We start from the raw sequence: 141,355 nt of genomic DNA, 5'->3' as shown, positions 1-141,355 counted from the left end.
AGGCTGTAGCCTGGACCTGGGCCCTGGGTGCTGAGCCCTGTGCTAAGAACTTGAACTTGTTTTCTCACTGGCACTGGCATGCTTCTCTTATGGATAAAGGAACTGAAGCTCAGCGAGGTGAAGTGACTTGCACAAGGGTACACAGGAAGTGGCAGTGCAGGACACGGGCCCCCAACAGACAGATTCACATGTGGTCTGAGGGCCCCAAATGTTTCTTTTTAAGAACAGATTTTTTTTTTTTTTTTTCGAGACAGCGTCTTGTTCTGTCACCCAGGCTGGAGTACAGTGGCATGATCTTGGCTCACCGCAACCTCTGCCTTCTGGTTTCAAGAGATTCTCCTGCCTCAGCCTCCCAAGTAGCTGGGATTACAGGCGTGTGCCACCACGCCTAGTTTTTGTATTTTTAGTAGAGATGAGGTTTCACCATGTTGGCCAGGCTGCTCTCAAACCCCTGACCTCATGATCTGCTCGACTCAGCCTCCCAAAGTGAGCCACCATGCCCAGCCAAGAACTGAATATTTTTTGACATAAAGAAAAGACATCAAGCCCAGGCGCAGTGGCTCACACCTGTAATCCCAGCACTTTGGGAGGCCGAGGCGGGCGGATCACTTGAGGTCAGGAGTTGGAGACCGGCCTGGCCAACATGGCAAAAACCCATCTCTATTAAAGGTACAAAACTTAGCCAGGCATGTTGATGCACATCTGTAATCCTAGCTACTCGGGAGGCTGAGGCACAAGAATCATTTGAACCCGGGAGGTGGAGGTTGGGAGCTGAGGTTGCGCCATTGCGCTCCAGCCTCGGCAACAGAGCAAGACTCTGTCTCAGAAAAAAAAAAAAAGACATCAAGGTTATCAAAATGGAAAAAAGCAAGACTTTGTTGGTGTTTTATAGTTTAATATTGTTTTCCCTTTGAAATACACTTGGGGGTCACTGTGACCTTTTTAGTGCTTAGAGCCTCTGGACTCTAGATCTGTGCTGTCCTGTCTAAGACAATAGCTACTAGCTTTGTGTGGCTATACACATTTAAATTAATTAAAATAAAAATAAGACGCCGGGCGCAGTGGCTCACGTCTGTAATCCTAGCACGCTGGGAGGCCAAGGTGGGTGGATTGCCTGAACCCAGGAGTTCAAGACCAGCCTGGGCAACAAAGTGAAACCCCGTCTCTACTAAAATACAAAAAATTAGCCAGGCGTGGTGGCGTGTGCCTGTAGTCCCAGCTACTCAGGAGGCTGAGGCAGGAGAATTGCTTGAATCCAGGAGGCAGAGGTTGCACTGAGCCGAGATCGTGCCACTGCACTCCAGCCTGGGTGACAGAGCAAGACTCTGTCTCAAAAACAACAATAATAATAAAAATAGAATAAAATAAAGATATAAACTTCAGTTCTTTAGTCACACTTGCCACATTTCAAGGGCTCAACAGTTCCACATGGCTGGTGGCTAGCATATTGGACACTGTCATTATGGCAGAAAGCCCAAATGGACAATGCTGCCAAACTTGACTCAACCCTGGCAGTAAACCAGCCTTGGAGGTGAGAGGGGCAGCAGGTGGGGACCCAGACACAGGGACAAGGAGGAATCTAAGGAGACAGAGCTGGGCCCAGGAGCCAGGAGAGCCCCTGAGAGTGGGAGGGAAAGCCAGTGCTGTGAGGTGGGGGCCCCAGGTACCTGTAGGTAAAGCGCAAAGGTGAGGCGCTCCAGGTGCTTGCAGTTGTCCTGCTGTAAGGAGTAGGCCCTTCGCAGGTTCTGGGCAGCCGAGGAGAAGTCACAGAGCTGGAGGTAGGCCTCGGCCCGCAAGGCGTAGAAGTCCACCTGAGGGTAAGGGGACCCAGGCTGCTGGATCCTCCCCACCATCTGCCCCTGGAGGGTAGGGGAAATCTCCACCCCCCTGAGAGTTGACATCCAATTCCCATCAGGAACTTGGTGGCCCTGAGAGGAGGGCTCTGGCAGGTGTGACAGGGAGGGAGGAAGCATGTTCCAGCAACTGCCTGTGCCCACCCAGGTCTCCCTCTCACCAGCTGTGGGTCCAGGTGGAGTGCGCGGGAGAAGAACAGCACAGCTGTCTCCCAGTCTGCCTGCTCCAAGCACTGCTGGCCTCTGGAGTAGCTGTGGGGAAAGTGAGGACAGGCAGAGGGGTGGCCCTGACTGTGGACCAGCCCAGGGCATAGGGCTGGGGTGGGGGTTGTGGGAGGCAAGGTTGCTGGGTGGAGAGGCAGGAGGAGTAGACAGAAGCCCAGGGAAGGCAGGCTGGTGTTCCTGGAGTCCAGCCAGGCCATCAGCCTCGTTTCCACTGAGGTGGAAGAGCCCCATTAGACAGTTGAGTTCACTGAGGCCCGAAGAGAGTAAGTGGCTCAAAGCTGCACAGTATGTGAATGGCTATGTCGGGCAGGAACCTGGGACCCCAAAGCAAGGTAGTCACTCACTACTCCCTGACTTTGAGGGGCACTGTTAACCCCGTGACCTTTGGTTTTACATCACAGATGCTTTGGAACACCTGGCTGGTCCCAAAGATGTGCTGCAGGATCCCTTTGGGGGCTGGAAACACCCACGGCTTTGGGATGTCCTGTGAGGGGCCCTGGTCAGCCTTCAGGGCATCCTAGAACCGAAGGACAGTAAGCTGGAGCAGGCCCCTGAGACAACCCCCACCCACTGACACACTCCCCAGCATTCTGCAGGGAGGGAGGAGAGGCGGAAATGAGGCCTGGAAGGAGGCACTCCCACTCAGGGGTCCGGTGGCGCTCCCAGCCCCATTCCCCTTAGGGACGCTCCAACCTGTCCCTCCTGCAGTCCTGCCCTTCTCCCTCTCCTGTGGTCAAGGTCAGGGATCAGGGTCCTCATGCTTACAACACCGTCTGTTCTCCCCCCTGGCCTTCCCAGCTCCCACTTCCGGCTACTGACACCCCAGGCTCTGATGTCTCCAGGTCAGGCCTGGTCCCAAGTCTCAGGCCTTGGGGGTCCTACAGCCCCTTGGGTAACCTTCAGGACCCTCACTCCAGCAGGCCACACTGAGCACCTCACCTGACTTCTGCCCCAGGTTCTCCCATTTTGGTGAGGTCACCTTCCCCACAAGCTACCCAAGCCAGAAACCTCTGTCCAAGCAGCCGCCGAGGCTTACAAGGATCTCTCACATGCCTGGTTCTTGGCATGGCGGCCAAGGCCTTCCCTGAGTCGGACTGCTGCCCCTGCCTCTCCCGGCCTTCACACTTTCCTGCGAACCCAGTCTCGGTCTCTCTGCCTGGCCCTCTGTCTTTGCGTTAGTCTTCTCCCCAGCCCGCACCTCGTCCGAATCTGTCATGAGGCCCCTTCCAGGAGGACCCCGAGGCCTCTGCCAACTACCTCGCGGCCCTGGCCCTGACGTTGCTAGGCACCATCACCAGGACGCCCACAGGCCCCACCCCTCTGGCCACGCCCCCGGGAACCAAGCTTTTTGAGCCAGAGGGAGGTAGAAAACTTTTATTAACTGGAGAGGTGGAGGCCTACGGCGGGGAAGGGACTTGCCAGATTTTCGCCGCAAGGCAGGGCCATAGCGGGGGGCATAACAAGGCCTCCCAACCGAAGGTCAAGCAAGAGCTCCGAGCGTCCCACACAAATCCCGCAGGGACACTGTGACGCCGCGCCACTGAACGCTCCTGGGCTCCCGGACTCGGCCACCGCCTCGCCGCTTCCGCCCCTCAGAAGCATGGCGGCCATGCAGCCCGGCCCGGATTGGACGTTGGCGGTCGACGCCAAACAAGTGGCAACGCGATTGGCTGTTGCGGGGTGATGACGTCAGGGGACGGTGTCCAGGCCGTGAATGGGGGCAGCATGAGGCCGCGCGGTTTTTTGGGCGCCGGACAGCGGCTGAGTAGAGCCATGAGCCGATGTGTTTTGGAGCCTCGGCCCCCGGGGAAGCGGTGGATGGTGAGTGGCGTGGGGCGGCGCCGTACGGGCTCCCCGTCCCTGGCTTCAGTTCGGCCATTATGTCCCGGGAGCCGAGTGCCCCCAAATTGCTGCTCTGTTTTCTTAACTGGTGAGTCCAGTGCTCGACGGGCTCCAAACTTCCAGAAGCTCCGTTCCTGCACTAGGGCGCCCTGCCTGCCCAGCCTTCTGGAGTTCTCAGGGGTCGGGTTTCTGGGACCCTTCTTCGCGCCCCTTCCCCACTGCAGCGTTGCTCTGCGTTTCCGCTCCTCTGCTTTCGGGCTCACGGGACGCTGTGAGATCGGGGGTGGCGAGAGTTGTTGGGCCTCAGTTTCCCTGGTGCCGCCTGCAGGTGGCTGGCCTGGGGAATCCCGGACTGCCCGGCACGCGACACAGCGTGGGCATGGCGGTGCTGGGGCAGCTGGCGCGGCGGCTGGGTGTGGCGGAGAGTTGGACGCGCGACCGGCACTGTGCCGCCGACCTCGCCCTGGCCCCGCTGGGGGATGCCCAACTGGTCCTGCTCCGGCCACGGCGGCTTATGAACGCCAACGGACGCAGTGTGGCCCGGGCTGGTGAGTTGAGAGCGCCATGGGTGGGCGGGCCATGGGGGTGGCGGTGGGGGCACAGGGGCCAGAGGGGGACTGGGCTGTGACAGATCCGCGCGTTCACCTCCCAGTACCTGTTGAGCTCCAGTTGCTGCATGGCCTTGGGTACTTGTGGGAGCCTCAGTTTCTTTATATGTGAAGTGGGATTAGTTGTGGCCCTTCATCATGGGAGTTGGGACAGTGCCCCTCTAGGCAGATGGGCAGTAACCAGGGCTGCCGTTTCCCTGTGCTAAGCGGAGCTGTTTGGGCTGACTGCCGAGGAAGTCTACCTGGTGCATGATGAGCTGGACAAGCCCTTGGGGAGACTGGCTCTGAAGCTGGGGGGCAGTGCCAGGTGAGGTCCTGAGATGGTCAGGGTTGGGATAGGGCTTCAGGCCTCCCAGTTGGGGTGGAGTAGGGCTGCTGACCCAGTCTCCACAGGAAATGGGCTGCTCTGACCCAGCCGGGGCAGGGAGGGGTGGAAGGACACTGCCCCAGGGAGGCACTAACTGCCCCTCCCATATCCCTTGAAGGGGCCACAATGGAGTCCGTTCCTGCATTAGCTGCCTCAACTCCAATGTGAGTCTACCCTTTTGTTGTGCAACTGGGTCGGGTGGGCCAGGGGTCCCCCAGCACCTCGCCAAAGCTTCCTGGGCCTCTCTGGCTCTCCCACAGGCAATGCCAAGGCTGCGGGTGGGCATCGGGCGCCCGACGCACCCTGAGGCAGTACAGGCCCATGTGCTGGGCTGCTTCTCCCCTGCGGAGCAGGAGCTGCTGCCTCTGTTGCTGGATCGAGCCACCGACCTGATCTTGGACCACATCCGTGAGCGAAGCCAGGGGCCCTCATTGGGGCCGTGACACCAGTGGCCATGGCTGCCCGCCTGACTGTAGTGCCCACCAACCCAGCCACGGCCACAGAGCTGCCACGCCAGCCTTGGTATCTACTTTTTATACAACTCTCCTCTAGACTGTTCCACGCTGCCTGCGGATTAAAGTGAGGGTGACTGTGACTGGACCAGTCCATTTCTGGAGTAGGTTCTTCTCTCTGTGTCCTACTTGGGACGTAGGGGAACTTCAGGAAGACTAAACTTTTCAAGCCTTTTTAGAGAACCAGGGGCACGCATCTGTAAGATAAAGATGCTGGCTTGGAGGCCGGGTGCAGTGGCTCACGCCTGTCATCCCAGCACTTTGGGAGGCCGAGGCTGGGGGATTGCTTGACGTCAGGAGTTCAACACCAGCCTGGCCAACATGGTGAAACCCTATCTCTACTAAAAATACAAAAATTAGCCGGGCATGGTGGTGCATGCCTGTAATCCCTGCTACTCGGGAGGCTGAGGCAGGAGAATCACTTGAACCTGGGAGGCGGAGGTTGCCGTGAGCTGAGATTGTGGCACTGCACTCCAGTCTGGGTGACAGAGTGAGACTCTGTCTCAAAAAAAAAAAAAGTATGCTGGCTTGGAAGTTGAGGCCTCTTCAGGGGGATCCCACTCTCCCTGCTGGTGGGGGAGGGAACAACAGGGTCCAGCCAACCCCCCCCCCACCCCAGGGCATGTGTGGGCATACTTTGCCCACTGAGGCTTGGCCACTCCTTTCTTCAGCCCATTTTACATATGGGAGGGCTCAGAGAGATCTGGTTACATCCCCTGGGCCTGTGGCCTGGCAGAGCCTCAGTTTGCACCCAGGACTGGCTGCCACCTTGCTTTCCCTGGGGCCGCTAGCACCCTTACCGCAGGGCTGCTGTGTGCCCAGAAGGTCCCCACACGGGTGATATATGACAGCAGCCTGAGGTCCTGGGGGTTGGGTGGGATGTGGGCCTGGCGAGGTATCAGGCCTAGATCCCCCGGCTGGTAGGGGGTGATGTCAGAGAGCTGCGGCAGCAGAGACCCAGTCCTGGGCAGCTGGATGCTGGGCCGGCTGTGGGGAGGGGGCCGAGGGTCACAGAGCCTTCAGCGAGCCAGGTTTCTGGCCCAGGGTGAGCCGAGCACTGTCCCCATGGCTGAATGCCTTTGCCCTGCTCTCTATGGCCACCTCTGAGGCCACACAGGGCCACTTGCTCACCTCTCCTTGGGTGGGCCATGGGACTGTGGCTCCTGGTGGGGACACACAGCCTTCTGAGGTCTCGGGACCACAGTGGAGCCGAGCATGACCAGCAGTTGCTGCAGTATCTCCTTTTGCCATGGCTGGAACGTCACGTCAAAGTCGCTTTCCTCTTCATCGGGGTGCATCTGTTGGTGAGGGTGGGGTGGCAGCAGGCCCACAGTGGCCCCAGTACCCACCCTCCTCCAGGAAATTCCAACCTCAGTGCCCATTTCCACAAAGTTTTCCCTGTCTGTGGTGGGATACCCATTCTTCAGTCGGGAAGACTGAGGCCCAAGACCCTTCAGAGCCTCAGAGAAGGAATCCAGCTCCTTTAAGACCTTGGAGGGATCTTTGAAGGCCAGAATCAGCGAAGGACAGACTTTCCAGGAGTCTCTCAGGTAAAAGAGGGGCCTCTGATCCTGAGGCAGCCCCTTCTCTGCAAGCAGCTTCCATCTTGGGCTCACTCCCCCTCCCCTTGCGCCCTCCCTCCCTCCCTTCTGCTCACCTGCAGAATGTCCTGTAGGAAGGAGGTGGCCTGGACCAGAGCCACCTCCAGGCTGGCCCGAACCTTCTGCTCATTAGCCAGTTCCTGCTGTAGCCGCTGCAAATCCACCTGCTGCTGCTCCAGCTGCAGGCTCAGCTGGTCTCTCTGGCTCCTAGACCCCAACTGGGATGAGTCAACAGCCTTCCCCCTTCCCCAGGACTGGGGCCAGGGGCCCTGCCATTTCTCTCTAAGCCCACAGGGGCCCCCATCCAAGCCTCAGCTTGTCTGGCAGGCTCCTCTAGAGAGGGGAAGTCACTGGCCTGGGTCGTGGGATCAGAAAGAGCTGGGCCAGAGCTTGGCCCCAGCCTGCACCCGCCGCCCGCCCCTCCGCGGGCCATACGCACTTCAGTGCCTGGTTGTCCACTTGCAGCTGCAGGGATCTCTGCTCCAGCTGGCTCAGCAGGAGGCGCAGCTCCTCGGCCTCCTTGGTGTCCTGCTGCTGCTCCTGGCACTTCTTGGTCAGCATGAGGATGATCTGTGGGTGCGGACAGGTGGCCATGCCCTCAACCTGCCCTGTCCCCCAGCTGCAGACACAGCCAGGCTTCCCGTGTTCCCCTATGCAGAGGGGCCAGTGAGCTTTCCCGGGCTGGGCTCTGCTTCCATAAGTTATGGGGGCTTTAAGTAAATACAACCCAGAGCTAGGCCCAGCGCCCTGCAGCCCCCACAGGAGGCCCAGTCCTCTCTCTGCTGCCTCCCTCCCTCCTGACTTGACTGCCCCTGACTCTGTCCCTGCAGGGCCCCCCCGGGGCGGCCTCCTGCCTTGCATGCCAAACGCCCTGTGCTGAGGCCTGCGGGCACACCTTCTCGTGGCCTCTTTTGTGCCTGGCCATGACCTTCTGGGTGTTCTCCAGCAGCTCCAGCTGTTTGCACAGATTGTCCTGGCTTCCCTTGAGCTGCTCATTCTCCCGCAGCAGCTTCATGCCTTGCTGGGAGACCCTGGCCATCTGCAGGGTAATGCCGTTGTTCTCTTTGATGGCCCGCTTGGTTGTCTCTGACATCCAGTTCGTGGCCATCTTGTGGAACTCGTTGGTCATGAGGTTTACGCGCTGGATGATCTCTTTCCTCAGTCTGGCAAGAAAGGTGGGAGGGGAAGGGGTCAGACAGAGCGGGCACAAGCCCTGGGCACACCCCTTTCCTTTGTGAGGTTCCCAGGGAACCTAGGGCTGTTAAACACCAGGATGCTCTCTCCCTGGGAGGGTTGGGGCTACGGGCGGGAGGCTTTCCCTGTAGATCCTCTGGACCTTTGTAATTGGTACCATTTCAATGTACTCTCACCTGTTAAGTAAACATGATTTAATCACAATAAGTGGCAAAAGGAAGCCTTGGGAGTCTCCAATGCCAGCGCAAGGACTGCAGCTGGGAGCTTATTCCTTTTCTCCCACCCTCCATAATCACCAGCTGGGATTCCAAGGAGTAGCAGGTTGTTGGGGCAGGGGTCAGTTACCCCATCTAACCCCCCAGTTAGAAGCTGAGGCCTGAAGACTAGGATGTTCGTAGCCCCAGGGATGAAGCCTCCAAAGGCCCCAAAGGGTGCCCTGCTTGCCCACCTGTCCTTGTCCAGCACCGACTTCTTCTCCAGGTTGTATGCATAGTCCCTGAACTCATTCTCCTGCTTCCGCGCCTGCTCCTCCAGCAACGTGAACTTGTCCGTGACCTCCTCTTTCTGCAGCCGGAACTCCTCCAGGGCTGCCAGCTTCCCCGCTGGCCGCCGCAGCACACAAGGCCCAAGGAGGGGCTGCCTCAGAGGACAGGGCCTGGCGAGGGCCTTAAAGATGCCCCTTAGGTCCCTGTCCCTTCTTGTGCGCCCTGTGTGGTCTCAGTGGGGCAGGTCTGCCATCCCCCACCTACCCTGCCTGGCCCTGTCACCTTTACTGCCTTCATCTAGGTTGCCCTCCCTCCACCCCTCCATGAATCTTATGAAGCTTTGTTCAGGTTCCACCTCCTTCAAGAAGACTTCCTTGATACTCTCATGAAAGTGACAGTGATAACAACTGTATTTTTTTTTTTTTTTTTTTGAGACAGGGTCTTGCTCTGTCACTCAGGCTGGAGTGCAGTGGCACAGTCACAGCTCACTGCAGTCTCAACCTCCCAGGCTCAAGAGATCCTCCCACCTCAGCTTCCCAAGTAGCTGGGACTACATACGTGCACCACCACACCTGGCTAATTTTTGTATTTTTTTGATAGAGATGGAGTGTCGCTATGTTGCCTAGGCTTGTCTCAAGCTCCTGGGCTCAAGCAATCCTCCCACCTTGGCCTCCTAAAGCACAGGGTTTACAGGCATGGGCCACCACGCCCAGCCAGCAGCTGGACTGTATGTATTCTCTGGGCTAGGTTCTAATGCCGTCTGACATTTGAGCCTCACAACCCTTGCCAACTGGGGGACCTTGGTCACAACACTTCACCTTTTGAGGTGCTTCCTTGTCTACAAACTGGTTGGGGGATGTTTCCAGCTTCGTAGGATTGCTGGGACAATTAAGGAAGACAGTGTGTGCCAAGCAGCATGTGGCTATTATCCCTGTTTCCCAGGTGAGAAACAGGGTCAGTGATAGAGCTGGGATGTGTGCCTGCAGGCTCACCAGCCAGTCCCCTCCTCACCAAGGATGATGTTCTCCGTGGTGAGCTGGTCCTTGGTCTCCTGGAACTCGTGGCGCACCCGGGCTAGCTGCACCTCGAAGGCGTCCTTCTCCATCTCTTTGGCTAGCTGTAAGTTCTGGAGCTGCTCGTTGAGGTCTGTGATCTCATCCACCTGCTGGTTGAGCGTGCGCTTGAGGAAGGCCACAATCTCCTTCTTGTTATTGGCCAGCTGCTCGAACTCCTGGCGGAACAGCTTCTCCTGCACAGCCAGCTCATCCCACTTCCGCTGGTACCTGGGACGGGCGGGGCCGTGGTCCAGGGGTCAGGCTGGGCAAGCCAGGCCTCCAGTGCAGCTGGGCCCACTCTCCTGGACTCCCTGGCCCGTAAAGGGGCATTTGAGATTCCTTGTGATCAGAATCCAGCCTCATCTCCCACTATGCCCCCTGATCCAGCAGTCATGACCGCAGCTAATGCCTGTGCTTAGCATGTTATTTTCATTACATCACTAGAATGTAAACTCCATGAGGGCAGAGCCTTGTTATGTTCACAAGTATGTCCCCAACACCTGTGCCTGGCAGATAGCAGGTGTGCAGTGTGTTTGTTAAATCATTACAACAACCTGTAAGAATGTAAGTACTATGATGATTTTATACGTATTTAACAGATGAGGAAACTGAGGCTCAGAAGGATAAAGGAACTCTGAGTTTGTAAGTGGCACAGCCAGGACTTGGACCTGAGTCAGTCTGACCCCCAGAATCAAGGCTCTTAGCCACAATGCCTGCTGCAGTCGGCCAGCTCTGCATCCCTCCACAACTCTTCCACACTTTCCAATCCCAAGTCTTTGTACCTGGCATCTCCCTTACCTTTTTCCATCCAGTAACCCTGGTGTTTTCTCCTCAGTGGACCCTTCTTGGCCCTGAGCCACATTTGTCGCCCTCTCTTTAGTGCTCTCCTGTAAGTTGGCCCTTGTCCCACTGGGTGGTCAAAACCTAGTAACATGTCCCTCTCCTCCACCTCTGTATTCTCAGGGCCTGGCAGACAGCTTGGCAAATTGTAAGCACCCAATAACTCTGTTAAATACATTTGCCTTGAATACATTCTACCTGAGGTCTCAGCTGAAGGGAAGTTTGTGAATTTCAAGGGAGGTGTGTTAATCAGTATCACATAACCAATTTAGTGGTTTTCAATGGAATAATTGAAGTTACTTGAAAAGTTTTTTTAAATTTAATTTTATTTATTTATTTTTGAAATGGAGTCTCGATCTGTCACCCAGGTTGGAGTGCAGTGGCGCAATCTCAGCTCACTGCAACCTCCGCCTCCTGGGTTCAAGTGATTCTCCTGCCTCAGCCTCCTGAGTAGCTGGGATTACAGGCACATGCCACCATGCCCAGCTAATTTTTGTATTTTTAGTAGAGACGGGGCTTCAACATGTTGGTCAGGCTGGTCTCCAACTCCTGACCTCGTGATCTGCCCACCTCAGCGTCCCAAAGTGCTGGGATTACAGTCGTGAGCCACCGTGCTTGGCCTGGAAAGTTGTTTTACATCATAATTTAGTTGACCAACATCTTTCAAATAGTGACTGCACACAGAGCATTTCAGGGGTGTGGGCTGAGGAAGCAGTCTTGCATAAGGGAGTCAGGAGGCCAGGGCTCCCATCCTGGTGCCTCCTCTTCCTGGGGGTGACTTTCCTTCTCTGAACCTCAGTCTTCCCCATCTGTGCAATGGGGATGACATCAGGACCTCTCTAGTAAGACTGCTGTGAGGACTCAGTGAGCACTAGCACGTGGCCTGCCTGGCACCACGAGGGACTCAGCATTAGCTGTGGTTACCCACAGCATCAGTCACCTGGGGAAGAGCTGCCGCCTGCTGGTTTGTCTTTTAAGGTCACCCTGAGACTGGGGCTGTTGCCTCACAACTGGGAGGAAACTGGTTGTAACAAGAAAATGATGGGCAGGTGAACATGGCTCTGAATGAAGAGTTAGAGGATCTCCCTCCACCACTATGTCACACACAAAACTGGCTCTAGAATAGAATGTCACAGCCATGGAGGGGGAATCAACCTTCCCCACTTACATTTGGGGAAACTGAGGCCCAGCATGGAGAAACAACTGGGCTCATGTGCTGGGTGAGTCAGTGGGGCACAGGTGCCACCGCCAGGAAGTGGAAGTGGGGCCGGGGGTCCACCTGCCTGCCAGAGGGCTGTTTCCACCCTTTCATAAAGCCTGTGATCCCACGGGGCAAGAGTGAGGCAGGCGGAAGTGGGGATTGCCTGGGGTGGGGCCACGAGTTAGCAGCGTGGGCCCAGGGTTCTAGGAGCTGGGAAGGTGGGGAAATCCATTTACCCTTAAAATCTTGAAACCTCCCAAAGGTACATATGAGGAAATGAGGCTGGGGTCGGGATGGGGTCTGGACATCCCAGGGGAGGTCAGAACACAGGTCTAGGGCCCCTTGGCCAAACCTGCATGGGGGCCACCTGGGCATGGGCTTCGGACCCGGGGCACCAGACTCCTGCCCGCCAGCCCACGCACCGGGCCAGCCGGTCCTCCAGGTCTCGGATCTGGATGTGGTAGAACTCCTTCGTCTCCTTGGCCAGAGGTGGCTCCACGGCCACCACGGGCTCCTTCTTGCCCCCTTTCTTCTTCTTGACTTCAAACTCCTTGCCTGCCTTGCTCACACTCTTTTTGGGAGCCATGGCTGATGGCAACCAGGGCTCCAGGCCCCAGGAAGAGGCCAGGTGGTTGCTAAGGAAGCTGGTCCCGTACATAGCAACAGGCCGAGGGAGTGAGGCTGGGCTTAAAGGGACTCTGCCCTCTTCTTGTTGGGTGCCAGTACCAGGTCCCACTCCAAGGCAGATGGTGTCAGTGAGGCCCCAGGCCCAGGAGTCCCAGGCCATGGCAGGCAGAATGCCTGGCTCCCAGGGCAACTTTTTGGGCTTCTGGGGACACCCCTCTTTCCCCCACGTGGAAATAAGCGCCATGGGGAATGTTCATGTGGGTCAGGGCCCTGGAAATCGCCATCCTCTCCTTTGTGCTGATCAGAAGATGGACGACACTAACCCCGGGCACACAAAGCCTGTTCTGCAGCCGTGGCCTGGGGTGACAGTGTCCTGGCGTGGGTGCAGTAGGGGGTCCAGCTGATGGGGTCCTGGCCAGCAGCTGGGTGCCTCTATGAGCTCCATCCCCAGCCCCGATCTCATCCAGCCATGCCTGTGTGCCTACCTGTGTTCCCCACCAGCCCAGGCACTCACTCCCTGGGTTGGTGGGCAGGTCCTTTCCATCCCTGTCGTCCCAGGGCTTGGCATTTAGCAAGAGATGGCTATAGCACCACCCTGAAAAACTCTGACAATAGCCAAGGGTAATGGCAGTGGTACTTCAGCAAATGTGTTTTTTTTTTTTTTTTTTTGAGACGAGTCTCGCTCTGTCGCCCAGGCCGAAGTGCAGTGGCACGATCTCAGCTCACTGCAAGCTCTGCCTCCTGGGTTTAGCCATTCTCCTGCTTCAGCCTCTCCGAGTAGCTGGGACTACAGGCGCCCGCCACCACGCCCAGCTAATTTTTTATATTTTTAGTAGAGACGGGGTTTCACCGTGGTCTCGATCTCCTGACCCCGTGATCCGCCCGCCTCGGCCTCCCAAAGTGCTGGGATTACAAGCGTGAGCCACCTCGCCCAGCCGCAAATGTGGTTTCTCGGAGCAACTAGATCTTGTGAGTTGTAGGACCCTTGGGGCGGGGGCAGGGGGATGAGGAGAACTTGGGGGCACAGTGAGGGGTCAGAAACACAGGGAGGTGGCGGTATTTTTACTGTTGGCGATGAGAAAGGTCAGAAAAATGATTGGTTGGTCAAAAGTGGGCTCACATTTGGGCTCTGTCTGACCTCCAGTGGGTCCTTGGGCCAATGGCCTGAAGCCTGCTCTTGAAAGGGTTCGCAAGACCGCATCTGTAAAGTTCCCTGTGCAGGGATACGGTCCAGGGATGCTGGGGGCACTTAGTGAGTGGTGGCCCATGAAGCTCCCGCCCACTTTGTGTGGTAGGCAGGCAGCTCCTGGAATTTCTGACACCCCTGGACCCCGCCTGTGGTGGTCTGCGCTTCCCAGGGTGCCTGTTCCCTGCAGGCAGGGCAGCCCTGGGAGGGCAGAAATGTGACTGGCAGAGGGAGGAGACCCCCCACGCTTCTGCACAGGCCTCAGCCTGAGTGCACTCACAAGTGAGGGAGCTCTGGCTGCCCAGGCCTTGTGGGGAGAGGGGGAGGCCTGGCCCAGTGCCCTTCCAGCTCAATGCGATGCCCCTGCTCCTGCCGGACACTGCCCCCTCCCCCACCTGAACAGCTGCTCCCACAGGAGCCTAGGCGGGCAAAAATTCCCACGGTGCTCCCAGCTGACCGGAGGCCTCCCCGTGCCTCCGCCATTTCTATTCTGTTTTCTCCAGGCCCATCGCAGGGGGTAGCTCTGAATTCCCAGCTTAATGGGGCCCACAGCCCCTCAGGCAGCCTGGAGCCCACAGAGGGTGTCATCTTGGAGACCTGCCCTCCTCGCCTTCATCAGCACCAGGATGGCTTTGTCAGTACCACGTGGCAAGAGGGACAAGGTGAACTTCTAGGCAGGGAGGGGACACTGCAGGGTGGAGGGAGAGCACTTTCTGGGGCTTGCTTGGAGACTCTCCCCAAAGCTCCCTACTTTGGACCATAGGTCGCTACTTGCCACAGGGGCACTGTCTCATTATCGCTTCTCCAGCGGCCTTCCATAGTCACTTGGGGACAGAGACTGATGGGCCCAGAGCTGCTTCAGCTGTGAGACACAAAGTCAGCAGCCCCGCAGGAGCTGGGTCTTCTGAGGGGAGTCAGGCAGTGCACAAAGCCATGCAGACTGCAGCACCGGCCAAAGACAGTGGACAGTGGCCTGGGGCACTGTCACCTCTGGGAGGCTTTGGAGGGAAGAAACCTAGGCCCTAGGGAGGCAGGGAGGCCAGGCATCATTAAACATGCCCTTGGCCAGGTGCACTGGTTCATGCCTATAATCCCAGCACTTTGAGAGGCCAAGGTGGGAGGATCACTTAAGGCCAGGAGTTAAAGACCAGCCTGGGCAATATAGCAAGACCCCCATCTCTAAAAAAAAAAAAAAAAATTAACCAGGCATGGCGGCATCCACCTGTAGTTCCAGCCACTCAGGAGGCTGAGGTGGGAGGATTGCTTGAGCCCAGGAATTCGAGGCTGCAGTGAGTTATGACCGTGCCACAGGGTCTCTGTTCACAACACCATCTGGTCTGAGTTAGGTACAGGCCAATAAAAGAGGCAGTTAATCTACAACAAGGTCAGTGATGGGGAGGGGAGTTCTGGTCTCTGGTCTTTCCTCATCATTTACAGAACGGGAACAATGGGGAAGAGGGTTAAACTCTGGTCTAAGAGGCAGATCTGCAGAACAGTCTCCATGACCCACATCACAGTCACATATCTCTCAAGGCTTAAAGTGGTTCTGGGGTTCCAACAGCTTTTACATTTTTTTTTTCTTTTTTTTTTTTGAGACAGAGTCTCGTTCTGTCACATAGGCTGGAGTGCAGTGGCACGATCTCGGCTCGCAACCTCTGCCTCCTGGGTTCAAGCGATTCTCCTGCCTCAGCCTCCCGAGTAGCTGGGGACTACACGCACGCACCACCACGCCTGGCTAATTTTTTAAATTTTTTTGGTGGAGAAGGAGTTTCATCATGTTGCCCGGGGTGGTCTCAAACTCCTGATCTCAAGTGATCCGCCCGCCTTGGCCTCCCAGAGTGCTGGGATTACAGGCACGATCCACTGCACCCAGTCAGCTTTTAAATTTTACGTACTCTCACATGCTGGATACCCAGCTGGTATCAGAGAATTGGTGTGAAAAGTAACAAATATTTGGTGTTAGAAAAACACCATTTCTCCCCCTAACCCCCCAGCTCTGTGTCGTGGAAGTTTTACCTGGGGTGTTATACTCCAGGCAGGTGTGGTCAAAAAGACAGGGGCTCTCCTCCCAGCTCCTAGTCTGGCTCTTCATTTCACCCTGGGAGGGCAAGGCTGCTGGCCTTTCTTTACACAGCACCCCACCGCTCCGTGCCCATCCCTGTGTTGCAGAATCTCTATTGCAAGCAGGTACAGCAGAGAGGACTTTCCCACAAGGCCCACCTGGAGCGTGGAAGCTCTTCTCCAGGTGCGGCAGGTTGAGAATGCTTGGGCCCTGCTGGCCCAACTCCAGCTAGCTCATAGGATGGAGGCTTTTTCACACCAGGCGGGCCGAGACCAGCTGAGAATACCAGTGGCTGCCACCCCCTGGTACCCACTTATAGAGCAGGGTGTGACTTAGGAAAAGTAGGTCCCTCCCCCAGTTTGGGTGCCGTGGCACATGGGTTTTTGCTCTGGGGAAAGAGGCAGGGGAAGAGAACAAAGAGCTGTGTCACTTGCCGAGGGGACTCACTTTACTTCTGTCACAGCTTCAAAAAATCCATGTTTAAAGGCTGTCAAAGACAAAATTACAACCGATCAGTTTAGATATCATAATTGACTCTTTCTCTTTCTCTTTCCCTTTCTCTCTCTTTCTCTTTCTTTCTCTTTCTCGCTCTTTCCCTTTCTCTCTCTCTTTCTCTCTTTCTTTCTCTTTCTCTCTTTCTTTCTTTCTCTTGCTCTGTCACCCAGGCTGGAGTGCAGTGGTATGATCTCAGCTCACTGCAACCTCCACCTCCTGGATTCAAGTGATTCTCCTGCCTCAGCCTCCCAGGTAGATGGGATTACAGGTGTGCACCACCATACCCAGCTAATTTTTGTATTTTTAGTAGAGATGGGGTTTCACCATGTTGGCCAGGCTGGTCTCGAACTCCTGACCTCAGGTGATCTGCCCGCCTCAGCCTCCCAGAGTGCTAGGATTACAGGCATGAGCCACAGCACCTAGCCTTAATTGGCTTTTGTTATTCTAGAATTGGGCAATAGAATGAATGTCCCGATTTGCTGAACAGGGGAGGCTGGTTTTACAGATAGAGAAGGCTGACAAAAGCAGAAACAACAAAAAGTGGATTGGTTGTTTCAAAGTGACTTCAGCTGTGTGCAGTGGCTCACGCCTGTAATCCCAGCACTTTGGGAGGCCGAGGCAGGTGGATCACCTGAGGTCAGGAATTCGAGACCAGCCTGGCCAACATGGCAAGACCCTGTCTCTGCTAAAAATACAAAAAAAAAAAAAATTAGCCAGGCCTGGTGGCACATGCCTATAGTCTCAGCTACTTGGGAGGCTGAGGTAGGAGAATCGTTTGAATGTAGGAGGCAAAGGTTGCAGTGAGCTGAGATCGTGCCATTGCCCTCCAGCCTGGGCGACAGAGCAAGACACTGTCTCAAGAAAAAAGAAAAAGAAAAAGAATGACAAATGTTGGCAAAGCATGTCATGATGTCACAGGCTCATGTCAAAAGCCCAGCACCTGGCACCTGATGAGTTCGCAACACGTGGTTGTGGTGATGATAATCACGATGATGATTTGTCAATTAAGATGACACAAACACGCCGGTTTTTATTTGTTTGTTTTTTGAGACAGGGTCTCATTCTGTCTCCCAGGCTGGAGTGCAGTGGCACAACCACAGTTCACTGCAGCCTTGATCTGCTGGGCTCAAGTGATTCCCCACTCCCACCTCCACCCAGTAGAAGGGACTGCAGGTGCGTGCACCACTTCCAGCTTTTTTTTTTTTTTTTGAGATGGAATCTCGCTCTGTCGCCCAGGCTGGAGTGCAGTGGTGCGATCTTGGCTCACTGCAAGCTCCACCTTCTGGGTTCACGCCATTCTCCTGCCTCAGCCTCCCGAGTAGCTGGGACTACAGGCGCCCACCACCACGCCCGGCTAATTTTTTGTATTTTTAGTAGAGACAGGGTTTCACCATGTTAGCCAGGAAGGTCTTGATCTCCTGACCTCGTGATCCACCCGCCTCGGCCTCCCAAAGTGCTGGGATTACAGGAATGAGCCACCACGCCCTGCCTACATCTGGCTAATTTTTAAACAATTTTTTTTTTTTTTTAGAGACGGGGGTCTCCCTGTTTTGCCCAGGCTTGTCTCGAACTCCTGGGCTCCAGTGATCCTCCTGCCTCAGCCTCTCAAGGTGTCGAGATTACAGGCACGAGTCACCGTGCCTAGCCAAACATGCCAATTTTTTTTTTTTTTGAGACGGAGTTTCACTCTTGTTGCCCAGGCTGGAGTGCAATGGTGCGATCTTGACTCACTGCAACCTCTGCCTACCAGGTTCAAGCAATTCTCCTGTCTCAGCCTCCCGAGTAGCTGGGATTATAGGCATGTGCCACCATGCCCGGCTAATTTTATATTTTTAGTGGAGACACCGGTATTTCTCCATGTTGGTCAGGCTGGTCTTGAACTCCTGACCTTAGGTGATCCACCCACCTTGGCCTCCCAAAGTGCTGGGATTACAGGCGTGAGCCACAGCGCCCAGCCCAAACATGCCAATTTTTAAAGATTTCAAGTAGATTGGGCACTTTACCAGGGAAATGACTGGAACGTTCAGGTTCATCAGCTCTGAGATGAAGAGCACTTTCTTTAGCAGGTCAGGTACTCCTGATCCTTGGGCTGGAGCCTGTCTGGCAAACAGCTGAGTCTTGATTAAGTGCCTTCACTCATTCATTCATTCATTCATTCATTCCTTTTGTTTATTCAACTAATAGATCCCTGCTTCTATGCCCTTATTAAAGTGAGTGGCCCCGTGTGTGTTGGGGAAGACGTCAATCAGATGTGAACACAAGTAGCAGAATTACCCCTGTGATCTGGTACTATGATACGTTAACTTGAAAAAAATCACATGATTTATAAATTTGGGAAAGGAGAGGAGGAGACTCCTTTAGAGGAGGTTACAGCCTGCAAGGTGGTCATCCCACAGGCTAGGAAGCGTGCCTCCAGCCAAGACCAGAGACAGGTAAGAGAAGGGGTTGGGGTAGGAGCTTTATGCTGAATGGGTTGGCTAAACATACATATTTAGCAGATTGTAGGAGGGGCTATGCATATTCATGAAGGTGGTTTGACACATGCATATTGAACAAACATGCATGTACCATTCGACCCATGTTTACTCTGGGGTGGAGACTTGGCATTTAAATATATTACAATTAGGCCCTATTCGTCGAAAGGGCTTTTCAGAAAATGAGGGCACGCGAGTGCTCTGTAAACTGGCCAGAGCCAGTCCATAGTCTTCTTATCTGGAGAAAGTTGCTGAAATCAGCCTCTTGTCCAGTGAAAGCTGTAGTTATGGCTGGTGGAACAGGTGGTCAGCCCCTCAGCCTCTGGGAGCTGGGTGAATTGAAATTGTTTTAATATTGCTTATCTCCAGGCCATCTAGAACTTGTTTAGCTGCTAGAGAAAAAGAAAAGCTTGTGGCAAGTGTGGAGTGTGTGACTTAATCCTCACCTGCCATGGCCCGAGGTCCTGTTTATAATTTGATACTGTATTGCCATAAAGAGTCTGTTCTGCCAGTCTTATGATCTCTATTTTAACATGAGTGCTGGTCGGTTGTTGTTTCTAAACTGTAAAACGGAGAGGCTTCATGAGGCGTGTCTGACCCCCCATCTCATGGCTGGGAACTGTTTTTGAGGTTTTTCTGGGGTTCCTTAGCCAAGGGGGACTCCATTAAGTCAGCGAAGGGCTGATTTCATTTTTTAGTTGACAGAGGAAAGGTACAGAGAGCTCCAAAAGCACAAGGAGGAGCCAGGAACAGCCCCCATCATGGAGGCGCTAGGCTTGGAGGAGAAGGAGATGCTGCCCATAAGGGGTGTGGGTGGGAGGTGGAAAGACAGCACAGGGCCTAAGGCAAGAAAAACAACTCAAATTTGATGAAGGCCAGAGAAGCTGCAGCTGAGAGGAGGGAGCAGGCAAGAGGGGGTCAGAGAGACAGCCTAACACATAAGCTTCCTAGACCAGAGAAGGAGCAGTGCAGTATTTGATCGCAGCAGAAGTGCAGGTTCCAAGTTACTTTATTTTTATTTGACTTTATTATTTTTTTGAGACCGTCTTGCTCTGCTTCCCAGGCTGGAGTGCACCACAACCAGCTAGTTTTTGTATTTTTAGTAGAGACGGGGTTTCACCCTGTTGGCCAGGCTGGTCTCAAACTCCTGGCCTCAAGTGATCCGCCCGCCTCAGTCTCGGGAGGCACTTATATTATTCGGGAAAATTGAGGTTAAGTAACTTCTCCAGGTCACACAGGGAAGTCAGGAGTCAAATCCCAGGCTCAACTCCATAGCCCATCTGGTAACTATTATGCAATAAACACTGAGAATTAAAAGTGCCTGTTGTCCTAGGAAGAGACTGTTCTGGTAACAGCTAACTCCCAGAACCAGTTTTTTTTTTTTTTTTTTTCCCCGATAGCCCATTTTATTTTGCTCAGCACAGTCTTTCATCCTACTTTAGGGTATCACATGGAAAAAATATGGAACGCTTCACCAATCTGCGTGTCATTGGTTCCAATTTTAGTATTCGTACTGCCTAATCCAGCACCCCGGATAGAATGACCAACACTTCACAACCCCGCCTCGGAAAGCCAGCCAATCAGCAACCGTCTTACTCCAAGAACCCCGCCTCCAGGGCCAGGGGCGACCAATCCCTAAACAGCCCGGCTAGCGGACGCTTACTAGCCCCGGAAGCCCGGCCTCCTCAATCCCTGTCCCGAGGCCGCGTCTGACCCGCCGCCGTGACCGGTGTTGGTTGTCGGCCTTTTCCTTGCTCACAGTGTTTCGGCCTAGAGTGTTGGTTCCGCGTTGGTTGAGGGGAGTGCGGGCGGCCGGGCAGAAGGCGCCCTGGCGGCAACTCCGGGTGGAGTCCCACTCTTGCCAGAGCGCCGGGGGTTCCTCGGGCATTTTGGCTTCTGTGAAACCCCAAGAAGTTGTCCTTGGCCGGGCGCGGTGGTTCACACCTATAATGCCAGCACTTTGGGAGGCCGAAGCTGGCGGATGACTTGAGGTCATGAGTTCGAGACCAGTCTAGCAAACATGGTGAAACCCCATCTCTACTAAAAATACAAAAATTAGCCTGTAGTCCCAACTAACCCGGAGGCTAAGGAGGGAGGATCACTTGAACCCGGGAGGGAGAGGTTGCAGTGAGCCGAGATCACAGACCACAAAAAGTTGGTCTCGTGGGAAGCCGCTGCTGGGACACGGACAGCTCCAGGGGCGGCTAATTCAGGACCTTTAACCCATCCCTTCTCTTTTTTGTTGTTTTTTCTTAGAAACAGACAAGGTGGTGGATTCCCCATACCATTACACCCTAGATCCAGGGATTCTATATCCACAGGGAGGGGCACACGTGCTTCAGAGAGAATGGGTAGGAATTTGCCCCACCCATTTTTATTTTTTGAGACAGGGTCTCACTCTGTTGCCCAGGCTGGAGTGCTGTGGTGCAATCATGGCTCACTGCAGCCTTGACCTCCTGGGCTCAAGCAAGCCTCCCAAGTAGTTGGGGTTACAGGCATGTGCCACCACGACTGGCTAATTTTTCTTTTTTCTTTTTTGTAGAGATGAGGTCTCACTGTGTTGCCCAGGCTGGCCATGAACTCCTGGGCTCAAGTGATCTGCTATCCTTGGCCTCTCAAAGTGTGGGATTACAGGCATGAGCCATTGTGCCCGGCCTGTTTTTTGTTTTCCTAGTAGCCATTCTAATAGGTATGAGGTAGTGGTTTTGACTTGCGTTTCCCTAATGACTAGTGAAGTTGAGCATCTTTTTGTGTGCTTATTTGCCATTTGTATAATTTATTTAGAGAAATGGCTATTCAAATCCTTTGCCCATTTTTTCTGGTTTTGATTTCATTTATTTTTGAATAGATTCGGGGTCTTGCTATGTTGCTTTGGCTGGTCTCAAACTCCTGGGCTCAAACCATCCTGCCACCTGAGCCTCCCAACTAGTTAGGATTACAGGCACATGCCACCAAACTTCTGCCCATTTTTAAGTCAGATTGTTTTTGTTGTTGAGTATAGGAGTTCTTGCATCTGGATATTAGCCCCTTATCAGATATGTGATTTGCAAACAGTTTTTTCCCACTCTGAGACTGCCTTTTTCACCCTGCAGATTGTGTCCTTTGATTGTAGCTTTAAATTTTGAAGTAGAACAATTTACCCATTTTTTCTTGTTTTGTCAGTGCTTTTGGTGTCATCTGAGCACACGATTTTAATGATAAACAGAGCAAGCACTATCTGAGCACTTCCCCTTCATAAAGAAGCAGCGCTCCCACCAGAAGGAGACTCAAATTCTGCTCAGCACCATTCAGCCCAGTTGTTAAGAGGGAGCACATGTGTTGACAGTGTCCTTCCACATAGTCTGCCACGGACACTTCCCACCAGCCAACAGTGTCATCTGCTCAAAGGATGCTGGAGGTCAACAGCAGCTGTTTGTTTTTGTTTGAGACAGAGTCTTGCTCTGTCAACCAGGCTGGAGTGCAGTGGTGTGATCTCAGCTTACCGCAACCTCTGCCTCCCAGGTTCAAGTGATTCTCCTGACTCAGCCTCCCGAGTAGCTGAGATTACAGGCACAAGCCACCATGTTCAGCTAATCTTTGTATTTTTTTGTAGAGACGGGGTTTCACCATGTTGGCCAGGCTGGTCTTGAACTCCTGACCTCAGGTGATCCGCCCACCTCGGCCTCCCAAAGTGCTGGGATTACAGGCGTGAGCCACTACGCCCGGCCAGCAGCAGCTGGTTTTACAAATTTGGCAACAGTCGGTGCCACTTTTTACTCCAAGGAGCGTAACTCAGATCACTGTCTCTGTAGTTTGGGTTTCTTCCCAACCTTTAGCAATGGAATTCATCAGTTTCATTCTAGACTGTATTCTTTAGTGCTTGGTCTGGAAAAATGGGCTTGGCTTATGGACTAGGTTACTGTGCTTCAGTTGAAATTGATTGAAATGTTTGATTGAAGTAACTGAAATAACTAAAATATTTCAGTGTGTTCATCTACTCTTTGACAATGTTCTTTTATAACAGATAATGCACAGGGGACCAGGCAGGTGTAACTCACTGGCCCAGGAAAATCCAATTTTTATTGTAGCACTTTATTTCCACTCTTTTTCTTCTTTTTTGTTGCTTGTGTAAAATCATCATCCTTGAAGAGTCATTTGTTCCAGCCTATACAGACTCACACTCTGTATTCACACTGGAATCCCACTGTCTGCTCCGAGAATGTTTTCTTTCTTTTTTGAGATGGAGTCTTGCTCTGTTCCCCAGGCTGGAGTGCAATGGCACAGTCTGGGTTCACTGCAACCTCTGCCTCCCAGGGTCAAGTGATTCTCCTGCCTCAGCCTCCCAAGTAGCTGGGATTACAGGTGTCCACCACAACGCCCAGCTAATTTTTTTGTATTTTTAGTACAGACAGGGTTTCACCATGTTGGCCAGGCTGGTTTTGAACTCCTGACCTCAAGTGATCCGCCCTCCTCGGCCTCCCAAAGTGCTGGGATTAACAGGTGTGAGCCACCGCACCCAGTTGATAATGTTTTTCTGATAGTGGAGGGCTCTGGAGTCAGACGGCTGTGTTTAAATCTAGTCTCTGCCATGTACTAACTGGAGGGCCCTAGCCAAGTTGCTTTGTCTCTATGTGGTTTTGCTTCCCCATATGTAAATAGGGCTAATAATGGCACCTAACTCCTAGAGTTGTTGAGAAGATTCAGCAAGTCACATACAAAGCACTCAGTGCCTGGCACATAATAAGTGCCAATATATTATTCATTTACAGACAGGGTCTTGCTCTTGTCCCAGCTAGTGTGCAGTGGCACAATCACAGCTCACTGCAGCCTCGAACTCCCAGGCTCAGGTGATCCTCCCACCTCAGCCTCCTGAGTAGCTGGGACTACAGGCACATGCCACCATGCCAGGGTAATTTTTAAATTTTTTGTAGAGACAGGGTTTCACCATGTTGTCCAAGCTGGTCTCAAACTCCTGGGCTCAAGTGATCCACCTTCCTCAGCCTCCCAAAGTGTTGGGATTACAGGCATGAGCCACTGTGCCTGGCCTTAATATATAACCACAATCAGAATGATTGTATTAATACGTTTTTTTTTTTTTTAAATTCAATGAAGCACTTTTAAGCCCGTGGCTCATTTGGAATTGAAGAGATAAGACAACAATAATAACCATCCTTTCCCCGTGGCCAGTCACTATCCTGACTTCGGTATTTGTCATTCCCACGCATGTTTTCACACATTTACAACATATGTATCCATAAGCAATATATGGTGCTTTTTATGAGGTTTGAAGTGCCGCGGTTTGCCACAGTTACTACGGGACTGAATGAAGGAGGACGAATGCAGAAATGAAAACTTAAAAGAAACTGTTTTAAAAGAAGGGGTCGGGGGAAGAAGAAATGGGCTCCCTGCTTCTAGGGAGCAAGAGCAGCAGCTCTGAGCTTCTACAGCCCTTTGTATTTACGGGGTAGAAAGAGCAGGGAAGAGGAAGTAATGATTGGTCAGCTGCTTAATTGATCACAGGTTCACATTATTGCTAACAGGCTTCAGATGTACCTAATCACAAGAAAACTGGGCTTAGGGAGTGACTGCCCTCTGCATTCCTTCTGGGCAGCAGATGCAGTTTGTCAGTTTGCCAACACTCTGCATTTATGAGAACAGTTTGCTGTTTACTCATATAGCCTCCAGGATACTAAGTTGATCACGACCCTCACTCTTTCAGCCTGCAACATTGAAGCTTTATGTAAATGCACTATCCTGTCTATATCCTCCCATACTGTGCTCTTTTCACTCATCGTTAAGTGTCTGAGATCTATTCATGTTGATATATGCAACTGTGTGTCATGCATTTTTAACTGCTTTAAACTCACCATTGGGTGAATATACAGTTAATCTGTTCTCTTGTTGATGAGCATTGGGCTTTTTTAAATTTATGAGACTATTTATTCTTTTCTCCCCAGGCTTGGCTTGGACTCATCGTCAACAGCAGCAGCAGCAGCAGCAGCAGCATCACCATCATCATCATCATCATCATCATCATCAATGGCTGAGCCCTCACTGTGCTTCCTGGTAGCCCGGCTCAGCTTCCTGCCTCCACAGGCACTACAGGAGGGAACAAAGTCACCTGTCAGGATCATGTGGAAAGAGACCAAGGGTAGATTTAACCCCAGGTGTGCTGATGCTGAAGTCTGTGCTCCTAACCACTCTGGCCTTCTGCTTCCTCAGGAACAAATGCTTGGTGTCATTCCGAGGTGGGTGCACAGGCCCCCAGCAGTCTCTGCTGAGTCCCACAGCCTGGACCAGGGCCTCCGGAAAGGCACAGTGCCTGGCTGCAACTCACAGACCTGGCTTTAGAATGGCTCAGTTGGTGTTGCATGCTTTGGGTTGTTTTGGAACTCCCTGCTCCTCCAAGGATATTTAACACCGTTGAAGACTTTTTAGTGTGGCCTGTGGGTTCCATCTCTGCTGGGTAACACAGGAGGACAAGGGCTTTGGCCAAGAACCTAAAGGGCCACACTCATTTGCTCTTGGGTGGTAGTGAAGGGGTAGAATGGAGACAGGTGACAGGAAGCTGGGACAGAAGACTTCAGAAACAACCAGGGAGATACTAGAAAGCCACTCCCAGGAGCGTGGAGGGACAGATGATCCCGGGAAGCAGCAAACAGTGCTGCTTTTGCTTTAATGTAAATTCGGCTTAGAACAATTTAGAATTTTAAAAATTCCAATCTTGGATCTCGTTCCAAAGCCTTCTGTTTGCTGGTGAACTAATGATAAAGATAATGGGGGCCAGACACGGTGGCTCACGCCTGTAATCCCAACAGTTTGGGAGGCTGAGGCAGGCCAATCGCTTGAGCCTAGGAGCTCAAGACCAGCCTGGACAACACGGTAAGACTCTATCTCTCCAGAAAAATGCAAAAATTAGCTGGGCATGGTGGCACGTGCCTGTGGTTCTGTGGTTCCAGTTACTCGGGAGGCTGAGGTGGGAGGATCACTTGAGCTCAGGAGGTCAAGGCTGCAGTGAGCCGTGATTGGGCCACTGCACTCCAGCCTGGGCAAGGGAGTGAGACCCAGTCTCAAAACAACAACAACAACAACAACAACAAAACAACAACAACAACAAGACAAGACAAGACAATGGGTGTCAGGGGAGTGAGCTTTCTGAGTTTCTGCATCTCTCTGAGCCTCAGCTTCCTCATCTGTAGAATGGGAGAGGATCTGCCTAACAGACAAGTATGTGAGGGGCCTGGCATGGTCAATCAATGGTTGTTACCTCCTTATGAGGCATGTCTCACCAGACTATAGCAGGCTGTGGTGGTACAAATTCCACCAACTGCCCTTGAGTTGGTAGCTTTCTCAGTGCTATAAAGGAGATCAGGATCAGAATGAGAATGATGGGGGAAAAAGAAGTAGAGACAGAAGTCCCTACAAAGGGTCTCACTCCCCTGGGCCCAGCTTTCTAGCAAGTTTCCTGTGTGGCCTCGACCCTCACTTACGGGTCCACTCTGAGAGCTGAGCCCACCTCATTGCAGTCTTCTCAGGTCATGAGCAGGTTCCAAGACAAGCAGGACACGCACCAGCTTCCATCCTGGAGAGAAGTTCATTATACACATAGGGTGGATGGTGCGGCAGCAGGAGCAGAGGAGGAGAGGAGTAACGCTGGTGAAGTGACCTCACTGCATGCCCTAAATACACAGGCACCACATGATTGGAGAGGGAACATCTGCAAAGATGGAGCCCTGCAGTGTCTGCGTTAGAAAAGCTTTCTAAGGCTGAGGTGGGCGGATCACCTGAGGTCAGGAGTTCAAGACCAGCCTGACCAACATGGCAAAATCCTGTCTCTACTAAAAATACAAAAATTAGCTGGACATGGTGGTGGGTGCCTGCAATCCCAACTACTTGGGAGGCTGAGGCAGGAGAATCGCTTGAACCCAGGACACAGAGGTTGCAGTGAGCTGAGACTCGCCACTGCACTCCAGCCTGGGTGACAGAGTGAGACTCCATCTCAAAAAAAAAATAAATAAATAAATAAAAAGGGAAGAAAGTAAAGCATTCTAGATAAGGAGAAACACGGTGGAAGAATGGCCTCATCTCTAGGCAGTGCGCTGTTGCTGCTAGGGGCCCAAGACAAACTCCATGGCTAGTCCCCAATATGAGGTGGCTACAGATCTAACGCAAGCAACGGGGACCTGGGTCCAGAAGACTCCATGCCACAGCCGGGGGTGGCCACCTCCTCTGCGATGAACCACTGCAAAAGCTTTCTCCTTCTGTTGCCCAAAGGAAAGCCAGACTGGAGCCCCCTGGACACCAGGAAAGGGTGCTGATTTCTTTATTTATTAGACTCAAGTGCTTTAGTACAGAATGGTACAGAGATGATATATGTTTGTGCTTCAATACTTTCAAACGCTGAGATTCTGATAATTTTAAGGTAAACAAGTTTCAAGACAGACTACTTTTTTAAAATATCCTTTTGATAAATTATTTTTATATAAATAACAGAGAAAGGGAACCAACATCTTCGACAAACAAGATCCTGAAGCATGAGCACTGTTTGGTCCAAGGGAGGGGACAGAACAAGCAGCGGGAGTAAGACGCCTGGTGCAGGTGCCTGTGGTTCTGTCTAAGGAAATCAGGTCGTATAAGTTGGGAGGGAGACGGGAAGAGATCTGACGACTAATCTCAGTGCAAGGGGAGATTTCAAAGCCTTGAGAAGAGAACACCACAATGCAGTGCGCAGAAAGGGCGGGGAGCAGGCTCTGAAAAGGAGGCGGAGGTGGCGCCGAGCTCGCGTACAGCACTTTGAGAGGACATCACTAGACAAGTAATACACACATGGCCTGCAGGAGGTCAAGGGCGGCGAGGGGGCTGGGCAGGGGACATTTTTGTGACTTCCACTGTTATTATATTTCACGACAACAGCAGCAGCACAAATGGTGTGCTCACCACTGGAGAATGAGAGCTGCTGAGTCTTGAGGATGGCGAGACAGCCTTCCTGCATTTGCTGCTTTAGTTTCTGCTTTAGAGCTAAGTTTTATACAGAGAACAAAATGACCATCTTCTCTTACAAACACGATGATGTATGACCCCACACGACACAAGGTATTATGAAGTATCTGAAACTGAGGATAATCTGACTGAAGATGCTTGTCAAGAGGGTACAGGGTCTGTGTGAGTCCAACGGGCCAAGAACCTTCTCCACAGCCGTAGCCCTTCTGTTCAGGGGCCTCCAGAACCCATCTCTTCTGGTCCATTCCTGACCCTTGAATGAAGGCTGACTAGGAAAAATGAGCTGTTGGGGTGATGCCTGGGGACAGAAGGGCCTGGGCCACAGGCTCCAGACTAACTGTTTTTCCAAAGAGATGGAGGCTTCTAGCGGGAGTTTGCTTCTCACCTGTCAGGGCACTGTGACTTAGGCTGGAGGACTTCCCTCGTGATCACAGCACTGTGGACACAGGCCGGGGAGGGGGCAGTGACAGGCTGTGGAGGAGGACGCTGGCCTGGCTTCGTGCAGACACCCCAGCCTCCACCCACAGCTGCACTACCGGGGGTATGAGACGCTGGGAAAGGCAAAGAGGTCTGTTCCACCTCGGACCTCCTGAGATATCCCAATTGTCACCTCCCAGGTTGTTTGGATGAGAGCAGGCACTGAGGGGTAGGGACTGGAATGAAGATAACAGATTAGTCCTCAGTGTGAAATACTCCAAGAACACAGACGTCTCTATGATTCTCAACAAGGACAGGAACAACCCTAAACAAGGTTTTAAAAACACCCAAATTTCTACCGTTCCATACCCAAGCAACGTGCACATGTCACCCAGGGTTATGTACAAGGTCACAAATCTTAAATAACGGGGAGAAGGCGTCCATTCATCCTAACAGTCCAGAAATTTCTCCTGCTGTGCACCAATTGCACATGAACTTCTCTTTTTAGGATACATATATAAGATACTCTTTTTAAAAAACACAATGCATTACTTTCTTTTGTTTCAAACGAGAAGAGGGCGTCACTGAACACGAGAACGCAGCGGCAACAGTGCCAGCCAGGGCGTGCAGGGCTAGGGGGGCAACAGACGCAAAGGAACTGAGGCGGGCGGTGGTGGGAAGCTGCGGAGTGCTGTGGGATGGGGGCGTGTTTTGGAGGGGCGACTTATTTTTTTAACTGCTTATTTCTTCATCTGTTTTATTCAGTTTCTTCAGTGTGTCCAGCAGTTTCTGTGGGGTGAGGATGTGTGTGGATCCTGGAGGAGGCAGAGAAGACAGTGAGCTTGCCAGTTCTGGTTTCTAACACTTCCTTTCCTGCGCTTCTCGATTCCCAGATCTGCACCCACCCCCCTCCCCCACCCTGGTCTGGGTCTAGTGGAAGCAGGGAGGGGAGTGAGGATTGGGGTTGGGGTCCCGTCACAATAGGCCTGGGAGATATTTGGGGGCTGTGGATAAACAAAACACAACCTCTGGCTCAGGCAGGGTCCCAGGCTGCACCAAGGAACGAGCCGCCTCACCATCAGGGTGCAGAGCCATCTGCAGGTGATGGGCAGCTGCGTTTCTAATTCACTCTTAAACTCCAGGTGAAGCCAGGGAGAGAAATTCCAAACATGGGGAAAGGTTGAAAATGGGGCCAGAGTTGGTAGGGGGACCATGTGTGGAAAGCATGGTGCCTGGGGGAGGAAGTTGATAGGCAAAGCCCCCTGGGAGAATCCACTGACCTCTGGGAGCCAGCCAGTTGGTACTGCCCTGGTGGGTGGGACCTCAGGTGTGAGAGGGAAAGGGCCAGGGGACCTGAGGCCTTACCTTGCAGAGACCGCGTATTGTAAGAGATTAGAAATGCTTGCAAAAATTTAAGCTAATGGAATTAGATATACTTCTACTGCAAAAATAAAAATAAAAATAAATGAAAGTCTTTGTCATAAGGAGACAGAGAGAGATCTAGTAAGTGCAGTAAAAAAAGATGCATGGGTCGTGTGGTTTGGACATGGACTTAAACAGAACAGAGGTGACCGGGGTGGTGTGTGGGTGAGCATGAGGCCTGCACGCATGCAGCAGTGCACTTTAAAGAAAGGTCCTGGTGGGAGACAAGAACTGAACAAAAGAGACCAGTACTTGAAAATGTGCCTCCCTGGAGACGTGGCAAAGGAATGGGCCTTCATGGGAGCAGGGGAGCAGAAACCACCAGATGCTGGATTTCCACCCCAAGGGCAGGCAAAAGAAGGCTTTGGCTGGCTTATTGGGCATGACGCCAATACCAGGGTCCCTATGCCTTTGACCACTAACTACTCGCTCAGCTGACCCAAGACTGCTGGAACTGCAGCCCTTCCTGGTCACTCTAGACTAGCAGAAACTTGGAAAGCCGTCTCTGTTCTTCCAACATCCCTTCCTCTGCAGTTCAGCTGCCCACTCCCAGCTGAGTGAGGAACTTGTCCTCGGCATGATGCCCTGTGCATGCGGCCGGTAGGGGCCCTGCGCTGGAAAGCTGACTCATCATTCTGCAGACCTGAGGCTTCTGCAGCAAATGCGATACAGGTTTCAGGAGTGTGTCCCTGGGCTTTTTTATAGCACTCCTTTCCCCTGAAGTCCACTCATTTCTGTGACCTTACCACTCTTCCTGTTAGTCCTAAAAGAGGCCAAAGGCTGCTGTACAAATGAGGAGAAAGGACGCATATTACAAAGCTTGCCCCAAACTCTGAAGAATGAACCATTGCCAGGATGGGGGCCCTCCAAATTGCAACTCCATGTAGCCCACGTGTCCAGATGCTGAAAGACGGCCTCTCCTGCAGAGCGTGGGGATTCGCTTGGGAGCTTCCTCGTTACAAGCAACAGCAAGGAGCACATGTGCCAGAGAAAACGTCCCCGAGGCCCTCCTTAGCTATCCAAATGACTCCAGGAAATAAAGAGGGCAGACTCATCTTAAAGGAAGCATCCAAAGGGGTTCCTCTGATCAGATGCTGATTCCAAAGTCCTCCCTATCTTTGCTGGTATGTAAATCTATGATTTGGGAGAGGCCAAAGAGAAGTTAGGGAATTAATGCACTAGAAGTCTCTGATATTATTTAATCACTGACCATTCATTGCTCCCAGTCTTGACTGAAGAAGAACAATTCTAGGACTGAGTATTGGAGACAATCAGTGAAGCCTTGAAGACCCTCGGCAACAGGCTCTGGCCTAGGCCTTCACCTACGTGGTTTCTTTAAGGGGACCAGACTAGCTGGTGTAAATGCTGATCATCAGAAAGCCAATTCTTCACACTCAATCATCTGTGTTGTTTTAATAAATTGGTCAAGCTTTTCGCCACCATAAACATTGCAAATTAAGCTGAGTGAGTCCATAATCCATATTTTGCACACATTCTCATTTTGAATCCACAGATGGCTGACCATGTTGGTTTTCCAGAATAGAGCAGCAAGTGGGCCCTATTGCTCTGAGGGTCCTATTTATTCCCCATAACTTGAAGATTATGAAATGGAAACAGTTGTCTCTAAAAACTAAGTTGAGGCCCATCTACATGACTGTCTACATGTTTTCAAAGCTGTGGGCCAGACACCGCAAGCTCTGATGAGACAAAATCCTTCTTTCTACACGGACAGAATCTGAAAACCAAAAGTGTTCTTGCAGGCTAGCTGGTCCAATCATTCTTGAGTTTGGCTGAAGCAGACCTACTGACTCAGAATTTGCAGGGCGGCACCAGAAAATGTGTACATTTAAAGAGCAGCCCAGGTGAGTATGATCATCAGCCAGGTTTGGAAAACTGTGATCCGGCCCACCCCTCTCATCCTACACATGGGACACGTGAAGGCCAGAGCAGTCAGGTGCCTGCTCAGGGTGGGTGGCACAGACAGGCCCAGAAGCAGTGCCTCCAGGCTCTTGATTCTCGGGACCCTGTGGCCCCTGGGCGGGGAGGGGATGGGCAGGTGGATGCTTGAATAGCAGCCAGGCAATAGGTGGGCTCTGAATTCAGATTCAAATCTGAGTCCCAAAGAAAAATGAAACGTACCTGACCCCAATCTGGAATGAAGCAAAATAATCAACTTTCTCCCAAGTGGCCCCCATGTACTACAAAGATCTGATCCAGTCTTCAGCTCTCTCGCATTTGCTTCTCACAGTCTCTTGGGCATTCCCCAAAGAAGAGTACTTTTATCATAAACCAACCAGAGCACAGAGGTGAAAATCTAATCAAAAGATTTCATTTCTTAGACAATGTGGAGGGACGATTGGTGAGGATTTAGTGAGAGTTGTTGGTTAACCCTGACCTTGGGGGAGCCAGCCTCAGCTACAGGAGGGAGAGGAGCCGGGAAGACAGGGCATGGCACCATCACCCATGCACGGTGTCTGCTGAGAACCCTCTCATTTGCTGCAGGAAAACTCATCCTCTCCTAAAAGATATGTTGGGCCAGGCGCAGTGGCTCATGCCTGTAATCCCAGCACTTGGTAGGCCGAGGCTGGGAGATAACTTGAGCTCAGGAGTTCAAGACCAGCCTGGGCAACGTGGTGAAACCCAGTCTCTACCAAAAGTACAAAAAAATTAGCCAGGCATGGTGGCGCATGCCTGTGGTCCCAGCTACTAGGTAGGCTGAGGTGGAAGGATCACTTGAACCCAGAAGGTCCAGGCTACAGTGAGCTGAAATTATGCCACTGCACTCCAGCCTGGGTAACAGAGTGAAACCCTGACAGAAAAGAAAGAAAGAGAGAGAGAGAGAGAGAGAGAGAGAGAGAGAAAGAAAGAAAGAAAGAAAGAAAGAAAGAAAGAAAGAAGGAAGGAAGGAAGGAAAGAAAGAAAGAAGAAAGGAAGGAAGGAAAGAAAGAAAGAAAGAAAGGAAAGAAAGGAAAGAAAGAAGAAAGAAAGAAGAGAAAGAAGAGTCAAAAGGTATGCTGCCACAATACTGGTCTTTAGGACACTCAAGTTTTCTGACGGTCTGCACTGTCCTGTACTTTGGTCACCTGGACGATCACAACAGAAGAGGGCAAGTCAGACCTTAATCTGCTTTCTGACCTCACTGGTATTGGGGCTTTGTGCCTTGCTTAACTGAATGCCCTAAAACCCAACACCACTCAGCAAATGATTTCAGAAGCCAGGAATATACGGAGTCTGTTTACCTTCTCTTTGTTTTGATGGCAGCTGAGACCTCTGCTGATCAAATATAACGCAAAGGAAAATACTCTGCAAAGGAGAAGCTTGTTCTGAAGCAGGGAAGCTCAGAACTCATCCTAGCAGGAGCCTTTGCAGTTTGAGTCTGTGATTCTTTCAGATCCTGCAAGTGGTCTGCTATTGCTGCAGACTCAACTGAACATTTGTCTTTCTAGAAGTCTTAAAATACATACTGCAGCAAATCCATCCACCTACCTGCAGTCTGCACACAGAACCAAATGTCTCTGATTTACAACCTATCAAAGTGCTTCTAAGGAATGATTTTTTAAAAAACAATGGCTTTTATTCACCACCTACTGGCCTTGCTTTCTAGGGAGGGCCAGCCCAGTCAGGATGGGAGCTATAGCCTAGGGCTATAACCAGGTCCACTTTCTGGGTTCCCAACTACTTTCAGTTCCTTAGCACACTGCTGCCTTGACATTCATGTCAAGGAAGGGAGAGAGGAGGAGATAAACAGCGTAGCCTCCTGTTCCTACCTTTAGGAGGAAGCACCATTTTCCTTACATACACAAGCAGCTTCTGATGTCACCTAGCCAAGGTTCTGAAGGGCCATTCCCCTGAGGCTCACCAGAGAGTGAGAGAGTGGGCAGGACTGCATGGTTTGAGGCACAAATCGTAATCACTGAATATACAGAATGTCAGAGGTCCTGCGCGCCTGGGGGCACTGCAAACTAGCCTCCCTGTGCTCCTATGCTATGGCCAGAGAGCGAGGATATCTTTCCATAGCCACACAGGTGCCCATGGAGGAGCTGGGGTAGAGGCTAGTCCTCCTGGCTCTGAGTCCAGGTCTCTCTCCACTGCTCACAGGCGACTCACACTCTGTGACTCACTGGGCCACATCTCAGCTCAGGTGAAGGGGCTTTTCCAGGGTCCATTGTCAATGATATACACAAAGTCAGGTACACAAAATATGGCCTCATGACAGAATATATAATAAGCTAAGGAGTCACTGATGTGATGGAAGCCTGCCATTTAAACATATAGGAGGTTCCCATCATATCTGAAGGATAGAAAGAGAAAGGAGGGAATGAGGACAATTTTGAAGATCAAAATTTGGATAGTCGGCTGGGCGCAGTGGCTCACGCCTATAATCCCAGCACTTTGGGAGGCTGAGGCAGATGGATCACCTGAGGTTGGGAGTTCGAGACCAGCCTGACCAACATGGAGAAACCCCATCTCTACTAAAAATAAAAAAAAAAAATTAGCCAGGTGTGGTGGCGCATGCCTGTAATCCCAGCAACTGGGGAGACTAAGGCAGGAGAATCACTTGAACCCAGGAGGCAGAGGTTGTGGTGAGCCGAGATCATGCCATTGCGCACTCCAGCCTGGGCAACAAGAGCGAAACTCTGTCTCAAAAAAAAAGATAATAATAATAAAAATAAAAATAAAAAAATAAAATTTGGATAGTCTACTAAGCAGACAATAGGTTCTGGGTAACAAGCTTGGTGGGAGACAGAAGATGCTCTCTAAAACCACACAGAGCATTAATAATAGGTTTATGCTGGGCACAGTGGTATGGGCCTATGGTGCCAGCTACTCAGGAGGCTGAGATAGGAGGATCTCTTGAGGCCAGGAGTTTGAGGCTGCAGTGTGTTGTGATCACACCTGTGAAGAGCCACTGCACTCCAGCATGGGCAACATAGCAAGACCCTGTCTTAAAAAAAAAAAATACATTTCTACTGAAAGGCTCTCAGACCCTACCAAGGGACTTCAGTGGGAGAGAGAGGGTATGACTACTCAACTCTTGAAAGGATCCACAGAATTAAAAGTAATTACTAAAAGAGCAAATGACCATTAAGTGCCGTTTCCTGCAGAGGAACATGAAACAAAAGCTCTTCCCACTAAAGATTGGAGTTCCCCAAGCAGATGGCGGCTTGTGACCCAATTACCCTTTATAACTTATTTCTTGAGAAGTGCCTGTCCTAGGAAAAAGGTATTCACACCATCCGTCCAGCTGCCACTAACCTGGGGTCTATTCTACATTGCCTGCCAAGCTTCCCTCACGACCAGCCATCTCCACCACTGCCTGCCTTCCTGGACATGGTGTTCCCTGAATGTCCACTGGCCTCACTCTCAGACCCCCACACCCAGCACAACCAGGACACTCTACATTCCTTGTGGGGGCCACAAATTCATCCTAGACCAGCAGACTTGGGCACTGTGCCTCAGGCATCCCCCAAAACTTCAGTTCCCTCTCTGACAACTGTTCACAGCAGTCATTATCATTTTTAGTTTCCACTCAGCGGCCTGCAGGTGTCTGAGCAGTGCGGAACCCAAGGCATGAGTGAGCCAGCAGGTCAGAGCCCGGAGGGTTCATGGCAGGGCTGTGAGGGCAGCACTGGACACATTTTCAATCGGTGTTGAGAACTGCAAGCATTTTCTTGTTGAAACAAAATCAAATAAATAATAAACTAAAAAGGAAGAAATAAAGAAAAAGAGTGACGGAATAATCAAAGAAAGCCCTTCAGAGTGGAAGAGTTTCTTTTCTGTAATAAGCTGCTTTTACTTTGTTTCTTTGGCTCTCACTCCATTGTTGGAGCCTGATCCTCAAAAGATACCCTAGAGGACTCCCTGAAGTCGGGGTGTCTCAGGTCCATGAGAAATTTGGTGGGAGTAAGAATGTGAGTAGAACCTGTGGGAGAACAGAGGCCAGCTGACTGCTTGAACAAAGGTACGTCACAGGAACATGCCAACTTAGGCCTACATTTTATGCAGCCAATGAGGTATGAGAAAGCAAGACACACACACGTGCACGCATGCATACACATACACACAAGCGCGCACGCACACACATGGTAGCAAGGCGGCTGGCATGCACAAAGCAGGGGAGGCCACACAGCGGACGTCAGCTGTCTGCGCGAGGCCCCTCCATGAATCTTCATGGGCAACTTCATATCCCCAGGTTCCCACCTCCCGATATATGGAACCTCAAGTCAGGTCTAAAGATGAAGGGGAAGATTTACACCCAAAGCCTGGCCGTGACAGCTTCTGTCCGGAAAAGCTGTGTTTGAGCTCAGAATTACTCACTACATTCATGCAATACATATGCAAGCAGGGAGCAGAGAGCTTTATCACCGGGGCTATACAACAGAAGGGAAAAACAGTTATGTGCAGAGCTGGTGACCTGACACGGGAAGCTTGAGGGCTGCAGCGGGGAGGTACAGTCTCCCCACTGGATTGTACTATCAGAGAGGCGGCTGACAGCCCCAGATCCATCTTGAAAAACCCAGAAACAGCCATGTGGACTGGTTTATGGAGTCTGCTCACTTGGATAGCTTGTGGGGGTGCTGTGACTTGCTCACCCCAAATAGGAGGTATAAAACTGCCACTTGTTATCGAGATCATGACTGTGCCTGGGATTAAGACCAGTGGTGGGCACCTATGGGAGAAGGTCAGCGATGCCTCCCAGCTGGGGCAGCTCAGGGCCTCTTCCTGTAGCAGTTCATGTGTAAGTGGCCTGAGAGGCCATCCTTGGCCCTGGAGAGTATAATTCCCCACTGGGTGCAGAGCACACCCCCTTCCAAAAGGAGGCCAAGAGCCCTGGCCTCACTCCTTGCTCGGCATGAGTCTGTTTCCACTGAGGACAGAGCCCAGCCACGGTAGTGAACATGACAGCTTCTTGCCAGACAGTGTTGAGAGGGACTCCCAGGCTGGCGGGTACCCTCCATTTTGTTAAGGGCAAAACAGAACAAAAAGGGAGGCATCTGGAGAAAGCAAGACTTTTCTTAGCTCGTTCATCTTCTTCCAGCCCTAAACATCATAGAAGCCCCCAAAGGCACGAAAAAGGAGAAAAGTCTCCTGCTGCGTTAAGCTAGCTCCTACGAGTTGCTTCCTCTCTTTTGGAAAACGAACAGGAAATATGAGAAAGGGCATGGCAGACCTGGAAAGTGGTTGGAGGTGGCTGGGGGAGCCCTGGGCAGAGTCCAGCGGTCAGGCAGTAGTTTCAGGCAGCACCTGCTCACAGCTGTCTGTCCATCTCCACCTGACAGGGCAGCGATTGACTGCCATTCACTGCCCATTCCTGCCTGGGCATGAGGCCAATGCCAGGAAACTGACAGACCTCATCTTGGGCCTAGTTCAAGGCTGTGAATGAGTATTACTGATCCCGTTTTGCTGAGTAAGGAAATGGTTGGAGAGCTGGAGCCACTTGCTCAAGGTCACCCACTTGCAGTTTGCAGGGCAGGAATCTGAGCCTGAGTCTGCCGGACCCTGGGATCAGGCACTTCCTACCTCATGAGGCTGCCTTCCATTGAGAGACTCAGCAGGGCAGACCAAGGAGGGAACCCTTTGCCCCTAGCTACTGCTGTCCACAGTTACCTAGAGACTAAGTTTTGTGGGTCAAGGGAGTCTATGACAGATGCGACACCAAAGCGTGGAATGGAGTCGAGGTGCGATGCGGCGGCGCCTTCCGCTGGAAGCATGGCCACTCACCTATCAGCACCTCCCACTTTCCGTTGGCCTGGGTCACCTCGTAGGCGCAGCGCATCTCATTCAGGCTCACACCCCCAAGGATGAAAATGATGAGGCGGGGGCCACTGCGGTACTCGCCTGGGGCCTTGTTCTTATGCCAGTGCCCATAGCGGGCGCTGAGAAAGAGAGAGAGAGAAAGAGAGTGTCAGTCGGTTTATTTGCACTCACGGCATCTAGTGCTTCATACCCCAGTGGTTTGTTTACATATTAGGTCTGTACACTTGTGCCCCAAACAGAGTAGATGCTTAGTGAGTGCTGGCTGAATTTCACTGCAATGCAATTTTCAAGTGGTTTGGTTCCCAGGAATAGAGTCACTATGAATGCCTGTGCTGCTGTGACCTTGTCACTCTTAGAAACATGCAGGCAACAGACAGGATCAGTTCAGCTCTGACACTTGCTGGGTCAAGTTCTGTAGCATCCCCCTGCTAGAGGCTCATGCAGACGTCTACCCCAAGTCGCGCATGCCTCTGAGCTTGCCTGGATGCTCTGCTGTCAGTGCACAGTGATGACAGTCTAAGATCTGCCTTCAGGCTGGCACATAGATCCCCTGAAAACATGTACTGAGTGAGTGCCTCTTGCAGGCCAGGGCCTCCCCAGTACCACATCCCAAGGAGACACAGGCCTTGACCAAGAGGTCATCATTGAATGGGGCAGGTGGGGAGAAGGAAGTGAGCCCAAATCCTGGTCTGATGAAGAGCTCTGTGCTATACGGCCAAGCACAGGGACGCCCTGGAACCCTGTCCAGGCACCACCGGGGAGGCTTCTCCATCCCTGAGCTGCCTCCCGGAAATTGCGGCGAAGCCAGGGAGGAAGAGTACTTCAGTGGCAGGGCTGCTCCCAGAGGGGCTTCCTTCAATAGCTCTTTACCTTTGACTGAGAAACAGGAACAAATGGGTTGTTCCCAGGTTAAGAAAATGAGAAAAATGAGATGAAAGGAGCAAGTCCTTTCTGGCCACTGCAATGCGTCACCTTTCTTCCTGACTCATGACAGCCTTACAGTCACTTTCCAAACCAGGAAGACGCCTGGGGCACTGTTTGGGCCAACAGAGAATCTCACAGTCGCTTTCTTTCCTTGTGCAATCATTTGATATCCCATTCTCATCACCCAGCCTGACTGTGGCGCTACTGGGGATTTTGTATTTTATGCCATATTTGGCAATAAACGTTTTACCTCTGCTGCCATGAGAAGGGCTGCACAATGACACAGAGGCCACCACAGGCCTCTGGCCCAGCTGAAGCCAAAAGTGAACACAGAGAGAGGAGACGCAAGAGAGAAGACAGGCGGGGAAAGCAGGAGAGGAGGGACAGAGATGTGCACATCCTGGGGTGCCAGGTGTGGCACAGCTGCAGTGCCAGGGTCGCCCTCTCGAGCTGCTAACTCTACCATCCCGAGTGCGTGCTCAGCCCTGACTGTTCTCAGGAGCCACTGTGTGGAGAGACCACGTGTGTTACCCACTCGTCAGCTGGGGGACATGTGGGCTACTCCACACTTGGACTGCATGAGTAAAGCTATGAACGCTGATGTGCTGCAATTTTAAACAGGGTGGTGAGGGAAGATTGGAGAAGGTAACACTTGATTAAAGACCAAAGGAGATAAGAGGCAAGCCATGCAGACATATTTTTTCTTTGTCTGTTTGAGATGCAGTCTCGCTCTGTCACCCAGACTGGAGTGCAGTGATGCGATCTTGGCTCACCGCAACCTCTGCCTCCCGGGTTCAAGCAATTCTCCTGCCTCAGCCTCCTGAGTAGCTGGGACTACAGGCATAAGCCACCATGCCCAGCTAACTTTTGTATTTTTAGTAGAGACGGGGTTTCACCATGTTCGCCAGGCTGGTCTCAAATGCCTGACCTCAAGTGATTCACCCGCCTTGGCCTCCCAAAGTTCTGGGATTACAGGTGTGAGCTACTGTGCCCAGCCCATGCAGACATATCTGGGGACAGATAATTTCAGGCAGAGGGAAAAGCAAGTGCAGTGGTCCTGAGGCAGACGTAAGCCTGACTGTTCTAGAAGTGTAAGGAAGCTGGCATGGCTGATGCGGAGTGAGCGAGGGAGGAGGTGTGAGGGATGAATCAGAAAGGAACAGGATGCTGGAGGGGGAAGGGCCATGGGACCACTGTGCAGACCTGGCCCACGCTGCAGCTGCGGGGAGCAGCAGCGAGAGGGCTCTGGTAAATCACACAGCCACACAGTGGGATGGCCGCAGAGCTGACATCCAACCAGAGCTGGCTCCCCTCTGTCCTTGCTAAGGGATTTTCACCTACCTGACGGCGGTGGTACTGAAGGAGGCAGACGAACGGGTAGAGATATAAGGGTAGTGTTTGGTGTCAAGTTTGTCCTCAATAGTGTCCTAGAAGGAAAAGAGACAGATATTAGCTTGCCATCTGTCTGAAAAGTGCTGACGGGAACCAAGGCCAGATGATCTGTAGAACATGTCACTTGGCAAAGCCATGGTCAGGTTTGCAACAACCAGAGCTCCCTTCCCTGTGGCCAGAGGTGCCTAGCACAGGGCTCAGTTATAGCAGATGCTTTGTAACTGGCTGCTATACTGAGATAGCCTGCTTTTTAAGAGAAATTTTCTTGCTTCTCTTCCAGTTTATTCACTTTCATAATCTACATGAGGTTTTATAAATGATGCATTCTGTCCAATAAATTCCTGATACTTGCCATCAGCCTTGTAGAAACCAGGCACAAGCAGTGTCTCTCCTGCACGAAGGAGCCTTACCCTCTCCATTTTTCAAGTGTCTAATTATCTGGTGGGTGGACTCTCACCATCTACCTCCTGCTGTCTAGAAATCCACACTCTTCTTTACAGCTCCCACATGAAGCCTACACATGTCTCTTTAGGGGATCAGAGAGGAGGGGGAGCAAAACGGAGCAGAGAACAAAGAACAAAGGAGGGAATGAGACAGAGGGGTTGGCCATCCCAACAAGCAAAGAGATATAATTGGTTTCTAGATGTTTCATGTTCACCCATCCTTTTAGTTTGTGGATTTTAAAAATGGGAGCTGACTCACTCTATATATTTAAAATACATTTATATTAATGTACAATTCAATAGGAACACCTGGGCTGCCAGGAATTAACTAAGGGATCCCGAGAAAAACCCCTTCATTCTCTAGACCCCAGTTTTGTTCACCAATCAAGTTGGAAAGATCTAGTGGTGCAGGATTCTATGCAGGGTCTCTTCCCGCTACAAGGAGAGAAGGGAGTGACCCCACAGGGCTACTGTGGTGGCCACCACCATATACACCTTCCAGCCAACAACTGCAAAAACACCTGCTGCACTAGAGGCTCTGTGCAGACAGAGCAGCTGAGGGGACAGGACCAACAAACGAAAAGGCGACCCGAGGCACCAAGAGGCACATGTGCACTGAAGAGTCCAGGGGAGGCCTCCGTGTGCTGAGTGGTCAGACAGGTGGGGCAGCGGATGGAAACGGTGAGATTCAAGCGAGGCTTTGATGGAAAGCAGGATCTGGGAAGGGGAGTGGAGGGGTGAGAACATGCCAGGCAAGGGGCTGCTTTGGCCAGAGGAGCAGAATCCGATTTGCTGGTGTGTGGAGGCTCAGGTAGGGAACAGTAGGAGGAGGGCAGGGCAGGGCAGGCAGGGCCGCGTTGGGGAGGTGTGCTGAGCCACTGCACCTGTGTGGAGATGTGATGTCACTAATCTGACCTTTGAGATGCACTTGGACCCCTCTGGATGCGGCACCCTAGGGGGGTCTCTATTATAGGAGCTGAATGCTCCAAGACATAACAACAAACAGATCTGGGGCTGTGCTTCACAGTCTCTCAGCTCTTCATAAACCCCCAGGGCAAGGGGCACCATGAGGGCCAAAGGAGGCCCGGATGCGAATCCTCAAGTGGAGGCAGTACCCGTGAAGTCAGCAGCACCTCACAGCAGGTGAAGCTGGAAGCATCCAGGCTGACAAGCCAAGGGCCCTGGGCCTGGTTCTTCCTCCCTGTGCCCCAGCACTAACCTCCATGATGTCCTTGATAATTGGAGTCCACCGTGAGAGCTGGTAGGTCTGCTCGCTGATGCGCTCCTTCCGCTCCGGCTTGCTCCGGCGACGCAGCGTGGACTGCATGCACACACACACCAGGTTAGAACCTGAGTCAGGGCCACTTGGGCCCTAGGTGACCTCTGCTACTCTCTGGAAATTCTCTGAAGGACCCCAGAGGCAGCACTGGCAAACAGTAATGGGGGGGGATGGCTTTCCATGGAATAGCCCCAAATGTGCCCTTTTGGGAACCTGGAGCAAACTTGTTCTTTAGTCATAAAAAGGCCGGGCTTGGTGGCTCACACCTGTAATCCCAGCACTTTGGGAGGCTGAGGTGAGCGGATCACCTGAGGTCAGGAGTTCACGACCAGTCTGGCCAACATGGCGAAACCCCGTCTCTACTAAAAATACAAAAATTAGCTAGGTGTGGTGGTGTGCACCTGTAATCCCAGATACTCAGGAGGCTGAGGCAGGAGAATTGCTTGAACGTGGGAGGTGGAGGTTGCAGTGAGCCAAAATCTCACCACTGCACTCCATCCTGGGCTACAGAGTGAGGCTCTATCTCAAAAAAAAAAAAAAAAAATCATAAAAAATGGCAAACATAGGTCAAGTATGTAAGTGCCATTAAAAAAAAAAAAACTCCAGGCAGTTGAAACAGTAGTTTGCTGCCTATTAGAGGAGGGCATACTGCTTGGAGCATGCCGTATCGCATTTCAGCAGCCCAGTTGCACTGAATGAATGCACATCTCCATTCTCATTTTGATCCCTCTTGTGAACAAGGGTTTAAAAATGCCAAACTCCTGCTAGTTACAGGGCTATGGTCTGGTGGTACTGGAATAGTTTTGTCTATAAGATTCCAGACGGAGAATATATGCAACCTTAGCTTTGTTAGTGCAGTGCCTATAGAAGACAAGTACACAGTGGGGCTGTGACATGCAAGGCTCATGGCAAAGTCCTCTGCAAGGGTCCTGGAGGCTTCACCCCACCTCTTCTAGAGCACATCACGTGGTCCAGGCCTCCCAGACAACCTGCCCTGACTTGGCTCTGAACCAACCCAGTGCAGAAGACTCAAAAGTGGCCAAACTGCTAGGTCTAAGTGTAATATTCTCATCTTCACAGGGGACGCTGAGGCTAAGCTGTCCAAAGGTGAGGCCAGACAGACCCTGAGACAAGACAGATAAAACGGCGGGGACCCCTGTTATGGTTTGGTTCCAAGACAGCTCAGCTTTCACAACTGTGAATGACTCACTGCTGTTGAGGTCTAGGTTCTTGGCTTTGTATCTCTGATTTATATATAGCTTTACACCTTTATCCCTCTGATTCCGTGTCTCTCTCTCTTGACGTACGAGTGTGTATCAGAGGATGCTGTATGTCAGTCAGAGCAGAAGCAGACAGATCTGCCAGCTCCCTTCCCGCCTCCCCCGGAACCTGAGCTGGCCTCTTACATCGGTAACGATGGGCACGCCGAGGTGAGCCATGTTGGTGATGATCTCACTATCCTCTGGGGGTATCTGGGCGTGCTGGATCAGTTTGTTCAGGTTTTCCTCTGTGATGCCTGAGGGTACAAGACACCCGATCACCACACACAGCCCCCATGCACCCAATGGGACAGGCCAGATGGTGGCCCTTCTCCCCTCAGGGTTAGTGGACGTTGCTCCTCTACCTCATCAGATTCACTATAGGTGAGGACATGAGGATCCCGATTCCCCTCCAGCCACTCTGCCTGAGTGAGGAACATCAGCAGCTGCCCCTATAGTCTGTGTTTCCATCTGCCCCCCGGCTTCTCAGCAACCCCTGCCCACCCCCACCCTGAATCAAAGTCAAATTGGACAAGAGTCTTATTATCTATCTTTTGTACAATGGACATTCCTGAGCAACTGTGATTGAACTGGGTAAAAGTCAGTTCTTTAAAGGCAGAGATTACCAATGTGATGCAAGTTAAAAATACCTGATGGGCATAGCTCTGGTAAACTGGCCACAAGGCCAAGCAGCTTTCCCTCTTTCCCCAGCCCTGTCCTCTTCCATCTACTCCGTACCATTTATTAAGTCTACAATGACCGGGGGACATTCAGCCTCTAGCTGCAGTGATCTGACTACACTGCATTTCCCCAAACAAAAAGGGCCCCTAGGATCTTCTTTTCCTTCCCCAGTCCATGTCTTTTCAATGACTTCGCTACTTTGTTTCCTCTTTCTCAGTTGTCTCAGTTTCCCCAAGACAGGGTCTGTGCCTTCCTCTAGGTCCCACAGCCCTACCATTCTTCAAAAAGATGTAGAGAAGGATGATGCGGATTTTGTCATAAGTGCTGACATTGGCATCCAGCAGAATGGGGACGATGGCTCGCATAGGGTCCTTGATCTTCTCTCCCTCAGCATCTGTGCCCATGGCCAGGTCCTAAGGAAAACATACCTCATTGGCTCCATCTCTCTGGTGACAGTGTGGAGGAACGGTAGCTCTTAGGAAATTCAAGATCCACAAATGTCTAGAACTGCCACCTTGGTTGGGGAAGGTCTTAAACAGGTGTTTCTATTCTTACAATGCACTGTCGTTAGCAGGAGTGTGATCAGCACTGTCTCCCACAGCATCAGTGAGGGTGGACAAAAGCCCTGAGTGCCACTTGCCCAACAGAAACCACAGTGATTTACCATCTTGTTTTAAAGTAGGCTGTTCACTATAGGTGAGTGCCAGTGTACTTGTGCCAGCTTCTCAGATAAAGACTCAATCCTGGCTGTGGGCGGTGGCTCATGCCTGTATTCTCAGCACTTTGGAAGGCTGAGGTAGGAGGATCTTTTGAGCCCAGCCTGGGCAACACAGCGGAGACCTCATCTCTACCAAGGCATGGTGGCACATGCCTGTAGTCCCAGTTACTCAGGAGGCTGAGGCAGGAGGATTGCTTGAGCTTAGGAGTTCAAGGCTGCAGTGAGCTATGATTGCACCACTGCACTCTAGCCCGGGTGACAGGGCAAGACCCTGGCTCATAAAAAAAAAAAAAAAAAAAAAAAAAAAAAAGACTAAATCTTGGAATCTTGGTAGGCCCTCTAGAGGTACAAGGCCCTGTGAGGGAGCGGGGCTTAAAGGGACGTGCTTCCCTCCCATGAAAAGTGCTGGGATTTTAGGACGCCTTTGTGTGGGTAGATTCTTTCCATTCTGCTTCCCCTCACAATGAAGCACATGCTTTTTGAGTTTGAACTGCTCTAGGGTTTTAACATGTTTTTAATCTTTCTACCATGTTTCATGAGTGAGGAAGGGAAAAAAAGAGCCCCCAAACCAGCAAATCCAAACCCCAGGAGATGAAGGGGAAGATAAGGGCTGAAAAAGAACTAGACATGAAAAAGAGTGAAGTGAACACAAGTTCCTGGCCCCGCTTCATGATGCAGGCAAGACTCAGATCCAGAGAAGGCAGCACGCTGGTCTCAGCCAACCAGGACTCACAGCTGCAGCTTCCTTTGTGGCTCTTAGGAGGTTGCCTGAAGGCTCTCTTTTTTTCTCTCAAGATCCCAAGAGTCATACAAATTCTGATCTCGAGTTCATAGTCTCTCTCCAGTCTGTGTCCCAGGAAGGCAGGACACACTTCTCATAGGCTGTTCACCTTTCAGTCCTACCACCAGCCTCAACAGACATTTGACTAGCAGGACATGATTTTAATAATGCAATTAGTTCAACAATACTTTTGATCACTTCTGAAAATTTGTAAACTTCCAAAATTAATCCCAAACTGCATTTTTACTGATTTAGGTATGACCTATTTTCTAGATGGCCAGGTTCTTTTCAAGAGGACACCTTGTGTTTGCTATAATCCCCTGTAAAATTGATGAATTTTAGCAGGGCTACTTCCCCTTATAAAATATCCAATGATACAGGACAGGGCTTACAATCCTAAGCTGAGCCTGTCACACCAAACCAGAGGATTGAAATCTTAGCTTCACACTGAGATCCTGAATTGTTTTTTTTCTATGAAAAGAGGCCAAGCTGAGGCTTCGGAATCTTATTATTATTATTTTTGAGACGGAGTCTTGTTCTGTTGCCCAGGCTGGAGTGCAGTGGAGCAATCTCTGCTCACTGCAACCTCTGCCTCCCGGGTTCAAGCGATTCTCCTGCCTCAGCCTCCCGAGTCGCTGGGATTACAGGCGTCCGCTACCACGCCCAACTAATTTTTGTATTTTTAGTAGAGATGGGGTTTCACTGTGTTGCCCAAGCTGGTCTTGAACTCCTGACCTCGTGATCCGCCCATCTCGGCCTCCCAAAGTGCTGGGATTACAGGCCTGAGCCACCACGCCCAGCCAGCTTCAGAATCTTTTAACGTCTTCTCTTCGCTTAGAAGTTGAACCATGGTTTTATAATGTTGAAACACTTGAAGAATTAGGATGAATCTAAGCCAGGATTAGTGACTCCACAAGACAACCTTGAAAAATGTCAGCAATGATTTCCCTTTTGCAGATGAAAAAAATGAAACACAAAGAAACAGGCACATCAAATAATCAGTGACAGAGAACTCAAACCCCAAATTCTCAATTTACAATCCTAATTGTGATCAGGGATGCTTTGGGCAAATTTCTGATTGCTACTGCTCTACCCTCTGTCAGCCTCGAAGTCTCCAAAGCTGGTCTGGCCATGGCAAGAGTAGAACACATTCAGAATATAAAATTCTGCCAGCCCTGTCAATGTAGGCCTCAGAACCCCACGCATCTTTCTTCACTCATTCCACGGAAAACAGAGCCTTTCAAAATAGGCATGCAAAATCCAAACAGCACAGCATTCCCAACTACTCTAGTCCCTACCATGGGCAGTGGAACCGCACTGGCTCCAGAGTTGAGAAAGCATGATCTAGCAGGCCTTCCCATCTCTATTTCCTATGATTCTGCAGGATGTTCAAGGTCAGATGTTAAAATTCTGCTGGGTAAATAGGCCTGGCAAAAACTTGCCGTGGCGGAAGGAGGAGAGTCCTACCTGCTCCACTCGGCAGAGTTTGTCTACGGTGCCTTGGTAATGCTTCATACAGTCCTCAGCAAGGTGCAGGTGGGTGGAGTACTAGGAAAAAGCACAACAGTTTGTGACTAAGGGACTAATCACGGATGCATGCAACATCTACCGAGCACCTACTACGTATAAAACACCACTGGGCACCAAGGAGTCGCTAGCCTCAGAAAGGAGGTAAAAAGTGTGTACAAGCGGGTACACAAACATCACAAAGTAGAAAGTGTTACATGTCAAAAGAGAGGGACAAACCACATTCTAGAAGAGTTAAGACGAAGGAGAAATCCTTTATGAGGGTAGGTGGCACCATGGTTTTTTTTTGAGACAGAGTCTTGCTCTGTTGCCCAGGCTGGAGCGCAGTGGTGCAATCTGGCTCACTGCAACCTTTGCCTCCTGGGTTCAAGTGATTCTCCTGCCTGAGCCTCCCGAGTAGCTAGGATTACAGGCACGTACCACCACGCCCAGCTAATTTTTGTACTTATAGTAGAGACGGGGTTTCACCATGTTGGCCAGGTTGGTCTCGAACTCCTGACCTCAGATGATCTGCCCACCTCGGTCTCCCAAAGTGCTGGGATTACAGGCATGAGCCACCACGCCCAGCCAATGATGGTTTTATTACTACAATGTGTCCACAAATTCTTTGATACTCCTCCTTTTAGGAGGCAGAGCTTCATTCCCTCCTTAACTGTAGGTTGGAATTAGTAGCTTGCTTCTAACAAACGATGTGGAGGAAGTGATAATGCATGGCATCCAGGATCAGGACATAAAAGGTATTGTGACTTCCTCCTAGCACGCTCTCTCTCAGATGGCTCACTCTGGGGAAAGCCAATGGCCCTGTTGGGAGGATGCTCAAGGAGCCCTGTGGAAAGGCCCATGTGGTGAGGAACTGAGGCCTCCTGCCAACAGCAAGGGAATAGGAAGGAAAAGATAAAGAGGAGAAAAGAAAGTGACAGGAAATAAGGTGCCTATCCCAGCCTTTCATTTCTTGTCTAATAAAAATTGAAGATGACTAAATATCTGTGAATTTCCATGAATCAATTAGAGTAGTAGGGCTTTGAGAAGTCTTTTTGCAGCTATTTCTACTCAATGATTCAAACAGATGATTTGGGGCTGCCATACCTTGCTGAGCTCTTTCTGGTACTGAGGCATCTTCTTCAGCATCTGGGACAGGTCCCGCATGGTGGTCTGTAAGGGAAAGGAAAGCACATGGTGTCACTCTAATGGCCCTGATGTTAGGAGGCTTTGCAAGGCTGGTGGGCACAGGACAGGACAGCTGCCCACACTAGGGTTCCCAAGCACACACTCCGTAACACTCAAAATGAATCTGTGAAACACAAAATCATGTGTGTTTAGATTTCCAGGCCTCTGGTTCAAAATTTTTTTTGATCCAAATATGATCGTCTTACAGGTTGGGAACTGAACTCTGAAGTCTAGCAGTTACATTTTATTCTATGCTTACTGGACTAGAAAGCTGTTGAGAGCTAATTCTTGCTGAGGAAAAAAAAACCCTTCTATTCACTGCTTTTCTTCATCCTCAGCTCAAGCAGCCTTAGCATCAAGTTTGCACTTCCTCCTGGCAGAAAGACTGTGGCTACGTGGACAGGGGGAGCACAGGGAGGTCAGAGAGGGTGGGAATCTGCACCGGATGGGCAAGACGGGTCTGTGTGCTTTCTAACTGTGTGGGCCATCTAATCCCATCCATTTACCCAACAAAAATTAACTGAATTACTACTATATATATTACTACCAGGAACTATTACGTGCTGGAGATACAAGGACAAAAGAAAAAAAAAAGAATCTCTGATTCACAGAGAATCAGAGCATCCAGGAGAGGAGCCAAAGCACTGCAGAGATCAGGGCCCTTCGAGGGGACTCACCAGGTAGTGTGGGTGCATGTGGCACAGGCATCTGCCTAGTCTGGGTAGTGAGGAAATGTTGCCTGAGCCAAAGAACCTGGCCAGGTCTGAGGCAAGAGGACCCTGGCGTGGCTGGAGCAAGGAGGCAGGGCAAGAAGGATAGGGGCAGAGATGAGACCAGAGAGAGGCCTGTGGGGCTGATGATCTGGGCTTTGGAAGGGGTGGGTGTGTGTGTGTGTGTGTGTGTGTGTGTGTATTGTGGATGGGAGTTATTCTAAGGGGAACAAGAAGTCCCTAAATGGTTTTAAGCAAGTGAGTAACACAACCAGAGTTGATTTTGGTAACTCCACTTCCCTTGACGAAGACAGATGTGCCACCTCTGATAAACAGGCAGGATATGGAGAGGCCCAGGTAAGATAGGTTATAAATTCTAATTTCACCACAAGTTAAAAGAAGGTCTCACAGTTCATTCTTCTGACTTAAAATGAATCATGATCCAAAACAGTAAATATTAACCCTCAGAGTAACAAAAAGCAGTTGTCTGTAAATATCAAAATGCAGGGGCTCTGGATCTGTATTTTTTTTTTTTTTTTTTTTTTAGACAGAGTCTGACTCTGTCACCCAGGCTGGAGTGCAATGGTGTGATCTTGGCTCACGGCAATCTCGGCACCTCCTGGGTTCAGGCAATTCTCCTGCCTCAGCCTCCCAAGTAGCTGGGATTACAGGTGCCCACCACCACGCCCAGATAATTTTTTGTATTTTTAGTAGAGACAGGGTTTCATTATGTTGGCAAGGCTGATCTTGAACTCCTCACCTTGTGATCCACCTGCCTGGGCCTCCCAAAGTGCTGGGATTACAGGTGTGAGCCACCACACCCAGCCTGGATCTGTATCTTAAATGTAAAAATGGCCAGGCATGGTGGCTCACGCCTATAATCCTAGCACTTTGGGAGGCCGAGGTGGGCGGATAGCTTGAGGTCAGGAGTACAAAACCAGCCTGGCCAAGATGGTGAAACCCCGTCTCTACTAAAAATACAAAAAAATTAGCCAGGGGTGGTGGCGCACGCCTGTAATCCCAGCTACTCAGGAGGCTGAGGCAGGAGAATTGCTTGAACCCAAAATGCAGAGGTTGCAGTAAGCCAAGATCCTGTCACTGTACCTCAGCCTGGGAAACAGAGTGAGACTCTGTCAAAATAATAATAATAATAATAAAAGCAAAATAAAAATAAGGCAAAATGATATAAACTAAGAGAGGGACATATCCGGAGGAGGCAGCTTCCCTGCTCTTAGAGAGAAAGCAGGGACTAATTTACTGGGCATTTGAGCACTGGCATGGGTTTACCTTCTCTCCAGTATTCATTCTCTTGCTAGAAGAAAAATCTTTCAGAGACCGGGTGACTTCCCTGGAAGATAAAAGAAGGCAGCTAAGTTTCACAGCAACACCATGGACCTTGCTATGGATGCTATAGGAATCATGCAATTTTTCCTTTAGGAGTATGTGATGAGTTTTCCTGCCAGTAAGGTATGCATTTAAAGTTATTTTTGGCCGGGTGCAGTGGCTCACACCTGTAATCCCAGCACTTTGGGAGGCCAAGGTGGGCAGATCACCTGAGGTTGGGAGTTCGAGACCAGCCTGGTCAACATGGTGAAACCCCATCTCTACTAAAAATACAAAAATTAGCTGGGCATGGTGGCACACTTATGTAATCCCAGCTACTTGGGAGGCTCAGGCAGGGATTGAGAATTGCTTGAACCTGGGAGGCAGAGGTGGCAGTGAGCCAAGATTGTGCCACTGCACTCCAGCCTGGATGACAGAGCAAGGCTCAGTCTCAAAAAAAAAAAAAAAAGAAAGAAAAAGAAGTTATTTTCTAAGAGAGAAGAGAGACACATAGCTTTTCTAATTAATATTTGAAACGAGTGGTCTCCAGAGTGGGGTGTACCAGATTATTCAAGGAGAAAAGAGAAGAAAATATTAGAATATCTACTTATGTTTATTTTACCTCATTATTTTCAAATTTATATTGGAATATAGTGAAACATAATTCATGTTTGAAAAATATACAAACATATATATTTATGTTGTAAATACACACATTAGTACAATAAAGCATTTTAAATTCATAAATACATTTAATTTACTGAAATATGGGTTAATATCTTTTTTATTTTTTGAGATGGAGTTTTGCTCTGTCGTCCAGGCTGGAGTGCAATGGCGCAATCTTGGCTCACTGCAACCTCTGACTCCCAGGTTCAAGTGATTCTCCTGCCTCAGCCACCTGAGTAGCTGGGACTATAGGCACACGCCAGCACACTCAGCTAATTTTTGTATTTTTAGTAGAGACGGGGTTTTACCACGTTGGCCAGGCTGGTCTCGAATTCCTGACCTCAGGTGATCCACCTGCCTCGGCCTCCCAAAGTGCTGGGATTACAGGTGTGAGCCACCACGCCTGGCCACAGGTTAGTATCTTTTGAAGTTGAGTGATCAAAAAAGTTTAGAGACCTCTTCTCTAAACAACATAACTATACAAGGCTGTATTATTTTCTCACTCTTCCTTGGGAATTTCCTGAATATATCACCAACTCACCGTAGCAGAATGTGTCTTTCTGAAAAAGCAGAATCATTATCTATAGCTTAAAGGTCTTACAACAACGTTTAAATATTAGAAACATTCTGAAACATTTTCAGAGCTGGATACAGTTTAGTAGGGAGACATCAGCTATTGCTCAGGAACTGTAGGTAAAACAGGGAAGGCTGTATACCAGCTATAAAAAAGAAAGTCCAATTGTATACTGTGGTATTTGGGTCTTTCAATAGAATGAACTAGCTTTAAATTTTTAATGTTTGTAATGCATTTTTATGAGAGAGCTACATATGTTTTCCAAGAATCCTAAAAGCAGCCCTAATACAGAATTGATTTTCTAACTTCATGAAGTTGGAGTAGCTCAAGCTCAGAGAACAGAAGGGATTTATCATTACGGGTTAGCATGTTGGTGACTCTGCCAAGGAAACGAATTCACACAGCGATGAGCCCCCGCGAGGTGCCCGGAGTGAACGCATCATCAACAGCAGCTGAGGAGAGGCGCCTTGCTGGAGAAGGGGGCAGGGGGCTCTTACTGGGACACCTCTGCGATGTGCTTGTGGCGCAGTGCTATCCACAGGTCGTCGTCCTCGTCCAGGAGCACCTCCTTCACCCGTGCTTCCCCGATGCCGCTGGTCTCGTACCTAGGATGGAGACGGGACTCAGGTGGAGTGCACTGTCTCCACAACATTCATCGAACCCTCTTCAGCTTACAGCAGCAGCAGCTCACCACCCTCAGCTGCCAGATGTTCACGAGTGCCGTCACAACATTGGACCTGTCAGCCAGGCCTGCTGTGGCAGCACTGACCCGGGCTGCAATTCCTTGGGTAGGAGAGACTCAAAGCTCTATTCAAAGTCAACCGACTTGAAATTCTGTCTTAAAATCTTCTGGGTCAGCTGATACAAGCTCCACCTGAGCTGCCTGGTCCAGGGCATGAAGTCAGGTCATACATGAGTTTAGTTATTTATAGGGGAAAGGCAAAGATCACATCTGTCCCTCTGGAAAGGCACTGGGATGTCATCCTCAATGTGTGGTGCCTAAATAGCTTCCAGCAGCTGCCTGCAGTGGGCCCTTGGCACCAATCACGTGGGAAATCGTGAACAGCTGGAGGAAGCACAAATTATAGCTACCAAAAGGGAGAACCGAGATTCATTCATATTTTTAGAATCTTCATTTTGAAACCACTGTCTTTATGATGGATGCTATTAAATGCCATGAGAACAATGTCTGTTCTCATACAGTCTGTTTCTCATACAGTCTGGCTCCATAAAAGGAAAAACTGGTTTTTAGAAACTAAATTTCTGATGATTGTTACCAAGAAAAATGTTTTTTATAAATGAAGAAAACAGCTCCTCTGTGAGGAAAGTTCAGTACGAAACTTCTGTTGATATATTTCATCATCATCATATTTTAGGATCTATAAACAAGAAGTTTCAACTCTGCCTCCAGAGAGGCAGAACCAATAAAACAGAAAAAATTTCAACTCTGAATGAGATACACACATAAACACAAAAATCAGCATATTAACATATCCAAGTAGGCTATGACCTGAGGTGCTGTGAGCTGGGAACCAAAGACCTAAAGTGCTTGTCCTCCCCAAAAAGAGAACAAGTCATGAGTTCCTGCCTAGAAATGCCACATGGATTTGGGGAACTCACAGAAGAACTTACAGGCTAATTTGCAAGGCTGTATCAATGAACCGTTTTTCCTAGGGTTAAAAACGCTCTTTTGCTGGGCGCGTTGGCTCACACCTATAATCCCAGCACTTTGGGAGGCTGAGGCGGGCGGATCATGAGGTCAGGAGTTTGAGACCAGGCTGGCCAACATGGTGAAATCCTGTCTCTACTAAAGATACAAAAAATTAGCCGGACATGGTGGTGGGCACCTGTAATCCCAGCTACTCGGGAGGCTGAGGCAGGAGAATTGCTTGAACCCGGGAGGTGGAGGTCGCAGTAAGCTGAGATTGCGCCAAGGCACTCCAGCCTGGGCGACAGGGCGAGACTTCGTCTTAAGAAAACAATAAACAAAAAAACTCTCTTTTTCTGCCAGGTGTGGTAGCTCATGCCTGTAATCTCAGCACTTTGGGAGGCTGAGGCGGGCAGATCACGAGGTCAGGAGTTCGAGACCAGCCTGGCCAGCACAGTGAAATCCCATCTCTACTAAAAAAATACAAAAAATTAGCTGGGCATGGTGGCACACGCCTGTAACCCCAGCTACTCGGGAGGCTGAGGCAGGAGAATTGCTTGAACCAGGAGGCAGAGGTTGCAGTGAGCCGAGATTGTGCCACTGCACTCTCGTCTGGGCGACAGAGCGAGACTCCATCTCAAAACAAACAAACAAACAAAAAAACCCGTTCTTTTTCTAGACATATTTTTGGTTCATGTGCAGAGCCGTGTGCACTCTGGGGTCTGTAACACTGTACTTACTTGTATACATCATTTTCGATAGGCAGCAGATCATAACTCATAGCCTGAAAAGTCAATTCGTGGAGCACAGGGGAGCTGGGGTCAAAGCCTCGATCCAGGATCAGGAGCTGGGAGCGTGCCTTGTCTGGGCCCTGGGGGAAAACAGGGAGATGCTTCACAAGCCACCCAGCCAACTCCGGCTTCTCCACCTATCGAACCCCTCTTGTAAAGGAGGGCAGCAGGAAGCAAACTCTGAGGTGCAAAGCTACTAACGCAGCACAGAAGTCTACTGCTAGATGAGATCACCAAAAATATCCTAAAAGACTCCAGTGTTTCTATTTCATAGCACGCGCACTTAGAGGCAGATATGAAACGCTAGGAGCCGAAGTGAGTTTCTGTAGGAAACTGCCCAAGTTCAACTACAAATGGGGCAACCACCCTCCAGTGTGCCTGGGACTAAGCGGGTTCCCGGGACCTGGGACTTTCAGTTTTAAAATCAAGGTGGTGAGGAAACAGCTCTGTATCTTGATTGTAAGATGGTTACATGAATCTATCCATGTGTAAAACTGCACAGGACTGTACACAGAGCATGTGTAAAAGCCAGTGAATGCTGAATGAGCTCTGAAGAGTGTGTCAGTGTCGATTTTCTGGTTTGCTATTGTGCTTCTGGGGGTTTCCCAGGACATGGGCCATTCACAGCTGCAACCAGGAAAGCCCTGGCAAACGGAACAAGTTGGTCACCCTGGCCACGCTGAACACATGTAGATTGCCCTGCCCCAGGGGCTTCAGGCATTTTACTGGAGGCCAGTCCCCAGGAAAAGCAGCACTGACACACACTCTGTGGCAATAGAACCAAGCTGTCTCTGGGACTGTCACACAAACACTGCGGTTCTTGGTAAGAGAACCACGTGGTCCAAGCCAGACTTACCTCTCCCATTGTTGGGTCATCAGCTTTATAGGCATCGAGTTTGTCCTGGATTAGCTGAGCCAGCAGGGCATTGTCCTTGTATTCCCTGACAAAGGAGGGGTGACAGAGCATGAACCACCCAGCACCCATGATGGTGCTGGCTGCCCCCGGGAAAGGAAGCCAAGCAGTGCAGCGGGGTTAGGGGAGACATGAGCATTGTCTGTATTCGTGTTTTTACAATGAGAGTATAATTAGAAAGGAAAAGCAACATAAAACACTTAGCTCAGTGCTTGGACCATAAGTAAGTGATTTTCTTATTGCTTTTTTCCAGAATGATCTAAGTGGAAACGGACGTCTTTCCAAGCAGCTTCAGATAAACTGCTGCACTTCCACTGGGGGCCCTGACCAGTCAGTCAACCTTTTGCCACGATCAGGCTCCCAGTTTGACTCCCATGATTCTCACTTCCCTCAGTTCACATTCTCTTGGGTCTTGTTTTGTTTTGTTTGTTGGAGAGTGACATTTCAGCTGGCATGGCCAGAACAATGTGAGAACCTTTGAACCTTTTCTCATGGCTGGGTCTGACAGCACTCCCTGGGCCCCACCTGACCTGACGCTGGGGCGGTGGCTGCCTGCTTCCTGGCCGGTCTCAGCACTGCAGCGGCCCCACTACCAGCCTGAGCTCCCGCCGGTCAGTCAGGAGATGCCACCTAGGTCCCATTTCTGAACTGCCAGCCGGCTTTGTCCATGAGTACCAACAGTAGAGGGAAGCCAGGCACTGGGACAGCAACTAGGAGGCGTTTTTCTATGGCCACAACTTCCAGGAGACAATGAGGTCACAGGATGGGTGAGCCCATAATCCGTGGCACCACCAAGCTCTTGGTTACCTCGGCACAATGCCTTGGCAGCCTAAGCCCTTCGTGCCCTACCCCCAACCTGCTGGCAGTTCCGAGTCCACCTCTGCACCCTCTCAGATTCTGTCCTTACCTGTCCACCCCGTTCCCATCACTCCAAGACCAGGCCCTTTGTTCCTCCTGCAGTGGCCTCCTGGTTAGCCACCCCTTCCGGTTTTTCCCTGCCCTGACTCCTGCTCATACTCCAGCCCTCACTCTCCCAGAGCGCTGTGGTCACCCCCATACAAATCCCCCATAGGTTTCCAGTGATAACCACAGAAGGACATAATCCCAAACCTGACATCCGAGACCTCCAGAACTGGCTTCATTCCACGCCACTGCTGTACACATACGCTGTGCTGGACTACCCGTCTTCCCAAAATGTGCCCCACATTTTCCCAACTCCAAGTTTTTGTTTATACCAAATGCAAGAGCCACTGTGCACACGAAATGCTGGCCTCTCTCTCCTCATGAGCTTATCGTCACCTGTGGTCTGCAGATGGGCTTCACCCTTGGCTCAAAGGGCCCTCTCCCTACTGTGGCTGTCCCCAGCACTTGGCCTGTCCTATCTCACAGGGTCGAGCCTGCAGGGGTACATCTCTCATGCACACACATGCTGGAAGGCACATCCCACCCATCCTCCCTGATCATGGGCCGGGTCTTCAGCTTCAAGCACCCCCAGCACTTAGCACACAGCAAGCAAGTGAGGAATGTGTGGCTTGATAAAATCTGAGGAACATGTCCTTTGGAGAATTACTCTCTTTGTATTTTATCTTACTCTGAAACATCTTTAGTAAAGATAGTATTTGTTTTTAAAGATTAGAAAGGGATTAAAAATGGTAGGCAGCCTGAGTTGCAGTTACATAGAGGTTCACATTTTCGTTATTCAATAGTTGATTTATGCTTTTTTCTGCATGTATTATTATATTTCACTACAACATTGAGAAGATAACAAAACCATTGGAAGAATAATTTTAAGTGAGAGATGCTCAAATTCTGATCTTCTTGAGACAACTGTCAAAGGAACCTTAAGGCCAGAGGAGGAGTCCAGGCCAGCTCCTCACTTGGGGGACACACGGGATGCTACTCCAGCAGACTGGTGTGCTGCCTTACCCCCGATACCGCACAGCCGGGTACTCCTTCAGGGTGGCACAAAGGGTCGCGATCTGCTCTGCCAGGCGCTCCAGTATAGGATTCTTCATCTGAGCCTTGTGGGGACTGTAGAAGCTTTGGAAAGAGTCAGCAGAGTCCAAGGAATAGACCTGGGGAGGAGAAAAAGTATTAATACATATTGTGAACTATCAGAGACTATCAGAGTATTCTCCGACCCTGGCAGTGAGTCTACAGAATATGTCCCTGTTTCTTCCACAAATATATGCTGGGTGCCTACCACGTGCCCATGTGCTAAACACTTGGGAACTATTAGTGACCAAAACATCCCTGTCCTCAAGGAGTTTGCAGTCTAGTAGGAGAAAGCAGACAATAAATATAATGAAAAGCGAATTGTGTGGTCCTGAGAAACTGGCAAGTATATGAGAAAATATCAGAGCAGGGGAGGATGTCCAGGAGGGCTAGACAGGGAGGACACCAGGACTTGCTGAGAAGGTGACGTCTGAGCAAAGGCTTGAAGGTGGGATGTTTATCACCAGCAGGGGACTTCCACATGGAGGGAACAGGTAGTGCCAAGAACCTTGGGCGGGTGTGTGCCTAGGGTGCCTGAAGAACAGTGACAAGGCCAGGAGAGCAGAAGAAGGGATTAGTGTGAGACTACACTGGAAATTCTAAGCTTAGTTTCAATAAATAAGAGACAAGCCAGATACTGTGCTGTGACTGTGGGCAAATAAAGGAGCTATTTATGGATTTAATAATACCTTATCTTCAGTAGTATGTTCTAAGTATTTGTCTTTTCTTTTTTTTTTTTTTTGAGATAGAGTCTTGCTCTGCTGCCCAGGCTGGAGTGCAGTGGCATGATCTCGGCTCACTGTAAGCTCCGCCTCCCAGGCTCATGCCATTCTCCTGCCTCGGCCTCCCAAATAGCTGGGACTATAGGTGCCTGCCACCACGCCCAGCTAATTTTTTTGTATTTTTAGTAGAGATGGAGTTTCACCATGTTAAATAGGATGGTCTCGATCTCCTGACCTCATGATCCGCCCGTCTCGGCCTCCCAAAGTGCTGAGATTACAGGCATGAACCGCCATGCCCAGCCCTATTTGTCTTTTCTTTTTCTGTTTTTTTTTTTGGAGTGTGCTAGAATTGAAGATTCTCTCTTAAACGACTGAGTCTTCCAGTTATCAGTATTCTCTTAAATTCTCATTTATATAAACTAACTTAATCTTAAAAAATGGTATTTAAAAAAGTTTACTTTCTTAAAATTTCTGAAATATAATATTGTTCAATATGCTAAAGCTGGATTTTGTTCTATCCAGGTGGGGATGGAATGCATAGAAGAAAAAAAAAATTCCTTCCCCTAAGCGGTGACAGGCTTTAGGCCAAGTGAGAAGGAAGCCTGTTTTTAAACGTTCACACTATATCTTACGCATCTCTCCTTCTTTAAGAATAGGTCACTCTCTGGTGTCTCGAAGCTGATCTGTAAAGATCCAATATGCCACAGTCATCTTTTAGCTCCATAAAATGCATCAAAGTCCTGTGGTTTTTGTTTCCTTGTCTGGTAAGACAAGACATTTTAACAACTCTTAAAATACCAAGACAAGTTGTGTCTGTTCTCTCACAATCAGCTTCACCTTTATTTGTTTAATAATTTTGTTTGTTTCCAAGGGAGTGCTTTATGGGCCTGGCATTTGGCACTTGAAGTGTTAACGGCTAATGACGAAGGCTGCCATCTGCTCTCTCAGCACATGACAAGCTGAGGTTATCTCCACGTAAAAAACAGTCTCCTTCGCAGCAGATGGGATGCTTCTGCTCCCCACCCTTGCTCTCCTTCCAAGCTCGTTTCTGATTGGCTACTCTGTGGTTATTCAAGGAGTCAGCCAACAGGAGTGAACACTGAGAGCAAGGATGAAATGCACACAAAGAAAGGCACAAGGCTGAAGCAAAGTCAGAAACAACTGGAGAGTAAGATGAGGGCAGGGGCAGGCCCTATGAAATACTATTTCCATTCAGTAAACATCCACTTATAACCTGTCATTTGGCAATTCAGAGCATGGTACCTTCCCTCCCCAACTCTTTAGTAGGTCCCACCCCACCCTCTCAGAATAAGACAGGATGCAGATTTCCTTCACACCCCCTACTCAGGCTCACCTGGGATTCATACGGGAGAAATGCAATATTGATTTCCGTCAGAGTTTTGATGACTTTGGCTGCTCGAGATTTTACCAGTTCATTAAACAGGGCATCTGGACAAGCTGCAAGCATGACAAAAGACAGTTGGCTTTCCTGTCCATTTGCTGGTTCATTTAACAGCTGCACATGTACAGTGGGCTCTTATTTTATCAGGATTTTTTTTTTTTTTGAGATGGAGTCTCACTCTGTCACCCAGGCTGGAGTGCAATGGCGTGATCTTGCTCACTGCAACCTCCGCCTCCCGGGTTCAAGCAATTCTCCCGCCTCAGCCTCCTGAGTAGCTGGGATTATAGGTACCTCCTGTCATATCCAGCTAATTTTTGTATTTTTGTAGAGATGGGGTTTCACCATGTTGACCAGGTTGGTCTCGAACTCCTGATCTCAAGTGATCCACCCGCCTAGGCCTCCCAAAGTGCTGGGATTATAGGCGTGAGCCACCACACCCGGCCAAAATCATTCTTCTGCTATATCCTTTCTATTTTCTCAGTGGTGAGTGCTGTGGGAGTTTATCCCTAGAGAGAAGATCTCTGGGTGAATTCTTACTGTTTTATACTCTGTAGCTATCCAGGTCAATTCATCTCCCTTTGCTTCTCCGCTAGGATCTGAGCATAAAATCTTCACAACATAAGAAAACTAATTCTAGGGTAATGATGCAGGTTCTATCTAATACAAAGACTACTGGATTGGAATATCTTTGTAGTTGAAAAATTAATGGAAACATACTATAGCACACAGTGCCAACTGGAAGTCTACATAATGAAATGCCAAGCCTCAGGAAGGTCATTCTCAGCACCAAGCCTGTCAGTCCTGAGAAGAGGTGCTTGTGTGCTATTTTTCAGCAGGAAGGACTGCATGATCTAGTGGGTTTGTATTTGTGTGCACTTATTTTTGTCTCTTATGCAATTTGTCTTCTGAAGAGAAACTAGCAGATTGGGACAAGCATGGTAACAACCCATTCCTTCCCTCTTGATCTGCCTTAGTTTTGGCTCAGCCCAGCTGTGCGGAAGTGCTAACCTGCCTGATGGGACTGGGGACAGCTCTTGGTTGTACTCACAGTCAGTGAAGAAGACGTGTGCAGCCCGGTATTTAGCAGTCGGCGGGTCCTTAAAGTCACTGATGAGAGAGTGGACGGACTGTGGATGGGGGGGAAAAGAGGAACCTGAATCCAATTCTAGAGCCAAATGGGACCTGTATCTGAACTGAGTTAAATCCAATGGCTTCAAGCCACTTGCACAAAATCAGGGGATTTTTGATGCATAATTCTAACACTCATGTTTGGCCACAACCAAGTCCTGAGGACTTAAAATTAGTATTATTTCAGAGTTTAGATGAACAAAGGCCTTCTTAGCCCATTCTGGAATGACAGTATCAGTTCTTTGGAGCCACTGTAATTAGTTGTTAGGAAGACACCCACAAAAAAAGAAACTGGGCAGAAACCTTCCAGGAGATTCATATTGATGACCTTTTGGCAATTTAATTGCATCTGTAGAAATTCATATGTAAGCCAGTTTTCAAAGTGAAAAAAAAGTGTGAAAATTGGAGGAAATTTATATAGACTAAGACACCTAAGGCTGGCGTGGTGGCTCACGCCTGTAATCCCAACACTTTGGGAGGCCAAGTCAGGTGGATCACTTGAGCTCAGGAGTTTGCCACTAGCCTGGGCAACATAGCAAGATCTCCATCTCTACCAAAAATTAGCTGGGCATGGTGGCATGTGCCTGTAGTCCCAGCTGTTTGGGAGGCTGAGGTGGGAGGATCACTTAAGCCCCGGAGGTCGGGGCTGTAGTGAACTGTGATCACAACACTGCATTCCAGCCTGGGTGATGGAGAGAGATCTGTCTCAAAAAAAAAAACACCAAAAAAAAAAACAACCCCAAAAAACAAAAAAGGCTGAGAGTGGTGGCTCACACTTGTAATCCCAGCACTTTGGGAGACCAAGACAGGTGGATCACTTGAGGTCAGGAGTTCGAGACCAGCCTGGCCAATATGGTGAAACCCTGTCTCTACCAAAAATACAAAAATTAGCTGGGTGTGGCAGTGTGGTGGGGGGGCCTGTAATCCCAGCTACTTGGGAGGCTGAGGCAGGACAATCTCTTGAACCTAGGAGGCAGAGGTTGCAGTGAGCCAAGATCGTGCCACTGCACTCCAGCCTGGGCAACAGAGCTAGATTCCGTCTCAAAAAAACAAAACAAAACCTATAAAACAAAACAAAACAAAACCTGCCTAAGACAACTATTACCCAGAAGCAAGGAGTTGGACCTTGTTTGGATGGTGATTTGAAGTAACCTCCAAAATTATAAGACAGGTAAATGTGAATAGTAACTGGATATTGATAAAATAAAATGAAAGCATAAAATACCAAAGTCTGGAGGTGGACTAATTAGACAGAGTGGGTCCTACCTGAAGAGGGAGTGCGAGGGGGAAAACTAGAATGATCCAGGGCCATGGAACACAGGCTCTGGTTTTCTGCACAGCTGCTGTGTTTAAGAACGCTTAATACATTCATCACTTCTCACTGCATAAACACCACCCCCCCACCCCACCCCATTGTGGATTGCATGCTTAAACAGAGCAGTGTGTTAAATGCGTGCTTAACCTAGAAATGTCAGACAGTCTGTGCCACATAAATCCCAAGCCAGTCCATCTAACCTTAGCCAGATTCCTCCTCTGGTGGAAGGTTTACCTTCTCGGATGGAGTGATGAGATACACAGCCTCCAGGCTGGGGAGCGGCTCTCTGCGCTTATTGATATCTTCCACAACTAGACAACAAAACAACCCGCGGTGAATAAGAAAACATGATGGGTGACCATAAAACCAGAAGCAATATAGACAGGCTACCTTCAGACTGCTGCAGATAAATATCTACAGCGGGGGACGGGGGGAATCATTCACCCATTCCTTAAGGTTACTACGTTCCTTGGGAGTGAATTCCATGGTCTCAACATGCCCAAGATGTTAGAATCTGAAATCCGGGCTGGGCATGGTGGCTCATGCCTGTAATCCCAACACTTTGGGAGGCTGAGGTGGGCACATCACTTGAGATCAGGAGTTCAAGACCAGCCTGGCCAACATGGTGAAACCTCATCTCTACTAAAAAACTACAAAAATTAGCCAGGCATGTTGGAATGTGCCTATAATTCCAGCTACTCAGGAGGCTGAGGTGGGAGAATCGATTGAACCTGGGAGGTGGAGGTTGCAGTAAGCCAAGATCGTACCACTGCACTCCAGCCTGGGTGACAGAGTGAGACTCCATCTCAAAAACAATGACAAAAACAACAACAAAAGAAAATCTGAAATCTTATCACACTAGAGAGTTCTCACTCCCCATTTCAGTTTAAGTAAATTCATTGATCTGTTCTGAGAGAAAATGGAAAATGCTATCTAATTCTGTCAAGAAGGGGTCCTTTGCCTCTTCTTCAGCTTTGTCTCATCTGCCCTAGATAATCCCAATTCCTTTGGAATTTCCATGTTGGGTTTATTTTTCAACATCTGGATAGTTTCATTGCTCTCCTCTGCATATCAAATGAAGGCATTCCAACCACATTCTCTATACAATATTGCTTCCTTCAATAGTGCAAAGATTAAATGTTCTATTTGGTTAAAACAAACCATAGGCTTTGGTTTGCTTGTTTCCTCTACAGTTATGTCAGGGACTTCACCTGGAAAGAACAGCTTTTGGGAGAATCTTACCAATCACCTGGTAATGCTTAAAATGTGTTATCTACTGTCCTCTGGCATGGAGGGAGCAAGGCAATTATACAGGTGCTATTCTTTCTATGCAGATGATTTAAGCAGATAAAAGCATCACTTTAGAGGATTGTAATATTTATAAAGACTTGGAATATTTATAAAGACTTTCACTTCAAATAATGTTCAAATTAATACCAAAATCCCCAAACATCTACTTTACCAGTGGTTATAGATTTGTTTAATTTCATAGGCCACTAATATTTCCCCCCAAAATGTTTCAGAGCTTCAACATAGGGTTGCTAACTTTTAAATTTTGTTAAGTAAGAACATTTTTTCTTTTTTTCTTTTTTTTCTTTTTGAGAGTCTTGCTCTGTCGCCCAGGCTGGAGTGCAGTGGCACGATCTCGGCTCACTGCAACCTCCACCTCCCAGACTCAAGCGATTCTCCCACCTCAGCCTCCTGAGTAGCTGGGACTACAGGCACATGTAACCATGCTCAGCTAGTTTTTGTATTTTTAGTAGAGACAGAGTTTCACTCTGTTGGACAGGCTGGTCTCGAATTCCTGACCTTGTGAGCCACCTGCCTCTGCCTCCCAAAGTGCTGGGATTACAGGTGTGAGCCACCATGCCTGGCCGTAAGGCCATTTTTTAAAAACCACTTTTGGGGGTAGGAAAGAGTCTGTGTATAGTGGAGAGCTCTGAATCCCCATCTCCCACAGGAAGTCAATTAATAATATCTAATATCGCTGAATCAAGAGATAATAGAACAAGCATTTATGTGGAAAAATCAAAAAGATGACCAGAATGAAGGGCGAGGTGGCTGCCTCTGGGGTAACAGACCCCGAGGATGGGAGAGGGGAGGACAGGAAGTCACTGCTCTTTTCTTAGATCCTTGTTAGCTCCATTTAGTGTTTTTCTCCTTTACTTTTGTGTTTTTTTGTTTGTTTTTGCTTTGATAGATGAAGAAAATAGTTTCGAAAATTCAATGAAGAAAATGACATCATAAACTCAAAATAGGGGCAAGCCTAGTCTTAAAACTGACTTGGGGCAGGGCACGGTAGCTCACACCTGTAATCCCAGCACTTTGGGAAGCCAAGGCGAGCAGATAACTTGGGGCCAGGAGTTAAAGACCAGCTTGGCCAACATGGTGAAACCCTGTCTCTACTAAAAAAAAAAAAAAAAAAAATTGCCCGGTGTGCTGGCGCCTGCCTATAATCCCAGCTACTTGGGAGGCTGAGGCATGAGAATTGCCTGAACCCCAGAGGCAGAGTTTGCAGTGAGCCAAGATTGCACCACTATACTCCATCCTGGGCAACAGCGCGAGCCTCTGTCTCAAAAACAAACAACACACTGACTTAGGTCACTAAATGACATAAAAGTCACATAAAAAATTGTGTATGCGTGCCAAGTGCAGTGGCTCGCTCCTGTAATCCCACCTCTTTGGGAGGCCAAGGCAGGTGGATCACTTGAGGTCAGGAGTTCGAGACTAGCCTGGCCAACATGGTGAAACCCTGTCTCTACTAAAAATACAAAAATTAGCCAGGCGTGGTGGCAGGTGCCTGTAATCCCAGCTACTTAGGAGGCTGAGGCAGGATAATCGCTTGAACCCAGGAGGCAGAGGTTGTGGTGAGCTGAGATTGCACCACTGCCCTCCAGCCTGGGAGACAGCAAGACTCTGTCTCAAACAAACAAATAAACAAAAAAACTGTGTTTGCCATTTACAGGACTGTGCTTCTGCTGATAGATACACTGGATCTGTTTTTTAAAAATGAAGGAATCACATCCACGTGCAATCAAAATGAATACAGACACATACCTTATACCCTTTAGAAATGTTAACTCAAAATGGATCACAGACCTAAATGTAAAATGCGAAATTATAAAACTCCTAGAGGATTACATAAAAGAAAAGCTAGGTGACCTTGGATTTGGCAAAGACTTTTTAGATATGACACCAAAGTGACAATCCATGAAAAAAAGAATTGATAAGCTGGACTTCATTAAAATTAAAAAGTACTGCTCTGTGAAAGATGCCATCAAGAGAATGAAAAGACAAGCCACAGACTGAGGGCAAATATTTCCAAAAGACACATCTGATAAAGAACTGTTATCCAAAATATACAAATATCCCTTAAAATTCAACAATAAGAAAACAAATAACCCAATTAAAAAATGGGCCTAAGACCTTACAGACACTGCACCAAAAAACAATATACAGATGGCAAATAATCAGGTGAAAAGATGCTCCACATCCTAGGTCATCAGGGAAATGCAAATTAAAACAATACCATACCACCACACAGCTGGTAGAATGCTCAAAATTCAGAACACTGACAACTCCAAATGCTGGTAAGGATGTGGAGCAACAGGAACTCTCATTCACTACTGCTGGGAATGCAAAATGGTCAGTCACTTTGAAAAATGGTTTGGCAGTATCTTAAAAAACTAAACATACGTACCATGTGATCCAGCAATCCTGCTCCTTGTTATTTACCAAAAGTTATAGCACACATTCCAAAGCGTGAATAAAACATAAACATACAAATAACTATAAGGCAAATGTCTAAATAAGCACCACCCCAGTTAAGAAACAAAACCCGGGCCGGGCGCGGTGGCTCACACCTGTAATCCCAGCACTTTGGGAGGCCGAGGCGGGTGGATCACGAGGTCAGGAGATCGAGACCATCCTGGCCAACACAGTGAAACCCCGTCTCTACTAAAAATACAAAAAATTAGCCAGACGTTGTGGTGGGCGCCTGTAGTCCCAGGTACTCGGGAAGCTGAGGCAGGAGAATGGCTTGAACCCGGGAGGCGGAGCTTGCAGTGAGCCGAGATTGCGCCACTGCACTCCAGCCTGGGCGACAGAGCGAGACTCCATCTCAAAAAAAAAAAAAAAGAAACAAAACCCAATCAGCACCACAAAAGTGCCCTGGCTCCAGCTCACATTCCCCTGTCAACATGATTTCCTCTCTTCCCTGCAAACAGAATCATTATCCTCCCTTGAATGGTGAGCTCTTCTCTTGAGGTTTTACTCCCTACATCTGCATTTTAAAACAACACAGCTGAGCTCTGCAGTCTGAACTCTGTGGAATGAAGGCTCACTATCAGTGGTCTTTTGTGTCTTGCTGTCTTTGCTCACCGTTGTTTATCAGATGCATTCATGTTACTGTGAGCGCTCAGGGCTCGCCCATTTTCATCCCTGTAGAGTATTCTGCTGCGTAACTGCACGCAACTGATTTAACCATTCTACACTTGATGGATGTTTTGGTTGTTTTCCACTCGGGGAATCTATGAGCAACACTGCACATGTATTCCTGCACATATATCCTGGGCCCACATACCTGAGGTTGTCTAGGACACATACCTGACCACAGACTTGCTGGCTCACAGGACATGCATACCTTCAACTTTACTAGACACTGCCAAGTGGTTTTCAAAGGGGCTACACCAGCAGACATTCCATCACATAGGAGTTTCCATTTTTCTACCTCCTCGCCGTCACTTGGCATTATCAGATTAAATATTGTAATATTTTGAATCTATATCAGCATCTCACTCTGGTTTGAATTGCATTTCCCTGACCACTAATGACAGTGGACAATTTTCATAGATTCATTGGCCATTTGGATTTCTTCTTTTGTTAAGTGCCTGCTCAGAACTTTTTTCTATTGGGTGGGCTGCCTTTTCTTTCTTGATTTAACCTTTCTTTTGGCATTCCTTTAACAGACATTGAATGAGCATCTAGCCCTGGATTTGGTGCTGGGGATTCAGTGATGAACAAGATAGCCTTGGGCCTCTCAGGAGCTTCTGGTCCTAGCACACAGGTTGCTGGAAGAATCTAAAATTGAAGGAGATAATAATGAATAGGAAAGAGCTAAGCCTGCCACAGAGAGAAGGCTCCAGCACTGCTCAAGTGCAGAGAGCATGCTCACTCGTTATGCCCTCGGTCATGATGTCTGTCATCTTGCAGCAGGAGGACAGCATCCTCATGCTTAACTGATCCACCACCAGCACCTGCAAGGAAAGAGAACAGCATATGGGCTGCATGGCATCTGCTGTGATTCTCACTCAGCTTACCACATCAGACTCCAAAAGGAGCTCCGGAAGTACAGAATACAGAAGAAACCATATTTCCTATGGACCAGAAGCCCACGGGGATACACGCTCGCTTGTACCTCCCATACTCTAACCTAACCTTCTAGGAGTTAAGAGTTTCCTCTCACTGATATAATTTTATAAACTTAAAAAAAAATAGTTCTGGCCGGGCGTGGTGGCTCACGCCTGTAATCCCAGCACTTTGGGAGGCCGAGGCGGGCGGGTCACGAGGTCAGGAGATCGAGACCATCCTGGCTAACACAGTGAAACCCCATCTCTACTAAAAATACAAAAAATTAGCGGGTGAGGTGGCGGGCACCTGTAGTCCCAGCTACTTGGGAGGCTGAGGCAGGAGAATGGCGTGAACCCCGGGGGGCGGAGCCTGCAGTGAGCTGAGATCGCGTCACTGCACTCCAGCCTGGGCAACAGCGAGACTCTGTCTCAAAAAAAAAAAAAAAGTTTTTATTTCCCATGATAAAGTAAATACCCATTTAAAAAAGGAAAACAATCAGTCGGGCATGGTGGCTCATGCCTGTAATCCCAACACTTTGGGAGGCTGCGGTGGGTGGATCACTTGAGGTCAGGAGTTCGAGACCAGCCTGGCCAACATGGTGAAACCCCATCTCTACAAAAATTAGCCAGGTGTGGTGGCTCACACCTGTAATCCCAGCTAGTTGAGAGGCTGAGGCAGGAGAATGTTTGAACCCAGGAAGCGGAGGTTGCAGTGAGCCGAGATTGCGCCATTGCACTCCAGCCTAGGCAACAGCAAGACTCCGTCTCAAAAAATAATAATAATAAATAATAAATAAATAAAGGAAAATATCATCTATAGCTCCAACATTCAGAGATAATCATATTAGTGAGTACTTTTTCACGGCATGCACTTATGTTTAAGGGGAGAGTGAACACTAGTGCCTGCACATGTGGTCTGGCATGTGGGGACTTGATGAAAGGCATCATCAGAACTGTGCCACTAACACACATGTCAGCTGGGACATAGTGTACCTTAGTCTAGGCTGGAAGAACAAGAATGTTCCAGTCCTGGCCTAAAAGCTTCAGACCTGCAACTCTTCAGCTCACCTTTCTTATCTTCATTCAGCCCACAGTGGAGAGGAAGCTGGCAGTTAAAACAAGGCTATTTATCCTCCCTTTTTGTAATGTTATAAACTGAGAAGGGAGCAACAGGAGGAAGACACATCAGGGCAGATAGTGTGGATGAGAAAGCTTTCTGCTGCAGTACAGGGGCCAATTAGTTTTTATTATACAAGGCAGCTTCCTCAAGATTAGTTTAAAATTCACACGTCTACAAGCCCCTCAACTGATGGGAAGGGTAAGTGAGAAAGGTATGCTAAAGAGTTCCCACTGCACAGCCTCCCCTTCTGGGTGGTGAGGACAGATGTGCTGGTTAAAACAAAGGCCCCGGGTGAGACTTCAAAATCCTCCTGTACTAATCAGCTCTGTTGTTCCTAGGCCCAATGCACTTGAAACTGCATGGGCTTTGACTGTAGGAAAACTTGAGGGCAAGAAAGGTTGGTATAAATTCTTCAGCAACATGCAGAAAAAATAAGTAAAACTGCACACTCTTCTGGCCAGTATAATTCTCAGCCTCAGACAACCAAGTAGTCCTTAAAATGCTGACTTCATGCATAGGGGGCAGCAGTTTCCACTCCTGTACCACCCACTCCAGGAGCCCGGCCCACTCTCAGTTTGATTGGCTTAAATACTTGTTTCAAGTACACTATAGTTTCCAGCACTACTGTCAATGTTACGTGATTAAATGAGCTTACTATTTTTGTCTTATGTAGTTACAGTTCAATGAGGATAGACCAGATGAGGGCTTTGAGCCCAGACTGTACATGGACTCCATGGAGATGCTTTATGACCACAAAGGGGCAAGAAGGCCTCTTCTTCCTCTCCCAGAGCCAGCAGAATTATACCTTCTTCTGCTTTATCTAACGGGTTCCAGGTAATATTTTGTTTGAACAAAAGAGTTCCACTGCTAACTGCCTGACCAGGTAGTCTTTAAGATAAGCTTTATGACAAACAGACTTCTTAACCAAGACCATATGAAATGTGAGGCAGAGCAGATCACGTTTCTCCAATCCAGACGCATTCTGTACTCTCTAGAGACAGCAAAAGCCCTCATTCCTGCCTACAACTTTCCTCCAACTCCAACCCCTTCTGATTTTTCCATGTGAACTCACCTTAAGCCCATTAACTGTACTTTCTACTCACCTTCCATTCCCCCTTCTTCTTGACCTTCTTTATCACGTCATGCATAATCTCTAAAAAAGGAGAAAGAGAGAAAGAGAGAGAGGAAATTAATGTAATATCAAAGACTTACACACCTCTCTGTTAGATAAGGTCATTTCCCACCTTAGGCTTTGTGTTTCTGAATCATGCAATTCACCAACTGGTTTACTGAGCCATAATCAACTCACCATAAAAATAGTTCTCAGCTGGGCACAGTGGCTCACACCTGTAATTGGTGCTAGGGATTCAGTGATGAACAAGATAGCACTTTGGGAGGCTGAGGCGGGCAGATCACCTGAGGTCAGAAGTTCGAGATCAGCTTGGCCAACATGGGGAACCCACATCTATACTAAAAATACAAAAATAAGCCAGGCATGGTGGCGCATGCCTGTAATCCCAGCTACTCAGGAGGTTGAGGTTGCAGTGAGCCGAGATCACACCATTGCACTTCAGCCTGGGCGACAAAGCAAGACTCCATCTCAAAAATTAAAAAAAAAAACAAAAAGTTCTCTTCCTGTCTCCTTAATTCAGTGGTTTTCAAACTTTTTGGTCTTGTAACTTCTTTACACTCTTAATTATCGTATTGGAAACTAAACTGAGAAATTTTTAACAATATTAATTCATTTAAGATAATAAACTCTTGTTATATTAATTGCATTTTAATGAAAAATAAATATATTTGTCATAATAAAACATTTTTAGGGAGACAGCTGGCATTGTTTTACATTTCTGCAACCCTCCTTAATGTCTGGCCTCATAGACATTCTCCTGTCTACTTCTGGCTTCTCCCATCTGCTTCTGCAGCCAGTATGTCCTGAAACGTATAACATCTGGGAACTTTGCTGTGCCCCGTGAGAGAATGAGAATGAAAAGGCAAACCACATCTTGGTCTTAGTATGAAGATAGTTTTGACCTCATGAACCCCCAAAAGGGCTCGGATTTGAGAACCACTGCCTAAAGTTAAGTGGGTAAAAGGCTGTGACAATGCCTCAGGCCACATGAGCTCTCCTCAAGCTCTAAAAACAGATGTGAGGAGCAGTTGTGAAATGTTCCCAACTCTGAGCACATCTCCGGAGCACTCTTATCCCCAAATCACCATTTTAATGAGCCCCGTTACCTAGAACACCACACACACACACACACACACACACACACACACACACACACACCCCTGACCAGCTGTGAAGGCTCCATAGGAAAGTCCACTCTTGCTACTCTGTAAACCTGAGTAACACATGCCTGGAGCTACTTAAAGGGCAAGAGCTGTTGTCAGCACGTATGCTTCAGACAGTTAGACAATTCTCTAGGGCTGGATGGTTCCTAAATCTGCTTTTGACTATCTTCAGTAATCACTGAATCACAGTAATCACACACACACACACACACAGCAGTAAACTTGGAAAACACAGAAAAGTATAAAGGAAAAATTCTGGCCAGGCACAGTGGCTCACACCTGTAATCCCAGCACTTTGGGAGGCCAAGACGGGTGGATCACCTAAGGTCAGGAGTTCGAGACCAGCCTGATCAATATGGTGAAACCTCATTTCTACTAAAAATACAAAAATTAGTTGGGCATGGTGGTGTGCACCTGTAATCCCATCTACTCAGAAGGCTGAGGCAGGAGAATTGCTTGAACCCGGGAGGTGAAGGTTGCAGTGAGCCAAGATTACACCGCTGCACTCCAGCCTGGGCAACAGACCCAGAGCCAGACTCCATCTCAAAAAAAAAAAAAAGAAAGAAAGAAAAGAAAAAATTCCATGTATTACTCGTGTGCTTAAAAAACAATCAGGCCAGGCGCGGTGGCTCACACCTGTAATCCCAGCACTTTGGGAGGCCGAGGTGGGTGAATCACAAGGTCAGGAGATCGAGACCATCCTGGCCAACATGGTGAAACCCCGTCTCTACTAAAAATACAAAGATTAGCTGGGCGTGGTGGTGCATGCCTGTAATCCCAGCTACTTGGGAGGATGAGGCAGGAGAGTCACTTGAACCAGGGAGTCGGAGGTTGCAATGAGCCAAGATCGTGCCACTGCCTCCAGCCTGGTGACAGAGCAAGATTCTGTCTTAAAATAAAAAAGATAACGGCCGGGCAAGGTGGCTCACGCCTGTAATCCCAGCACTTTGGGAGGCCAAGGCGGGCGGATCATGAGGTCAGGAGATCGAGACCATCCTGGTTAACACAGTGAAACCCTGTTTCTACTAAAAATACAGAAAATTAGCTGGGCCTGGTGGCGGGTGCCTATAGTCCCAGCTACTCAGGAGGCTGAGGCAGGAGAATGGCATGAACCCGGGAGGCGGAGCTTGCAGTGAGCTGAGATCGCACCACTGCACTCCAGCCTGGGCGACAGAGTGAGACTCAAATAAAAATACAAAAAAATTAGCCAGATGTGGTGGTGCACACCTGTAATCCCAGATACTCAGGAGGCTGAGGCACGAGAATCGCTTGTACCCAGGAGGCAGAGGTTGCAGTGAGCCAAGATCTAGCCACTGCACTCAAGCCTGGATGACAAAGTGAGACTTCGTCTCAAAAAAAAAAAAAAAATAGAAAAGAAAAATTATCTGTAATAATGTCAATTTGAAATGCATAATTAACATTTTAGTTTATTTCATACTAGCTTTTTCTATGCACTTTTACATAGTTAAGATCATGTTGGCCACGTGTGGTGGCTCATGCCTGTAATCCCAGCATTTTGGGAGGCCAAGGCAGGCAAATCACTTGAGCCCAGGAGTCCGAGACCAGGTTGGACAACATGGTGAAACCCCATCTCTACAAAAAAATACAAAAATTAGCCAGTCATGGTGGCATACACCTGTAGTCCTAGCTACTCAGGAGGCTGAGGTAGTGGGACTGCTTGAGCAAGAGGCAAAGTTGCAGTAACCCAAGATCACACCACTGTACTCCAGCCTGGGTGACAGAGGGAGACTCTGACTCAAAAAAAAAAAAATCATGCTGTAGATATATAATTTTATATTACGCTTTTTTCACTAAATGTACTTATTTCACCCATTTTAATAAAAATGCTTCCTAGGATTTTAAGGCCTGAATAACTGTCCATGGTCAACAATATTCCCAATAGCCATTTAGATTACTTTGCATGTTTCAGTGTAGTGAAAAACTGGAAACCAATATATCCACAATAGGGCAGTGGTTAACTTAATTAGGTTACATTTGTACAATGGAATACTATGAACCCATTGGAAATAAGAATATGGGAAAATATGTACTCATTCATTCAGGCTTTCACTCAGTAAGCATTTGTTGAGTAACCACTACTTGCCAGCCATTGTGCTAAGCCCTGGGAATGAACAAGATACTATGCTGCTCAGCTCCTGTGGAGCTGCCACTCTAGGGAAGGAGGGAGCCACTAACTGAAAAGAGCAATTGCATCTTCTCATAAGTCCTCCAAATTAAATAAATAAGATGCTATGATTTTTAAAAAGGGTGTGGGCAGACTACTTAAATAGGGGGTCGGGCAAGGCCACTCTAAGCAAGTTGGACCTGACAAGCAAGAAGTCAGCCAAGAACTAGGAAAAGGAGAAGGAACAGTACAAAGTCTTGTGGAAAAAGGAAAATGAGATTGACATTTTTCTGGGAACTGAAGATGATATACGCTGAGGTTGGAGGCCAGATCATACAGAGCCTCGTGGTCTTTGATAAGGAGTATGATTTTATCTGAAAGGCATTGGAAAGCCACGGAAGGTAAGGATGTAATCTGATGTGCTACAGAGAGACAAGAAGGAGGGGACAAGAACAGAAGCAGGGAGTAGAGTCAGGAGGCCTTTCCAACAGTCCAGGCATGACAGTGGCAGAGGAGATGGTGAGAAGTGGGCAGATTGGATATACACTGTGGAGGTAAAACCAACAGGGCTAGCTGATACACTGGATGTGGCAGAAAAGAAAAGAAACATAGCTAACTCCCAGATTTTTGGTTTAAGCCAAGAAATTGATGTAGAGACATTCAGAGAGTTTCAGAGGAAGGAGAACTGGTCTGTAGGAGAACATCAGAAGTTCTATTTTAGTTGTTTTAAGATTGAGATGGCTAAGACACATTCAAGGGAAGACGCTGAATAGGTAGCTAGAGTTAGCTCTTGGGCTTGGAAGCACAGCCTCAGCTGGAGTGAAACACTGGGGACTTATCAAATAGAGGCAGGAGGGAAGGCTGCAGAAAATGACTCTGACAGGAGCAGTGAGATGGATGGACATGGTCTTTGTGGACCTTGACAAGCGTTTCAGTGAAATAATAAGAATGAAGCCAGACTAAAATGGGAGAGGAGGAAGATAAGACAGACAACAACTCTTAAGAAGATTTGCTTTGGCCAGGCCTGGTGGCTCACACCTATAATCCCAGCACTTAGGGAGGCCAAGGCGGGTGGATCACGAGGTCAGGAGTTCGAGACCAGGCTGACCAACATTGTGAAACCCTGTCTTTACCAAAAATACAAAAATTAGGTGGCGGGCCTGTAGTCCCAGCTACTCTGGAGGCTGAGGCAGCAGAATCGCTTGAACCCGGGAGGCGGAGGTTGCAGTAAGCCAATTCTCGCCACTGCACTCCAGCCTGTGTGACAGAGCAAGACTCTGTCTCAAAAAAACAAAAAACAAAAACAAAAAACAAAAATTGGCTGGGCGTGGTGCCGCGTGCCTGTAATCCCAGCTACTCAGGAAGCTGAGGCAGGAGAATCACCTGAACCTGGGAGGTGGAGGTTGCAGTAAGCCGAGATCGTGCCACTGCACTCCAGCCTGGGCGACAAAAAAAAAAGTTTTGCTTTAAAAGGTAGCAGAGGAAAGGCATGAAAACTAACAGGGTAGACAAAGACATGGATGCAAGGGTAGGATTTGTTTGTTTTTAAAGATGTGAAAGATTATAGCATTTTTAATGAGGTTGGCAATAAGTCAAAAGGGAAGGGGAGACTGACGACGCAGGAGAGAGGATGGAGCAATGAAAGACTGAGGTCCCTGAGGAAGAGGAAGGAGTTGGAGCAGAGATACAAGAGGAAAGCTTGACCTGAGACAGGAGGCATCCTGTGTGAAGGAGAGGAAAGCCACAGATGGGCTTGGAGAAACGGTGGCAGAGGTGAGGGGTTTCCTTATTGGAGATAAAGTAATTGGCTAAGAGTGGGGAAGGGGTGTTATATATGGAAGCTTTGAAGAAAGAAGGTATCACATATCTTCCCAGAGATTGGGAAAGTCAATTTACTATGGAAATGTTTTAGCATTTACAGACAGTACTAAGGACTAATTTGACGGTCATGACCGTGCATTTAAAGTTAAACCAGGCAGCTTAGTAATGTTTTTTCCCAATAATGTTTGGCTGTCCAGGTGCAAGAAAGGAAGGCTGGTTTCAACTAAGGTTAGAGTTTTCATATATGAGCACAAACGAGGAAGAAAATGCTCAAAATATATGGCTAAGGGTGAAAAAATGCATGCTACAACTATTTTTAAAGCAGATATGCATAGGAAAATTAGAAAAACTCATACCAAAGCTTATTTTTGTGCAATAAAGTTACAATTAATCTTTACTTGCCAATTTGTGCCTTCCAATGTTGTCCCAAGCTTTCTGCATAAGAAAAATGCTCTCAAAATAATGTGTCAGTGACCATCTTTGTGGCCAGGGCTTTTCTTAGCACAAATTATTCTGTTAGGGTAGCTTTCTGAGTATGGAATAAATTGGTAAAACATCTAAATGTTCTGGGCTCCTGATAAACTCTGCTGAATTACTTTCCAAAATTATGTCTCCCACCCTCACCAGTACTATGTGGCTCTCCAAATTAACATACTAACTGATAAGATATCTTGAGGTTTACTTATTTTAATCTTTGCCACAATGATAACACAAAACAGTATATTTCACTCTTTATTTGAATGTATTATATTATTGAGGATGAATATATTTTCTTGCCACTAAAAATTAATATAAATTCACTGAAAAAAAATTACGCTTAAGTTGCCTTTTGATAGGGAAAGGCAGAGATATAATCAAAAAATAAAACCAAGTACTACAAGTGTTAAAAGACACATATAAATTACCACTGCAGCTGCCACCATTCCTAGGAAGTTATTTCCTTTCCAAAGTTCTCAGGGCATATATTTGTCCTGGGTATTGTTAACAGCCAATTCTAATCCTGCCCTACATTTTTCTAATCCAATACCGAAAAGGAAACAAGGATTAGAGCTCAGTTTAGCATTAAGAATCAAGTAGCTTGGGCTACCTCCTCACAATCCCTGGCAATCTCATTTCATCTCCTTCCTAAGTCCTCTTCATGTGGAGAGAAACAATGAAGCCTTCTGAAGTGGGTCCAGCCAGGAGGTCTTACTTCCGCATACCAAACCATGTGTATCTACAGCCAAATGCCTGCTCCACCACCCATCTAGTCTACGGGGATGTGTTCAAAAGACCGGGGCAGCTTCAATTCCTCCGTAATACTGAAGACCCTGGTAGACTCTGCTTCCCTCATGGCCAAATGAGTAAGAAAGCAGGTTCCTTCTCAACCACATCCTCTAGGTCCTGGGTGACTCCCAACCTTGGCAAATCTCTGCCACGTCCTGAGATAAATGGCCAGTGGTCTAAGATGATCTGGGACATCTTCAAATGCACCCAATATTTCGATTGGAGTCCCAAAACACAGGTTCCAGGGATCACTACAGGGACTGCTCAAGGCTTGCAGCTCCCTATGAAGCCCCACCCTCACAGTCCAGGAGGGACTCACAACTGCCCTCCACAGTGACATATGCCAGATGCCTGTTGCCCTGAGCACAGGGCACATACAAACACCTGAAGTAGCGTGACTAATATTAGATGAGCCAGAAGCTTAGAAGAAGTGCAACCAAAGTCCTCAACACCACAGGTGATTCCAAGATTCCACACGGTAGCCCCAGATCACCACACTGCCCAGGACAGAGGCACCAGGATCCACTTTCCCCAGGTTGGGAGAAGTTGCCTTCATGCTGCTGAGGGAACTAAGAGAGTCCAACCTCAGCCCACAACTCCCCGCCTCTTTTTACCAATCCAGAGTACAGAGAATTTCCAGAGTTATTCTGACTCAACAGTAGACGTTCTTCTAAAAAGCATCCTCTTGACTGAACTCCAGGGGTCTGAAGGGGTAATGCTGGCTGCTCAAGCAGAAATCATCACCCCCAAAAATGCCCAAGGAAGTGCTAAAGTTAGACCAGAGCTGACATCCAGGTTCAGGCATTTGCTGGCCGTGTGACCTTGGGACTTTTTTTTTTTGAGAAGGAGTCTCCTTCTATCGCCCAGGCTGGAGTGCAATGGCGAAATCTTGACTCACTGCAACTTCTACATCCCGGGTTCAAGTGATTTTCCTGCCTCAGCCTCCCTAGTAGCTGGTACTACAGGCACACGCTACCATGCCCAACTAATTTTTGTGTTTTTTGTAGAGACAGGGTTTCACCATGTTGGCCAGGCTGCCTTCGAACTCCTAACCTCAGGTGATCCACCTGCCTCAGCCTCCCAAAGTGCTGGGATTACAGGCGTGAGCTACCGAGCTACCATGCCTTGCCAAGTTTAAAACATTTAAGTTTCAGTTTTCTCATCTGCAAAATTAAAATTATAATACTCTAATAGCCTGTTGTGAAGATTAATGAGATAAAATGCTTACTTAGTCCAGTGACACGTATGAGGCACTCTGCAAAAGGCACCTCTTGTGACATCACTATAAAAGCATATTATTCATACAGAGGAAGAAGAAAATTATGAAATATAACTTCCACCAATCAAGATTTTTAACATAATGTAAAAATCCTCTTAAAAGGAAACAAATGTGGCCGGGCACAGTGGCTCATGCCTGTAATCCCGGCACTTTGGGAGGCTGAGGTGGGTGGATCACTTGAGGTCAGAAGTTTGAGACCAGCCTGGCCAACATGGTGAAACCCTGTCTTTACTAAAAATACAAAAATTAGCTAGGCGTGATGGTGGGTGCCTGTAATCCCAGCTGCTTGGGAGGCTGAGGCAGGAGAATTGCTTGAACCTGGGAGGTGGAGTTTGCAGTGAGCCAAGTTCACGCTACTGCACTCCAGCCTGGGTAACAGAGTGAGACTCTGCCTCAAGAAAAAAAAAAAAAAAGGAAACAAATGTTTAAAATAGTTTTTAAATAATCATAAAGATATTCAGATAGCAAACTACATGGATATTTCACCAAAAATTTCAAAACTTCTCTGACCTGCAGTAAACATATGAATACATTTTTGGAATAATGGCACTATAGCACCAATGTATACGAATCCTAAATGAAAATATAAAGTTTGGCCTGGGCAATATGGCAAAACCCGTCTCTAGAAAAAATACAAAAATTAGCTGGGTGTGGTAGCTCGCGCTTGTAGTCCCAGCTACTCAGGAGGCTGAGGTGGGAGGATCCCTTTTAGCCTGAAAGGCAGAGACTACAGTGAGCCAAGATGATGCTGCTGTACCACTCCAGCATGGGCAAGAGTGAGACCATGTCTCAAACTGAAAAAAAAAAAAAAAAAAGAAAGAAAGAAAATATAAAGTTGAACATAAGGACCCCCGTCCCCTTCTGAGAGGGCAGACAGCGGCCCCTGGCTATCTGCGAGTTAATGCTGAAGCACAAGCAGAGGCCGATAGACAGTCAAAGGCATCTTAGTCACAACAGGGCATGCAGGTCTGTATTTTAAAATTGTTATTATTTAATATGTATCCAAAAATTCAGTCAGATAAGAAAATGAGTTACAATATTAGTAATATTGATATATATCTATCTGCAGAAATCAAAATGGTTAGCAACATTAAAACATTTAGTAAGGCAGCAGATAAGAAATAAATATATAAAAATCAAGAGGACTTTTTATACAGCAGCAATAACCAGATTGTAGGAAGAGGGCTCACTCTTTACCAGTTTACACTGGGCTGAGACTCGGCCTCCAAAGGTTCAATCTACTGCTGGAAATTCTGCTCTGAAGCAACACATCTAGGTAGTCTGTTCCTCTTTCCTGACAGCAAAGACAGCAACCAAGTTTCTCTGAATGTCTCGTGTGGGGCTGAAGGGTCTCCTTGATAAACAACTGCATTTTCCCAGGTGGAATAAGTTAATGTTCAACCAGATTGCAGGAAATGGTGCAAATACTTGAGAACAAGCCTTCCAAGTACTCTCAAGGTTCCTTTCTTGGAAATATCATTCATACACACACTATTGGTAACCTAATTATAAACCACTTTAACTTTTTGCCTTTATGTAGTTCTTTTTTTTTGAGACGGAGTTTCAACTCTTGTTGCCCAGGCTGGAGTGCAATGGCACGATCTTGGCTCACTGCAACCTCTGCCTCCCGGGTTCAAGCGATTCTCCTGCCTCAGCATCCGGAGTAGCTGGGATTACAGGCATGTGCCACCATGCCCGGCTAATTTTGTATTTTTAGTAGAGACGGGGTTTCTCCATGTTGGTCAGGCTGGTCTTGAACTCCCGACCTCAGGTGATCTGCCCGCCTCAGCCTCCCAAAGTGCTGGGATTACAGGCGTGAGCCACCACCCCCAGCCTATGTAGTTCTTAATAATATAAAAGTAGCACATTCTTGTAAAAAAAAAAATCAAACAATAGATTATATAAATACAGGGTGAAATTTCCCTCCCTCCCCCTACTCTTGCAGGGAAAACAGCCACTAACAGTTTCGGGTGTGCCCTTACAGATCCTTTCCTGGGCACATACACCCAGGTGTGGGGAGGTATGCACATGTACACAGCTCTTTGGTTGGGATATTACACATATACACATTGTTCTGCAATTACATTTTCTACTCAATATATTATAGACTTTCTCTTGTATCATTTCACACAGACCTACCACATGCTTTTAAACTACATAGCATTCCATAATATGAACATACAATAATTTGCACAAATCTCCTTAAATGTATTCATAAGACAGTCTCTACTTGGAGACTTGCTGATTTATTCCAGTCAAATTAGTGAGGACTTTATTGTAAACATAAACATTAACACAAGAGGCTAATAAAATTTTTTGATCTATGTCACCTTGTGGCCTGGGGAGGCGAAGTAATTTTTTTTTTTTTTTTTTGAGACGGAGTCTTGCTGTCGCCCAGGCTGGAGTGCAGTGGCGCGATCTCGGCTCACTGCAGGCTCCACTTCCCGGGGTTCACGCCATTCTCCTGCCTCAGCCTCCCGAGTAGCTGGGACTACAGGCGCCCGCCACCTCGCCCGGCTAATTTTTTTTTTGTATTTTTAGTAGAGACGGGGTTTCACCGTGTTAGCCAGGATGGTCTCGATCTCCTGACCTTGTGATCCGCCCGCCTCGGCCTCCCAAAGTGCTGGGATTACAGGCGTGAGCCACCGCGCCCGGCCGAGGTGAAGTAATTTTCAACTATTCTTTGGGGCTTGAAAACTTTAATATTGGAAAAGAACCTCAGAGATCAGCTAAGGCCAGGTTCCAGGTCCCAGGTCCCAATTTGGGGATTGAGATACTCCCTGCAGAAGACAGCCATCTGGAGTGGGTAAGCCACTAATTGGTCACTCTAGCATGAGCAGAAACTATTCTCTGGACCCCTGTCCGCATGTTCTTCCCACTGCACATGTCGTCTCTCTGGTGCTAGCATGGGCTAGACTCTGACACTGAACCCAGCTGTCCTTTGTTGTGCCATATTGCTATGATCACCTTGACAGAGTAAAGCAAAGGGATTCAAATGGGTTTTGGAGCCAGACGGTTAAAGTTCAAATCCCTGCCTCTCCACTCATTAGCTCTGCCTTTGGGCAAGTTATTAAATCTCTGTGTGTCACAGTTTCTCCATCTGTAAAATGGGAAGGACAGCAAATATCTCATAGGGGTATCGTGAGGATTAAATAAGTGACTGCCTGTACAGCACTTAGCTCAGTGTTTACAACAGTACTTAACCCTGTTGGCTATCACTGGCCCCATTATCACCTATTTTAAATAATATTTTTACCTTCCTAATAAAGAAGAATCTAGTCATTTATTGTTCCTCCATGGGGTTTGTAATATGTCTCCTGTCTTCTAATTTTTTCTCTGCATACATTTTTTCTCATCTATTCCACAATATTTATTCAACGCCTGCTATGTGGCAGACATCCTTCTAGGCATCAGAAAGACCATGATGAGCAAGCTAAACAAAATGCCTACACTCTGGTGTGGAAGGGAGAGACAGCCTATAAACACAGAGAAATAAACACCATCGCCTCGGAGAGTGATCAGTGCTCAAAGGAAATTTAACAGTTTAATGAACTTGCTGGGGACTTGGAAGGTCTACCATCTGACAATTAATTCCCCTATTGCTAATTTTTTAACCAGTGTCTGATTGAGATATTACAACCTTAGCCAAAATATTTTTCAAAGCTCTTATTAAAGAAAAAACTTGGCGGGCACAGTGGCTCACGCCTGTAATCCCAGCACTTTGGGAGGCCGAGGCGGGCAGATCACAAGGACAGGAGTTCGAGACCAGCCTGGCCAGCATGGTGAAACCCTGTCTCTACTAAAAATACAAAAATTAGCCAGGCATGGTGGTGTGAGCCTGTAGTCCCAGCTACTCGGGAGGCTGAGGCAGGAGAATCACTTGAACCTGGGAGGTGGAGGTTGCAGTGAGCCAAGATCGTGCCACTGCACTCCAGCCTAGATGACAGAGTGAGACTACGTCTCAAAAAAAAAAAAAAAAAAAGAGAAAAGAAAAAAAAGAAAAAACTCAGCCGGGCACAGTGGCTCACATCTGTAATCCCAGTACTTTGGGAGACTGAGGCGGGCAGGTCACTTGAGGCCAGGAGCTCGAGACCATCCTGGCCAACATGGTGAAACCCTGTCTCTACTAAAAATACAAAAATTAGCTGGGTTTGGTGGCAGGTGCCTGTAATCCCAGCTACTAGGGAGGCTGAGGCAGGAAAATTGCTTGAACCTGGGAGGTGGAGGTTGCAGCAAGCCAAGATTGCACCACTGCACTCCAATCTGGGCAACAAAGCAAGACTCCTTCTCAAAATAAAGAAAAAACTCAATCGTTAATTTAATCTCAATAACAAAAAAAAATGCCCATAATAATAGCAATATCTGAAACGTATTGAAGGTTGACTACATGGGAGGTAGTTCCTCATGTGTTTTACATATATCATCTCATTTAAAGCTCCCAGTAGCCCTCAGAGGTCAAGAATTATAGCACCCTCATTTTACAAAGTAAAACACTGAGGCTCAGAGAAACAAAGTATCTAGCAATTGCACAATAAAATGCACATAACCACTTGAAGCCAATAGAGGATACAAACAACATATAAATCAATTTATTTACCTCAAAGAATTTACAGTCCAGTCTGAGAAAGAAGGAATTACATCTTAAGCGCAGTAAGATAAAAAGGCACTGGACCGTCATGCACTGCTGGTGAGAATGTAAAATGGTACAGCTGATGTGGAAAACAGGCTGGCAGTTCCTCAAATAACCAAACATAGAGATCCAGCAATTCTATTCCTAGGTATATATCCTAAGGACATTAAAACATATGTTAGCTGGGCGTGGTGGCTCATGCTTGTAATCCCATCACTTTGGGAGGCTGAGGCAGGCGGATCACCTAAGATCAAGAGTTCAAGATCGGCCTGGCCAACATGGTGAAACCCTGTCTCTACTTAAAATACAAAAATTAGCCAGGCATGGTGGCAGGCACCTGTAATCCCAGCTACTCGGGAGGCTGAGGCAAGAGAATTGCTTGAACCTGGAGGGCAGAGGTTGCAATGAGCTGACATAGTGCCACTGCACTCCACCCTGGGCAATACAGTGAGACCTTGTCTCAAAAAATAATAATAAATAAATTTTAAAAATAAATAACATATGTCTACACAAAGACTTGTACATGAATGTTTCTAGCAGCATTATTCATAATAAGCAAAAAGTGGAAACAACTCAAACACCCACTGACGGGTGAATGGGTAAGTGCAGTATATCCATACAATAGAGTATTACTCAGTCATTAAAAAGGAGTGAAGTACAATAAATGTTGTAAGACCAAAGAACCTTTAAAACACACTAAGTAAATGAAGGCAGTCATGACTGTGTGCGGTGGCTCACGCCTGTAATACCAGCACTTTGGGAGGCCAAGGTGGGCGGATCATGAGGTCAGGACATCGAGACCATCCTGGCTAACATGGTGAAACCCCATTTCCACTAAAAATACAAAAAGTAGCCGGGCATGGTGGCGGGCGCCTGTAGTCCCAGTTACTCAGGAGGCTGAGGTAGGAGAATGGCGTGAACCCGAGAGGCGGAGCTTGCAGTGAGCCGAGATTGCACCACTGCACTCCAGCCTGGGCGATAGAGCGAGACTCTGTCTCAAAAAAAAAAAAAAGGAAGGCAGTCATAAAGGACCACATATTGCATAACGCCATTTAGATGCAATGCCCAGAACAGGTACAGCCATACAAATTGAAAGGAGATTAGTAGTTGCCTAGAGCAGGAGAGATGGGGGGTTTAGGGGTTACATATAAGGAATATGGAGTTTCCTTCTGGGGTAATTGAAAGTGTTCTAAAATTGATTGTGATGATGGATACACTTCTATGAATAGACTAAAAGCCATTGAATTATACACTTTAAATGGGTGAATGGTATGGTATGTGAATATATCCCAATAAAGCTGTTTCTAAAATCATTAGAGAATTTTAGATAAAAAAATTAAAATTCAAACTCAAAAAACTGGCTGGGCACAATGGCTGTACTCCCAACACTTTAGGAGGCCAACGTGGGATCACTTGAAGCCAGGAGTTAGAGACCAGCCTGGGCAACAAAGCAAGACCCTGTCTCTAGAAAAAATTTTTAAAAACAAAAACAAAACAAATGCAGTTATGCTTAATATAAAACTGTTCCATAGTGCCTTAATTTGAAGACAGTAACTCTATCAACTATTAGTTATCTAGAATAATTTACCATAATTTTATATCTAAATTGTATTTGTGGGAAGTGGGAGAGACCAAAATAGAGATCTCAAATTGTCAGCCACAGGGCAAACACTGGGTATCACTCCCTGTAACTGTTGAATGACAACTAATTAGCCTGGTTATAATCTGAGAACATCCCTATTTAGGTTTTATTTTTGGGTAATGGGTAGTGAGAAAAAAGGGTGAGGGCTAATTGTTTGGAGTTGTAACAAGCTTTAAAACGTGTAGAGATGGGTTAACAATGATTTGATTACATCAGCCTACTGAGCACACCCAAAGATTGCATAAGACTCAAATGTCCAACGCTGTAACATACAAAACCTGGGTTACTGCCAATATCCGAGAGAGTGCCTGATGATAAATGTCTAGTATCCGAGAAACCAAATCCTAACCTCAGGTCCATAAAGATACTGGGTAGGGTTACAGAAATGACTATTTACTTTCTCTTCCAAGGGAGATTCTCATTTTTTATCTTATATCCCTGTTTTATAAGGTTTGGAGCCAAAAAGTGAAGGAGCCAGAAAATCTCTAAGCAAAGACTCATGAACCTTCAAAGTGATTAGTAAAAAAAAAATCTCAGCCACGGCTGGGAGCGGTGGCTCACGCCTGTAATCCCAGCACTCTGGGAGGCGGAGGTGGGTGGATCACCTAAGGTCGGGAGTTCAAGACCAGCCTGACCAACATGGAGAAACCCCGTCTCTACTAAAAATACAAAAAATTACCCGAGCGCGGTGGTGGGTACCTGTAATCCCGCCTACTCGGGAGGCTGAGGCAGGAGAATCACTTGAACCCGGGAGGTGGAGGTTGCAGTGAGCCGAGATCATGCCATTGCACTACAGCCTGGGTAACGAGAGTAAAACTCTGTCTCAAAAAATAAATAAATAAAAATAATTTCAGCCAGGCACAGTGGCTCACACCTGTAATCCCAGCACTTTAGGAGGTCGAGGCGGGTAGATCACCTGAGGTCAGGAGTTTGAGACCAGCCTGACCAACATGGTAAAACTCCGTTTCTACTAAAAAAATACAAAATTAGCTGGGCATGGTAGCTCATGCCTGTAATCCCAGCTACTTGGGAGGCTGAGGCAGGAGAATCGCTTGAACTCGGGAGGCAGAGGTTGCAGTGAGGCGAGATCACACCACTGCACTCTAGCTTGGGCAACAAGAGCGAAACTTCATCTCCAAAAAAAAGAAATCTCAAACCGGGGCTAGTCAAGATGAAAAATAGGAGTTCCTAGGTATATGTTAGAGGCAGCAGTCACCTCCCCTCAGTTCTAAAGGGAAATTATTTCTTCCTTATGTTGCCTGAAACAACGTTCCTTGGATAAAAGGAGCTGTGAAGTTACAAAATACACACAAATGGAAAAATCAATCAAAAATGGAAACCCAATAATTCATATCTTCTTAAAATCAACAGCTTATTGTCATCAACACTATTGAGTTATGTTGATATTATGAACCAAAAAGACCAAAGAAAGACAAAAATTGTGAAATAGTAACCTTCCAGGGGAGCAAACACTACTCTCACCACATAAAGCTCTGCTACATAAGGACATCTTTAAAAGAAAGGACTGGAAAATGAGGACCATTTTTATACACCACAGTGATACCAGCATTCAGTTATTTGGGAAGCCTGGGCCAGGCACAGTGGCTCACGTCTGTAATCCCAGCACTTTGGGAGGCCGAGGCGGGCGGATCACTTGAGGTCAGGAATTCAAGAACAGCCTGGCCAACATGGTGAAACCCCATCTCTACTAAAAATACAAAAAATTAGCTGGGTGTGGTGGTGCACGCCTGTAGCCCTAGCTACTCGGGAGGCTGAAACAGGAAAATCACTTTAACCCAGGAGGCGGAGGTTGCAGTGAGCCGAGATCATGCCATTGCACTCTAGCCTGGGCAACGGAGTGAGACTTCATCTCAAAAAGAAAAAAAAAAAGATACATGACTACAGTTGACCAGGAAAAAAAAAGAAACACAAAAGAAAGAAAAGACATTGCCCTTATACATTACCAACAGCAGCAGACCTCATCTGTTAATGCCCACTTGGCCTGTCAACCTGCATCTGTGTCTGTTTTTTTATTTGTTTGTTTGTTTGTTTTGAGACGGAGTCTCGCTCTGTTGCCCAGGCTGGAGTGCAGCAGCACCATCTTGGCTCACTGTAACCTCTGCCTCCCAGGTTCAAGCAATTCTCCTGTCTCAGCCTCCCAAGTAACTGGGATTACAGGCGCCTGCCACCATGCCCGCCTAATTTTTGTATCTTTAGTATAGACGGGGTTTCACCATACTGGTCATGCTGGTCTCAAACTCCTGACCTCAGGTGATCCACCCGCCTCGGCCTCCCAAAGTACTGGGATTACAGGCATGAGCCACCCGCCCGGCCGCATCTGTGTCTCTGAAAAAAGCTTGTGCTCCTACTACAGACTCTACGATGGCTGCAGGAATTCCTCCTTCAACTGCAGAAACCCAGAATATGTATCTTGATCTTGGCAGGAACCCAAGATGTGGCTAGCATCTTAAATTGGTAGATGCAGCATTTAATGGCTCCAAATCACATCTCTTGGCTTGAATGGGAGTTTCCCTAAGGACTTAAAGATGAGTCTAAAACTAAAGAGAGAGGAAGAATGGAGTGTTTCATACAATCCCAGAAACCCAGCAGCAAACAGGAGACATAAGATCACCTAGTCCAGTGGGGCCGGGCGCAGTGGCTCATGCCTGTAATCGCAGCACTTTGGGAGTCCGAGGTGGGTGGATCACCTGAGGTCAGGAGTTCGAGACCAGCCTGGCCAACATGGCGAAACCCTGTCTCTACTAAAAATACAAAAAATTAGCCGGGCATGGTGGTGGGTGCCTGTAATCCCAGCTGCTCAGGAGGCTGAAGCAGAAGAATCGCTTGAACCAGGGGGGTGGAGGTTGCAGTGAGCCGAGGTCATGCCATTGCACTCCAGCTTGCCTGGGCAACAAGAGCAGAACTCCATCTCAAAAAAAAAAAAAAAAAAAAAAAAAAGAGATCACCTAGTCCAGTGGTTCTCAACAGGGAGTGATTTTGCCCCCCCACAAGGGGAAGGTCAGCATTGTCTGGATATCTTTTTTATTGTCACGACTAGGGGATGCTACGGGAATCTATAAGTAGAGGTCAGGAATGCTGCTAAACTTCCCACAAGGCACAAGCTCATCTGGCCCAAAATGTCAATAGTGCCAAGACTGAGAAATTCTGATGCAGTCTATCTTATAAAGAAACCGAATCCAGGAGAGATCACATGATTTATCCATGACAATGGTGGTGACAGTCATCTTATTCTTTTCTTTTTTGAAATGAGTCTCACCATGTTGCCCAGGCTGGCCTCAAATTCCTGGGCTCAAGCAATCCTCCTGCTTCAGTCTCCTGAGTAGCTGGGACTACAGGTGCATGTCACCAAAGTTCAGCTCTGTCTTATTTTCAAGTCCAAGATTCTGACCAGCCCAATCTGTTCTGCTCTAAGATTTAGCCTCCTTCTACAGATCTGAGATATTAGGAAATGTTTAGTCCCACGCAACATGACAAGACCATAAGCTCACGCTCCCTCTGGAACCCTCAATTCAGCCATGCTATAGATGTCAAACCCATGTAAGACAAAAGCCCCAGGGAAGCTTCCAGAAGGCAGGAAATGCCCCACCCACCCATCCACACACACAAAGGGCCAGTGTTAAGAGGGCTTCCTTTCCCCAACCTGTGGAACTGGCTACAGTAAGATACCAGGAAAAGAAAACATCCTTTTGGGGTTGGGGCCAAAGATCAAGCACAGGAAGGAGGTGGAGCTCCAGGAAGAGAAGACGCGAAAAATCCAAAAGAAACACGGGGAGCACTAATGTTCATGAATATGCAGGCTGCGCGATTTCTCAAGCAATTTCCATATTTTATAGTGAAGATTCTGCTTCTTACAGTGTAAAATTGGTTTATTCATTTTGCAATGCCATGATTTGCTGTTTTTGAATTCCCCTGCTAGCCCATTTTCCACCTCATTCTGTTATCTCACATTACATCACATTTGAGCTCTTGGTTGATCATTTTATGTTAGAATGATAAATGGTTTTCTCTGTGCTGGTCTTCTTTACCTATATGCTACACTTGTCTTTTCTCCTCATAAAACGTTTACAAAGTTTCCAGATGGATCTTTCTTCTTCTTTTCCACTGAAATCATTTAGACCAGAGGCTGTTCTCTCAGATCATCTATCTACTTGTATCAAAATCACAGGCGGGGGCAGTCTCTGACTCCCTTCCCTGTGCCCCTAAGGCACGATTTGAATATTCCCCTCTTGCGCGTTGGGATGAAGGTCTGTGCTGCCAGCCTTCCGCCAGGGACTGAGTGGGTGGTGGAGAAATGACTGAAGCTTGTCTCTCCACACTGTGTAATTTAGTTATAGGTTCTATATCAAAGATTGCTCCGGTGAGGATGCCTCCCGGGGTCCGTGAGGGTGAGGATGTCTCCTGGGTCCGGGAGGGTATATCCAGTCAGAAGGCCTCACCTGATTTCCTGCTTCAAAGTGAGCTGAGGGCTAGTTCAGTATTAAATTCCTGGATTTGTGGTGTTCCAAAACTCTTTCTCTTAGGAGACTCTATTTCCTCTCAGTGAGAAAGAAAAACAAGTGGCCAAAAGAGCCAGAGGCTCTGCTGTGTTAAGAAACTCAATGCTGAGCGCAGTGGCTCATGCCTGTAATCCCAGCACTTTGGGAGGCTGAGGCAGGCAGATCACCTGAGGTCGGGAGTTCAAGACTAGCCTGACCAACATGGAGAAACCCCGTCTCTACTAAAAATACAAAAATTAGCCGTGCATGGTGGCTCATGCCTGTAATCCCAGCTACTCATGAGGCTGAGGCAGGAGAATCGCTTGAACCCGGGAGGCGGAGGTTGCAGTGAGCCAAGATTGCACCATTGCACTCCAGCATGGGCAACAAGAGGGAAACTCCATCTCAAAAAAGAAAGAAACTCGGGCGTGGTGGTCCCCAGTCTCTGTGGTGGCTACTCCCCTCCTTCCTTCCTGGAATGCAGTTATTACAAATGATAAGGTTGTGTTTTTACATTCTGAGTCTGTCGCCTTATTTTCTACAACAGATGCGTTGTAACTGACTTAATAGGCCCATGAAAACGGAATCCTAATCTGGCAGTAGGGAGCAGCGAAAACCAACCAAATGTACACAGCAGAATCCTCAAAAGTTTCAGGAACTGGCAGCACCAGCTGCCTCTGGAACTTAAAAGAATAGGAGGGGTGGCTGGGCGCGGTAGCTCAAGCCTGTAATCCCAGCACTTTGGGAGGCCTAGGCGGGCGGATCACGAGGTCAGGAGATCGAGACCAACCTGGCTAACACGGTGAAACCCCGTCTCTACTACAAATACAAAAGAATTAGCTGGGCGTGGTGGTGGGCGCCTGTAGTCCCAGCTACTCGGGAGGCTGAGGCAGGAGAATGGCGTGAACCCAGGAGGTGGAGCTTGCAGTGAGTTGAGATCGTGCTACTGCGCTCCAGCCTGGGCGACAGAGCAAGACTCTGTCTCAAAAAAAAAAAAAGATTGAGAGGGGCATAAGGGGCATAAAGCTTGTTGAGAACACACTGTCAGCCCACCTCATCCAGTCAGTTCCCAGAGTTCTGGTAGCCAGACCTTTATCTCCCAGACAGTAGACAAAAGAAGACCTCTCTGGAGAATCAGAGACCAAGATGAAAAATCGAAACATGCTGACACCAGGGGTTCCCCAACAAACAGCCCACCCAGGTCAGACCCATCCACAAGGTGAGAGCTCCCAATCAGTTTGTTTTTGTATTGAGACAGGGTCTCACTCTGTTGCCCAGGCTGGAGTGCAGTGTTGCAATCTCAGCTCACTGCAACCTCTGCCTTCTGGGTTCAAGCTATTTTCATGCCTCAGCCTCCCGAGTAGCTGGGATTACAGGTGCTCACCACCACGCCCAGCTAATTTTTTGTATTTTTAGTAGAGACAGGGTTTCAACATGTTGACCAGGCTGGTCTTGAACTCCTGGCCTCAGATGATCAGCCCACTTTGGCCTCCCAAAGTACTGGGATTACAGGTGTGAGCCACCGTACCTGGTCTCGTGACTTTTTTTAAGGGATCTTCTTGCTAGTCAATTAGTGATTATTGAGGAATGAGCCAGAGTCGCCCCCCAGGTAATCCACCCTAAGATTATCTAAGGGAAAGCAAACTGAAAAACATTCTGAGTAGTCACACAATAGCCTCATCCTAAAATCCTGAAGCAGCACTTTGACCCACAATACAAGGAAGTCTGCAGATTAAGTGATTTTTAAGGGCTCTGCCTCACTGTAGTCTATTGTTTAAAGCCTATAGTGTGAAATTCTCCCAGAACGGAGGGTGACTCTTGCTCACCACCAGTGTTTTGTTTTCCTCAAGTCCTTAGCAACTAGAACCATCAATATCAATGTGTCCAGAGACTGGGCAGGGGGCTCCTCTCCAATGCTATCCTGGCCACACCAATGCTCAGAAGAAACTGACAGAAGAGACCAGTGGGTTTTGGTTCACCTTGTCATACTCAGTACGGGGGCTCCAAAAACCATTTAAGCCTAAATGTTCTTCCTTTTTCCTCCGTTCGCTGCCAAAATGAAGCAGCTTTGTTCCTACTGCCATAAAGGAGACTCATGAAGCTCATCTGTGACTGGATTAGAACCAACTAGAGTCCAGAGCCACATCTAAGCATAGGGTAGGCAGTCTTTCTGCCTCCACACACTCCTCATGGCTTATACTTGTCATTGTGACTCTACACTGATGTGGAACATGAAGATAATACTGTATCCCCAACAGCCACAGAGAAGAAAAAAATTGGCCAATGTGATCAAGCTAATAGACTAGCACAATCTGACTTCCTACTCTGGGTCACGGTCTGGACTAGACGCTTCTAAGATCCTTTCCAGAGCCAAGATTCTACAATTTGATGCCATCTTTTTTTTTTTTGAAATGGTGTATGAGTCCATTCTCACGCTGCTATGAAGAAATACCCAAGACTGGGTAACTGATAAAGAAAAGAGGTTTCATTGACTCACAGTTCTGCATGGCTGGGGAGGCCTCAGGAAACTTACAATCGTGGCAGAAGACACCTCTTCACAGGACAGCGGGAGAGAGAATGAGTGCCAGCAGGAAAAAATGCAAGACACTTATAAAATCTTTGGACTCACTCATTATCTGAAAATAGTATGAGGGAAACTGCCCCCATGATTCAATTACGTCTACCTGGTCTTGTCCTTGACATGTGGGGATTAGGGGGATTACAATTCAAGGTGGGATTTGGGTGAGGACACAGAACAAAACCATAGCAGACGGGGTCTTGCTCTGCACCCCAAGATGGAGTGCAGTGGTGTGTCATGGCTCACTGCAACCTTGACCTCCTTGGCTCAAGTGATCCTCCCAGCTTAGCCTCCTGAGTAGCTGGGACTACAGGCGTGTGCCACCATGCCTGGCTAGTTTTCGTACTTTTTTATTTATTTATTTTTTGGTAGAGACAGGGTCTCGCCACGTTGCTCAGGCTGGTCTTGAACTCCTGGGCTCAAGCGATCCACCCACCTCGGCCTCCCAAAGTGCTGGGATTACAGGCGTAAGCCACCACACTCAGACAATCTGATGCCATTTTAACACAGCATAAAGTCCAACTGCTCAGTTTTGCACGTTGACTAACTATAACCATTTCCTCATTTCCTCCTTAAAACAATCCTGAGCAAGGAAGTTAACACAGGCAAGTGTTGTCTAAAACACAGGGGCAACACCACAGACAGGCAAACTCCTGAGAAGTTTCCAGCGGCCAAGCCTCCCAGCCTAGAGAGTGGCGGCTGTTCCTAAACTGGAGCCTCCTGGTGGCTGGCTCAGCTTGCACTGGCTCAATTTGAGGTTGGGTCCCATGAGTCACAAAATCATAGACACTGCTGTGAGCCTTGCCTTTCCCCTCCGACACTCAGGCCTGCTGGCTGCTCTTCCTGGGCCTGTGCTGTAAATGCCAGTGTCCCACGGGGTGAGATCCCAGCCCTCTTCTCCCACTCTCCTGTGCATCTGACCTGCCCACACTCTGGCACCAGGTGACTGCCAATTTCAAGCATGTCTGCATGCTGCCCGTTAGCATCCCCTGCAGGTGGTCCACAGGACTTGAAGCCTGTGCCTACAAAACCTCATCTTCTCCCACAAACCTGTTTCTTCTCCGCCTCTCATCTCTCAGTGCACAGCATGACCTTCCAACTGGCTGCCTGAGCCAGAAAACTGGGATTCATTTCTGACTCCTCCTCTCCTCTTCCTGCACAGCCATCACCATGACCTGACCCTTCTGCATCCTAAGACGCCTTCAAGTCGGGGTCCCCCTCCCAACCCTGCTGCTCTCTCCCTGGCATAAATCACCATCCTCGCCATCACATCCCCAGCTAGGACCAGCACCACAGCCTCTTCCCTCTCACTGCCTCCCGCCCAGTCTCTACACAGCAACCAGACAGCATTCTGAACTCAATTCTAACCATGCCTCTCCCCGACTCAGAACCTTCAGTAGCTTCCCACAGCTGCTGGAATAGAGAGATAAACGACCTTACCAAGGATAAGCAGGCCCTGGCAGCTCTCCAGCTGCTCTCCACACACTCCCCACAGCTCCAGCCAGCCACAGCCTTTCTCATTTTCTTGCCAAGCTTGGACCTTCCTCTCCCTCAGGCCCCACAGACCCCATCTCCTGCCTGGCTAACTCCTCATCCTGCAGGTCTCACTCTGCCCCACTCATGCCCAGGCCTTCCTGGGGGCTTCCCACATGCTTCAGCATTACCTATATTGCCCTGTCAGGGCACATTCCTGCTGTGTCACCACTGCCTGTCTAAATCCCACAAGGACCCGGTCTACTTACACACTACTATCTCTGCTGCCCGTGCAGCACAGCTTCTGGCACGTAGAGACGGCGCAAATACTGGTCGGATGAATGAAAACACTTGGTCCCAGACCCTGCTGAGCCATGCTGAAATGAACACAGACTATAATTTACAGTCCTGGAGTTCTCTAACATCTCAGAAGGGCACCAAATAAGGGGTGGCTACTGGAGAGTCAGATTCAAATCTGCATGAATTTGAATTCACACATCCAGGCTCCAAAGATTTTTTTTTTTTTTTAATTTTGTTTGTTTTTCTCCACTTTTCTTTATCTCCCTTTAAATTTTTTTCTTTCCAAGAATAAAACAGGTTTTCCTACTGTAATAAATACTTAATATCTCATTCACTTCCAATAAGGTTTGCTCGTAGACTAAATAATTAGTAGACATTAGTGAAAGGTAGAGGCTGGGTGTGGTGGCTAACACCTATAATCCCAGCACTTTGGGAGGCCAAAGCGGGAGGACCATATGAGATCAGGAGTTTGAGACCAGCCTGGCCAACATGGTGAAATCCCATCGTGACTGAAAATACAAAAATTAGCCAGGCGTTTCGCTGCACATTCAATAAGCCCTTTTTGGATACTAGGTGGCGGGCACCTGTAATCCCAGCTACTCAGAAGGCTGAGGCAGGAAAATCACTTGCACCCTGACCCCAAAGGCAGAGGTTACAGTGAGCTAGGATTGCTCCACTGCATTGCAGCCTGGGTGACAGAGCAAGACTCTATCTCACAAGAAAATAAATAAATAAATAAAATAAAGTGAAAGATAGAGATGGGTGGATGTTGAAAAGAAAAAAGTTGAAGATCAGGGCAGGTGCTGTGGCGCGTGCCTATAATCCCAGCACTTTGAGAGGCTGAGGTGGGAATGCTGCTTGAGCTTGGAAGCTCAAGACCATCCTGGGTGACATGGTGAAACCCTATCTATACAAAAAATACAAAAATACAAAAAAAAGAAAAGAAAAATCCGCCAGGCATGGTGATGCATGCCTGTAGTCCCAACTACTTGGGAGGCTGAGGTGGGAGCATGGCTTGAGCCTGGGAGGTTGAGGCTGCAGTGAGCCAAGGTTATGCTACTGCACTCCAGCCTGAGCAACAGAGTGAGACGCCATCTCAAAAAAAAAAAAAAAAAAAAAAAGGTCAGGCACGGTGGATCTCATGCCTGTGACCTCAGCACTTTGGGAGGCCAAGGTGGGTGGACTGCTTGAGCCCAAAGGTCCAAAACCAGCCTGGACAACATGTATTTTCTCTACAGAATATACAAAAATCAGCCAGGTGTGGTTGCACACACCTGTAGTCCCAGCTAGAATCGCTTGAACCCAGGAGATCAAAGCTGCAGTGAGCTGTGATTGTGCCAATCCACTCCAGCCTGGGAGACAGAGCCAGACTCTATCTCCCACCACCACCCCGCCCTCCGAACCAAACAAAGAAAAGAAAAAAGACATGGGAAAAGGTAAGTAAACCTCATACTTGCTGAAAGGAAAACAGAGTCTCAGTCACCTCACTCTAATTTTAGCTCTTGCAACAGCCTCGCAGAGAAGCAACTAATTGAGGCAATTAAAGAGGTTCATACTGGGGATTCCCAAAGCACTTCCTGTACAGGCGAGCACAGGACTAGGGCTCAAAATTTATGGCTGTTACATTGCCAGTGATAACATAAAATTTGGCCTGACCACTCCACTAAAGATATTTCATTAGCTGTCAAGCACCTGTTTGTCTCAGAGGTGCTATGTGCCAAAAAAGCCAGAGGGAAAACCTTTCACTGCACGTTCAATAAGCCCTTCTTGGACACTAGAGGCAGATACGTGCTCTCTTACATTTGATGATGATAGCCTGAGTCTCAAACTACCTCTTAGGGAAATTTTGCCCCAATTTAAACTACTTATCACCAGTTATGAGAGTGACATCCACTTCAAAACAAAGGACTATATTTAGAAGTAAATGGCAATAGCCAGGCATGGTGGCACACAAATATAGTCCCAGCTATTCAGGGGGCTTGAGCCCGGAAGGTCGAGGCTGCAGTGAGCTATGCATCGTGCCACTGTACTCCAGCCTGGGTGACAGACTGAGACCTTGTCTCTAAAATAACAAAATAATAATTTTTTTAAAAAAGAAATGGCAAAAATATTGGATATTAAAAACTATGAAGCAGGACTGGGCGCAGTGGCTCACGCCTGTAATCCCAGCACTTTGGGAGACCGAGGTGGGTGGATCACTTGAGGTCAGGAGTTCGAGACTAGCCTGGCCAACATAGTGAAACCCCGTCTCTACTAAAAATACAAAAATTAGCCAGGCATGGTGGTGCATGCCTGCAATCCCAGCTACTCGGGAGGCTGAGGCAAGAGAATCGCTTGAACCCAGAAGGTGGAGTTGCAGTGAGTTAAGATCATGCCACTGCACTCCAGCCTAGGCAACAGAGAGAGACTCTGTCTGAAAAATAAATAAATAAAAATAAAAATAAAAACTATGGAGCAGGGGAAAAAAACCTATGGGATTCAACCAAAGCTGTACTCAGATGAAAATTCATATCCTTAGATGCTTTTAGTAGAAAACAAAGAAAAATTAATAAATTATCCCAGCATTTTATTCAAGAAATTAGAATAGCTACACACAATATAGAAGAAACTGATTTTGGTGGGGCGCGGTGGCTAATGTCTGTAATCCCAGCACTTTGGGAAGCTGAGGCAGGCAGATCACGAGGTCAGGAGATCGAGACTATCCTGGCTAACATGATGAAACTCTATCTCTACTAAAAATACAAAAAATTAGCTGGCTGTCGTGGTACATGCCTATAGTCCCAGCTACTCGGGAGGCTGAAGCAGGAGAATTGCTTGAACCTGGGAGGCAGAGGTTGCAGTGAGCCAAGACTGTGCCACTGCATTCCAGCCTGGGAGACAGAGTGAGATTCTGTCTCAAAAAAAAAAAAAAAAAAAAAGTGATTTTTTTTTTTTAAAGGAAAGTAAAATAAGTAAGTTTCCAGCAAGTATTTCCATGAAAATAATAACACAAACAGGATAGAATGAGAAAGGGGGTCACAACTACAGTTGTAGAATATATATTTGTTTGTTTGTTTTGGTTGGTTGGATTTTTTGAGACAGAGTCTCGCTCTGTCGCCCAGGCTGGAGTGTAGTGGCACGATCTCAGCCCACTGCAACCTCCGCCTCCCAGGTTCAAGCGATTCTCCTGCCTCAGCCTCCCGAGTAGCTGGGATTACAGGCGCTCACCACCATGTCAGGCTAATTTTTGTATTTTTAATAGAGACAGGGTTTCACCATGTTGGTCAGACTGGTCTCAAACTCCTGACCTCATGATCTGCCTGCCTCAGCCTTCCCAAGTGCTGAGATTACAGGCGTGAGCCACCACATCTGGCCTATGTCTTTTTAGATAATTCATTTAAAATTTAAAAATCACTATTGTTGAGTGGTCCCATTGTGTCTTCATTTCCAGCTTATTAATTAAAAGTGTTATACTTTTGGAACTTCTGTTTTTTAAAAGGATTCTAATATAGCTTGCTCATCCTGGGAATGTCCCCATTCTTCAAGATCTGGTTAATACTGTTTTTCCCAACAAGATATTTTTCTCTTTCCTATCTGGAATAGAAATTTCTCCTTTAGGCCAGCTGCAGTGGCTCACGCCTCTAATCCCAGCACTTCGGGAGGCCAAGGCAGGCGGATCATCTGAGGTCAGGAGTTTGAGTCCAGCCTGGCCAACATGGGGAAACCACGTCTCTACTAAAAATACAAAAATAAGCTGGGCATGGTGACACGTGCCTGTAATCCCAGGTACTCGGGAGGCTGAGGCAGGAGAATTGCTCGAACCTGGGAGGCGGAGGTTGCAGTGAGCCAAGATCACGTCACTGCACTCCAGCCTGGGTGACAGAGCAAGACTGTCTCAAAAAATAATAATAATAAAATAAATTTCTCCTTTAACTCTTTTGATGCCATTCAGTTTTTGCTGTTGTTGTTGTTGTTATTGTTGAGGCGAAGTCTCGCTCGTCACCCAGGCTGGAGTGCAGTGGCATGATCTCGACTCACTGCAAGCTCCGCCTCCCAGGTTCCCGCCATTCTCCTGCCTCAGCCTCCGGAGTAGCTGGGACTACAGGTGCCCACGACCACGCCCAGCTAATTTTGTTTTGTATTTTTAGTAGAGACGTGGTTTCACCATGTTAGCCAGGATGGTCTCAATCTCCTGACCTCATGATCCGCCTGCCTCAGCCTCCCAAAGTGCTGGGATTACAGGCGTGAGCCACTGCACCCAGCCTCAGTTCTTTATTATGGCACTTTCTGCATTCTGCATTAGGTTATAGGGTTTTTTTTTTTTTTTGGTTTTTGTGTTTTTTTGAGACAAAGTCTTGCTCTGTTGCCCAGGCTGGAGTGCAGTGGTACGATCTCAGCTCACTGCAACCTCTGCCTCCCGGGTTCAAGCAATTCTCTCATGTCTCAGCCACCCGAGTAGCTGGGATTACAGGCATGTGCCATCATGCCCTGCAAATTTTTATATTTTTAGTAGAGATGGGGTTTCGCCATGTTGGCCAGGCTGGTCTTGAACTCCTGACCTCAAGTGATCCACTCGTCTTGCCCTCCCAAAGTACTGGGATTACAAGCATGAGCCACCATGCCCGGCCTGTTATAGTTATTTGTTAAAAGTTTTGTGTGTGTGTGTGTGTGTGTGTGTGTGTGTGTGTGTGTGTGACAGGGTCTTGCTCTGTCGCCCAGGCTGGAGTGCAGTGGCACAACCTAGGCTCAAGCAACCTCCACTTCCCAGGCTCAAGCGATCATCCCACCTCAGCCTCCCAAGTAGCTGGGACCGCAGGTGTGCACCACCATGCCTGGCTAATATATATATATATATATCTTCTACCACACCTGGTCAAATTTTTGTTTCTTTTAAAAAAAATCATAATTTTTGAAGGGATGTGTCCTCTTTCTTTGCCATCCCATATAGATGGCAGGCAGGCTACAAATAGCTGTGGAATTAAATTGCATATGTATGGCATCTTCTCAGGTCCCAGACCATTACAGGTCTTTCCCGAATTTCTCAACATTATGTATTCTTGAACCCAAAGTTGATATCCTGGTGGTACTCACCAGTTTGGCTGATACTAAAATAGTGAAAGTCTTCCATACTGGTTGGTATGTAGTTGCTGCCTTGAGTCCCTCATCTCCCTGCTGTGGGGTCCTTTTTCCTGGGACCTGTTGGCTATTCCTATAACTCAGCAGCCAAGAAAGCAATGCTGGCACAACCCAAGTCACCAAGGTTTTACTCCTGTGCAACAGCAACATCTGTTTGGATGAGTACTTTGTATTTTAAAATCACTTTTGCTTTTAGTTTAGTTTTCTGTTTGTTGTTGTTTTGTTTTGTTTTTGAGAGTCTTGCTCTGTCACTCAGGCTGGACTGCAGTGGTGCAATCTTGACTCCATGCAACCTCCGCCTCCCGGGTTCAGGTGACTCTCCTACCTCAGCCTCCTGAGTAGCTGGGACTACAGCCACGTGCCACCATGCCCAGCTAATTTTTGTATTTTTAGTAGAGACAGGGTTTCACCATGTTGGCCCGGATGGTCTCCATCCCTGACCTCAGATGATCAGCCTGTCTTGGCCTCCCAAAGTGCTGGGATTATAGGCATGAGCCACCGCACTCAGCCTCACCTTTGCTTTTATACCTATTCTACCTTCCTATATTGTTCCTAGGAAAATTGTTTTCTTTTTTCTTCCAAAACTACATTTAGGATATTTTCTTAAGATAATAGGCCAAGTGTAGTGTCTCACACCTGTAATCCCAGCAATTTGGGAGGCTGAGGCAGGAGGATCCCTTGAGCCCAGGAGTTTGAGACTAGCCTGGGCAAACACATCGAGACCCCATCTCTAAAAAAAATACAAAAATTAGCCAGATGTGGTGGTGTGTGCCTATAGTCCCAGCTGCTTGAGAGGCTGAAACGGGAGGATCACCTGAGCCTAGGAGGTTGAGGCTGCAGTGAGCCATAACTGTGCCACTGTACTCCAGTCTAGGTGACAGAGTGAGACTCTATCTCAAAAAAAAAAAAAAAATCCTAGTAAATCTGTTATCAGATAGTGATGATTTTTTTCCCCTAAACTGTCTCACAGTTGCATGGAGAAACTGTGACATGGACAGGTCACCCACAGAATTGTATTTAACTTTGAAGTAAAACAAATGCTCATATTTAAGCACCCTCCTCCCTGGAGACCCAGGCTGTGCAATTAAATATTGAAGTCCTCTGTCTCAATGTAAATGTTTTAAACTGACACTCTTTTAAAAAGACTTCCTTGATGATGTGCATTTAAGCGATACTCCAGGGAAAGTTCAGGACAAAGGTGTCAACTGGGCTAATAGCTTACCTTTCAAGTTAGCTTGCTCTCTCTTTGTTTTTAAACATCTAAAAGCTTACTATTCAGATGTAATTCACATAAGCTTTGCCATTTTATGTTATTTCCTTTTTTGAGACAGGGTCTCGCTCTGTCACTCAGGATGGAGTGTAGTGGCATGATCTTGGCTCCCTGTAGCTGGTCAGAACACTTTCATCACCCGACAAGAAGCCCCGTACCTGCTAGCGATCCCTCTCCATTCTGCCCTCCCCTAGTCCCTGGCAACCACTAATCTACCTTCTGTCTCTGGGTTTGCCCACTCTAAACACTTCATATAAATGGGAGCATCCAGTATGTGGCCTTTGTATCTGGCTTCTTTCACTTAGCGTCATGTTTTCCTTCCTTCCCTCCCTTCCTCCTTCCTCCCTCCCTCCCTTCCTTCTTACTTTTTCTGAGACCAAGTCTTGCTCTTGTCGCCCAGGCTGGAGTGCAATTGCAAAACCTTGGCTCACTGCAACCTCCACCTCCTGGGTTCAAGCAATTCTCCTGCCTCAGCCTCCCAAGTAGCTGGGATTACAGGCACCCACCATTGCGCCCAGCTAAGTTTTGTATTTTCAGTAGAGACAGGGTTTCGCCATGTTGGCCAGGCTGGTCTTGAACTCCTGACCTCAGGTGATCCACCTGCCTTGGCCTCCCAAAGTGCTGGGATTACAGGCATGAGCCACCGCGCCCGGCCATCATTGTGTTTTCAAGGTTCATCTGTGTTGTAGCCTATGTCAGTGCTTCATTCCTTCTTTTGGCTGAGTAGTATTTCATCGTATGAATAGGCCACATTTTGTTCATGTACTAATCACTTGATAGGCATTTGGGTTGTTTGGCTGTTATGAATAATACTGCTACGACATTTGTATATGAGTTTGGTGTGGATATATACTGTCATTTCTTTTGATTGTATACACTGGAGTGGTATTGCTGAGTCAGATGGTAATTCTATGTGTAACTTTTTTTTTTTTTTTTTGAGATGGAGTTTTGCTCTTGTTGCCCAGGCTGGAGTGCAATGGCACGATCTCCACTCACTGCAACCTCCAGCTCCTGGGTTCAAGTGATTCTCCTGCCTCAGCCTCCCAAGTAAGTGAGATTACAGGCATGCACCACCACGCCCGGCTAATATATTGTATTTTTAGTAGAGATGGGGTTCCTCCATGTTGGTCAGGCTGGTCTCAAACTCCTTACCTCAGGTGATTTGCCCGCCTCGGCCTCCCAAAGTGCTGGGATTATAGGCGTGGGCCACCGTGCCTGTCCTTCTATGTGTAGCTTTTTGAGGCACTGCCAAACTAGTTACCTCTTTTTTTTTTTTTGAGATGGAGTTTCTCTTTTGTCACCCAGGCTGGAGTGCAATGGCATGATCTCGGCTGACTGCAATCTCCCCCTCCTGGATTCAAGCAATTCTCCTGCCTCAACCTCCCGAGTAGCTGGGATTACAAGTGTGTGCCACCATGCCTGGCTAATTTTTGTATTATTAGTAGAGACAGGATTTCACCATGTCAGCCAGGCTGGTCTCGAACTCCTGACCTCAGGTGATCCACCTGCCTCGGCCTCCCAAGGTGCTGGGATTACAGGCATGAGCCACCACGCCCAGCCTAAAGTTACCTTTTTTTTTTTTGAAACAGAGTCTCGCTCTGTCTCCTAGGCTGGAGTGCAGTAGGACGATCTTGGCTCACTGCAGCCTTGACTTCCTGGGCTCAAGCAATCCTCCTGAGTAGCTGGGACTACAGATGGGGGACACCATGCCTTGCAATTTTTTTTTTTTTTTTTTTTTTGAGACAGTCTCACTCTGTTGCCCAGGCTGGAGTGCAGTGGTACCATCTCGGCTTACTGCAACCTCTGCCTCCCAGGTTCAAGCAATTCTCCTGCCTCAGCCTCCGGAGTAGCTGGGATTACAGATGTGTGCCATCACACCCGGCTAATTTTTGTATTATTAGTAGAGACGGAGTTTCACCATGTCAGCCAGGCTGTTCTCAACTCCTGACCTCAGCTGATCCACCCTCCTCAGCCTCCCAAAGTGCTGGGATTACAGGCGTGAGCCACCGCACCCGGCCAGCTAATTTCTAAATTTTTTGTAGAGACGAGGTCTCACTATATTGCCCAGGCTGGTTTTGAACTCCTGGGCTCAAGTGAATCTCCCGCCTTGGCCTCCCAAAGTGCTGGAATTATAGGCGTGAGCCACTGTGCCTGGCCTAAGTTATCTCTTTTTACAAGTCAAATTTCTCCTGTACTTAAGGTCAAGCAGGATTTGCATTACATTAAATCATTAGTAGAGGGAAAGTGCAAGTTTCGTTGTCTTGTTAGCAGAGCTGTGACTTACCCCGTGTCACCCATGAGTCAGGGGCAGCACCGGGAATAGAATCTGGAGGACCTGACTGTCTGCCACTTGGATCCCGTACATTTTTGGAAAAATTTAGGGAAACAATATTTTCAAGTATCAAAAACCAAGGAAGAGAGGTTAAGAATACAGGCTCTATGTAATCTTAGCACTTTGGGAGGCTGAGATGGGAGGGTCACTTGAGCTCAGGAGTTTGAGACAAGCCTGGGCAACATAGTGAGTCCTCATCTCTACTAAAAATTTTTTAAAAAATTGGCCAGGTGCGGTGGCTTACGCCTGTAATCCCAGCACTTTTGGAGGCCAAGGCAAGCGGATCAAGAGGTCAAGAGATCGAGACCATCCTGACCAACATGGTGAAACCCCATCTCTACTAAAAATACAAAAAATTAGCTGGGCGTGGTGGCGCACGCCTGTAGTCCCAGCTACTCAGGAAGCTGAGGCAAGAGAATTGCTTGAACCCAGGAGGCAGAGGTTGCAGTGAGCCGAGATCGCACCACTGCACTCTAGCCTGGTGACAGAGTGAGATTTTGTCTTAAAAAAAAATTTTTTTTTTAATTAACTGAGCATGGTGGTGCATGTCTGTAGTCCCAGCTACTTGGGATGCTGAGACAAGAGGATCGCTTGAGCCCAGGAGGTTGAGGTTGCAGTGAGCTATGATTGCGCCACTGTGCTCCACCCTGGGTGACAGAGACCTGTCTCTGGGGGGAAAAAAAAAAAAAGTACAGGTTCTGCAGCCTGTGAGCCAGAACCCAAATCTGAGAAGACAGGTGTTGAGGTTAAGACTGATGCTCCAGCCAAACCACCAGGGTCCAAATCTTGCATCTGCCTCTTCTCACCTGTGGGACCTAGAGCACATTCTTCACCTCTGACTTCAATGTTCTCATCCATAAAGTGCAGGGAATACACCTCTCTTACAGGGTAGCTATAGACATTGAACAAGTTAGCATACACAAACCACTTAGTTTAGTGTTTGGCACTTGTTGATGTGACATAAATGTTAGTTATTAAAACATTATAACAGCAGAGCTGGGGCGGTGGCTCACGTCTGTAATTCCAGCACTTTGGGAGGCCAAGGTGGGTGGATCACTTGAGGTCAGGAGTTCAAGACCAGCCTCGCCAACATGGCGAAACCCCGTCTAAAAAAAAAGTATATATATATATATACAAAAATTAGCCAGGCGTGGTGGCACACGCCTGTAATCCCAGCTACTCAGGAGGCAGAGGCAGGAGAATCACTTGAACCCGGGAGGCGAAGGTTGCAGTGAGCCGAGATCGTGCCACTGCACTCTAGCCCAGGAGACGCAGCGAGACTCTGTCTCAAAATAAATAAATACATACATACATACATACAAACATTATAACAACAAACTGATAACCTTGTGGAATTATCCTAAACTCTCTCAGCCTCTGTTTCCTTAGAGTAAAAGAAGACTAATGAGAGTAACTCATGGGATCTTTGTGAGGATTAAATGACAACATATGACATGCCTAGCACAGTGCTGGCACCTAATAAGTGATCAATAGATTTAGTTTTTATTATTACAGTTTTATTCTAAGCAAAGAAATAATTTTTAGATTTAGATTCAAAGTTCAGACGAATTGATCATAATCTATAACCTGATAAATACTGAAGCCACTTCATAAGAGAGACTGAATTGACTTGGAAAGTGCAACTTTCAACGCTTTCTTTGTCAGTGTACTTATTGGGGGGTGGGGATTAGTGAGGGAGACTGAGGAAAAAGAGGAGTATCTGTCTTTCATAGACTGAATCTGACACCTCTGATCTCTCCTGCTTTCCACTTATAATTTGGCCCTAGAAGAGCTAAGTGGATGATGCCTGAACTCACCTCTCGGGCTGCTGAGTGCAGTGAGAGGGTAAGAGGAGTCGCAGTCCTTAGACAAAGGCCCCTTCTACCCACTTCATCCCCTGGCAGAGAAAAGCAGGGGCGAGGGAACCTTAGAATTCAATCATCGGGGGAAAATGTTGGAGGGGTGGCTATAGAGGGGATGATGAGAAATATGTTTCTTGACCAGTGATTCAGAATTTTTATGACTAGCTTTGGCTAGTTACATTATTAGAAAGTGTATGGCCTGAAGCAGAGAGCTTCTGCTTGCCTGGAACATTAGGATGTCCAGCTTGTTCTAATACCAACCCATAATGAACTCAAATGGACAGGAATGTTTGTAACTATTTTTGTCAGCAGCAGTTCTTCAGTCCCAGAGTCTGGGCCTTTTGTGTGTCTCCCTGGTGCTCTGGGATTGATGGCTTTCCTCCTACCCACTCTTCTAATGGGTTACACGGGGCATCGAGGGGCAAGGGGACTGATCTAATGAAGACCTCAGACTTTTGGAGCCAGTGAAGCCTGAGTTTGAATTCCAGCCTTACCACTTGTGTGCATTGTTAAGTGACTTTATCTGTACTTCAATTTCCTCATCTCTAAAATGGGGATAGTTGTATCTACTTAGGACATTTAGCGTTAAGAATAGTATATTTGGCCAGGCGCGGTGGCTCACGCCTGTAATCCCAGCACTTTGGGAGGCTGAAGCGGGCGGACTGCCTGAGCTCAGGAGTTCAAGACCAGTCTGGGCAACAAGGTGAAACCCCGCCTCTACTAAAATACAAAAAATTAGCCGGGCGTGGCGGCGTGTGCCTATAGTCCCAGCTACTCATGAGGCTGAGGCAGGAGAATTGCTTGACCCGGTAGGCGGAGGTTGCAATGAGCCGAGATTGTACCATTGCACTCCAGCCTGGGCGACAGAGTGAGACTCCGTCTCAAAAAAAAAAAAAAAGGAATAGTATATTTAAGTGACTAGGACAGTGCCTGGGACATCACAGGTTCTCAGTAGGTGGTCATTCTTGTTATGACTAGAGGCTGGCACAAGCTGGGGAACTTGGTGATACCCAGCCAGAACCAGAGATGCATTATCTGTTTTCCCACTAATAAAAATATTTTTGAAACCTTTATTTTCTAAATTATAAAAGTAGAGCACACTATACATTTTAGAGAAGAAAATCAAATAATACAGAAGTGTGTAAAGTGAAGACATCTGGTTGCTGGTCTTGCTCTCCTCCCCGCTTTCCTACTGTGTCCTAGCCCAGTTCTGGAGCTCTTGTTTTCATTCTGGGGTAAGAGAGCCCCCAGGATGGCCTCCAGTGGTCCCTGGTTCCTGATATTCACACGCTTGTGTAGTCCCCTCTCACTTTGTGCCAGGGTTGGTCTGTGTGATGGATAGGATATGGTAAAAGTGATGATGGCCCTTCTAAATTAGGTTATAGAGACTGCGGTCTCCAGGTCTCCATCTCTTTTGGGTCACTGGCTCTGGAGGAAGCCGGCTGGCCATGCTGTGAGCTGCCCCAGGAGAAGCCCCTGTGGCAAAGAACTGAGGTATCCGGCCAACAGCCTCCTGGATAACTGAGGCCCACTAACAACAGGAGTGCCATTGGAGGTGGATTCTTCAGCTCTGGTCTGGTCTTGAGATAGCTGCAGCCCATTGATGTAACCTCCTGAGGGGCCCTGAGCCACAACTTCCCAGCCAGGCTGCTCCCCTCCCAGATCCTGACCCTCAGGATGTCTGAGACAATAAATGTTCATTGTTTTAAGCTGCTAAGTTTTGGTGTGATTTGTTATGCAGCAATAGATAACTAACAGATGTCTTTTGTCTATTTTTTATTTAGTTTTTTTTTTTAGAACAATTTAAGGAAGCTCTTTACAGATAGATAAATAGATATCGGCCCTTCGTTATATGCTGCAGATACTTTTCAAGCTTATTTGTCTTTCAAATTGCTTTTTGGTATTTTTACTGAATAGAAGTATAGTCATATCTGTCAGTCTTTTCCTTAATGTTTTCTAATAATGTTTAGAAAGCTCCTGCACAATAATATAAGGAAAAGTACATCTGTTATTGTCTACTACCTTTATCGTTTTATTTATTTAATCCCTATGGGACTTATTTTTGTGAACATGTGAAGTACAGAAGTAAATTTATTTTCCCCACCAAAATGTAGCCAACTGCCTGAATATCATATGTTGAGTTTTCTTTCCTTTCCTCACTGACTTAAAATGCCACCTTTGCCATATATGGGTTCTTATCTGGACCTACTCTAGACTTCTTGTTCTATGTCATTGATCTTTTCACTTTCCCCCTTCATTTGGAAGTGCTACAATGTTTTGGTAACCGTAGCTTTACAGTATGTTTTGAATCTGGTAGGTGAAAATTCCCATTTTCTTTTTTTTCAAAAATTTCTTAGCTCCTCTTAGCTTAGCCGTTACCATTCCAGATGAATGTTGGGATATTTGTAGGAATTTTATTAAATGTATAGGTTAATTTACCAAGAACTGATATTTTTTCTTATTCTTCCATAAAGCAACATAGCATTCTTTTCCATTTATGAAGGTCTTGCTAATTTCCTATTAGACTTATTTCTAGAGTTTGTTGTGACAGCACTGTGCTAGACACTAGTTCTTACCCCTAGCGAACTTATGGTCTTACAAGTAGTGCAAATAATTTATTAATTGCAATTGTGATAAGAATTACAAAGGAATGGTCCAGGGAACCATGAGTACAGGGAGGCCTGATGGGATTGGGGAGGTTAGAGGTTTCTCTACAGGGACATTTAAACTACTCCTTTTAGTTCTGGATTACTAGGAGTTTTTGTTTTGTTTTTAAAAACAGATTAACTTGTTTTTCAGTTTCTACTGAGAAGATTATATAGTTTTAAAATTTTCATTTCTTAATGTCATTCTAATATTGAACTATTGTGTTTCTGAAATAAGCTCTACTTGATCGTCATTTTTTTTTTATGTATAATTAGCCTTTTTTTTTTTTTTTTTTTTGAGACAGAGTTTGGCTCTTGTCGCCCAGTCTGGAGTGCAGTGGCACAATCTCAACTCACTGCAACCTCTGCCTCCTGGTTCAAGCAATTCTCCTGCCTCAGCCTCTTTTAGAGAAAAGGGCAAAGCTAGAAACCCTATCCAAAATTAGAAGCCAGAATTAACCTGCGTCATTGACAAAGGATTTCAACATTTTTTTTTCTAAAATTTGTACCTAATTGTTATAGGAACAGAACTCTGTTCACATAATCACCATTTTTTTCTTTTTTCTTTTCTTTCTTTTTTTTTTTGAGATGGAGTCCTGCTCTGTCGCCATGCTGGCATGCAATGGCACGATCTCGGCTCACTGCAACCTCTGCCTCCCAGGTTCAAGCGAGGGTTCAGCCTCCCGAGTAGCTGGGATTACAGGCACCCACCACCACACCCAGCTAATTTTTTTATTTTTAGTAGAGACAGGGTTTCACCGTGTTGGTCAGGCTGGTCTCGAACTCCTGACCTCAGGTGACCCGCCCGCCTCAGCCTCCCAAAGTCCTGAGATTGCAGGCATGAGCCATTGTGCCTAGCCATACTCACCAATTTTATGTAAAATTGCTTTGTTATCTTTGTGTACAATGGGTTTGCTTTATTTCAGAACGTAAATTCTGACCATGCTGCATATTGATTTTTTTTTACCTTTATGCTTGCTTCTAATTAAAGGTGGGGGAGGGGGATTATGGAGCCACTTGCATAAACAAGGGTTCCGGCAAAATGATGCAAAAACTTGGTTTCTATAACACTTGGGGATTTTATCTTCAATGTGTAGTATTCAAATATACCATTTTATTTTACTGTTATATTTATAGAGATGGGGTCTCACTATGTTACCCAGGCTGATCTTGAATTCCTTGGCTTAAGCAATCCTCTCATTTCAGTCTCCCAAAGTACAAATGTAACATTTTAAAGAATACAACCTGTAACATTCTATTCTGTATTTCACCTTTTAAAAGGATATCGGAAAGAAAAGATATTTACAGAATAATGAAGAAAGTTATTTTTTGCTAACGTTGCAAGGAAATGCCCACCAGGTTTTACAAAGTTAACACTGATTGTGTCGTCACTTAACTGCTCCAAGTCTCCATTTCTTACTCATGGGTAAAATGAGATGTTGACATTAGAGGATCCCTGTGGGTCCTCCTAGCCCTAAACATCTCGAGTACAAGTATCAGAACCTGTACTGCATGGGTACAATGAAGGTGTTATGATGAGCACCTTTTAAAAATTTGTTTTATTTGGGGTTCAGTTTTCATAACAATTTTCTTTTGGTGTAATAGGTGAGATAAGGTTTTACAACTAGATTCCTTAGTAGGAGTATTTCCTATATATCAATGAAAAGAATGGGGAGGGGAAATAAACAGCTATGGTGCCCAGCAAGAACACTACATGGCCAAAAGCATTCCACAGCGAGCGCGCGCTATGATAGGAGAGAATCACTGGAAAGGAAACTAAATTTCCACCATTTTATTCTTTTTCCTTTCTTATCCTCTCCTACAGAGAAAAGCCCAGTTTTAATCTTCACTTAATCCCCAAAGAGATAGCAAAAGCCACAGCAATCCTTACACATTTTTTTGTTATAAAGAAATGACCAAAATATTGACAAGGCACTGTTTTTCCACACATATCACCAATCTTATTTAGCACTGTGGATGCCGTTTTGCAAATGTCACCCACCATCAGCCCTCGCTCCGCTGCGGCCGCCACTCTCCGCCACCCATTTTTAAAAATCCATTCATGTGGTGCTTTCATCCAAACCCATGAACAACCATTTCCTCCCTGCCACCGTGGTCTGAGCTCCTGAAGCGTTTGGCCACGGCAGGGCCGAGCCCCGCAAGCAGGGAGATTGCAGACTGCGGCGCTGGGCGGCGGACACCGAAGCTCTCCTCATCTGCCGAGTGATTTCAGGGGTTCAGGACCCTGAGAAGTCCCCGCCCTGGAAGCCAAGCCCCGGGAAGGGGAGGAGTGAGGTGGCCCCGGCCCAGCAGAGCTCAGCCTCCGGAAAACAGGCGTCTCCTCCCCAGGCCGAGCCACTGCGCCTAGTCTCCCAGGTGGGTCTCGCAGCCAGGGACCGCGGCGCGGCCCGGGGCGGGGGAGGAGGACGCAGGCCAGGATCTCGCTCGTCACGACTCACCCAGGAGGGTGGGGAGGAGGAGGGGCTGCAAGAAAAGGGACCGGAGTCTGGGCGCTCAAGGAATAAAGACGAGGAAGGGGAGAGGGGACTGAGGGGAAGATAACGGGGGTGAGGATGGGGGTGTGGGGGAGGGTGACGGGCTGCAGGGGGTAGATGCGAGATGAAGGAGAGGGACGGGTTTTGGGGGTGAAAGGGGGGAAGGGGGGTGGGATGGGGGAGAGGCGGGATGGAGAGAGTGGGGTGAGGGAGGGGTGGGGGAAGGGGGAAGGATGAGGCGAGGGGAGAGAAATGGGGGTGAAGGGAAGGGAGGGAGGGAGGGATGGAGGGGAAGGAGGATGCAGGGAAAAGGGAAGACAGGGACGGCGAGGAAGGAGGATGGGGAGGGAGGAGGGCGGGCTGCAGGGGGAGGGCTGGGGTGAAACGTGAGGTGAGGGAGGGGAGAGCGGGGGAAGCCTTCCTCTCGCGCGGGCGGCGCCTGAATAACGGGAACCCACGGACCAGGAGCCTCAGGCCGGGGGCGCAGGGCTGGCAGCCCGCTCAGAGGCCTGGGCGCTGCCGGCAGGGGCCGCGCGGGGCTCCTCGGGAGCCGCAGTCCCCGCCTGCTGGAAGGACCCCGGCTCCACTTACTCTCTCCGACCACAGCTTTGAGGCCAATGGGGGCCATGGCGCTGCGCGAGTCTCCCGGCTCCGATCTCCTCCTCCCGCGACGCCTGCGGACCCCGCCGCCTCCTCAGGTGGGCGCGCTGGGCCGGCCACAGCTCTCCGCCCCGCAGCCGCGCTAGGGACCGACTGACGCGCTGACTGGGCGCGGGGGCGCGGCGCGAGCCAGAGCGAGGCTGTCCCGCCGCCGGCGCGCGCGGGGGCGGGGCCAGCCGGGGGCGGGGCCTCGCGCCGGCCGTTGGCGTCACCCACTCGCCTCCGCCAATCGCACTGCGGCCCGGAGGTTCAGCCCCGCCCCCCGAGATGCGGCTGGGCGCCAGGCGGCCGCTGGCTGGTGCCGAGCCGCGCCCTCCCCCTCACCTCACGCGCCGCGCGCGCCCGGGGCGCTGGGTACCCAGTCCTCATCTTTCCCCTCCGTGCTGGGATCCCTGGCCACAGGCTATCGACGCGCTCCATCTGCCTGAAACCCCGCTCGGGTCCTGTCTTTCCTCTTTCTGGGAGCTTCCGTTTTTTCCCTGCCCACGGAAGGAGCTTGGAGGCGAGATCTCTTACTAGCAGCGCCCACTCCCAGCCGCAGCGAAGCCAGGGTGAATCCACCCACAGCACCTCCCTCTCGCTGGGCACCTGCATTCGTGCATTCACCAACACTGAGTTCTTGTGTCAAACTCCGTGCCAAGCACATCAAATCTCATCAAATCCTCCAATCGTTGGGCACTGCTTTTTATTTTGTTTTGTTTACACTCCTCTTAGCTCATACCTATGGGCATTATTTTTAATCTCCATTTTCCGATGAAAAAACCAAGTCGCGGAGATATTGGAAATAGCACTAGACTTACCTTCACGCAGCGTAGCATCCGTTAGCTAATGTTCAGTATTCTGTCACTTTTATGTGTAAGCCGTTATTCTGTCCCCTGGAGCTACAACCATGTACAAGGCAAAATCTCGTCCTGCTTATGGGCGCTCAGAGTTTAGAAGTTTCTAACCCCCAAATCTGATACGAATATACTGTGGGACCGACTCTGGTCTCAGTATCTCCTTCCTGGAGTCCATATTTACTAAAGCGGTCCCAGGTCAGTTTTTGCTCGACTTTCTTTGTTAATAGGAGATACTGCTTTTCTTTTTCTTTTTCTTTTTCTTTTTTGAGACAGAGTCTCGCACTGTCGCCCAGGCTGGAGTTCAGTGGCGCGATCTTGGCTCACTGCAACCTCCGCCTCCCAGGTTCAAGCGATTCTCGTGCCTCAGCCTCAGAGTAGCTGGGATTACAGGCGCCTGCCACCATCGCCCGGCCAATTTTTTGTATTTGTAATAGAGACGGGGTTTCACTATGTTGGCCAGGCTGGTCTCAGATACTACTTTTGAAATATAGGGGAGGGCTTGCTTTTGGCTTCAGAGTAACACAAATTGAGCCAATTAAAAATAAAAAAGAATAAGAGAGCTAGTAGTAGTAAAAATTAGTGAATATTCATTAAATATTTGGAATACATTTGAGCTAGGTTTTTAATCTTCATATTATTAAGACGTGTAATAATATTTTACAGATGAAGAATTGAGATTCAGAGTGGATAAGTGCTTTATTAGTAAATGACAAAGGAAAGATCCAATTCTAGGATCTGAATTCTGAACCATTATTTTATACCGAGCAAAAAAAAAACTGCTGAGAACTAAGGAGGAATTTTCCAAAGTCACAGAAGCCAGTGGTGGCTGAGCCAGGACAAGAGGCTACATGTCCTACTTCAGTCACCAGCCCCAGGACAAGCAGATTTGACCATCTTCTCACCACCACCCCAATCTACCCCCAACAGAACCTTCAGATGGGTTCAGAGAGAGAGAAGGCGTTAATGTGTCAACTCTCTATGTCTGGGCCTTGCCTTTTGCCCAGGAAACATATTGATAGCCCCTGGGCGCATTTGGAGGAGATAGTGTGTAAATGTGGGGAGACCTAGGATGCACTGGTAATGCCACATGCTTCCTCCTTCACTAGCTGGCACATATCGGCAGAGACTCCACAGTTTCTGTATCTGCCATGAAAATATAAATTCAAAGCGGGAAAATTCCTTAGCAGCTAAGGAGTAGGAATGGCCGAGGGCTCCTCTTGTCACTCATCCAGTCAGTGGGTCAACAAGCGTTTATTGAGTGCAGCAAAGATCTGGGCCACGTGCTGTGGGTAAGATGGAGACAATTTCTGCCCTCAAGGAGCTGGTATTCAGCTGAGGGGACAGACAGGAAACAAGGTGTTACAGCATTGAGTGAGTGTTCTGACAAGTGCTGAAGCAGATGGAGAAGGGGCTGTGAGAGTGGACAGCAAGGCACCTGGCCCAGTGGACTGGTTGGGGTACAGTCAGAGCTGGCTTCCTGAGATGGGAAAACGGTGGTAAGAGGGGCCTGGGAGACTGTCTAGGCAGATATACAGTAGGTACAAAGACCCAGTGGCAGAAAGGAGTTTGGCTCTTCCAGGAACAGAGAAGGGGCATTGTGACTAGAGAGGAGAAAGCCTGAGGGGTAGGGCTGGAGGAAGAGCCCCCAGGGGTACGCCTGGATGCAGGGATCCAGGACTTCTTAGTGGCCTGGGATCCATGTGCAGAGACCTTCTCAAAGGTCACAGCAAATAATATATAGTAGCTTCTTATTTTCTGTAGAAGGAAGGACCAAAAAAAAAAAGCCTTTCCTGCAGATGTGTACCTGAGATGTTCACTGGGGATGACAAAAATCAGAATGGATTTTTTTTTAAGTAGCATGATTGAAAGATAGAGCAGGGTGACAGACTGTGAATTCACCCAGGAATTCAGGTTGGGAGTGCTGATTTGGCATCCAAGACCTGGTTGGAGACCTCTTGACATCTTTGAGCCTTGGTGTCCCCATCTGTGAAACGGGGACAAATAAAACTTCCAGGCCTCTCTCCCAGGGTGACTGAGAAGCCAGCAAAATCAAAATGATCCACTTGAAAGTGTAAAATACGGCCGGGCATGGTGGCTCACGCCTGTAATTCCAGCACTTTGGGAGGATCACAAGGTCAGGAGATCGAGACCATCCTGGCTAATACAGTGAAACCCCGTCTCTACTAAAAATACAGAAAATTAGCCGGGAGTGCTGGAGGGCGCCTGTAATCCCAGCTACTCGGGAGGCTGAGGCAGGAGAATGGTGTGAACCCGGGAGGCGGAGCTTGTAGTGAGCCGAGATGGCGCCACTGCACTCCAATCTGGGCAACAGAGCGAGACTCCCTCTCAAAGAAAGAAAGAAAGAAAGGGTGAAATCCTCCCTCAGCTATCACACAATACTACCCTTTGCTCTGTATTCTTAATTTGCATTTACTGGGAGTTTGATACATGCCAGGCACTGTGCAAAAAAAGCTCTCATGAATTTTCATTGGATTCTCACTACTGCCCTATGAGGTCGGTGCTATTATTATCTCCACGTTCCTGGGGCGCAGACAGATCGTCACTTGTCCAAGGTCACACAGCTCTAACCGCTGAGCCAGGACTCTGACTTCCTGATGACCAGGGGAGAACGTCCAGCGCCCAGGGTGCAGCCCCAGTGCCCAGCCCTAAGGTGAGGTTTGGCTGTGTGGACCGCTCGTTGGGAGAGTATCAGCAAAGAGAATCAGCACCCTCGGGAGTTTGGACCCAGGCGGGTCCGCGCCCCCGGCCCAGGCCCAGCGCCAGGGCCAGCCGGGGTAGCAGCCGCAAGATGCGCAGGGCTGGTCGGCGGCACCAGGCAGCGGGCGCTCAGGTGCGCCCACAGCTGCGCATGCGCGGCCTGCAGCCTCCGCAGAGCCGGGTGCTGGCCCAGCGCTGGGGTGGGAAGACTACTGCGATTTACGCACGGGTCACGTGGCGGCGGGGAGTGCTCCAGGTGGGCCGACCGCTGCGGAGAGGAGCGGGGCAGAGGCTGGCGATCAGGACAGATGGAGAGGGAGCGGCCTGGGGAGACCGAGAACCAGGAGACAGAAATAGCAATGGAGCCAACCAGCGGGAGAGAGGCCACCCCTCCACCGGACCTACTGAGTCCTTAACGCGATATCACAAGCTTGCCCCCCCACACACATACACACCTGGAGCCTGTTGCAGAGCCCTGGGCCAGTCTGGGCCGCTTCTCCAACAGCCTCGGGCTTCACCTCCCTCCCTTCTGCTTTTACGCTGCATCATCAGCTGCGGTGTTCTGTGTTCACCCATATCCCCTTCTCCTGGCCTCTGGGCCGTTTGATTCAGCGACACTCCTTTAGGAGCAGTTTCTAAAGAATTCAACAAGATAATATTTATAAGGTACTTTATCCAGGACTGGGAACCTGGAAAGGCTCAAGTGAATGTTAGCTATTAATATCCTTCTTAAAAATGACACATCATTAGGCTGAATTAAATCACTGCTAAATAGATAGGTATGGGTTATGGAGAGTTCAGTCTGTGTCCCGCGTATTTGCTGCTAGATTCATTGGCAAGAATGAAAAGTAATTGTTTCTGTCGCTGTCACCCCCGCCCCCACTACCATGCATACATCTACAAAGAGCGGCTGGGCCTAGAGTACTTAAGTTTGAGACATCCTTGCACTCAAGAGTGAATTAACCGTTTTTGAGTTTGAGGCCACACTGCAGTATCAAAAAGGCTTTGTTTTCAAAAGCCCAGGAGAGGGCCTCGACTTCAAGGGACCGCAGAGGCCGGGGTAATGTAATAGCACAGATAGTAGCCAGCTGCAGAGCACATGACTTGCCCAGAGGAGTAGTGCTTGCTTAGCTCCACTCAGTGGTTTCCCTGCAGCAACTGAGGGTCTAGAATGTAGAAATTATGCAACATCTCCCAATGTTTAGGTGTGGCAATGGATTTTTTTTTTTTTTTTTTTTTTTTTTTTTTTTTTTTTTTTGAGTCAGAGTCTCACTCTCTCGCCCAGGCTAGAGTGCAGTAGCATGATCTCCACTCACTGCAAGCTCTGCCTCCCGGGTTCAACCGATTCTCCTGCCTCAGCCTCCCGAGTAGCTGGGATTACAGGTGTGTGCCACCTGGCTAATTTTTGTATTTTCAGTAGAGTCAGGGTTTCACCATGTTGGTTGGCTAGGCTGGTCTCAAACTTCTGACCTCAACTGATCCTCCCACCTCGGCTTCCCAAAGTGCTGAGATTTCAGGCATGTGCCACTGCGCCAGGCCAGCAATGGATTTTTTTTTTTTTAAAACTGTAACACAACCCCAGGAAATCCTGAGAACATGTGCCCTGCATTTTAAAAGATGGTAACACCATACTGCCCAAACAAAACGCATATGAGAACCACATTCATCCCCATGCTACCTGCACGTAAACTCTAAGGAACTGGAATACTTCCTCCCAAAGTGAGAGGTCGGATTCCCCCAAGGGCAAAAAGAAGGAGCAGCAGATGCCCAGAGAGGCAGTGATGTTCCTCCACTCATATAAAGTCCCCTGGTGAGCAGGGTTTTGGACTAGGGGTGGGGATGGTGTAAATGCCTGGGCACCAAGCACTAGGACTTCAGTCTCTAGGGCCACAGAGGGGGTCCTTCTGCTTAGCTAGGCTCTGGGGCAGTGCATATAGCCAGTAGGGCCAGTCCCTTTTTCTTGGATTGGTAAGCCCTGTAGTGGAAGCTTCTGAGAGCGGCTGATGTGGGCAGCTCCATTTTGCCAAGACTGTGTAAGCCCTTGAGTCCTGGTAGAAGCCCAGGAACAAAGAGGAGTCACTGGGGAAAAAAAGCCAGACATTAGAAGACTCAGTGACCTTAGCCAGTGGGAGCTTAAAGCGGGTTTTATCCAATTAAAAAAGAAAGAAACATGGCATTTTTTACGTCTTGGGTATCACAGAAAAATTCATACCTTTTAACAGATTAAATTATTATCAAGGCTGGGCATGGTGGCTCATGCCTATAATCCCAGCACTTTGGGAGGCTGAGGTAGATGAGTTGCTTGAGCCCGGGAGTTCGAGACCAGCCTGGGTAACATGTTGAAATCCCATCTTCACTAAAAATACAAAAATTAGCTGGGCATGGTGGTGCATGCATGTAATCCCAGCTAATTGGGAGGCTGAGGTGGGAGGATCGCTTGAGCCTTGGAGGCTGAGGCTCCAGTGAGCCAAGGTTGCACCATGGTACTCCAGCCTGGGAGACAGAATGAGACCCTGTCTAAAAAATAAATAAATAAATAAGTAAATAATTGTCAAATCCCAGAGGAAAGAGTTTTCATTCCAACTGGGGAATCTGTTTTGTTCATATATGTTTTGTTTCTGGCCATTTTGGCATTTCAGCTGAGCCTGGAGGCTGAGAAGAGAGAGGGGTTCAAATCCAATTTTTGTTTGTTTATTTATTTATTTATTTATCTTTTGAGATGGAGTCTTGCTCTGTGGTCCAGGTTGGAGTGCAGTGGCATGATTTTGGCTCACTGCAACCTCTGCCTCATAGACTCAAGCAATTCTCATGCCTCAGCTACCTGAGTAGCTGGGATTACAGGCATGCGCCATGACGCCTGGCTAATTTTTGTATTTTTAGTAGAGATGGGGGTTTCACTATGTTGGCCAGGCTGGTCTCGAACTCCTGACCTCAAGTGATCCACCCACTTCAGCCACCCAAAGTGTTGGAATTACAGGCATGAGCCACCACATCTGGCCCAAATCCAATTTTTTTAAAAAGAGTATAAATAGGCCAGGCGAGGTGGCTCATGCCTGTAATCCCAGCATTTTGGGAGGCCGAGGCGGGTGGATCACAAGGTCAGGAGCTCGAGACCAGGTTGACCAATATGGTGAAACCCCGTCTCTACTAAAAATACAAAAATTACCTGGGCGTGGTGGCACATGCCTGTAGTCCCAGTTGCTCAGAAGGCTGAGGCTGGAGACTTGTTTGAACCCGGGAGGCAGAGGTTGCAATGAGCCGAGATTGTGCCACTGCACTCCAGCCTGGGCAACAGAGCGAGACTTCATCTCAAAAAAAAAATACAAAAATACAAAAATTAGCCTGGCTTGGTGGCACATGCCTGTAATCCCAGCTACTTGGGAAGCTGAGGCTGAAGAATCACTTGAACCTGGGTGGCAGAGGTTGCAGTGAGCAGAGATTGTGCCACTGCACTCCAGCTTGGGCAACAAGGCGAGACTCAATCTAAAAAAAAAATTAATTATTTGTCAATTAAAAATAATAAATAAATAAAACATCTTTAAAAAAGACTAGACCCATGCTTCCCAAACTATGCATAGAGGCATCCTTGTGTACCATACCACATTTACAGGAGCATGATAGAATATTTAAAATTTTTACTTTATCTTTTTTTTTGAGACAGGATCTCACTGTCGCCCAGGATGATCATAGCTGACTGCAACCTCAAACTCCTGGGGTCAAGCGATCCTCCCACCTCAGCCTCCTGGGTAACTGGGACTATAGGTGCATGCCATCACACCCAGTTAATTTTTTTTTTTTTTTTTTTGAGATGAAGTCTTGCTCTGTTACACAGGCTAGAGTGCAATGGCACGATCTCAGCTCACTGCAACCTCCACCTCCTGTGTTCAAGCGATTCTCCTGCCTCAGTCTCCTAAGTAGCTGGAATTACAGGCGCAAACCACCACGCCTGGCTAATTTTTATACTTTTAGTAGAGACGGGGTTTCGCCATGTTGGTCAGGCTGGTTTCGAACTCCTGACCTTGTGATCCGCCCGTGTCGGCCTCCCAAAGTGCTGAGATTACAGGCGTGAGCCAGCATGCCTGGCCATTTTTTTGTATTTTTTATACAGACAGGGTCTCACTATGTTGCCCAGGCTGGTCTTGGACTCCTGGCCTTAAGCAATCCTCCTGCTTTAGCCTCCGGAAGTGCTGAGCTTATAGGTGTGAGCCACTGTGCCCAGCCAAATATATATATATATCTATATATATATTTTTTTTCTTTTTCTTTCTTTTTTTTTTTTTTTTTTTTTTGAGACGGGGTTTTGCTCTTTCACCCAGGCTGGAGTGAAGTGGTATGATCTCAGCTCACTGCAACCTCTGCTTCCAAGGTTCAAGCGAGTCTCCTGCCTCAGCCTCTTGTGTAGCTGGGATTATAGGTACCTGCCACCACGCCTGGCTAAATTTTTGTATTTTTACTAGAGACGGGGTTTCACCATGTTGGCCAGGCTGGTCTTGAACTCTTGACCTCAGGTGATCCACCTGCTTCGGCCTCCCAAAGTGCTAGGATTACAGGCGTGAGCCACCATGCCTGGCCCAGCCTAATATTTCAAACTTTGGAGGGAAACACAGTTATACTCATCTTTGGGTGAACAGTGTGAAAACAGCTAGCTGGAAACACAATTTCAAGATTAAGCTCTACAACCTTGCTTTCTGTGGTATTATATCTTTGTAATATTGGGTTTTCAGCAATCGATGTGATGATGTTACTGGAAAAGAGTCTCAACCCAGACCCTAAGAGAAGGTTCTTGCATCTCACCCAGGAAGGAATTCAAGACATGTTGCAGAGTGCAATGAGAAGAGATAGTTTATTACAAGCTACTCTGGGCTGGGCGTGGTGGCTCACACCTGTAATCCCAGCACTTAGGGAGGCCAAGGTGGGTCACTTAAGGTCAGGAGTTTGAGATCAGCCTGGCCAACGTGGTGAAACCCTATCTCTAATAAAAATACAAAAATTAGCCAGGCATGGTGGCATATGCCTGTAGTCCCAGCTACGCAAGAGGCTGAGGCAGGAGAATCGCTTGAACCCAGGAGGTAGAGGTTGCAGTGAGTCGAGATAGCGCCATCGTACTCCAGCCTGGGCAGCAAGAGCGAGACTCCATGTCAAAGAAAAAAAGAAAAGAAAAAAAGAAAGCTACTCTATTACAGTCAGGAGGGTGTCCCGAGAAAGCAAGAGGAAGAATGCCCTGTCTTTGTTTAAGTTATTTCTTATAAGGGGTCTTGTCTATGTAAAAGCTAAGCCAAGCCTTTGTCTACGTGCGGGTGAGCAGACAGCAAGACAAAATTTATTACTCTATTGATTTAAACTATCCTTAACATTTTAGTGTGTGAGTACATCAAAGCATAGCTATAATTATCTTGAAAACATATATTGTTATGAGTATTGGTACATCTAAACTATAAACATCCCATGACTATGGGTCGTGACCAGCAAGAAGTGTGCTTTGCTAGTTTCAGGATGGAGCTGAATTTAAAGTGGCGTCACTCTGGCTCTCCTAGGCTCTTGCTTCCCTAACAAAGAGAAGCAAATAACTCAACTGGTCGAGGTGGCTCAGACCTGTAATCCCAGCACTTTGAGAGGCCGAGGTGGGAGAATCACTTGAGCTCAGGAGTTCGAGACCAGCCTGGGCAAAATAGCGAAACCTCATCTCTACAAAAAATACAAAAATTAGCCAGACATGGTGGCACATGCCTGTAGTCCCAGCTACTTGGGAGTCTGCTAAGGTGGGAGGATAGTGTGAGCCAGGGAGGTTGAGGCTGCAGTGAGCTGAGACTGCATCACTGTACTCCAGCCTAAGCAACAGAGTGAGACTCTGTCTCAAAAAAAAAGGAAGAAGAAGAAAATAACAAATTACTCATGAAAATCAATGTGGAACACAAAATGAGAGTGTTGGCCAGGTGTGGTGGCTTACACTTGTAATCCCAGCACTTTGTGAGGCCGAGGTAGGAGGATCGCTTGAGCCCAGGAGTTTGAGACCAGACTGGGCAACATGGCAAAATCCTGTCTCTGGGAAAAATACAAAAGCTAGCTATTCACTGACTACTTGCATGTTAAAAAAAAAAAAAAAAAGGCCGGGCTCGGTGGCTTACACCTGTAATCCCAGGACTTTGAGAGGCCGAGGTGGGCAGATCACAAGGTCAGGAGTTCAAGACCAGCTTGGCCAACATGGTGAAACCCCATCTCTACTAAAAATACAAAATTTAGCCGCGTGTGGTGATGTGTGCCTGTAATCCCAGCTACTCAGGAGGCTGAGGCAGGAGAATCACTTGAACCCGGGAGGCAGAGGTTGCAGTGAGCCGAGATGGCGCCACTGCACTCTAGCCTGGGTGACAGAGCAAGACTCCATCTTGAAAAACTAATAATAATAAAAAATAATAAAAGCTAGCTGAGTGGCCGGGCGCAGTGGCTCACGCTGTATCGGACAGGTGAGGCAGAGAATGGGGACCGAGGGGAGTTGCAGTGAGCCGAGTGCTCTGATCCAGCCTGGAGACAGGCAAGCTAGCTGAGCGTGGTGGTGTGTGCCTGCAGTCCCAGCTACTAGTAAGGCTGAGGTGGGAGAATCACTTGAGCTGGGAGTTTCAGGCTGCAATCAGCCATGATCTTGCCACTGCACTCCAGCCTGAGTGACAGAGCAAGACCCTGTCTCAGGAAGGAAAAGGAAGGAAAGAAGGAAAAGGAAGGAAGGGAGGGAGGGAGAAAGAAAGAGAAGGAAGGAAGGAAGGAAGGAAGGAAAGAAAGAAAGAAAGAAAGAAAGAAAGAAAGAAAGAAAGAAAGAAAGAAAGAAAGAAAGAAGAAAGAAATAATTGGTATCTGATGTGATTCCAAGATTCCAAGAAAGTACACTTATCCCATTAACTAAGTAATCATGGTGCCTTTCTCCACTTTGTGCTGCTAAAACAGAATCCCATAGACTGGGTAATTTATAAATAACAGAAATTTCTCATAGTTCTGGAGGCCGGGAACTCCAAGATCAAGATACTGGCCGGGCGTGGTGGCTCATGCCTGTAATCCCAGCACTTTGGGAGGCCAAGGCGGGTGGATCACGAGGTCAGGAGATCGAGACCATCCTGGCTAACACGGTGAAACCCCGTCTCTACTAAAAATACAAAACAATTAGCCGGGCATAGTGGCAGGCGCCTGTAGTCCCAGCTACTCGGGAGGCTGAGGCAGGAGAATGGCGTGAACCCAGGAGGCGGAGTTTGCAGTGAGCCGAGATTGCGCCTCTGCACTCCAGCCTGGGAGACAGAGCCAGACTCTGTCTCGAAAAAAAAAAAAAAGATCAAGAAATTGGCATCTGGTGAGGGCCTTCTTGCTGCATCATCCCATGCAGAAGGGCAAAGAGAGGGCAAAGAAAAGGGGAGAGAGAGAAAGGGAGAAGGAGAGGGGGAGGAAACAGAAGTTAGGTGTTTTTTTTTTCTTTGTAGAGAAAGGGTCTTGCTATGTAGCTCAGGCTGGTCTCGAACTCCTGGCCTCAAGCAATCCTCCCACTTCGGCCTCTCAAAGTGCTGGAATTACAGGTATGAGCCATCACACTCAACCCTGGTTAGCTATTTCTTTTGACCTAGGAATGCTATGAAAAAAAATCACTGAGACCTAAAAGCTGCTATGTTTGGGCACCTGTGGCATAGGCAAAGAAAGTGTGGTGTAGTGGCATTTAGCAATATTTATTGAGCACTTACTGTGTGCCAGTCATTAATCTAGGCACTGGTGATACAGCAAGGAACAAAAGAGAAAAATCCCTGTGGACAAGAAGCTGACATTCTAGAGGGAAAAACAATAAATATCTCAGCGATGGGTTAGGACATAAAAAAATAAATAAATAAAAATCAGAACAATAAAAAGTCAATAATAAACTGACTTATTCATTAGTCAGAGCGTGGGCTGAGCGTGGTGGCTCAGGCCTATAATCCCAGCACTTCAGGGTGTCGAGGTGGGAAGAGTGCTTGAGCCCAGGAGTTAGAGACCAGCCTGGGCAACGTGGCAAAACCCTGTCTCAACAAAAAATGTAAAAATTAGCCAGGTATTGTTGCACATGCCTGTAGTTCCAGCTATTCGGAAGGCCGAGGTGGGAGGATCACTTGAATCCAGGAGATCAAGGCTGCAGTGAGCTATGATGGCACCACTGCACTCCAGCTTGGGTGACAGAACAAGACTCTGTCTCTCTCCCAATATATATATATACTCAAATGAGTATATATGTATGTACTCATTTCAACCTCACAATCATCCTGTGAGGTAGTTACTATTATTATCCCCATTTTACAGATGAGGAAACAGCCATTTGTCCAGGGTCACACTGCCAATAAATGATAGGGCAGGGATTTAGACCCTGGTGTGTGGGAGATGAGGATGGAAGTGGAATGCAGTACGCTGTGGTTGGGACTTCATTTCTCTCTTCATGAGAAACCATGGAAGGTTTTCAAATATAGAAGTGACATTTAGCCCAGGCATGGTGGTTCATGCCTGTAATCCCAGTACTTTGGGATGCTTATGAATAGCTACTGCACTCCAGCCTGGGCAACATAGTGAGACCCCGATCTCTTAAAAAAAAAAAAAAAAAGATATTGTGCATGAAGCACTCAGCACATAAGAGTTCTCAGGAAGTGGTAGGTGTTATTCCTTTTTTTGTTTTGTTTTGTTTTGTTTTTGAGACGGAGTCTCGCTCTGTCGCCAGGCACAAACTCAGCTCACTCTGTGCAGTGGCACAAACTCAGCTCACTCGACTCACTCTGCCCACTGAGGCAGGCGGATCACCTGAGGCCAGTAGTTCAAGACCAGCCTGGCCAACATGGTGAAACCCCATCTCTAAAAAAATCTCTACAAAAATTAGCCGGGCATGGTGGCAAGTGCCTGTAATCCCAGCTACTTGGGAGGCTGAGGCAGGAGAATGGCGTGAACCCAGGAGGCAAAGGTTGTGGTGAGCCAAGATTGTGTCACTACACTCCAGCCTGGGTGACAGAGCTAGACTCCGTTTAAAAAAAAAAAAGGCCGGGTGCAGTGGCTCATGCCTGTAATCTCAGCACATAAGGAGGCCGAGGCAGGCGAATCACGAGGTCAAGAGATCAAGACCATCCTGGCCAACATGGTTAAACCCCATCTCTAACTAAAAAAAAACAAAAATTAGCTGGACCTGGTGGCACGTGCCTGTAGTCCCAGCTACTTGGGAGGCTGAGGCAAGAGAATCACTTGAACCTGGGAGGCGGAGGTTGCAGTGAGCCGAGATTGCACCACTACACTCCAGCCTGGTGACAGAGGGAGACTCCGTCTCAAAAAAAAAAAAAAGTGACATTTAGTTATTCATCTGTTTAACATTCAATAAATAGTTATCATATGCCTGTGTTAATAAAGAAAAATAAAACACCAGTGTTTGTTCACCTGGTAAGTAACCACAAGACTTGGGTTTTGATTAATAGGAGTTTTATTACTTGGTGCAAGTAAGGAGTGCACTGGGAGTATTCTCCAAAGCAATGTCTCCCTGAAGGAAAGTAACAGGAGGGTTTTAGGGGCGACAGAGAGAGGAGAGGGTGAGTTGTGGCATGTAGAGGAGGGGTCCCAGTTGCGCAGAGTCAGTGTGTCATCATGCCAGCACATGAGTCTGCTGTTAGGGTAAGAAGCTATAGCTCCTCCGGGTGGAGACTTCAGTGTACTAATGAGGAAAGTTCACTTGAGTTCATCTATAAGTTGCCAGGTGTCTGTCAAGAGCTGGTTTAAACCAACAAGGTGGCCGAATTCTACAGGGTTTGGGGAGGAACAGGCCGCAGGGAGGAAGGCTGTAAAGCAGGCTGATTGCTCAAGTTGATTAAATTCCTAGAATCCCTGGGGTCCTGCTGCCTGCTTACACCTGCTGTGTGCCAGGCACTCTGCCTGTGCCGAGCACTCCAGGTTGAACTTACAGACGTAATCGCGCCCTCAGGGACTTCCAGTAAGGCAGGCTGAGCGCTCTGCCAGGGGTGCAACAGAGAATCTAGGAGGACAGATGGGGACATGCAGCCCAGCCTGGGACCTCGAAAGGACTCTTGGGGAAAGGCAAAGTTGAAACCTAAAAGCTGAGCTAGAATTGGCAGGTTGAGGAGGGGCGTGGGAAGCAGAGAATATTCTGAGCAGAGGCAACAGCATGAGTGAGGAAGGCCTAGTGACCTGTGATCTGGCATGTTCACGTTGGCACAGCCCACTTGGCGGCAGAGTGGAGGCTGGAACAGAAGTGAAGGGACCAGGGTGGGAGGCCCCTGGGAGGCTGGTGCGAGAGTTCAGGCTGGACACTGTGGAGTCCTACCCTGGGGGCAGGAATGGGAGGGGCTGAACGTAATTGAGACGAATAAGAATACCTCTTGGCCGGGTGGTGGGTAGCTCACGCCTGTAATCCCAGCACTTTGGGAGGCCGAGGTGGGTGGATCATGAAGTCAGGAGATTGAGACCATCCTGGTCAATACGGTGAAACCCCGTCTCTACTAAAAAACAAAAATTAGCTGGGCTTGGTGGTGCACACCTGTAGGTACTTGGGAGGCTGAGGCAGGAGAATCACTTGAACCTGGGAGGCAGAGGTTGCAGTGAGCCGAGTGAGCCAAGTTTGTGCCACTGCACTCTAGCCTGGTGACAGACCAAGACTCCATCTCAAAAACAAAACAAAACAAAACAAAACAAAACAAGAATAACACCTACCACTTCCTGAGAACTCTTATGTGCTGAGTGCTTCATGCACAATATCTAATTTTTTTTTTTTTTTTTTTTTTTAGAGATCAGGGTCTCACTATGTTGCCCAGGCTGGAGTGCAGTAGCTATTCACAAGCATAACCATAGCTCACTGCAGCCTGGAACTCCTGGCCTCAAGCAATCGTCCCACCTCAGCCTCCAGAGTAGCTGGGACTACAGGTGGGTGACACTGCACCCAGCAGCACAAGATCTCATGATGATTTCTATGCATTTTCTAGGTGAGGAAACAGACATGACACATCCTGGGGCATGCATGTAGCAAATTCCAGGCCAAACCAGGACTTGAGCCTGGTGTTTCTGAGCCCAAAGCCTGGACTCCTTCCACACAGCTCTGTTGCCTGTCTAGATTTCAGAGTCATTTTGAGCCAGACACAAAAGTATACATTATGATTCTATGCATATAAAGTTTTAAGAACAGTCTATGATAAAGGAAATTAGAATAATGATGGTCTCGTGGGGATGGAGGGTGAAGAGTATTGACTGGGAAGAGAGATGAAAGGGACTTTGGAAATGCTCTGTGTCTTGATGTGGGTGGTGGTAACATGGTGCATATTTATGTAAAAATTCATGGAGCTGCTCACTTAAGAATTATATATTTGGGCTGGGCGCAGTGGCTCACGCCTGTAATCCCAGCACTTTGGGAGGCCGAAGCACACAGATCACCTGAGGTTGGGAGTTTGAGACCAGCCTGACCAACATGGAGAAAACCCGTCTCTACTAAAAATGCAAAATTAGCCGGGCGTCGTGGCGCATGCCTATAATCCCAGCTACTTGGGAGGCTGAGGCAGGAGAATCGCTTGAACCCCAGGAGGCAGAGGTTGCAGTGAGCCGAGATCGTGCCATTGCACTCCAGCCTGGGCAACAAGAGTGAAACCCCATTTCAAAAAAAAAAAAAAGAATTATGTATTTTATTGCATGTATATTATACTTTGATCTTTTTTTTTTTTTTTGAAGAGCCTCCTGGAAGAAGTGCCATTAAAGGCAAAGCTTGAAACCATTTTGGATAATTGTTATAATCATATATGGAATGTATATGATATATCAGACATACCATTTATTGGGCACTTATGATACATGAGGCACTGTCCTAAGTGCTATGCATAATATAATTTTTGCAGTAGTCTTGGGGAGGCAAATATAGGCATGCCCATTTTACAGAGGAGAAAACTGAGGTTTCAAGAAAGCAGGGACAGGCTGGACGTGGTGACTCACACCTGTAATCCCAGCACTTTGGGAGACCGAAGCAAAAGGATCACTTGAAATCAGGAGTTTGAGGCCAGTCTGGCCAACATGGTGAAACCACTTCTGTACTAAAAATACAAAAATTAGCTGAGCGTGATGGCGTGCACCTGTAGTCCCAGCTACTTGGGAGGCTGAGGCAGGAGAATCACTTGAACCTGGGAGGTGGAAGTTGCAATGAGAGGAGATTGCACCACTGCACTCTAGCCTGGGCGATAGAGCAAGACTCCGTCTCAAAATACATACATACATACATACATACATAATAAAAATATAGGCTGCCGTGTGTGGTGGCTCATACCTGTAATCCCACAGTTTTGGGAGGTCAATTTGAGAGGGTCACTTGAGCCCAGGTGTTCAAGACCAGCCTGGGCAACATAATGAGACACCCGCCTGACGCCAACATCTCTACAAAAAAATAAAAAGATTAGCTGGGTGTGGTGGTGCATGCCTGTGATCCCAGCTACTCAGGAAGCTGAGGTGGGAGGATTGCTTGAGCCTAGGAGTTTGAGGCTGCAATGAGCCGTGATTGTGATCATGACACTGCACTCCAGCCTGGGTGGCAGAGTGAGACCCTGTCTCAAAAAAAAAATTAAACAAAATTAAATTTAAAATAATAATAATGGCCATGTGCAGTGGCTCACGCCTGTAATCCCAACACTTTGGGAGGCCGAGGCAGGCGGATCACTTGAGGTCAGGAGTTCGAGACCAGCCCAGTCAACATGGTGAAACCCCATCTCTACAAAAAACACAAAAATTGGCAAAGTGTGGTGGTGCATGCCTGGAATCCTAGCTACTCAGGAGGCTGAGGCAGGAGAACTGCATAAGCCTGGGAGGTAGAGGTTGCAGTGACCGAGATTGCGCCACTGTATTCCAGCCTGGGCGACAGTGAGACTCCATCTCAAAAATAAATAAATAATAATTATTTTATTTATTTTTTGGAGACTGTCTCAAAATTAAATATGTAAATAATAAATAATAATTATTTTATTTTATTTATTTTTTGGAGATGGAGTCTCACTCTGTCACCCAGGCTGGAGTGCAGTGGCATGATCTTGACTCACCGCAACCTCCACCTCCCGGTTCAAGCGATTCTCCTGCCTCAGCCTCTCGAGTAGCTAGGATTACAGGCACGTGACACCACGCCCGGCTAATTTTTGTACTCTGAGATGGATGTTCTCCTTCCAAGGGCATGTCTCCTTCCAAGGCCCTGTACCTAATTCTGTATTTGGAGTTTTGTTTTGTTTTGCTTGAGATGGACTCTTGCCCTGTCACCCAGAATGGAGTGCAGTGCTGTAATCTCTGCTCACTGCAAACTCCACCTCCTGGGTTCAAGCAATCCTCCTGCCTCAGCCTCCTGAGTAGCCGGGATTACAGGCGCACCACCACGCCCCACTAATTTTTGTATTTTTAGTAGAGATGGGTTTTCACCATGTTGCCCAGGCTGGTCTCCAACTCTGACCTCAAGTGATCCACCTGTCTAGGCCTCCCAAAGTGCTGGGATTACAGGCATGAGCCACTGTGTCTGGACTTGTTTTCTTTTTCTTAAAGAGAGTCTCAGGCTACTGAAAGCTTTTCTAGGTCTTCTTTACAAGACACTGGTGCTGGGGGAGGATGATGAGGACACCCAGGGTGCCCTGTCATGAACTGGAGAAGGCAAAGTACTCCTAAGTCAGGATCTTACCCTGCCATGATGCTCCCTGGATCTGATGATGGGCTGCCCATCTTCACAGCCACTCATGGAGCCAGGGAGGATCCAGGTTTTCTGGGGCCTTAAGCTTCAACAATTTGGATGGCTCACACCTGTAATTCCAAAGCTTTGAAAGGTCAAGGCGAGAGGATCACTGAGCCTCTACGACCTGCCTATATTTTGCTGTGAAAAGCAGAGGCGCCTCCCGCTAACTCAACATTAAACACAGGTTGTCTGCCCTGCCAGCCTCCTGCCTCCTCTCTGTGCCCCTCCTCCCTCCCTCCCTCCCTCCTTCCCTCCCTCCCTCTCCTTTTGTCTCCCCACCCCCGCTTTTCCCCACTCACCCCTCTCCCTGACAGCAGCACCTCCCCGCCTCGCCCCACAGAATCAGGGCCCAGAGCCCTCCGCACAGTCTGAGCAGGACTCCTAGCTTCTGGGGAGCCGGCAGTCTGGCCCTGCCCGGTTGGTGACCCGGGGCAGTCACTTCTCTCTGGACATCAGTTTCCCTATTTCCCATGCACACATAACCTGGGCCCTGGGCTCCTTGTCCTGAAGCACAGCGGGTGTCTCTAGTTCTCCCCTAAGTCAGGAAGCAGGTAGACAAGGGGGCTCATGCTGGGGCCCTGGCTCCCCTCCTCACCATCCGCGGCCGCCCTGGCGGTATCTCAGGTGCTTGTCATTGGGTGAGCAGGGGAGGCTGGCTTGGGGTCTGTGGTCTGATTGTCCATAAGCTCGGAGCTTACTGCCCAGACCTTTGGAGCATTGCCATGCCCTTCACAGGGAGTCCCCTCTCTGATGCTCTGTCTTTTTTTTTTTTTTTTTTTTGAGACGGAGTCTTGCTCTGTCGCCCAGGCTGGAGTGCAGTGGCGCAATCTCGGCTCACTGCAAGCTCCGCCTCCCGGGTTCACGCCATTCTCCTGCCTCAGCCTCTCCGAGTAGCTGGGACTACAGGCGCCCGCCACCACGCCCTGCTAATTTTTTGTATTTTTAGTAGAGACGGGGTTTCACCATGGTCTCCATCTCCTGACCTCGTGATCCGCCCGCCTCGGCCTCCCAAAGTGCTGGGATTACAAGGGTGAGCCACTGCGCCCGGCCCTTTTTTTTTTTTTGAGATGGAGTTTCGCTCTTGTTGATCAGGCTGGAGTGCAATGGCATGATCTCAGCTTACTGCAACCTCTGCCTCCCAGGTTCAAGCAATTCTCCTGCCTCAGCCTCTCAAGTAGCTGGGATTACAGGCATGCGCCACCACACCCGGCTAATTTTGTATTTTTAGTAGAGATGGGTTTTTTTTCTCCATGTTGGTCAGGCTGGTCTCGAACTCCTGACCTCAGGTGATCCACCTTCCTCCACCTCCCAAAGTGCTGGGATTACAGGCATAAGCCACCATGCCCAGCCAATGTTCTGTCTCCTTAACTCTCAAATTCTTCCCTCACTTTCTTGCAGGCTATAACTCTTCCCCCACCTATTGATACATCCCCCTATGAATACATCCTAGCCAAACCCTGGGTACACGGAGGCAATGTTTAGGCAGATGTTTAATACACAAAACAAAAATAAGGGCAGGGGAAAAAAAGGAAAACCAAACCAAACAAAAATAGCAGCTATTTTGCTGAATGGATCCCCAACCATCTGAAAACATCTGGGCAGGGCATAGTGGTTCACATCTGTAGTCCCAGCAGTTTGGGAGGCCAAGGCAGGAGGATTACTTGAGGCCAGGAGTTGGAGACCAGCCTCCACAATATATTGAGATAGATCCCATGTCTCTACAAAATAAAAGTAAAAAATTAGTGGGGCATGGGGGTGTGAGCCTGTAGTCCTGGCTAATTGGGAGGCTAAGGCAGGAGGATTGCTTGAGCCCAGGAGTTTGAGAGTTCAAGGCTGCAGTGAGCTATGATGCGATGATGATGCCCCTGCACTCCAGTCTGGGTACAGAGTGAGATGCTGTCTTAAAAAAACAAACAAGGCTGGGTGCAGTGGCTCATGCCTGTAATCCCAGCACTTTGGGAGGCCAAGGCAGGTGGATCACCCGAGGTCAGGAGTTCAAGACCATCCAGCCTGATTAACATGGTGAAACCCCGTCTCTACTAAAAATACAAAACTTAGCCAGGCGTGGTGGCGCAAGCCTGTAATCCCAGTTACTTGGGAGGCTGTGGTAGGAGAATCGCTTGAACCTGGGAGGCGAAGGTTACAGTGAGCCGAGATCGCACCTATTGCACTCCAGCCTGGGCAACAAAAGCAAAACTCTGCCTTAAAACAAACAAACCAACCAGCTTTAAGTCACAATTATACAACTTAAGCTAAACAAAATAAAAATGAAGACATCTGTTTGCAACAACCCACCCTGGAGCCTAAGGATGCTGCTGCCTTCGAAGACAACAAGTGCAGGAACCGAAGAGTTGTTTGCGCATATTTAGAAGCAGTTCTCCAGCCAGACGCGGTGGCTCATGTTTGTAATCCCAACACACTGGGAGGCCAAGGCAGGTGGATTGCTTGAGCCTAGGAATTTGAGACCAGCCTGGGCAACATGATGAAACCCTGTCTCTACGAAAACAAGACAAAATGAAAACTAGCCGGGTGTGGCAGTGCTATAGTCCCAGCTACTCAGGAGGCTGAGGTGGGAGGATCGCTTCAGCCTGGGTAGGTCAAGGCTGCAGTGAGCTGTGATGGCACCACTGCACTCCAGCCTGCGTGGCAGAGCGAGACCCGGTCTCAAAAAGAAAAAAAACATAGAGAAAAGAAAAAGGAGCAGTTCTCTGCCCTGTTTCACTGAAAGGCTACAAACATACCCTACCCCCTGCCCCCACCACCCTGCCACACCCCCAGTCTTTCTGCTGGCAGGTCCCATGGAGGAGGGGTGAAGGGCATTATGTTTTGTGTTCTGGGGTTATAGCTTTCATTTTTTTTTCCCTCGGCGTTTTCTTCAGGTGTGTGTGTGTGTGTGTGTGTGTGTGTGTGTGTGTGTGTGTATACACTGTTTTTTTTAACCAGACCTCTTTACCCTGAAGATGAATGTTGGGCCATTTGCTCTCTTGGTATGAGATCCCCTATTATCGATACTGCTGGCCCCAATTTCTTTTTTTTTTTTTTTGATACAGAGTCTCGCTTTGTCACCCAGGCTGGAGTGCAGTGGTGTGATCTCGGCTCACTGCAGCCTCTGCCTCCTGGATTCTAGCAATTCTCCTGCCTAAGCCTCCTGAGTAGCTGGGACTACAGGCATGCACCACCACACTCAGCTAATTTTTGTATTTTTAGTGGAGATGAGGTTTCACCATGTTGGCCAGGCTGGCCTCAAACTCCTGACCTGAAGTGATCTGCCTGCCTCAGCCTCCCAAAGTGCTGGGATTACAGGTGTGAGCCACCGTGCCCGGCCTGGCCCAACTTTTGACCCTCATTATGCTAAGAGTGTCTGTCTTCCTCTCTGAGAAACAGGATCAAGTCTTCTGATAGTGCTATGTCCATCAGCATTCCTCATTCCTGGGTTTTCTCTCCGACTGCAAGAGAAATCCTGCAATGATATAATTGGACCACAGTGTGGTTGAGTTCTATGCAGTTTTTTCACTACATTTTAATGCACAAGTAACAACAGTATACCTTTGTTTTAAAAAATCTCAAAAAGGAGGCTGGGCATGGCGGCTCACGCCTGTAATCCCAGCACTTTGGGAGGCCGAGGTGGGTGGATCATGAGGTCAGGTGTTCGAGACTAGCCTGACCAACATGGTGAAACCCCGTCTGTACTAAAAATACAAAACTTAGCCAGGTGTGGTGACGCGCGCCTGTAATCCCAGCTACTCAGGAGGCTGAGGCAGGAGAACTGCTTGAACCTGGGAGGCGGAGGTTGCAGTGAGCCGAGATCACACCACTACACTCCAGCCTGGGTGACAAAGTAAGACTCTGTCTCAAGAAAAAAAAATCTCAAAAAGGAAATGAAAAGAATTCTTCATACTAAAACTTGTGGGACACAGTTAAAGCAGTACTCAGATGAAAATTGACAGCCTTAAATACTTTCATTTTTAATAAAAGACCAAAAATAAATGAACTGGCCGGGCGGGGTGGCTCACGCCTGTAATCTCAAAACTTTGGGAGGCTGAGGTGGGCGGATCATGAGGTCAGGAGATCGAGACCACGATGAAACCCTGTCTCTACTAAAAATACAAAAAAATTAGCCGGGCACATGGCGGGCACCTGTAGTCCCAGCTACTCAGGAGTCTGAGGCAGGAGAATGGCATGAACCCAGGAAGCGGAGCTTGCAGTGAGCCGAGATCACGCCACTGCACTCCAGCCTGGGCGACAGAGCAGGACTCCGTCTCAAAATTAAATAAATAAATAAATAAAGAACCAAGTATTCAGCCTAGGAAATTAGAAAAACAGCAATAAAATAAGAGGGGAAAAATAAAATGAAGCCTGACATTAATGAAATAGAAAAAAGATACTAAAAGAATAAATAAATGGGCCAGGTGCGGTGGCTCATTCCTGTAATCCCAGCATTTTGGGAGGCAGAGGTGGGTGGATCACTCGAGGTCAGAGTTTAAGACCAGCCTGGCCAACATGGCAAAACCCCATCTCTACTAAAAATATGAAATTAGCCAGGCGTGGTGATGCCTGCACCTGTAACCCCAGCTACTCTGGAGGCTGAGGCAGGAGGTTAAACCAGGAGGCAGAGGTTGCAGTTAGCCATGATTGTGCCACTGCACTCCAGCCTGGGTGACAGCGAGACTCTGTCTCAGAAAAGGAAAAAAGGCCAGGCATGGTGGCTCACGCCTGTAATCCCAGAACTTTGGGAGGCCAAGGTAGGCAGATCACTCCTGATCAGGAGTTCAAGACCAGCCTGACCAACATGATGAAACCTCTGACTCTACTAAAAATTCAAAAATTAATTGGGTGTGGTGGCAGGTGCCTGTAATCAAGCTACTAGGGAGGCTGAGGCAGGAGAATCGCTTGAACCTGGGAGGCGGAGGTTGCAATGAGCTAAGATAGTGCCACTGCACTCCAGCCTGGGTGACAGAGTGAAACTCTGTCTCAGAAAAAAAAAAAAGGAAAAGAAAGAAAGAAAAAAAGAATTGCCTAGATCCCCCATCTCCCCCTTCCCCTATGAAGAAGGATATTTAAGTGTCTGTATCTCATGGGGCTATTAGGTGGTCCTTCCGCAATTCCCCTGTGCTTTGCACATTAAATACAATTGTATGCTTTTCTCTCCCATTCATCTTTCTGTCATAAGTTCACTTCAGCTAACTTTCACCCCTACAAGAACAATCACATGCCTGATGATGTGACATGAATAATAAGGATGAATGAGGACTCAGGGCTGCGATGTTCCAGCTAGAAATGAAATTTGCAGGCAGAAAAACGGAGACCCAGAGAAGGAAAGAGTCTTATCTGTGATCTCAGAATGATCGTCTGTCGCAGAATGACTGTCCACCCAGAAGAGAATCTACTTTAATTCCACAGACCTGGAAAACGGACCCAGTAGGAGATTATTTCCCAGAATCAGGCGCCACCTGCAGATTGTCAGGAAAACAGCAGGAGCCTGAGGGCCAGGACTTGGGTGATGGAATCATTTTTTTTTTCCCCGCATCAGGCTCCGACATGGCTCAGCACAGCACTGTTACTAATCTTGGTTTGGGTTAAAATTTTGACATTTTGTCCATCATGGAATTTTTCTGCATTAATTTTGATTTTTTTTTTTTTCTTTTTGAGACGGAGTTTCACTCTGTCGCCAGGCTGGAGTGCAGTGGTGCGATTTCAGCTCACTGCAACCTCCACCTCCCGGGTTCAAGTAATTCTCCTGCCTCAGCCTCCCCAGTAGCTGGGACTACAGGCTCCTGCCACCACGCCCAGCTAATCTTTGTATTTTTAGTAGAGACGGTTTCACCATGTTGGCCAGGATAGTCTCGATCTCTTGACATTGTGATCTGCTCCAGACTCCCAAAGTGCTGGGATTACAGGTGTGAGTCACCGTGCCCAGCCTAATTTTGAATTTTAAACAATTATTTGTCTCAATTACTGAGGTCTTTGGTACCTTCTAAAATTTTGCACCCTAAATTTTGAGTACTTCATTCACTTCCCATTCTGCAACTTGCCAAAACTTGGAATTTTCATCCCCTATCCCAGTCCTGCCATCTCACCAGAGGACCTCACCTCTTCCATAAGACTACAGGCAAGAACACCAGCCCAGCTGCCCTCCTTCACCCCGCTCCCCGCCTCCCCTTCCCACTCTCTCCTTCCCGGCCCGTCCCTCCTTCCGGCCTCCCTCCCTCCCTCCCTTTCTCCCTTCCTTCCTTCCTTCCTGGCAGGCAGCTATGTTAAACATTCAGGGAGTACATCTGCCCTTAGACAGCTGTTAAGTAAGGAGACACCTGCAAATACAATAGTTACGAGAGTTTTAAATGGCCAAGGGAAGGATTGTACCTGGGATTATGGGAGGGAAAGAGCCTGGATTGGCTTCAGCCCAGTGCCCATGTATACCTGCTGCTTTATTCATGTTTGAAGCACAATAATAAGTTATCTAGCACTTGCTATGTGCCTGGACAGAGTGTTCTATAAGCACTAGCTCTTCAGATCAACAGACACCCCTGTGATAGAGACACCACTTTTACCTTCATATACAAATGAGGAAACAGATCTCAGAGACGTTAAGTCATTCACTCAAAGTCCCTCAGCTGGTAAGTGGCAGAGCGATGATTTAATCCGACGTCTGCCTGACTCAAAGCCCATTCTCATCGTCATTTGGCCATATGCATTCATTCAACAAATATTTCTGCATGCCTACTATGTGCCAGGACCTGTTCTAGGTGCTGGGGATATAGCCATGAAGAAAATGGCTAAAGATTTATCTCCCATGCAGCATTCATTCTGGCAAGGGAGGACCAGCAATAAACAAGATAATTTCAGATAGATTAAAAAGAGTTATGAAAAAACCAGGCCGGGCGCAGTGGCTCACGCCTGTAATCCCAGCACTTTGGGAGGCCGAGGCGGGTGGATCACGAGGTCAGGAGATCGAGATCATCCTGGCTAACACAGTGAAACCCTGTCTCTACTAAAAATACAAAAAAATTTAGCCGGGCGTGGTGGCAGGCGCCTGTAGTCCCAGCTACTCGGGAGGCTGAGGCAGGAGAATGGTGTGAACCCCGGGGGGCGGAGCCTGCAGTGAGCAGAGATCATGCCACTGCGCTCCAGCCTGGGCGACAGCGAGACTCTGTCTCAAAAAAAAAAAAAAAAAAAAAGGAAAAACCAAAGCAGGCTGGGCACAGTGGCTCATGCCTGTAATCCCAACACTTTGGGGAGGCCGAGTTGGGAGGATCACTTGAGGTCAGGAGTTTGAGACCAGCCTGGCCAATATGGTGAAACCCTATCTCTACTTAAAAAAAAAAAAAAAATACACACAAAAAAATTAGCCAGGCATGGTGGCGTTCACCTGTAATCCCAGCTACTCAGGAGGCTGAGTCAGGAGGATCGCTTGAGCCCAGGAGGTGGAGGTTGCAGTGAGCCAAGATTGTGCCACCGTACTCCAGCCTGGGCAACAGAGCTGGACTCTGTCTCAAAAATAAATAAATAAATAACGAAAGCAGGGGGTAATGGGAGAGAATAAGTGGGTGGTCAGGAAGGCTCTCTGAAGAGGGGCATTTAAGATGACACATGAATACTAAGGAACCTGCCGAGTGACTATTGAGAGGAGTGTTCTAGGCAGAGGGAACAGGGAGTGCAAAGGACCTGGGGTAGGAGCAAGCTGGGCACATTTGTGGAACCAACAGAAGGTTGATGTGGCTGGAACACAGTGAACAAAGGGGAGGGAGGGAGGCAAGGAGGTCTAGGGCCAGGTCATACAGGGCTTAGTAGGCCATGAGGAGGTTGGATTTCATCCTGAAAGCAGTGGGAAGCCATTGGAGGGACTTAAGCAGGAAGGTGATGGGATGTGATTAACATTTGTAAAAGATCACTCTAGTCTACGGTTTCTCAACCTTAGTACTACTGACATTTTGGTCCAGATATTCTTGGTTGTCCAGGGGACTGTGCTGTACACTATAGGGTATCTAGCAGCATCCCTGGCCTCCATCCACTAGATGCCAGTAATACAACCACAGCTGGGACACCCAAAGTGTCACCGGGCATGCCAAATGTCCCCTGGAGGGAAAACTTGCCTCCAGCTGAGAACCACTACTGTACCCATAAAAGCAAAGAAGGGCTGTGGAAGTGTTCCTGATTGATGGAGGCTACAAGACAGGACAACTAAATGCAATATCTAATCTTAGACTAACTAGGTCCTGCACTATGGAATGCTACAAAGGGCACTATTGGGTCAATTACTAAAATAAGATTATGGGCTGGGCGCAGTGGTTCACATCTGTAATCCCAACACTTTTGGAGGTCAAGGTAGGAGAATTGCTTGAGCCTAGGAGTTTGAGACTAGCCTGGGCAACATAGTGAGACCCCCATCTCTATTAAAAATTTAAACATTAGGCTGGGCGTGGTGGCTCACACCTGTAATCCCAGCACTTTGGGAGGCTGAGGTAGGTGGATCACCTGAGGTCAGGAGTTTGAGACCAGCCTGGCCAACATGGTGAAACCCATCTCTACTACATATACAAAAATTAGCTGGACATGGTGGCATGTGCCTGTAATCCCAGCAACTCGGGAGGCTGAGGCAGGAGAATCGCTTGAACCCAGGAAGCAGAGGTTACAGTGAGCCAAGATTGCGCCATTGCACTCCAGCCTGGGCGACAAGAGCGAAACTCCATCTCAAAAAAAAAAAAAAAAAAATTAGCTTGGGTTGGTGGCACATGCCTGTAATCCCAGTTACTTGGGAGGCTGAGGCAGGAGAATCACTTGAACCCGGGAGGCGGAGGTTGCAGTGAGCCGAGATCTTGCCACTGCACTCCAGCCTGGGCAACAGAGCGAGACTCTGCCTCAAAAAAAAAAAAAAAAAAAAAAGAAAGAAAGAAAGCAAAAAAAAAGAAAAAAAAAGAAATGAGAGGACAGAGGGGGCTCGAGGGTGAGCCCACACTGAACACCTGGGTAGGGATGCTGGTGACAGACATGGGGAGGTCTAGGGGAGAAGTAGGACCTGTCCCCATTTCACCCCGCCAGTCTGGAATTCCTTCCACAGCTGTGTCCAGCCACCACCAGGGGGCAATGGGGTCCTTTATGACCAAAGAGCCAGCCTGAATCCTGGAGCAGGGCCGGGGTCAACAGTCCACCTGCAGGCCCAGGGAGCGGGTGGGGATCTGGGGGTGCCTTGGTGGCCTCTGAGCCACCAGAACACTGTGCTCCTTGCAACATAATCTTGTGAGAGGGGAAGGGAAAGAAATTAAATCCTAAAACCCTAGAATCTGAAAACTGTCACTCTAGCCGTTGCAGGGTTTCCCTGAGGACAGAGGCAGACCCCTTAAGATGGCCCTAGGGTCCTAGGGTCTTGCTGCACGCCCTCGCCTGCCTCCACTCTACCCCAGCACCCTGGAGAGGGACTGGGCTCCCTAAGAAGGCACTGTACATACACACACGCACACACACAAGCACACACACGCACTCACACATACGCACACGCACTCACACACACACACACACACACACACACACGTTCTTCAGCTGACGCTCTCTCCTCCCCTGGGCATCCTACACATCCCTCAGGGGTCCTTCCTCTAGGACCCTTTCCTGACTTAGGCCCTGGGTCAGGGCTATTCCCCCTACTTCTCCCATCACACCCCTCTTTTCCTAAATGTTAGTAGTCAGTCTACCTGGCTGGCTTCTCAGCTCATCTGTGGCTCTGAAGGCTCAAAGAATTATTTGTTGAATGAATGAAAGAATGAGTGAAGGCCTGGTGCTGTGGTTCATGCCTGTAATCCCAGCACTCTGGAAGCCCCAGGCATGGGGAGCACTTGAGGCCAGGAGTTCGAAACCAGGCTGGGTAACATAGTGGTACCCCACCTCTACAGAAATAAAAAGTAAAATTAGCTGGGTACAGTGGTGTGCACCTGTGGTCCTAGCTACTCAGGAGGCTCAGAGCAGGAGGATCGCTTGAGCCCAGGAGTTGAAGGTTACAGTGAGCTATGATTGCACCACTGCTCTCCAGCCTAGGGGACAGAGCAAGACTCTGTCTAAAAATAAAAATAAGAAAAGAAACAGTGAGTGAATCTAAGACTGCAAGAAGAGAACATCTCAGTTCATCAAGCTGTGATTTTGATGTCAGAGGCCTGGGTTCAAGTGAAGGCATTGCCACTTGTGAGCTGTGTGACCTTGGCAACTGTCTTAACCTTTCTAAGCTCCAATCTTCTCATCCAGTTACTACAGTTATTGAACAGTTTCAGTGATAAGATGCATGTCAATCCCTTTGCTCAAAATCTCCATATAGTATATGCTCAATAAAAACAAGAGGGGGGCAGGGCACAGTGGCTCATGCTTGTAGTCCCAGTACTTTGGGAGGCTGAGGTGGGAGGATTGTTTGAGCACAGGAGTTCAAGACCAGCCTGGGCAACAGAGTGAGACCTCATCTCTATTCAAAAATAAAAAACAAGAGGTTTTCATTGTGTGTGTGTGGTTACGAAAATGTAAGCTCTGTTTGTGTGTATGCAATAATATCTGTTTTTGTAGACATAGAAAAATGTATATATGGAAGGCTATATAATAAACCAATAACTAAATTATTGTTAGCTAATGCCAATGAGTGAAATTGGAGGAATAAGGTAAAAATGTTTCTATTGTACTTTACAGATTTCTGTAGTTAGACGTCTTTTTTTTTTTTTTTTTTTTTTTGAGATGGCATCTCACTCTCTCGCCAGGCTGGAGTGTAGTGGCGCGATCTCAGCTCACTGCAACCTCTGCCTCCTGGGTTCAAGCGATTCTCCTGCCTCAGCCTCCTGAGTAGCTAGGAGTACAGGTGTGTGCCACTATGCCTAGCTAATTTTTGTATTTTTAGTAGAGATGGGGTTTCATCATGTTGGCCAGGATGGTCTCCATCTCTTGACCTCGTGATCCATCTGCCTTGGCCTCCCAAAGTGCTGGGATTACAGGTGTGAGCCACCGCGCCCAGCCAATGTCTTAATGTCTTACATTAAGCATGTTTTACTTTTTTTTTTTAAAGATAGGATCTCACTGTCACCCAGGCTGGAGTGCAGTGGTGCGACCACAGCTCACAGCAGCCTTGAACTCCTGGGCTCAAGTGATTCTCCCACCTCAGCCTCCTGAGTAGCTGGGACTACAGTTGCCACCATACCAGGCTAATTTTTTTTTTTTTTTGTAGAGGTGGGATCTTGCCCAGGCTTGTGTCAAACACTGGCCTCTTGTGTTAAACACTGGCCTCTTCCCAAAACATTGGGATTACAAAGTATGCACAGCATGTTTTACTTTTTAAATAAACAACAGAAAGCTTAATTTTTTTTTTTTTTTTTTTTGAGACAGAGTCTTGCTCTGTCGCCCAGGCTGGAGTGCAGTGGCGTGATCTCGGCTTGCTGCAAGCTCTGCCTCCCGGGTTCATGCCATTCTCCTGCCTCAGCCTCCGGAGCAGCTGGGACTACAGGCGCCCGCCACCACGCCCAGCTAATTTTTTGTATTTTCTTTTTTAGTAGAGATGGGGTTTCACCACGTTAGCCAGGATGATCAAGATCTCCTGACCTCGTGATCTGCCCGCCTCAGCCTCCCAAAGTGCTGGGATTACAGGCGTAAGCCACTGTGCCCGGCCCAGAAAGCTTAAATTTTTTTTAAGTATAGTCATAAGGAAAATGTAAAACAAAACCACCATGAAATACCACTGCTCATCACCAGAAAGGTTAAAATTAAAGGTCTGACAATACCAAATGTTGGCAAGAATGTGGAGCAACTGGAACTCTCATACATTGTTTATGAGGGTGTAAAATGGTAGAAACATTTTGAAAAAGTGTTTGACAGTTTCTAGTAATAAGAACACTTCCTCTATGAGCCAGAAATTCCACTCCTAGCTATTTACCGAGGAGAATGAAAATACGTGTCCATAAAAAGACTTGTATACAAATGTTCATAGCATCTTTATTTATAATAGCCAAAACTGGAAGTAACCCAAGTGTCTATCAGAATGAGAATAGGTAAACACCTTGTGGTGGATCTGTACAGTGGAACACTAAACAGCAATAAAAGAAACAAACAACACGGGTCAATCACAGACACATAGTGTGATGCAAAAAAAGCTAGACACAAAAAAATAGATTGCCTTGTTCTTTTTTTTTTTTTTTTTAAGATGGAGTTTCACTCTTGTCACCCAGGCTGGAGTGCAATGGGGCAATCTCGGCTCACTTCAACCTCTGCCTCCCGGGGTTAAGTGATTCTCCTGCCTCAGCCTCCAGAGTAACTGGGATTACAGGTATATGCCACCATGCCTGGCTAATTTTCGTATTTTTAGTAGAGGCGGGTTTTCACCATGTTGGTCAGGCTGGTCTCGAACTCCTGACCTCAGGTGATCCACCCACCTCAGCCTCCCAAAGTGCTGGGATTACAGGCATGAGCTGCCGCGTCTGGCCTGCATTGTTCTTTAATTCCATTTTTTCCCATAAGAAATCATATGCAAGGAGTTTAATTCCATTTATATGAAGTTATTGGCTGGGCATGGTGGCTGGTGCCTACAATCCCAGCACTTTGGGAGGCCGAGGCAGGAGGATTGCTTGAGCCCAGGAGTTCAAGACTGGGCAACATAGTGAGACCCTGTCTGTACAAAAAATAAAAAAATTAGCAGGGCATGCTGGTGCATGACTGTAGTCCCTGCTACTCGGGAGGCTGAGAGGATGGGAGGATTGCTTGAGTCTGGGAGGACTGAGATGGGAAGATCACTCAAACCGGGGAGGCTGAGACTGCAGTGAACCATGATTGTGCCACTGCACTCCAGCCTGGGTGACAGAGTGAGTTAAAAAAAAAAAAAATTACATATGTGTGAAATTCTATAAACTTAATATAAATGGAATTAAACTGACTTATTGTGATAAGAGTCAAAATAGTTGAAGCAATGTGGCCTGAAACAGGAGAGCTTTCTGGGTCCGGGAAATGTTTCATGTCTTGACATGGGTGATGGTTATACACCTGTATATACAGATTAAAACCTCATCAAGGTATGCACAAATGTTCACAAGTGTTTTATTTGTCTTTTTCTGTTTTTTGTTTGTTTGTTTTGTTTTGTTTTTGTTTTTGAAACGGCATCTTGCTCTGTCACCCAAGCTGGAGTGCAGTGGCACTATCTCTGCTCATTGCAACCCCTGCCTCCTGGATTCAAGCAATTCTCCTGCCTCTGGAGTAGCGGGGACTACAGGCGCACATCACCACACCCAGCTAATTTTTGTATTTTTAGTAGAGATGGGGTTTCGCCATGTTGGCCAGGCTGATCTCGAGCTTCTGACCTCAAGTGATCCGCTGGCCTTGGCCTCCCAAAGTGCTGGGATTACAGGCATGAGCCACTGTGCCCAGCCATAATGATGAGTTTTTTTTTTTTAAAGCTAGACAAAAAAGAGTAATACTATATTATTCAATTTCTATAAAATTCTAGAAAATAGCAGCTAATCTATAGTGATGGAAATCAGAACAGTGGTTGCCTGAGGGAGGGAGCGATGGATTACATGGGGAGAGAGGGAAGGAGGGATTACATGGGATGCGAGGGAGGGAGGGATTACATGGGATGAGAGGGAGAGAGGGATTACATGGGGAGAGAGGGAGGGAGGGATTACATGGGGAGAGAGGGAGGGAGGGATTACACGGAGAGAGAGGAAACTTTGGGGGTGATGCATATATTTATTATCTTGACTGTGGCGACGGTTCTGTGGATGGACACATCTGCCCCAAATCATCAAATTGTACTTTTTTTTTTGAGATGGAGTTTCACTCTTGTCGCCCAGGCTGGAGTGCAATGGTGCAATCTCTGCTCACTGCAACCTCTGCCTCCCGGGTTCAAGCAATTCTCCTGCCTCCGCCTCCTGAGTAGCTGGGATTACAGGCATGTACCACCGTGCCTGGCTAATTTTTGTATTTTTAGTAAAGACGGGGTTTCACCATGTTGGCCAGGCTGGTCTCCAACTCCCGACCTCAGGTGATCCACCTGTCTCAGCCTCCTAAAGTATTGGGATTACAGGCATGAGCTACCATGCCTCGTCAAATTGTACATTTTGAATGAGTGCAGGTTATCTGTCAGTTATACTTACATAAAGCTGCCAAAACATTTTTAAAACTCATTGCGACTGGTGCATTTGATACATGTAAATTAGGCTTCAACAAGTAAAAGAAAAAGCAAGGAAGAAACCGTACTCCTGAGGCTGTTTCCCAGGCTGGCACTTCTAGCCTTGCCAGGCCCCATGGGCTCCTTCTTCCTCACTCAGAGAACCCCCCAGAGAATTTCTACAAATCAGCGCTTGGCAGCCCGGCTGGTGCACCTGGCACACACAGCTACTTTCCCAGTGAATCTGTTCTGTCTCTGATGGCCTAGTTCAAACACCTCCTCCTCCAAGAAGCCATCAGGCCTCGTGCCACACCCTCCCTGCTGGCTCAAACCTCTATCATGGCCCCATCCACCTTGTAACATCAGAATGAGAATCCAGTGCAGGCCAGGCTTGGGGGCACACACCTGTAATCCCAGTACTTTAGGAGGCTGAGGCAGGCAGATGGCTTGAGTCTAGGAGTTCAAGACCAGCCTGGACAATTACATCTCTTTTTTTTTTTTTTTTTGAGACAGAGTCTCGCTCTGTCACCCAGGCTGGAGTGCAGTGGCGCGATTTCGGCTCACTGCTAGTTCTGCCTCCCGGGTTCACGCCATTCTCCTGCCTCAGCCTCTCCGAGTAACTGGGACTACAGGCGCCCGCAACCACGCCCGGCTAATTTTTTGTATTTTTAGTAGAGACAGGGTTTCACCGTGGTCTTGATCTCCTGACCTCGTGATCCGCCCGCCTCGGCCTCCCTAAGTGCTGAGATTACAAGCGTGAGCCACCGCGCCCGGCAATTACATCTCTTAAAGGAAAAAAAAAAAAAAAAAGAATCGATGTAGACCCTTCCCATCTTTCACACTAGACGCTGACAATCATCATGAGAAAGGGTAGCTGTCATTTGATGAGTGGGCCAGGTGCCATCCGCAGATGCCCTCATTGCCAGCCTACAATAACCAGGAGAGTGGAAATTACTGGCTCCATTTTACAAAAAAGGATGCCCAGAGTGGTGAGAGACAATCCGAGGCCTCACAGCTGTAATGACGTTGAGGAACTTCCACCCGCCACTGCCCACTCACCCCGAGGGCGGCCAGAAGCTTCCCCGGATGGGCAGAGAGGAAGGACTTTGCATCTTCAAAACTCTTCAGAGTTATGCAAAGATACCTGACAGGGAGGAAGGGGAGTTACTTTAAGGTAAAAGGCATTCCCTTGAAGATTTCCAGAGCAGGACATCCTTGGAGACAGTAGATAGCACAGGTAGAAAACCAGGCTCGGCCAAGTGCAGTGGCTCACGCCTGTAATCCCAGCATTTTGGGAGGCCGAGGCGGGCGGATGACTTGAGGCCAGGAATTCGAGACCAGCCTGGCCAACATGGTGAAACCCCATCTCTACTAAAAATACAAAAATTACCCGGGTGTAGTGGCATGCGCCTGTAATCCCAGCTACTCGGGAGACTGAGGCAGGAGAATCACTTGAACCCGGGAAGTGGAGGTTGCAATGAGCTGAGATCGCACCACTGGACTCCAGCCATGGCTCCATCTCAAACAAAAACAAAAGCAAAAAAACCCACTTAGAACACTGGGAAGAATTTCACAAGGTCACAGTTGTTATGGTCCTCTCCACGATGTAACTGGACAGCAGAGGGGGCTCAGGCCTGGATTTGGGAGTAGAGAGAATATTTCATCATCCTTTGGCAGGACCAGCCACCTTGACAGGACACCTAGCATCCCTGGATTTCAGACACTAAATGCCAATAACCCTCCCCTTGCCCACACTCCCCCCGCCTCCCCACAAACACCAGACATAGTGGCAATGAAAACACCTCCGTAGACACATTTCCAAATGTACCCTAGGAGGTGCCACCAATCCCTGCCTCCTCAGTCAGGGCTCCCTGCACAAATGCGTTGGGTGATGGGGGCTGAATCCAGCCCACACTGCACTTGCCAAGCCAGCTGGGGCCCTGGCACAAGACAGTCCCAGCCTGTTTTCACTGACTTTGCTAATTCTCACAGAGGCACCATATGGGGTGGGAAGGCCCGGTCCTGGTAACCTCTCTGCTCCCAGGTCCCTGACCAGTCCTTAACACACAGTGGTCTTTGCTCACCTGCGGCCCAGCTCTGGGCTCTCCCCACAGCATCCTTTGCCCTGCCTCCCTCCCATCTTCCTCTGGGCCTTCTCTCTGCTGCTGCCCAGGGAACTGTGCTCTCGGGAGCGCAGGAGCCGGCTCTCAGCCCCCGTCTCCCGGGCACTCTCGGTACTCAAGAAATATGTTCTGAATTCAGGATTATCCTCATTCTACTGAGAAGACCTGGAGGACAGAAATCAGCAAGAGCTAAAGGGGAGAGGAAGGAGGGCCAGGCTGGGGTGGAGATGCCCCACCCGGGAGGCTGGGCGCAGCCTCACCACAAGCTGAGTCACAGAAGGCTCAGAGGGCTGCGAGGGCCCAATCGGCACTGCCATCCTGCCCAGGCTCTGAGTCACCAGCTGGTGAGGGGCAGCTGCAGCCCAGCAGGAAACAAAGTCTAGCGTGGAAGAGGTGGGAGGGAGGTGGTGGGGCCCGAAACCCCACCCGGCTGGCCTTGGAGGAACTGGGAGTGACTGTCCGGCACTGGCTCAGCAGCAAACAGCTCTCAAGGACGTGCTAGGAGTCAGGAACTGGGCCAGCTCCGGTCCCT

General features: G+C 48.3%; 4 protein-coding genes across 9 annotated transcripts in view; 1 reads left to right on the top strand and 3 right to left on the bottom strand.

Annotated features, from left to right (window-relative positions):
• TTC16 (tetratricopeptide repeat domain 16) overlaps positions 1 to 3,377 on the bottom strand; it is a 22,036-nt gene extending 18,659 nt beyond the window's left edge. The window contains exons 1-4 of the mRNA XM_032164756.2: positions 3,277 to 3,377; positions 2,423 to 2,595; positions 2,015 to 2,105; positions 1,668 to 1,811 (exon numbers count right to left, since the gene is read on the bottom strand). Of these exons, the coding sequence (XP_032020647.1) occupies positions 1,668 to 1,811; positions 2,015 to 2,105; positions 2,423 to 2,595; positions 3,277 to 3,294 (426 nt within the window). The 5' untranslated portion in view covers positions 3,295 to 3,377. The remainder of the gene's footprint in view (positions 1 to 1,667; positions 1,812 to 2,014; positions 2,106 to 2,422; positions 2,596 to 3,276) is intronic.
• Positions 3,378 to 3,437: 60 nt separating this feature from the next.
• On the bottom strand, positions 3,438 to 13,849 carry CFAP157 (cilia and flagella associated protein 157). Of its 2 annotated transcripts, XM_032165188.2 has the most exons (9): positions 12,206 to 13,849; positions 9,699 to 9,970; positions 8,651 to 8,804; positions 7,904 to 8,171; positions 7,448 to 7,578; positions 7,065 to 7,215; positions 6,539 to 6,705; positions 6,208 to 6,394; positions 3,438 to 5,604 (listed from the first exon to the last, which is right to left on the bottom strand). In XM_032165188.2, exons 1-9 carry the CDS (start codon positions 12,652 to 12,654, stop codon positions 5,533 to 5,535), a joined length of 1,851 nt encoding a protein of 616 aa, XP_032021079.1. In that variant the 5' UTR covers positions 12,655 to 13,849; the 3' UTR covers positions 3,438 to 5,532. The 2 variants fall into 2 exon arrangements, with proteins under 2 accessions (XP_032021079.1, XP_058301266.1); XM_058445283.1 differs by lacking the exon at positions 6,208 to 6,394 and having other exon boundaries at positions 5,463 to 5,604.
• PTRH1 (peptidyl-tRNA hydrolase 1 homolog) lies at positions 3,762 to 5,774 on the top strand. Of its 4 annotated transcripts, none has more exons than XM_032165185.2 (5): positions 3,762 to 3,899; positions 4,249 to 4,468; positions 4,736 to 4,835; positions 5,014 to 5,059; positions 5,156 to 5,774. In XM_032165185.2, the coding sequence occupies exons 1-5, from the start codon at positions 3,762 to 3,764 to the stop codon at positions 5,336 to 5,338; spliced, it is 687 nt and encodes a 228-aa protein (XP_032021076.1). In that variant the 3' UTR covers positions 5,339 to 5,774. The 4 variants fall into 4 exon arrangements, with proteins under 4 accessions (XP_032021076.1, XP_058301277.1, XP_032021078.1 ...); XM_058445294.1 differs by having other exon boundaries at positions 5,249 to 5,490; XM_032165187.2 differs by lacking the exon at positions 5,014 to 5,059.
• Positions 13,850 to 26,901: 13,052 nt separating the features above from the next.
• Positions 26,902 to 107,467, bottom strand: STXBP1 (syntaxin binding protein 1). Of its 2 annotated transcripts, XM_032165183.2 has the most exons (20): positions 107,245 to 107,467; positions 68,133 to 68,182; positions 65,735 to 65,816; positions 60,796 to 60,872; positions 59,167 to 59,245; positions 58,071 to 58,174; positions 55,926 to 56,074; positions 53,943 to 54,027; positions 53,036 to 53,166; positions 51,145 to 51,252; positions 49,372 to 49,432; positions 47,294 to 47,359; positions 46,148 to 46,228; positions 43,456 to 43,594; positions 42,648 to 42,757; positions 41,182 to 41,283; positions 39,469 to 39,554; positions 37,168 to 37,322; positions 35,243 to 35,368; positions 28,750 to 28,838 (listed from the first exon to the last, which is right to left on the bottom strand). In XM_032165183.2, the coding sequence occupies exons 1-19, from the start codon at positions 107,279 to 107,281 to the stop codon at positions 35,259 to 35,261; spliced, it is 1,812 nt and encodes a 603-aa protein (XP_032021074.1). In that variant the 5' UTR covers positions 107,282 to 107,467; the 3' UTR covers positions 28,750 to 28,838; positions 35,243 to 35,258. The 2 variants fall into 2 exon arrangements, with proteins under 2 accessions (XP_032021075.1, XP_032021074.1); XM_032165184.2 differs by lacking the exon at positions 35,243 to 35,368 and having other exon boundaries at positions 26,902 to 28,838.
• Between the last annotated feature and the right edge of the window lie 33,888 nt (positions 107,468 to 141,355).

Source organism: Hylobates moloch, unplaced genomic scaffold, assembly GCF_009828535.3.
Source record: "Hylobates moloch isolate HMO894 unplaced genomic scaffold, HMol_V3 SCAFFOLD_10, whole genome shotgun sequence".
NCBI lineage: Eukaryota > Metazoa > Chordata > Mammalia > Primates > Hylobatidae > Hylobates > Hylobates moloch.
The sequence above is the reverse complement of the archived record's forward strand: the minus strand, read 5'-3'. Positions and strand labels throughout refer to the sequence as shown.

What these genes read in the sequence shown, in the direction of transcription:
- PTRH1 (XM_032165185.2), top strand. Translation starts at nt 3,762, where the DNA reads ATGACGTCAGGGGACGGTGTCCAGGCCGTGAATGGGGGCAGCATGAGG. An exon ending in CCCCGGGGAAGCGGTGGATG is followed by an intron (nt 3,900 to 4,248) that starts GTGAGTGGCGTG and finishes TGCCGCCTGCAG; the next exon opens with GTGGCTGGCCTGGGGAATCC. An exon ending in AAGCTGGGGGGCAGTGCCAG is followed by an intron (nt 4,836 to 5,013) that starts GTGAGGTCCTGA and finishes TATCCCTTGAAG; the next exon opens with GGGCCACAATGGAGTCCGTT.
- CFAP157 (XM_032165188.2), bottom strand. Translation starts at nt 12,654, where the DNA reads ATGGCGCTTATTTCCACGTGGGGGAAAGAGGGGTGTCCCCAGAAGCCC. An exon ending in TCCTACAGGACATTCTGCAG is followed by an intron (nt 6,706 to 7,064) that starts GTGAGCAGAAGG and finishes CCTCACCAACAG; the next exon opens with ATGCACCCCGATGAAGAGGA. An exon ending in CATGGCCCACCCAAGGAGAG is followed by an intron (nt 6,395 to 6,538) that starts GTGAGCAAGTGG and finishes CCCTCCCCACAG; the next exon opens with CCGGCCCAGCATCCAGCTGC.
- STXBP1 (XM_032165183.2), bottom strand. Translation starts at nt 107,281, where the DNA reads ATGGCCCCCATTGGCCTCAAAGCTGTGGTCGGAGAGA. An exon ending in CCGGCTGTGCGGTATCGGGG is followed by an intron (nt 54,028 to 55,925) that starts GTAAGGCAGCAC and finishes CTCCTTTGTCAG; the next exon opens with GGAATACAAGGACAATGCCC. An exon ending in AACTCTGCCGAGTGGAGCAG is followed by an intron (nt 43,595 to 46,147) that starts GTAGGACTCTCC and finishes TGTTTTCCTTAG; the next exon opens with GACCTGGCCATGGGCACAGA.